The 122,949-nt window shown below is 39.1% G+C and overlaps 3 protein-coding genes and 1 long non-coding RNA gene across 8 annotated transcripts; 2 read left to right on the top strand and 2 right to left on the bottom strand.

Moving 5' to 3' along the window:
* The first annotated feature begins 13,160 nt into the window (after window positions 1-13,160).
* Window positions 13,161-57,631, top strand: MOV10 (Mov10 RNA helicase). The gene is made up of 22 exons (XM_026712919.2): window positions 13,161-13,393; window positions 18,922-19,018; window positions 20,206-20,336; window positions 28,065-28,291; window positions 29,787-30,027; window positions 31,661-31,795; window positions 34,048-34,210; window positions 35,758-35,912; window positions 37,392-37,568; window positions 39,364-39,511; window positions 39,748-39,909; window positions 40,113-40,216; window positions 47,050-47,147; window positions 48,370-48,489; window positions 49,893-49,995; window positions 51,015-51,132; window positions 51,227-51,418; window positions 52,047-52,112; window positions 52,997-53,122; window positions 54,978-55,066; window positions 56,016-56,131; window positions 57,096-57,631. The coding sequence occupies exons 1-22, from the start codon at window positions 13,212-13,214 to the stop codon at window positions 57,158-57,160; spliced, it is 3,015 nt and encodes a 1,004-aa protein (XP_026568704.2). The 5' UTR covers window positions 13,161-13,211; the 3' UTR covers window positions 57,161-57,631.
* Window positions 57,632-59,604: 1,973 nt separating this feature from the next.
* RHOC (ras homolog family member C) lies at window positions 59,605-79,037 on the bottom strand. Of its 4 annotated transcripts, none has more exons than XM_026712920.2 (5): window positions 78,883-79,037; window positions 65,819-65,976; window positions 64,425-64,545; window positions 62,678-62,808; window positions 59,605-60,391 (listed from the first exon to the last, which is right to left on the bottom strand). In XM_026712920.2, exons 2-5 carry the CDS (start codon window positions 65,972-65,974, stop codon window positions 60,218-60,220), a joined length of 582 nt encoding a protein of 193 aa, XP_026568705.1. In that variant the 5' UTR covers window positions 65,975-65,976; window positions 78,883-79,037; the 3' UTR covers window positions 59,605-60,217. The 4 variants fall into 4 exon arrangements, with proteins under 4 accessions (XP_026568705.1, XP_026568706.1, XP_087785448.1 ...); XM_026712921.2 differs by having other exon boundaries at window positions 78,878-79,020; XM_087929322.1 differs by lacking the exon at window positions 78,883-79,037 and adding an exon at window positions 66,447-66,645.
* On the top strand, window positions 78,474-100,325 carry LOC148126080 (uncharacterized). Its single transcript, XR_015742788.1, has 5 exons — window positions 78,474-78,653; window positions 80,055-80,100; window positions 87,548-87,651; window positions 97,730-97,798; window positions 100,188-100,325. It is a non-coding gene; the product is annotated as an uncharacterized LOC148126080 (long non-coding RNA).
* PPM1J (protein phosphatase, Mg2+/Mn2+ dependent 1J) lies at window positions 81,643-105,832 on the bottom strand. 2 transcript variants are annotated; one of them, XR_015742787.1, is made up of 11 exons: window positions 104,952-105,832; window positions 99,708-99,831; window positions 98,550-98,870; window positions 96,703-96,815; window positions 93,607-93,691; window positions 89,734-89,852; window positions 88,846-88,909; window positions 87,786-87,893; window positions 85,061-85,212; window positions 82,961-83,676; window positions 81,643-82,354 (listed from the first exon to the last, which is right to left on the bottom strand). XR_015742787.1 is itself a non-coding variant. In XM_026713037.2 (10 exons), exons 1-10 carry the CDS (start codon window positions 105,296-105,298, stop codon window positions 83,529-83,531), a joined length of 1,581 nt encoding a protein of 526 aa, XP_026568822.1. In that variant the 5' UTR covers window positions 105,299-105,832; the 3' UTR covers window positions 81,643-83,528. The 2 variants fall into 2 exon arrangements, 1 of the variants encoding a protein (XP_026568822.1); XM_026713037.2 differs by having other exon boundaries at window positions 81,643-83,676.
* Between the last annotated feature and the right edge of the window lie 17,117 nt (window positions 105,833-122,949).

The raw sequence follows: 122,949 nt of genomic DNA, 5'->3' as shown, positions 1-122,949 counted from the left end.
CAAGCCTGACTGTATTTTCCTTTCTTTCCCTCTCATACCCCAGGATAGATTTTTAATTCTTCAATTAAAACTGGCTCAATTGATTTTGAATCACTATTGGCAAAGCTTCTAGTCCCAATATTGCTGAGGGTGAAGATAGATAATCACATTATCCTCCATGATGTTCTGAAAGAAATAAATCACCTCAGTGTACATGTGATTCAAGAAGATCCCACAGGATGTATTAGGCATATACTCAGTGCTCAAAAAATGCATGAAATGGCATGCTATCTGATCATCAGGTACGCAGATTTCAGGTAGAATCTCTGAGTACTATCATATTCTAGGATAAAATTACCTGACCCATTCAGGCTTACAGATATACCTACCTATTCCAATTTAGCCATCCCATTGAAAGTTACTAAGTTTCAAGTAATAGGGTGCTGTCTACTCCTGGTAGCAGATAGGAGGCATGGATATTCCGTACCAAATGTAGGCTTTGAGGCTGGGGGCTTAATCAAAAAAAGCAGACCCTTCACCAATTCCTAGCCTCAAGTACCATGGCAATTATGGACAAGAGGTTTGATTTTTCTGCCAAAGTCAAAGGACTACCCTCACCAATCTCCAGGCTGATAAGTTGCTACTGTCCCTTCCAATGTACCTCTTTCCCTTTAAAGCCTAAAAGTGTAATGATCCCAGGGATCCTAGAGAAAATTCAGGTAAACCTGAAAGATGCCGTTGTTATCACCTCAATAGGTATAGTCTTCCTATGATTATGTCTAAAGAAGCTAATGAGGCCTCTTAAGTTTGTGAAAAGACTATCTCTTTTCCAAGCTTATTTTATTAGCTAAAAGAACACTGTGTCTATCTACAAATTCAGGGTGATAGCAGACAGCTGCATTTTGTCATAAAAGCATTGGATATTCTGAGAAAATGTTTTGAACGCTGTTCCAAAAGTTCAAGGATAAAGCACATACAAAATAACTTGCATGATTGGCTACAAATTTGCAGAAGGCAATCTCTCTCTTATCTACCAACTATTTATTTTGCTTCCAGAATGCACAATAAAACTGAATGACTCAGGACGAGAAGGATGGCGGTGAAGGTTTTGCCATCTAAACTATGCCTTAAGAAGTCAAATTCTTACCAATGTAGCTTTTGAAGAAATTTCTGCAAATATATCAAAATCACACTATATGTTGTACTATTTACAGTGTTAATTATATACAATATGACACACAATTGCATCTCAAAGAAGTGGAAGAGGAAAATACTTTTTCTTTTTTGTCCCTTTTTTGTCTTTATTTTGTTTACAGTATCAGGTAGTTGAATTAACATAATTCCATTATATCTAAAAACAGAAATATAAAACTGTACAAAAAAAAACCATGTTAATAAAAAGTCAGGTACTATAATTCAACATGCTGTAAGGGATACATCCGATTATAGTCTATTGTTCTTAAGGTAAATCATAAAATCCTACCAAGTTTGGTAAAATTGTGGTTCCTGCTTCTGAAATCTCATTACTTTAAATTTATCAGAAATGCTTTTCTAACGTGGCAATTGAAGAGGCAAAAATCCACAACTAAGTTTTTATATTATATAAAGTGTTCCGGTGTTTCACAATTATTGTTTTGGCTATTATAATTAAATAGACAATCAATTGTTTAATATACACGCACACACAAACACACACAAACCAATTTGTCTCCTACGTGAAATTATCAAGATCAGCACCCCAAGTTTCCTTTAATCCATATGGTAAATTTCCTATTTCTAATTGCAGTAATAACTTGTACATTTTTAAAATTGTTTGGTTTTCCTAAATAATGGAGTATTACATTCTCAAAATTGATGTAAGGCTGTATTGCTGAGGGTCTAATATTTCTATTGTCCAAAAGAGATTTAAATTGGTACCAAAAAAGCCATGGTAGTTTGTCACCTATTTGTTGATCTTATCTTTATTGAGAGGTCCACCATTGCTATAAAAGCCTTTTAGACTATAAAGATTATATTCTCCCATATGTTTCATTTTAGCCAAACCATAATAATTATTCTGATCAAAATATGTTATCAAACAGCTAAAGGGAAATGTCCCTTATCAAAACTGAGTATCCATTTTTTTAAAATAAAGTTTTATTGAGTTTTAACAAAACAAATAAAACATCTTATTTGAGTACAGCATGGTTCCAGGTTATCACATTTCCATACAGACACAATTTCATATGCATATTCATCTTATGTATTCAACTTCATATTTTATTAATCTTTTTCCAACTTCTCACGATTTCTTCCTTTACTTCTCTTAATTTTCTTTTATAGTTATCTCATTTTCTTCTTATTCAATTGTATTTCTTTTATCTAAATTTCTATATCTTTTTATTCATTGTACTTATACTTTCATCTGTCTTGTTTACAATTTCATATGAAATTCCAACATTCTTAAGAAGCAAAATTCCCCCTATGATTGCCAATCTAAGCGCAACAACTTTAAATCTTATTGTTATTATCGTATGAAATCTCATTAAACATTGAATTTGTGCATTCTAAAATTATAACATTCAAATTTCTAATATCTATTTTGTATCATGTAGATCTCATCATTCAGACTCTGTTTGGTACTTCCCCTTGAAAATGTAAAAAGAAAAATTCTGAAAACATAGCAAAAACTATATCTCTCTTTCTATATATGTTGTGACTCAGAGGTTTGAACCTGCTCTGGCAGAAGACATAGGCTCGAGTGATGAGGAAGATCTGGCATTAAAGTTTGAGCCTGCCTTGTTGAGTGCCTGCTTTTTCCTCTTCAGCTGCTTTGCGTGGCACAGCTGAGTGCCACTTGTCAGCTGGAGAAGGTGAATTCCTACCGGAGTTGGTAATTTGTAAGTAGTGCGCATGCATGTGCAGCAAACCAGTTGTTATACCGGTAGGATCCCACCCGTTTCTATAGTATTCTATTGCTAACCAACCAGAGTCAGTTGGAATAAGGCTATGCCTGGGTTAAAACAAACAAATAGTGTGCCCTCTTTGTTCAAAAAAATGTTAATCAGTAATCACCTTTTTGTTGTGGTGTGCTGAAAGCACATGCGTGCCGGCACCCACAATGCAATGAGCCCCGCATACACCCCTGGGGTCATGTGCCCACACAAATGGCTCTGCATGCCACCTGTGGCACGCCTGCCATAGGTTCACCATCACAGTGCTAGAATATGAGGCATTCCATAGGAAAGGTGCAGAATTACCATCTAATACTTGATTTAAACCTGACTGTACCATAAAGAAGAAATCCGCAATGTCATGAATGATCTAGAATTTATGATCAGTCAGTTCTCATTAGAAGAGGATTCTAGCACAATGGTTTTAAGTATTTCCTGCCAAGAATATTGTGGTTTTCTTTTCTAAATGCTTGCATCACAATGGAGATTGGGAAAAAGAGAGCAAACATGCGTTTCTTTCTTTAAAAAGTTTTAAAGCAGAAAGCAGCAGAAAAGGAAATAGAAAACCTGGGGTTGTTTTTCAAAACATATAGAGATTTCATACAAGACTTTGAAAGTGAAATGGTCAGAGAAAAAAACCTATGAAATACTGAGAACTGAGTATCAATTTAGATTATTTAATGTAACTGGTGCATTCACATCTCAGTTGATTTCCAATTTTAAAGAAAGTAGTATTGGAGAAAAATGCACCCTTGATACATTATGTAAGACAAAAATTCTCATGTATGTATTCACATATGGTCTTATATAGAGAACGCAACACAGCAAGTCAGAGAGATATGGCAGATTAATTTGGATTGTAGCAATGAACACGGTTGGATTTGAGTCTAAATCTGAGCTTATCTATTGCTATTAAAACACTGCATGAGTTTTTTTATGTGTTTCTAATAAAATCCTTCACCTTTCTCATTTATCACTTTCACAATTTTTTTTATCAACTGTATTATGAGGTGAAGTAGAGATAAAAATATCTTTGTCAAGTCAACAAATGGTTCATTTGTGCAGCATAGCCAACAGGTACTTAACAGCGTACATTGCTGTTGTGTAACAAGATAGCCTTGAGGCTTAACACTGATGAAAAGACACCAGTCCAGTGGCTCATGCTCACAAGCCAAAGTTGTGAATAAACCATCAATGTCAGCCGAGAAAACAAGCTGTCAATCTATGCAAAGAAACTGGTTAAATCATCTTGGCTTTGAAAGACAGAAATGTTCATACATCATGACAGAAAACACCATCCTTCTTTTGATTTTGATTTTGATAAACCTAGTCCCTGACCAGATCATTTAATTCTGACTGTGTCATGAGATAAGGCTTACCAGAGATACATAGTTCAAAATCCAGATCATTGTCACTGTCCATGTCTGGCTGGCATATTGCAGCATATTCGTCTGTTTTATCTAAGTCCATTTCTCTCGTAGTTTTGGTACTAGCAGATTGTCATCATGTGGCATCACTGATCTCATGGCTGAAGAGAGATTGGGTATTTAATTGATTTCTTATTTTTAGAAGAGAAACCAGCAATATTAGTCACATGATGTGATCATTCTGTTCTTGCTATATCATTGAGACAGAAAATGGTATTGATTTTTGAGTTCATCTGAGCCAAGGTCCAAGGCCAGTAGCACATCTTGCACTACAAATGTGTGAAGCCCAGGCCTTCTCTTCATCATCAATCTTACAATTAAACTACAGTTTGTACACGTTCTTAACTGTGCAGTGTCTTTGAGGCTTAAGTGTGTACTCACCACAAATGTAGCAGAATGTTTCAAGGTTGTTCCAACCTTGGCAACACATTTCTGCTATCATCAAAGGTCCAACAGCAAGTCTATTGGGTTGCTTGTCATATAAAATACATGTATGGACAATTCTATGCCTTAGAGCAATAGCATCAAAATACTTGGAAACTGATATCAGTGAAATCAGTAGCATTTGTGCATGCAAACTGCTTTTACAGCCATTCTAGGTACTATTCATCCAAGCTTGGATTCCCAAGCTATCAATTCCACAAACATTATGCAATATGCCCCGAGTGTATACCTGGACATGCATGAGCTACACAAAGCAAGCAAAAATTAGTAAACTTAACACACACACACACACACACACACACACACACACACACACACATGGAGTAACAGCAAAAACAGGAGATTTCTATAAAACAGTAGGCGATGGGTTAAATTACAAGTTATTTTTGTGATCAACAGTCAAATATCTAAGATACACCCCCAAAGAGTTCAGGAAGCAAAATATTTGTTGTCTTGTCTTCTAGGATTGTATCTATGAGATTGTGTATCTCAGAGACAGTAGGTTCATAACCTGAGAAACCTGAGGACCAAAAAGGAGCTGTAGTCTAGTAGAGCTTTGCCTGTCTGCTGCTGATATCTTTCTCTCCTTCAGTACTTAATAGAATACTCCAATACTTAAAACTATTTTGGTATTCCTATCCTATTAAGAGGCAATGAAAACTGATGCGTTGCTGGTCCCACTGCAGGGATGAGGAGTCAGCTGGTAGCCCACGCCCGGACCGACTGCCCGGACGGGCTTCTCTCGCAGAGGCAATGAAGACAAGGACACAAAGGCATGTTCTTGGGAGAGGAAGCCCAGAGCAAACTTTGCCCCTCTCTTTTATTGTGCAAGTTTAGGGTGGGGTTTAGGGTGTATGAGGAAACATTCCTTTTGGGTACATTTGACCATATAAGGCTATGTATTTGCATATTTGACCATATAAGGAAACTGACCATATAAGGCATACTGACCATATAAGGTAATACCTATGTTGACCAATCATAGCTTTACACATGTTGTTGGTTGTTTTGTTACCTGCCTCACTATGTTGACCAATCATAGCTTTACACGTGTTACCTGGCAGGTATGGTATCATTGGATCATTGGGTGATATCGCAACATCTCCCCTGTTTTTATTTTGTTTTTAGGGCTATTTACTCACTATCCTCACTGTTATGTCCAGTCTAGGTCCTCCGACTCATCCTGTCATAGGTTCATGAGAATTCGTGGTTCCCCTTTGGCAGCATCTTTGGTGAACTCGTTATCAGAGTCATCGGAATCTGAGGAGAATTGCAAGAGGGCCTTTTTCTCTATTAGCGCATTAATTTGTTTTTGTTTTGAGTATAAATCCGAATCAATTTGGCCAAATTTTCTTTTAAGGATTTCTAAGAATTTACCTATCACACATGGTCCAATGGTACATGCCAACAGGAGAAGAATAAGTGGACCAGCTATAGCAGATAACAATGTTGTTAACCATGGGGAAAGGTTAAATAGTCCTTGATACCAAGTATGTTGTGAAGCTCGTTCCCTTTCTCTTTCTTTTAATCTGGTGTCTAGTTCTTTCATGGAATCTAGGACAACTCCTGAGCTATCAGAACACTCTTCTTTAAGAGCAACACATAGTCCCCCTTGTTTCAAAAACAAGAGGTCTAGGCCTCTGCGGTTTTGTAAGACCACCTCAGATAAAGAGGTAAGAGAAGTTTGCAAGGCAAGAATGGATTTTTCGACCCTTCTAAGATCTTCATCTATGGTGGCACTTAACTGGCGAAGATGCTGATCAGAAGTAACAAGGCCAGCTATACCTGTGGCCGTCCCAGAAGCCCCCAATCCCAGCAGTACAGTTAGCATCAAAGCAGTTACTACTTCTCTTTTTGCCCTAAGGTTATATTGTCTAGGTTCTAGTAAAGAAACAAAATCTTCTGAGTTATATACATCAATTTTGGGAAACAATTGTACCTGAATACAAAATGATTTTTTTGTCAATAATACATAATCATTTCAGCAAAGTCAAAATGTAATTTGGGGAAATAGGAAGAAATCATGGTGTAATTAGTTGTGGAGCTGAGTATTTGTCCATAAGCGTCCTTGATTGTCCCATGTGATGTTGTGTGGTTTGTGGGCGTTAAGGCTGGTGGATGTCCCATCAGTCCAGCGAAACGAACAGCCAAGCAGGAAGAAGAGGAGTGCTGTCATCTTTTTCGGATGATGGCTTCGCTGGTTGTGGGCGGTGATATGGGCGGACACACCTTGCAGGAACCCAAAGAGTTCTGTCAGGAAGCTGGACTGCTGCGTAGCCTCGACCCCAGGTGATCAATTCAGCAGGTCCTTTCCACGCAGGATCAGGTAACTGTCTATGATAGACAAGTGGTCTCGAAGTGGGAACAGGTGGTTTAGTAAAGTGTCGAGATGCAGCAGACAGGGGAGGGGTGCCAGTGAGATTGAGGAAGCTAAGCGTATACAGACAAACATTTAACACATTTTGTAATACTGGGAGGCTAGGGGGGCCCTTAAGGCCATTTGACCCCATGTATCGTGTGCAATGCCAATTTTAAGGTTTGATGAGCCCTTTCAACAATAGCTTGCCCCTGGCTATTGTAGGCAATCCCAAACTTGTGGATAATGGACCAGTGATAGCAGAACTCAGAGAATTGAGAGCTGATATAGGCTGGTGCATTATCTGTTTTTAGATTTTTTGGCAGTCCCAGTACTACGAAGGTCCGAATACAATGATTGATAACGTGCTTTGACGTTTCTCCCCTTTGAGGGGTGACCATGATGAACCCTGAATAGGTGTCAATAGACACGTGAAGGTATTTCCAAGGGGCAAAAGGTGAGAATTGAGTGACATCCATTTGCCATGTCTCACAAGCCTCTATGCCCCTGGGATTAATCCCTTGAGGAAGCATTTTTGCTTGCAAACTGCAGAGAAATGCCAAATTGTTTAACCAGAGCCTTTTTGTTTTGATGAAAATAACTATGACTTTCCCCTGCTAATAGAGGGGAAGGTTGAGGCATCTTAATTGTTTTAGAGCCATCAGTGAAAACTGTGATGGCTAGGAGTGTGAGGGAGGTGAAGCCATTCGATGATGCACAGCTTCTTTGTTTTGGGGGCTGTTTGGAAGAAAATAGCTGTGAGGAGAGCTGGTGTGGGCAAGATAGCCAAAGATAGCAGACAGTTAGGGATGATGCGATCAAGCCCTTGAGGGCATGGAATAGAGGGGAAAGGGTTGCAATAACAAGAGTGGCTACTGTAGTGTTAGCAGGAAATGAGAAAGGTCTATCACCTACTGCTGTAAGAGAGAGGCAATTAAGAGTGGATGAGTCATAAAGAAAGGGGGCAGCGACCACCCCTTCCATGATCAAAGAGGAGTTTGGGATGATAGAAGTTGAAAGCAGAACAGGAAAAGCTGTTTGTGTGGAGCGGGCGGCAAGTTGGGAAGATGTTAAAAGCAGAGATTGAGGAGCAGGATTTGCATTTCCACCACTTGCCGGGGCTTGGAGGACCTTAGGAAAACAAGAGAGGTCCTCTGGATCTATTTTTCCTTGAATCAAGGCTTCCTGAAAGGTATTACGAAGCAAGGGGGGAGGGGTATTAGAGGGGAAGGAGTCAGGTTTTGTAAGGGAAGATTTTGAGGCTGAAAGGCTGTAGGGAGGGGGAGGGGGGGAAGAGGGGGGAGAGGAATGCGAGGAATGTAAGGCTTTTGTTGAAGGGGAGGAGGGAGGGGGGGGCGTTTGGAGACAAAGAGTAGATGGGTGGACTTTCTGCTGGAAGAGGAGAGGGGGGATTAAGGGGAGAGGAATGAGAGGAATGTAAGGTTTTTGTTGAAGGGGAGGAGGGAGGGGGGAGCGGGGGGGTGTTTGAAGACAAAGAGGAGATGGGTGAAGTTTCTGCTGGAAGAGGAGGTGGGGGATTAGACAAAGAAGCTGCTGAAAGAGCAGGGGGGGGATTAGGCAAAGAAGCTGCCGAAAGAGCAGGGGGGGGATTAGGCAAAGAAGCTGCCGAAAGAGCAGGGGGGGGATTAGGCAAAGGAGAAGGAGGGAGGGAATCTTGTTGATTCGAAGTTGAATCAGAAGAAGGATAAAAAATATCAATCGCAGCCATGAGCGCTCTCCAGGTACAGAGAATATGTGGCGCTGCCCGAGGAGGTTGATGGATCCATTTCCCAATTTTCTCCCATGTGGAGCGTTTAAGAGTGCCATCCTCGGGGTAAGCTGGGCAATGTTTTTGAAGATAGAGGAGGAAAGATATTATAGCTTTCCTTGAAAGAGGAAAGACTGTCATGCCATTAGTTCTTTGCAGAGCATTGGCCTTCCTGACTAAAAAATGAAGTTCATCCACATGCTTGGACAGAACTTTGGAAAGTGGGGAGCCCATACTTACGAATGCGCTTTACCGTTGCCCGGTGGCGTAGTACAGGAGTCAGGGCGACGCCTCCCTAGAAAAGGAGCACGTTGTGAAGGGGACGTGAAAGCGATCACGTCGGGGTCACCAGTTGATGCGTTGCTGGTCCCACTGCAGGGATGAGGAGTCAGCTGGTAGCCCACGCCCGGACCGACTGCCCGGACGGGCTTCTCTCGCAGAGGCAATGAAGACAAGGACACAAAGGCATGTTCTTGGGAGAGGAAGCCCAGAGCAAACTTTGCCCCTCTCTTTTATTGTGCAAGTTTAGGGTGGGGTTTAGGGTGTATGAGGAAACATTCCTTTTGGGTACATTTGACCATATAAGGCTATGTATTTGCATATTTGACCATATAAGGAAACTGACCATATAAGGCATACTGACCATATAAGGTAATACCTATGTTGACCAATCATAGCTTTACACATGTTGTTGGTTGTTTTGTTACCTGCCTCACTATGTTGACCAATCATAGCTTTACACGTGTTACCTGGCAGGTATGGTATCATTGGATCATTGGGTGATATCGCAACAGAAAACCAAACTACTTGGCCTGTATTATAATTAGCTAGATCCCTGCTAACAACAAAAGTGTAAAAGTTTGCTTGAAATCAGTTTATCTCCTTACAAGTTACATCCAAAGTTAATTATTTGTGGATACAAACTCTTATGTAAGAAGGAATAGATATTAATATTATGGATTTTTAATAATGACAAGGGAGCTACCTAGGCATTAGCAGAAATATTGCCTGAAAACTGTTAAATTAAAAATGCAAAGACTGAACACTCTGATTAATTTATTGTGGACATAGAAAGATGCAACACAAGACTGATCTCACTTTAAAACAGAATGTTGTGGTTTAGTAGCAAAAGTAAATGCTGTAGTTAATCATATCAGTTTTATGGAATGCCTGGTTCACAATGGAAGGACATTTGGTTGCAGAGAAGTGCTGATAAGCACTTTGTGTATATTTGTTTGAGAGTCCTTGGCACTCTCTGAGGTTGGTTGTTTTCTTGCAGATGTTTCATTATCCAAACCATATAACTCAAATTATACCTAAACTTTCATTATGCAAATTATATAACAAAATATACATAAGACAGCTGCTAGTTCAGGACATGAAAGCAAAATCATCTTAATCAAAGGAAGGATATGCACAAGTAGCTAAACAAGTATAAAGGTTCAATTTAGGAATCAAAATTAGAAAGGCATTATATAGGACCATTTTTAAATCCTTTTAAAAAGTTATTTTGTTGTAGCAGCCTATCATATGGAAATGATTTATGAAATGTTGCAAGAAAGTACCCATCTGGGTGTAGCCATTAGAAAAGGGTATAAAAGATAGAGCTCGAATCAGCTCAGGGCCATTGGCCTATAGCTGTCCATGCTGGACCTGCTATGTCATTGGGCCTCATTACAATGGGTGATTAATGTAAGTAATGTTGTGATACTACGATGGCTGTCCATGTTCCAAATTGCTCATGTAATAAACCTCTGAAACTTAAACTAAGAAATATTGTTTGTGTTGCTTTCTTTTGTCTCTCATTGGGATTTTTCCACAACACCATTTTTAATCTGCAAAGTGCATTTTGTGCAATAGATCAATATTGTTGGAAAAAATGTCCATCTCAGTTCAGTTCCAAGCGGGGAGAAAGACATTGGAAATATCTTTGGAAAGACAGTTTAATTGTGGAAAGGACCATATGGTTTGAGGTCCTGGGCAATTGAGCACATGGCAGAGGGAGGGAGGGAGGGAGGCAGAGAGAGACAGAGAGATACCCTCTCTTGAACTTTGAACTTGCTTCCTGTTCCTGTGGCACAAATGTATCCTATTGTTTGTCAGACTCCCAAGAAGCAGGGGTCTTAGCTAACTTTGTAGGCTGTCTGCATCCCAGGCTGGATTGACTCTTGCTGAGTGATTATGTAATGAAGAGGGTTGTGTTCTGAAAGGGTGTTGGGGAATTCTCATTATGTTTTAATGGCTTTGTCTTGGTTTCGATCTTGAGAGAGGGCTAATCTTATCACCCTAGAGCCTTTTGTTTTGTAGCTAGGATGACCCAGTCTTTCTGGGGCTATTAACAAAGGTGGGGGCTGCTTTCCAAAAGCATGTTTCTCCTTTTCTCATCCCGGGAGAGATAATATCCTACCTTTTTAATATTTCCTGAAATATCTCCAGTCATATAGACTGGGTGAAACCAGGCTCAATAGCAGTAATTGTGAGAGGGATCTTGGAGTCTTAGTGGACAACCAGCTAAATATGAGCCAGCAGTATGCAGCAGCAGTCAAAAAAGCTAATGCAATCCTAAATTGCATTAACAGAGGGATACAATCAAGATCAAGTGAGGTACTAATACCACTCTATAAAGCCTTAGGCTACAGCTACACTATAAAAAAAGATGTTGAGACTAAAAGTACAGAGAAGAGCAACCAGGATGATTAGGGGACTGGAGATTAAAACATATGAAGAAAAGTTACAGGAACTGGCATGGCTAGTCTAGTGAAGAGAAGGACCAGGGGAGACATGATAGCAGTGATCCAATATTTGAGGGGCTGCCACAGAGAAGAAGGAGTGAAGCTATTTTCTAAAGCACCCGAAAGCCAGACAAAGAATAATGGATGGAAACTGAACAATGAGAGATTTAACTGGAAATAAGGAGAAACTTTCTGACAGTGAGAACAATCAACCAATGAAACAGCTTGCCCTTGGAAGTTGTGGTGAAGCAGCGTGAGAAAATACCAAAAGGTATTAATACTATTAGCAGAAGTTATTTGACTTATATGTTGCAAGCTTTAGAAAATACAGGGACTTGCTGAATGTAACATGTAACCTGACCTATGGATGTAAGGTGACCTATGTACTAGATATTTTCTGTAATGTATTGCAAGAGGTGGCCTACCCGAAGTAACAGATGGTGTAAGATAATACCATATATGGAAAATGTAGCAAGAGAGCCATATGAAAACTTCTCCTTTTCTGTCATGGTATATCCAGATAACAGTAATACCCTAAGCAAGTCCAGGGTTATAAGCTGAATAAAAGTCACACCTCGTGAGTAACCTGGGGTTCAGAATTTGACATGTTAATGCTCTGAACCTTTGTGCAAATAAACCTGTTTCTCCAACCCTTCGTGGTCTTGTGTCCTGAACTGGTGACTAAGATTGCTGCAACAGTGGGAGCATCATCACTTGAGACTTTCAAGAAGAGATTGGACTCCCATCTTTCAGAAATGGTGTAGGGTCTCCTGCTTGGGCAGGGGGTTGGACTAGATGACCTACAAGGTCTCTTCCGACTCTGATTATCTGTTTAATCTGTTTAAATTTCATTCTTCTGGGAGAGGGGTGGATGCTAACTTTCTACGCTATATATTGTAATGATGCGTATTGGGCTTATAGATTGGTAAGTAATGCAATAAAGACCAGTTTCTCCTGATCGGAGATGCAGTAAATCTAGTCCCACCTTAGCTGTGAAAGCCAGGCCAGTCAGTATCAGCCCCACTCGCCTTACAGGGTGGCTCTTGTGGGGAGAATAGGAGGAAAGTATGTGGGCTACAATTACAAATGCCTTGAGTCATTTGTAAAAATAAGGGTGGGATACAAATTAATGAAATAATTCGATGCCTCTAAGGCATAAATTCCTAATTCACTCCTCGATGTAATAAAAAGATCATAAAAACGATTGACCCAGGTTTCTATGTGACTAACGAAATAATTCTAGAAGCGTCTGTGATAATGATGAGACTTCATTTTATGTGTGACCTTTATAACTTTTCGTATTTACGGAAAAGCACCTCATTTTCGGAAACTTCAAACGAGCAGGAAAATAGATGATAAAATGTCCTTTCTTAGCTTTCGTATCTTGTTTCCTGGGGCAACGGAGCGGAGCTCCTGAGAAAACGCTCGGATTGGCAGAGGGACCGGTGCGGTTTCAGTTTCGTTTCTCCCTCTTTCAAGTTTTAGCTTACAAGAGGAGGAGCTCAGGATCGGCACTTGGGTACTTCCCCAGGCGAAGAGGAAGCGGTGCCAAAATTGCAGGCGCAGCTGCTTATGAGTGAGCCGAGGGAAAGCGAAGCAGCTCCCGCGAAACGGATCACCATGCCCAAATTTACCCTTAGGCAAATGAGGGAGATCGGAGAGCAGTTTTTACAGTTCCTGCAGGATTCTGGCAACCAGGCACTGAACAGCAAGATTGCCTTGAAGGCTCTGTACAATCAGGAGTTCCGAAATCGGTAGGTGATGAAACGCTTGCAAAACGGGTCTGCAGAGCCCTGTTGACGTGGCCACGAGCTTTTTCGTGGGAGCGGGTCCCGTTTTCCTCACTTAAACGGTATTCTCCTTAACAGTAAAACCTCAACAGCTCCAAGGCATGAACTTCGCGGGGTGCCGGCGCCCTTTAATTCCGGCGCTGCATCAGGTGGGCTGTGGGCGCCGTCTCGAAATGAGGCGGAAGACTTCGATTGCTGTAGACGGGGAACTCACAGCTTTCCATTCAATATGAAATGCTAAAACATTTTTGGTAGGCAGGAAACCTTGAACCAAGTGACGAAGATTTCGGGAGGAAAGAATACGGAAGGAGAGTTAAAGAAAGCCTTGGCTTTGCAGAAGTTCTGAATGACATTAATTCAGACTTTGCGAAGCCTAACTCTGGTTTAAAATGAATAAACTGGATTTCGAAATGGTTTCCATTGGAACTAGTCATTGGATAAGCCACTTTGGGTAGTCTTGGCTAGTATATCTCTCCTTCGGTATGCCTTAGGCTTACAGCCATTTTGTCTGCCTTTTTAGTTTCTTTTTAAACAATCCAAGGCCAAGCAGCCTCATTTACCCTTCCGTTAAAGTAGATGGGTTTGATGTTACAAAAAGACAAGTAAAGGATTCTATGCACAATAGATTATTAAATTTGGACAATTCACCTAGATAGAACTTATTCCCAAAGAATTAGACCTGGTTTGAGATGTATCTTTTTTGGTTCTGTATGTTCTACCATTGAGTTGAGACCATTTGCCTGTTTCCATCTTTGTAACATTTTTGTGAATAAACCACATGTAATTTTCATCTCTTAAGTAACTTATGAGCAGGCTCTGTGGAGGCCTTGGTGCTCTTTCAACTTATTTATTTGATGGGGGCTCTAATTAAAAGGCTGGTTTCAATCTTATTTATTTTCCCATTTCAATTGTAAGGAAAGAAATCATGTACTTTCATCAAACTAGTTCAAAGATGTCCCTCCACAAAGAGCAAAGCAGAGTAAAAACAATGGCAATTGAACAATCTTGATTTGTAAAATTAGTTGACATGACAAACTGCAAAAAGTTTTCAAGAGCAATTATTTTAACACCCTTGAAAAAGCTTTCCCTGCTGTTCTGGAAGGTAGGGATTTTTTTTTGAGAACCAGTAACAGGAAGAGATTCTGCTACTTATACTGCTGCTCTCAGGCCAGTCCCCAACTCTCAGCTTATCTCAACTGCATAACTTGGATTTCTGCCTGGCTTTGTCACTTGCTATGCATTTCCCCCCAAAGTTTTCAGTATTGGTATAGAGGTAAAAATCTTTCAGCAAGATTTCTTAACCCAGACTGGCCTCAAATGTTCCTGAATTATACTGTTACAGCATTCAGATTTAAGCCTTAAAGACTTTTTAAAAAGAACAAGATAAAAAACAAGATTCCTAGAATGTCAGAAGTCTCACTATCACATCCAACTTTCCTTGAGGGTTACAAGGTCTGAAATCCTGGTGATCTGATTGGTTGGCCAGTTTGGGGAAGCTAGCTGAGGTCTTTGTTTGTATAAGTGGGTGAGTTACATTGTTAGGCAAAATGAGTCTTTGAAGAGGATAGCAGAGAAGATTAAAGAAGTTAAAGGTTGAAGTCATCAGTTGATGAAGCATTGAGAATTGGGATTTTTTTAGGTTGCAATTTCCTTGTTTTGTCCACTTGTGATTGATGAGGCTTCTGTTCTTTGGTTCAGGTAAGTTTGTCTGGGACATAGAGGGAAGTATAATTTGGGTCTGAAGGAATTAAGCAAAGATTTTAAACAGGGTTTGATCCTAGTCACACCCAAACAAATGGGAAAGAGAATAGGAGGGTTGTTTTATGTATTCCACTAATGAAGTAGGAACCTGTTTGCTGTAGTACCCTGAATGAAAAGTACTGATCAGAAATCAGAAGACTGTAAGTTATAGGCTTCCTGTAGGCTGCTTGTGATTGCATTGCTAAGGTAAACTCCCCCATTTGGTGGTATGCCTTTAATGTTTTGTATCTTGGTCAGTCCTTCAGTTTCTCAATAACAAACTATTTCCAAAAATCTCACCAGAAAAAGCTACTGGTTCTAGTCCAAGCAGTCACAAGTCAAGACTCACTGAAGGCGTGTGCCCCCAGGCACAGAGACATATGTCCCAAATCTTCCCCAAGATTTACATTTGTTAACTTTTTTCTTGATAATTTTCACCTAAATGGTCTCGGCCCTAGGTTGTCAAAAGATTTTTCATCGTTATTTGGACTTGGACGAGATTTTTTCCAGCTATGCAACACATGCACTCTCATCTACTATTGAACAAAATGGATAGTGTATCAAGTTCCTTAACTGCAGACCATAATCAAGGAAGCAAGATTCATATGCCCTTTCATTAATGACATTTAAAGTCAGGAATTAGTAGTCAGCATTCAAAATCTTAAAAATTGATATTGGAATACACTCCTCTAGTCCTCTATAGCTGAATTTATTAACAAGGTATTCTTGAAGCTTTTAACTTTCTTTTCTCCATGTTGTATGATGGGCTAAGAATCTGTTTCTTTGATAGGCCAGTAAGGAAGTCTCTAATTTCCTGTTTTTTTCATGTCTAGCAATAGATATTCTTAACCACAGAACAATCTCTGACACCCTAAAACAATAGTTCAATCAGTTTCTCTTAAATTAATTTACAGCCACTAACAAATGTTTACAGGTGTGGAAAGGGAACTTCACAAGGACAGTGGTGCCACTCAAGCAGGAAAAGCCCAAAGGGAACATCAGGCCAGCCATAAAACAAACTTGCATAGGAAAAGGAATCAAAGAAAAGGTGTTAAAGAAGCCTTTTAGACAAAAGCCCAAATAATTAAGAAAACTAGAGAAATAAGAAAAGAAAACCCTTACAAACACGAGACATGCCAAATCAGCAAAACAAACAGACAAAAGACACAAAAACATATATAGATTATAAAGGAGACAGACAGGAGATTGCCACAAAACAAATATAAGAAACTATTGTAAAGCTAAAAGAGATTAGAACGAAACTGATAATACAATCAATCTACCCCACAAAGTTTTCCTTCTGCACCCCGCGGAGTTTATCCTCTGGCAGAAAGACAAACCCTGACAGGATTTGAAACATTAAGTACAAATACAAGCACTCACACACAAAAGGAGAAAAAGGGTATAAAAATCAAGCGACTTACCATACGAAGCCCAGGAACGCAGCCTCCTCGCTATCTCTTGCCTTCCTGAAAAATAAAAAAGATCCAGCTTTCAAGCAGTTGTCCATATCCTTGTGCCGGAGCTCTCCCAACGGGAAAATTGAATCCTCGGAAGAGAGGCATTTTGGCAGCCTTTCAACACAGGGTTCATTAATAGTAACATGGCTATTTTTAAAAAATAAAGATTTTAAAATATTAAACATTTTGTTACAAACAGGCTTGATTATTATGAACACAACTTTACAAACAGAAGTCAGTAAATAGAAACATTGAAATAATGGAACAAATACAGTACAGCCAATTAGTCATTTGCAGTATAAAATCCACTGCAGGAGAATAGAAAGTGAAACATATGTACATAAGAAATTTGTGCACTTCTAAGATTGGAAAGATCCTGAAGTGGGGAGAGTATCAGTTCAAGTATTTTTGGATACTATGGAAGTTTGACGTTTATGTGGCAAATGAGATTTTAATGGGATATGTAATTTTTTTATAATAGGTCAAGTAAAATGTTGAAACAGAAATTTAAACTACAGTTAAATCTGAGATACAGCAAAAGGAAACTCGAATTGTAAAGCTATTACTTTGGGTTTTGTAATTTAGTAATCCAGGTTTCTGTCTCATGTTAAATGCATCTATAAAAATCATACCTGGGTGGTTGTTTTATTTAAAAAAAAATAAGATGGGAGATTCTTATTGGAAACACATTTGAAAGAAGGCTAGCATTTTTCTTCCTGTTAAGAAAAAGTGCTTGCCCTTCCTCAGTTCTGTAAAGACAGGAAACAGCTTTTTATTTGTGCCATGGCAGTAATGGTTTGAAACTTAATTTTGCAAAATCCTGAGATTTCCAAGAATAATAACAAAACCCCTGAAAAAGGGAGCTAGAAATTCAAGATAACTGATCTGCTCAAAAACACTCTTTTCTCTCCCCCCTCTCTCTTCCCCCCTCTCTCTGTGTATGTGTATATGTCTGTGTGCTTGTGCAGGTATACACACTCCTTTGAAATATTTATCACAGCAATATATTCTTGTTATTACTAACTCACTTCAAACCTTGGCCATCTGTTCCTAAACTGCTACCCTCTGAACCTTGGATTTTATCACACAGACAATGTCAGATTACAATATGTCTGTGAAATAGGCCTCACAATTAAATAGAAAATATTTGTTGGTAGAATTCAACCACAAGCATTCTGGTTGAATTTACATAATTTCTCTATTACAGTATTGCTATACAGTATATCAAACAATATCAAGGTTGGCAAAGTCTCCTTGGCTACATCCCTCTAAAAGACTACCATTGAATTGTGATGTTAAATATAGTATAACATTAATAGCATTCATTCATTCATTCATTCATTCATTCATTCATTTATTTATTAATTAAAATTCTATGCTATCCATTTTTTGTACTAGGTGACTCAGTGTTACTTAAATTATATTTAAGAGTTTTTCTGTTTCCATTTACTTTTAAATTTGTCTTTCAAAATTTTGAATTTACAAAAAATCAGGGAAAGCCTTGTATCCATGTTGCATCCATCCAAAGCAATGTTAATCAAACAATATTCTTCATATTGTTTCTTCATATTGTTTCTACATATTCTTTATGTAAATCAGGATTAACATTTTGTATCAATTAGTACTTGCTATGTCACATAATATATTTAATAGTTCAAGTAACTGGCAGATTTACGTATAATTAATCCATGCAATAAATCAGTAGATTTGTTATGAGTCTAAACTTCACTTATGTATGAAGTGCATGTATATCTTCTTTAAATGTGTTTGTATGTTGCCAAGGAAATACATAAGCACATGCATAAGATATACATGATACATTTGAATAGACTTATGTTGAGTTTTAACTTACTTCTTCCCATGTGGTGCTGTTCCTGCAATTCTAAATGACAGTAATTTTAGCTTTCGGGATCCACTGCATCTTTGAGCCTCTTAAATTTATTTTATTCATAAGCAGTGTGCTAGCTCTGGAGGAAATACAGCTTTATATTATTTTATATTCTACTCTATATCTCTCATTTATTGTTCTGATGTTTTCTGTAATTGGTATATATTTGGCAAGAGCAAACAAATAGAATTGCCTGTTTGTTTGGTTATATTTCTATTCTGTATCTTAAGAGTCGTGGACTGTTAAGAAATGATTTCTGATCTTCCTCTCCACATTAAAGGAGATTGAGGAGTACACAGAGCACCACAAGTGTGAAAACAGATTTTTTAATTGTCTGTGTGTGTGTGTGTAATCAATATATATGTTTAGTAGTTGAATAAAAGTTATATTCTATTGTCTGACAGAGATAATATAAAAAGACCCAACTTCTCCAATGTGCTGTATGCGCTGGCGATATCAAACCGTGCTTTAATCTATGGGGATCATGTGCGTTTTTTTCAGGTAAGAAGGTGCACTTGATCGTCTACTTCATTCTTTGATAGTTGATGTTGAACAATTGGGCTTAATGGGTCCTGATGGATTCCAAGGCATTAAAATAAGGCTCTCTAGATGTAAGGTCAACATGGAAAGAAACAAAACTGGCTTATTGATTTGTAGTCTTTTTGTGACTTATTTATACCCGTGACTAATACAAATTTTAACTGGTTATTATAGGTAGTACTCAAGTCTCAAAGTTACAACCACGCTTTCAGCAATTGTTCAAACTTGCAACAGCACTGAATGAGGGCGACTTATGACTATCCTTGTAATTCTTGCTGTTATATCACCCCCATGGTTACATGATTGAGTTCCAGGTGCCCAGCTCAAGATTACAATAACACAGGGAGCTATGGTCATGTGATCACAATTTCCGGCATTCCCTAATAGCTTCCCAAACACAAAGTCATTGGAGAAGCTGTCAGGAAATCAGAAATCACAGTCACTTGCACTCCTTACCTACCAATGGCAATCATAACTATTGTCACTAACCAACACATTCATGTGATAGCGTATTTTATGACCACATCACTTATAGTCTTACAATTCCAATCCCAAATGTCATCATAATTTGAGGAATACCTTCATCTAAGTACTACTGAAATGGAATTCTGAGGTGTCAAAAAAGTGCTTAGGATAAGGGGATAAGATTCACATGGTGGGGTTTATCTTGGACAAAATAGAAAGAAAGAATAACATAGGACTTTACAGTTTCATGGCATAGAGCAGGGGTCTTCAAACTTGACAGTTTTAAGACTTGTGGACTTCAACTCCCAGAATTCCTTCTCCAGTCATTGTTAGCACAGGAATTCTAGGAGTTGAAGTCCACAAGTCTTAAACTTGCCAAGCTTGAAGATCCTTGGCATAGAGTCTGAACCAGCCGTGTTTCCTCAGTTTTTGAATTGATTTATTTGTTTTTAAACAAGAGAGCATAGTAAAACTTTTAAAATTCTTGTCTAATTTAGAATCATATTTTACCAAAAATATTTCCAGGTGGTGAAATTAACTTTGAATTTGACCAGTATTAATTGTTTCAGAATAAATGGAGAATAAAAATAAAGGTGAACTGCTTTCTGTAATAAATTTTTCCAATACTTTACAATTTGTTGGAAGCCTTTTTTTTACGGTATTTCTTTTTTGCTTTTCTATAGGGGAAGAAGAAACTAAAACTTATTGATCAATATTGGAAACCAAAAGATGATACCGGAACTGAAGACCATTCTACCCCAGATGAAAAAATATTCAATAATCCACTCCCCCCTGGAGCACGGGTTAAGCGCAGGTATGTAATGCAAAGTTGGATGGTGTAATTGTATGGGAGCAAAGCTTAAGGGGACTTAATTTTTCATGTATTCTCTAGGTCCCATGTTGTAAATGAAAAGTTTGAGCCTTGGCATTATTTTAAAAAATTGTGAATTCTAAACTTCATTTAAGAAAAAAAAAAGTTCCAACTCTTGTAAATGCAAGGAAAAAAATCCTCTAGTAAGCCAAGTAAATAGCATAATTTGATTTTGTCCGGATTTTTCTCTTCATTTTTAAAGGCCAAGATGCTAAATCCATCCTAAATCTTGCTGCTCATTAAATGTCCAGACTAGTTTTTTGAGCCTCACTGCACCTCTGCTTTGGAAGGAACATTCATGTATCTTCCATATATTTTAAAAACCTCTATTTTTAATTGGAGGATTGATCATCATGATCTTTGTATATTACATGCATGGATTTTGCATCTTTGCGGAATCTTTCTTGGAATCTATACCAGATAAGATATTTATGGAAATCCACCCCATCTTCATATAATCATAGGTAGGTCTCCCTTTTTTTTCTAATTTGTTTCTGAAAATCACAACATCATGATAATAAATTCACTCAATTTTGTCTAAAAGAATGATGGAAATTGTTCACAATGAGCCATCAACTATCCTGGTCCACCCCATCTTATACTACTAGATGTTTTGTAGGGGAAATGTAGTTTTATACAGAAAAAAAGATAGAGTCTGTTTTGTGTGGACACTATGAAAGTATGAAAGTAAGCATTCTTTGTTGATTTTTCTTTTTAAAAATTTTTTAAATTAATTTTCAATAAACAAACATACACAAACAAAATACAAAAACATAAAAACATAAAACTTCTTTTTGGAAAGCGGCTTAGTCCCGGGTTACATCTTTTTGTACAGACATAAATCAAATTCATGCTCACTTTATATACCATTTCATATCTTATTTACCATTCTACATTTTCTATATAGCTTCTCCCCTCTTTTCACTCTCTTAATTCTATTTTATTTATTTCATCTCAATTTAAATCATTATGCTTGTATCTTTTGTCTGTTCTATTTGAATTATCTATTATCTTTTCTCATTAACACAAAGTTTCTCCTGTAATCACTAATTGAAGTATGACGCCTTTATATCTTTCCCCTAAATTTAACACTTAAAATAATATATAATTTTCATTCTGATTCTCCTTAGTACATTCTAAAGCTACATACTATATTTTAAGATAGGAAGATAATAAGTTTATAATGTAATTAGAACAATAATCCATAGCAAATTAAACTCTATCATTGAATCTTAAGCATTTTACACATTCCTTTTAATATTTTATCCCATTTTATAATCATATAATGTTCCAGTTTTCTAACATTATTTCAAATACAAATACAACAATACAGTCTTATGTACTTTTGCAGAATCTCTTTTTTAATTATATTTTTACCCATTGTCTCTGAATAAATCCTGTTTCTTTACATCTTGTTTCAAACCTTTGTAACTTCTCTTCCCTTTTTTCCTTCCTTTCTTCTCCAATCTAGCCTTTTTACCCCCTTGTCTCTTGATCTCCACCCTCTTAATCTCCACCCTCTTCTATATTCCTCTTTTCTGTTGTTTTCTGACATTGTATCGATTTTTCACCTTATTTTTCCCTTTTTTGGTTGTTTTTTTAAGTCTTAAATTCTCCATTCTCTTTCCTCTCTTTCCCTTTTCTTCCCAAGCTAGAGTTGCTTGTTCATTAAAGATGGCTGCTTCTTCTTCTCCTTCTCCTCCTTCTCCTCCTTCTTCTCCTCCTCCTCCTCCTCCTCCTCCTCCTCCTCCTCATCATCATCATCATCATCATCATCATCCCGATCTTCCTGTAGTTTCGGATAGGTAAAAATCACCATTTCTAAGAAATGAAAAACAGATCCAGAAGAGCCTTTCCATTCTTGTTCCTCTTCTTTTAGCTTTTTAAATTCCATTTTCAGTTCATCAACAAGTAATGCCATTGTAAAAAAATTCTTTTTAAACAACCCAAATGTTTTTAGTCTTTCAAATAATAATTTCCCAAGGTTCCAAAGTCACCAAGCAATCCAAATACACACAATCTGTTTCGTTTAACACTTTCTTTTTATACTTTCTCTTCCTGGGGTTACAGTTCAGTTGCAAAGTTCCAAAATATATCTTTTAGAAGTCTTGTTACAATTTAACTCTAGTCTTATAAATTCCAAGCAGCCTCCTCCAGCAAAATCTTAATGTTAATTCTTTTCCTCTCCCTTCCCACTTATAGCAAAAAAAGTTTTTTTTCCAATGTTCAGAAATCTTTAATGTCCCCTTGGCTTTAATTTTCAAAATTAATTACCTGCTGATGCCAAAGCGGGTTTTTCCAATTTCCGTCCGCTATCACCGTAAGGAAGGAGAGTGAGAAAAAACAAACTTTCCCTTTTAACTTTCATCCGCCACTTTTTCCAATCTTCTTTGGGAATGATGTATCTTTAATGAAGTTTAAAATCCAGGGTATTTAAATGTTACTTATTATCCCAGTTAGCCGAAAACTTTCACTTCTCAAGCTTCCTCCTGCACATTCTTATTCCGGATGAAAGCTTCTTTGTGGCGGACATAGCTGACCGCCGCTCCACCGCTTTCGGAAAAGGGAGTTAAGCCAGCTGAGGAGGGGGGTTGTGATTCCCCCGGACCCCTGCTGGATCTCCCCTGTCTTCAGTTACCTCTACAGGGTAACTATTAGCCCCCATATCCAGCTGGATCGGGGGCACTCCAGCGGTGAGCGCAGCAGAAACCACGCACGATTGCGGGTTCCTGCCGCCGCCGAAGCCTTGCAAACTGGAAGTCTCTTTGTTGATTTTTCTGTCACAGAGAAAGTCTTTTTGGTTTGTGTTCAGTTTGATTTGTCCTGATATATATATGTGCTTCTGCTGATATCCCTTTTCTTTATTGCCTTAAGCCCATTTATGGATTAAAAAAAAAGTAAAGGTATCTGTTGAGGTATTCCCCATTAGGGGAAACATGGTGAGAGTGATGTTGAATAACACACGACCAGCATACAGATACACTGAACAGTAAAATGTAGGTTTTACTTCCAGTAAACGGGTCAGTGAAGTCCAACAAACAGTCCAAATCATATACGGTTAAAGCAGTAAGTATCAGTCCAGGGATAATCCAAAAACAAAGTCAAGTATCATAAACAGAGTTCGGTAAATGGAGTTTGCTAACAGTTGCAAGACTCAGAAAATTCAAATAGAATGATGATTTATGGCAAAAACAGGAAATACAAGGAGAAAGAAACCAGGTTTCTGCCTCCATCTTATGGCCGTTGGAGGAACCTCAGCCAATCACAATTACAGCATCTCTTAAAGATACAGTATTAAATGACTATTGCCAACCCAACTGTTAAGTGACTATTATTCCTAACAGTGTCCCTATTATTTGGCTAGTTATTGCCGATTATAGGAAGTGATGCTCATCTCCATTTCAAGGTCATTGAGTCAGTGCTATCTGAAGCCATTTCTGCAGTCATGTGGCCAGCATCACCTCATGGAACGTTACCTTTCCACTGAAGTGCTGTCTATTCATCTATTTGCATTTGCATGCTTTCAAACTGCTGGTTGGCAAGAGTGGGGTGAGGACAAGCGCTCACCCTGTCTTCAACCTGAGCCCAGTATCTTAACCGCTCCTCATATATACATAAAGAGATTGAGTTAGTTCTATGACAGAGAAGAAAACAACAATATCAACCGACCAGGCAATAGATCAAGCAGTATTGCCAATAAATGGTATAGGAAGTTTCTCAGCTATGTCCAGTAAACCACACTGGATGATTTTAAGAAGTCCCCCATTGCTGCAGAGATTTGTATCATAACTACGAACCTGTTGGACACCCTTGATTGCAATGTACATTTTGCTGGGACTGTGAGCCTACCATGACAGTTCAGGAAAAGATGTGTCTTCCTGAAGGAGCTTGACAAGTGTTGGAAACATGCTTCTGTTTCTTTCAAGGCATCTTTTCTATTTTCAAACAGCTGCACATCTCAATTACCTACATAGGGCACTATATGTTCAAATTTAGGAAATTCTAGATAGCCAAATAGTTTTACTGTACATATTTTGCAATCCAAATGTTTGGAATAACAGTTGTACATAAATTTAATTGCATGCAAAAATGTATATCTATTTCAATTGTATATATCAACGAATTCTTAAGTGAACAGAAACTATTTTGGAAATTGTTCCCTTACAAATTAATTGAAACATACAATTTGAGCAGAGGTACCTAAACCTTTACAAAATAATGTCTTATGTCAGTTTTTGAATCTTTTTCCTCTAGTAACAACTTTACTACTGTACAGTTTGCCCATTGTTATATTTAGTTTCCTTTCAATACCTTTTGAATTTCTAGCAATGAATGATTTACACATTTTGTTCTTCAGAAGTGGCATTCTTTGTGTCAATAACATCAGCCAGGAGAATAAGCAAGTCAAACTGCTGCCACTACCACTTCCTTCCTTGTCCTTCCTGAAGATTATTCTGTGACGTATTTTCTTAGTAGAGTGATTCCATGTGAATCAATCCATTATGTAAACTACCTTTTAAACATTGTTATCCTTTTCATTCAAATTGATCTACATATATTTGATGGACTTTGGCTCTGGAGGTCTACATTGACTATAAAAATTATTCTATTTTATTATGTTTGCTGGTCTCAGCCAAAGGGTTTGGTAACTTGATAATAATACCATCTAGCACAATTAGCTTGTACTGTAAGATTCCCTTGGGTATTCCGTAAGAACAATTTCAACATCTACAGCATCATGAAGATGTGATGCTGCTTCTATACCATACAAAGCAGCTTTTTGGTCTAGTCTTTAGATACTCGTTAAGCATTATTACATAATTATTCAAGAAAAATTATTCAAGATGTCTCTTTTGGTGGATTGGTATTGTCTTCTATGCTCGATTGACAACATGCATGCCCACATCTTATTGGTAAGCTGTTTTGTCTCCCATATATATGAGATTTGTTATATATGGAAACCATGTTGCAAATGAGTTGATTATAAATAGTTGAAGTCATCTGTGAAATCACACAATCTATCCACCTCCCCCGCATAGCTTATATAGATGAATCATTTTATTAGAGGATCTCTTTAAATTTTGTTAAAGGAGGAGTCATGCCTCTGGATATTACACAGTATACTTCCTGCACCACTTATCTTATAATATAGTAGATACTACTGAAGACTTCTTTTGAAAAACAAAAGCAAACTCATATGTGAATACTGGTGGCCATTTAAAAAATCATAACTACAAGTGAGTAGCATAATTCACCTCACTGAATCTCATCTCCACTTTGTAGATTACAAAGTGCAGCCATGAGAATGGTATAAGATCAAAATAACAGATTTGGGAAGGCTTGTGAATTGTTCGTATTAAGAGCTGTGATAAGGCTTACTGGCTTTTTTCTCCCCTGCCCCTTAAAGTCTACATGAAAAAGCTCTTTTTATCTTTTTGGCAAAAAATATTCTAATCCCAGCCTCTATGCCGACCTTCCCTGTCACAATGCCCTCCAAATTTATTGGTATCCCTTGCCAGCTAGACTGTGGAAAAAAGATTTGCAAAATATTGGAAGCATCAAGTTGGAAAAGATTTAGTCTTTCATTGACTTGGACAACTGTGTTTTGTGGATTGATGAACCTTTTTTGTTTAATTCAAACAAAGTTTGCTTGCATTACTAGAGAGAATCACTAATATTTGTAATTCAACACACCTGAAAAAGCACATCCATTAACCCAACCTTCTGACATCATATATTCATTCAAATGTAATTTATTCAAAAAAGGGTAGAATGCTAAAAGGATAGGGTACATAATACTTTATTTCAGATTTGAAATTCACCATTTATAGATATTTCAGCCTGAGTATATGTTATCTATTAACTTTTATCTAGTTTTGATAAGACTCTTAAGTAGCTTTGCTCTTGTTAGATAGAGAACCAGAGTTGGCTTGGCACAAACAAAGATTTTTAGATAGATTCTTTTGTTGAAATGACAAAATAAGAGATGGCAGCAAGCCTCCAGACTCATGAAGTCCTTTTAAAATCATAATGAAAACTTCAAGCTTGTAACTGAGATGCGTCTTGCCACAGGATGTGTGAACAAGTATTTTTCTAACTTGTTTCCTTATCTATTATGAGCTGTGTTTCCTGCTTATGTAACCAAGTGAAACTAAGAAACTTACTGCTTGAATATGCATTTGGGGTTCTTCCATCCTCACAGGAGGACCCACTTTTATCCAGAGCTGAATAAACAAGCCCTTTTTCTTTTTCTAAGTCACATGTTTATATGTTGTCTTAAATTATAGCTTTCCCCATCTCCTTTTTTAATAGAATAGGATAGAATTATTTATTGGTTAAGTGTGATTGGCCATACAAGGAATTTGTCTTTGGTGCATATGCTCTCAGTGTACATAAAAAGAGAAAAAAAACATTAATCAAGAATCATAAGATATAACACTAAGTGAGTTGTATCAGTTACTAATAAGCAATCAAATCATGCTACGAAACAAAACAATATAAATCGTAAAGATACAAGCAACATGATTATTATAGTCATAAGTGGGAGCAGATAGATAATAGGAAGGATGAGAAGAAGAATAGTAATACAGTTTTAGTAAGTAGTTTGATCATGTTGTGGGAATTAGTTGTTTAGCAGAGTGATGGCATTTGGAAAAAAAACTGTCCTTGTGTCTAATTGTTCTGGTGTGCAGTGCCTATAGCATCATTTTAAGGGAAGCAGTTGAAACAATTTATGTCAAGGATGTGAGGAGTCTTTAGATATTTTCACAGCCCTTTTTTGACTCATGCAGTATCCTCAATGAAAGGCAGGTTAGTAGCAATTGTCCTCATGCAGGTCCTCAATGGAAGGCAGGTTAGTAGCAATTGTTTTTTTTCTGCAGTTCTAATTATCCATTGAAATCTGTGTCTATCTTGTTTAGTTGCAGAGCCAAACCAGACAGTTACAGAGGTGCAGATAACAGACTCAATAATTCCTCTGTAGAACTGAATCAGCAGCTCCTTGGGCAGTTTGAGCTTTCTGAGTTGGCCCAGAAAGAACATTCTTTGTTGTGCTTTTTTATGAGGTTTTTGATGTTAGATATCCATTTTAAGTCTTGAGATATGATAGAACCTAGAAACTTGAAAGTCTGTACTGTTGATACTGTATTGTCTAGTATTGTTAGAGGTGGTAGTATAGGAGGGTTTCTCCTAAAATCTACCACCATTTTTATGGCTTTGAGGGTGTATAGTTCAAGATTGTTGCTATTGCACTACAAGGCTAGTTGTTCCACCTCCAGTCTGTATGCAGATTCGTCGTCTCGAATGAGACCAATCACTGTTGTATCATCTGCAAGCTTCAGGACTTTAACAATTTGTTAAATAACAATTTATTAAATAAGAATTTTGTTATATATCAATTTTCAATTTGTTATATAACAGCTCCTATCATCTTGCCAATACCATGTCACCTTGAAGATGATGACAGTTAGGTTTTTACTTTAAAAAAAAAATTCTGAAATTTATTTTTCTTAATATTTCTCTTTTCTGTTCTATAGTTGCTATTTTAGTATTATTCATATCTTCTGATAATGTAAAAAAAAAAATACTATGGAGCAATTAAAGAGAATCCTGAATGTGTGCATGTGGTATTAGAAATTGTGGAAGTCTGATTCCTCAGTTTCTTTATTCCAGATCAATGTTTGTGTCCAATAAGAACGGCGTGAAAATTATTTCGGAGCATGATAAGCCAAATGGTAAAATTCGATTCAACATTTCTCCAGAGCAGTGTGTGACTATTAAAATTGAGGTGAAGAACAGTGGAACAAATGAAATTATGCTGGAAAATTACAGACTGATAAAACGTTGTGAATTCACTTTTGTAGTTTCTGAACAAACTTCACCTGTGAAACTACCACCAGGTAATATATGTATACATTTGTTGAAACATTGCTAGATCCCTTAAAAGAGTTGGTGGGGTCACATATTGTAAAATAATTGCAGAACAATTAAGCACTGCAAAAAAACTTTCCAGAAGAAAGTTCAATAATGGTAATCTAAATTGTTTCTAAGTATTGGCTATAGACCAGGAATGTCAAACTCAAGGCCAGGGGGCTGGATCCGGCCCAGGGGAGGTGCTTAGATCTGGCCCACGAAGCTGCCCTGGAAAAGGCGAAGGATCACCTGCAGTGCCTCTGCCATGAAAACAAAGTTTGTGAGGGCCGCCTGCAACTCTCCTGAACTCCATCTCACTGGCAGAGGGTTGCAGAAAGCCTTTGCAGCTGAAAGCGGAGCCTGTTTTCGCTGGCAGAGAGTTGCAGAAGGCCATCACAGCCAAAAATGGAGCTTGGGAGCCTGTTTTCCTTGGCAGAGTGCTTGGGCTACCACAGGTGCCTCTGACACAAGTGACGTTGAGCTGGCCATGTCCACCCTGGCCATGCCCTCCCATCCCTCCCGAGGTCAAACACAAGCCTGATGCGACCCTCAATGAAATTGAATTTGACACCCCTGCTATAGACAGTATGTAATCGTGGAATCATTTTCTCTAACCAACTTGCATACACTTGAAGCTGTGGGTCACTTTCAACAATATATCAGATTTGGGGAGAATTGATTAAAAAGGAAATTATACAAAAATGCTTGATCCTTCTGGAAAGAAATGCTCTTTTACCTGAATGGAGAATAGTAAATAAATTCTCATATCTTAGCTTAATCTGAACCACACTACCCAGCAATGTGTCTATGATTGTGTATGACACTTGCATTAACTGTTCTATAATTCATGAATCATCAGAAAGAAATCCATGAGGACTAGAGGACTAATGTAGAAGTTCTTGTAAGAAATTGTGAGACTGTTCATTTCTTGTCTGCGCAATTACTACAGTAGCCAGGAGTATCTGTGACTATTAATTGTGTCAATAAGCATCAGTCAAAACTCCACGAGGTATATCTTTTGAAAGTAATGGGAGACGGAATTAGATACCTGCTAATATCTGTGCAGCATAACTGAATAATGTCATTATGGACTTCTAAATAACAGAATATGAGCTTTTATCAAGGTTTCTACAGGTCAAGGTACATAAGAATTAAGCACTTATTTTCCAATTTATTAGGTTTTTGAAGTAAAGTTGGAAACTGGGATGTGTTTAATTTCTTATTTGCCCCAAAACCAAAAGCTTTTTTATTCTGGGATATAATGTAAGTATGGAAAGATACAGTACTAGAGAGAAGCATATTTATCTTTAAACTAGTTAACTAGATAAATATAAAAGGACTTGTTGCAAACTTTAGAGAATATGATTGTATATTCTGGAAATTCCATATTCTTAATTTCAAATCAAGTGTTAGAAAATTAATGCAGAAGAGAGCCTTCTTCCTTGTTGTTTTGTAAATGTAAAAAGGTTTCCTTGTCTTTAGGGTCAGTTCATGAAATCCCAATCACATGTGGGGTACAGGACTATGGCTTCTTCAATGTTACCATGCAGTTCAATTTCACCAGTGAACAGACTGGGAAATTCCACATCGGACGTTTTGTGCAGGCTGTTGCCAATACCGAGTTAGCACAACAACTTTGTCCATCAGAACCTTATCAGCCTTATCAAGCCAAACTGCACAAACCACAGTTCAGATCTATAGAAGATGGCTTTCCACCAAACAAGTACGTGAGGATTCTCTGCTAATTTTCTCCCTTTACTCTTCCTCTGTTTTTTTTTTTTTTTTGGACATATTGTCTCTGTATCATATTTTTCCTCCAACTCCTTTTTTCTGAATTCTGTCCTTTTCCTTTTCCCCCCTATTGTCATATAGCTATATTTTGCTCGTCTAATTTGCAATCCTTTATTTTGAGATGTTCTTTCCTTTTTTCCTGTGTGTTATTTTCAATTGATGCAGTTGGCTACGTGAACTAGCAATAGCACTTAGACTCATATACTGACTCATAGTGCTTTACAGCTCTCTCTGAGCAGTTTACAGTGTCAACATATTGCCACCAAAAATCTGGGTCCTTATTTTACTGACCTCAGAAGAATATAATGCTGACTCAGCATGAGCCGCTTCAAGATTGAACTCCTGGCAGTAGGCAGTTAACCTACAATAGCAATGGCACTTAGACTTATATACCACTTTAGAGTGCTTTACAGCACTCTCTAAGTGGCTTACAGAGTTAGCATATTGCCCCCAACAATTTGAGTCCTCATTTACCCATCTTGGAAGGATGGAAGGCTGAATTGACCTTGAGCCTGGTGAGGATTGATTTGCCAAACTGCAGGCAGCTGGCTGCAGCAGAAATAGCCTGCAGTACAAAACTGCATCTATCCACTGCGCCACCACAGCTTCATACCAAGACTAGCCATACCATTTTAGTTTTCTACATCATTTAGCACTTTATAGGTGTTAAAACTTTGAGAAAAAGACTGGGCCCCAAAGACCCCTCATAAAGACTGGAGCTAGATGGGATGCAGCCAAAATTATTAATTACTGTTTGTTATATTTATAGAACCTTGAGAGTTTTAATCTTTTTCATTTTCATTCTCCGAAGCCTTACTTGAAATTGTTATTGATATTCCAGCTTTACAGGAACTGGCTAAGGATAGCTAATGTGTACCAACATAAGTGCAGGAAAATGTTCTGCAATATATGAAAAAATACCAAATGATTGTGTTGATTGTTTTTTTAGTCCTATCTTGCAGCCAGGATTAATTGCATGCAATGTGAATGATTTAATTATACTAATTTATATAGTTAATCCAAATTATATAAATTAAAATAACAAGGTTACAATTATAATAATTTCTTTACACTTAGAGAAACCAAACTTTCCCCATATTTGTATTATGGTAATTCTTATATGTAAATCATTTTATGTGCAAATTAATATTAGCTATTGATGAAACTAATATCTGAAGTGGTGATTTGACTATTTTTCACATTTTCCTTCTAATGGTATATTCTGGTGTTGTGGGTTGGTCTTTATTGATTTTTTAGGTAAGGATGAACAATGTTTGAAGAGGAAACCATTTTTAACTTTTAATTTTTTTATCTCCAGTGCCCAGAGACATGGGAGAATGGCAAACATCAGGGAGGGCCCAAAGATTTTCCCCCCCATTTGGGGGAGGTGGTTTAAAGATGGAAAAAGGATAAAATATCTGTGTGTTTTTTCATATTTTGTCATCAAAATTTAGTGACCCAGTTTAGGACATGGTGTAAAAATTGAAATGTCAAGCCTGAATTGTTTTCCTTGTTATGAACATCTCTGATTAACATGTAACTTTGTGCTTATCTTGTGTTTTCAGCACTTCGTTCATAGACTTGGAGCAGAAACCTTTAGATCAGTACAAATACCCAAGCAATCTGAAGGATTTGATTGTATGCTTGAATGAAGGTAATACTCATAATGATGGCACCAGCGACAAGATTGCCCATCTACAGTAAGTTTCTACTAAGCAAGAAATTGTCATTCTCTTCACTTTCCACTCATTTCTTTGTCGTAAGAAAGAGATATACCCATCATGTTAATACAGCACATTGATGCAATGATTAAAGTATGTAATTTCAACTAGCAAATCCTAGACAAAAACCTTGCTTGACCATGAACTCATGGTGAGTTTAGCCCAGTTGCTATTGTTCTGACCTTGTTTTCACAGGATTGTTCATGTTTTGATAATATAAGGGGGAATGTTTACATTTGTTGACTTGAGCTCCCAGATGAAATATGGGGTATAGAAACATAAAAAAGAAGTATTTGTGTCTCCCTGATCAATGACTCCCAAGATTCATTGTGATATATTATTCTCTCCCCAACCCCTGCCTATTTTAGCTACAGATAATAGGATTTGTAAGTAAAGACTATAGTGTCAGAATTGATGTGTAACTTCATAAATATTTGTTCTTAAATATCATTTTTTCTTACATTTCCTGGTTTAGATCAGCCTAGGGATAGCTAACAGGGCATGTGAGTAACAATGTGGCATGATCATGAAATGAAAAAAGAATTAAGAGAAAAATCTCCATAGACATTTAAAAGGAAAAAGTTATAGCTAGGCTTGAATATTGGATGAAACAGATTTACCAGAGAGAAACTTAAATTCCTGCTTCTCGTGATAAAAAAAAGAAGAATGGGAGTAGTCTGGCTTTATAATAGTAAGTGAGAAAAGGAATATGGATACTGTAGTATTTCACAAGTTAAATGTAGCCCGCCAGTGTGATGTAGCTGATAAAAAGGTAAATGCCGGAGATTCTCAAACAGAGACTGGATAATTACCAAGCTTGAAATGCTTAGCTGAAAGCAGGGGTTTGGACTATATGACCTCCGAAGTGCTTCCAGCTCTTATGGAAATGAAAAAGTTAGCATGCTGCAAATCAAGATATTTTTAGAAAGTAAAAAGGAGATGGGCTGCAAATGATGCTGTGCTTGGCAACGGGTCCTTCAGTTTTAAAAAAATGAGAGATGAGAGGGGGAAGGTAGAGTGGGGAGGAACAAACAGATCCATTCACCTTTGGGTACATTAAATAAAGCAGCTATTTTGTGGATGCAGATGCCTTCCTTCTTTTCATGGGACACAATAAAAATACAGCAACATGTAAAATTTTTGAAACAAATCAAACAACTTCATCACCATTTCTAATTTCATTGGAAGTATTATAAATTCACAATGCTCCTGTTTTAAACTCTGTTTCATATTCAAAGCCCTTCCAGTAAGGTCAGAACAGCGGCTGCTCTGAATTCAGATTGGGTTCATGGTTCAATCTCAGAATGTTTTGCAGAGTTTGAACAGCCATGTGGTGAAGTGCCTATAGCTTGCTTTGAAATTCCAAATGTGGGCCAAGAATATTGCTTATCCAAAAACAAACAAACAAACCAAAACCCTATATATTTGTATCCTGCCTTGTAAAAACAAGTTTTTTTACAAACAAGTTTTTACAATGGATATTCATCACCTCATTTTGATTTTATTGTTGTTAATATTTGTATACTCCTCTGGGTGTTTAGATATTTCAGATGTTGAGATGTTTATCAGGATCAACATTGTTCAACAAGAGACTTTAAAGAACTTAAAAACTAGTAGCTGAGCAGCCTCAGAGGTAGTTGTGTATGTTCAGACTTCTTCCTCTTTGACTGGAAGTCATTTTACTATCTCTTGGAATACCAAGAAGCTGTTGGATAGCATAGGTCCACTTTTTGTTACTTCCCAGTTTGTGTCATCTTTTATTCTTTTTCATTTGTACTGTTTTATTGTTTTTTAATGTTTTACTTGCCAACCACCCAGAAACATTGGGAGTCACGTGATGCACAAATTTAATAAATAAATATAAAACAAGATAATATGCTCTTCCTCGGCCCATATTAACAATCACATTAAGCTGGGAAAGCTACCAACTCTTTTTAAACAGCAGCATTGGTTTGTCTTGGCCTAGTAGCAGATTTGTACCTTTCTTGAAATATTAGGAAGTTCAGATGACTCTCTGTCTGCATGGAAAGGAAGAATACATGTGCAGAAAGGAGCAAGCAATGTAACCAGGATCATCTGAATAAAGTAGGGGATATTTTAAAGCAGGAATATGTTGTAGTGTTGTCTCTCCCTCCCTACCAAACTCTCCCATCTCTGATGGAAAGAAAGGTGATTTCTGTTTGGGTGGGCAGATTAAATTTGATAGAATACTACCATATACTTCCAAACAGGAGCAGTCTGGAAGCCCCCTTGCAATTTGGCAATTATTCTGAGAAATTTTGTCTGCTTCTTCACTTGGAAGAGATCCAAATGGAGGTGGACATCCATCGATATGATATGCAGAATGTTAGTATGTTTACAGACAAATACAATAAGAAACTCCTTGTTCTGAAGGTGAGTGACTTATAATCTAGAGCCTGAAAGAAATCCTTATTCTGTGAATGTAATAGTTAGAGCATAGATGCTAAATCTCAGCCGTTTTCCTGTCATTCTTAGTTGCTCCTGATTTGAAATAAGATACCATATGATAGGAATGGGAGAATGGCGCAGGGGTAATGGATTATATTTATAAAACCATGGGTCAGTTTAAGAAAGAAGAAGAAGAAAATAGGAACATTAAAAACAATAAAAAATAGGAAAAAATACAGGATCAATCTCCCACAAAATAAAAAATCAAAGTTGCTTGTTTGGAATAGCCTCTCACAATTACTATTCCAGAGGTTAATTTCCATGAAATAGAACTGCATATAAAATATATGAAAGTTTATTTAATTAAACAAAATGGGGGTAATGTCTCCTAAATATGTGCTTATATTCTCATTCTCCCTCCCCCCCACCTCCCTCGCCTGCACAAATACTTGTGCATACATTTCCTACTTATTTGTATGTATACTGAATCTTGGCAGAATAACATGTCCACCATCCACTTTGCCTCCTCCACATGCCACCGCTAGCACTTTTCCAACAATTTAGATTCACCTTTTCATCTCCATAAAGTCCTATACATACAACTTAAAAGCATTTGATATGAATAAAAATATTCTTCAATTGTAACTCAGAAGCAAACTTCTTGGAAATGTTGAGCTCTAGAGTGATCAAGGTCAAAAGCAAAGGACCTGAGAGCAAATTGCTCTATTACAATAACAGTGCATCCATTCATCAGTTTTTTACTCTAAAAAACCAATGAAGCTCCATTACACCATAAGGGCAAAAGAAATTTAAGCCTAGGGCTTGAGTCTTAAGAGTTGTTGTTTTTCGTTCAATAGTAGTTTTTCTTCAGTATTTAGGGCTTTTTTAAAGTATGTGTGCTTATAGTATCTTACTCAAGCTAGATCTTTTAAATTGGCTACAAGCATTATGAGTGAATTAGTCTGGATGAAGCATGACCGTTGGATACTTAATTGTACAGATAGATTTAGCTGTACAATTGTACATGTAACTAATGCCATTGTAGCAAGTTAGATTGTACATACAGTATAATTTGTACTCACCAGCTGTTGAAAATTAAATTTAGGTCATGTAGATGAGAATAAGGAGAAAGGAAAGGTAAAATAGATGCTGAAAGAGAAAGAGAGGGAAGAGAATGTTGAAACTAGGAGAAAAAAAATGATAGCAAAAAAGTAAAAAAAATAGTCAATAAAGAGAAATACTAGCCATATTTAAACTGTCCCTCTTAATATGTTATAACTTCCAAATTCAAAATTGCACATGAATTGTAATGAAAGAGGTTAGGAAGATTCCCTGCCCTAGCCCACCCAAATGCCACAATTGCACATCTGCCATGCAAATAGCAAATACTATATGATTTAAATTCATTTCCTCCAGCAGAAACAATTGACTGTGTGTAACAAGATATTCAATTCGCTATTCCAGAGGTTTGTTACTCAGGGCATGAGAATTAAAAAGTTTGTGCTTTAGATTGGTCTGATTCTTTATTTCAGGCGCCTGGTGTTGCAGAGAACCGGCCTTCCGTGTTGAAAGGTGACCATCTGTTTGTGATCCCTGCTGAAGGGCAACCAAAATACAATGTTCCCTTCTATAAAGGTTATGTTCATGCTGTGGAGTTGGATCAAGTCAAGCTGGGATTTTCTGAAAAGTGAGTACCACGTCAGCTTCAGCCTACGGTTAGATTTTTTTTTTTAAAATGAGAACAAGATTGAGATAATTGGCTCCTAATCCAGCATGGATAGTTATGTAAGGCTTTCATTTTAACTGGGAAGGGTAGGAATAGTATTTAATAGTGTTGGGAAAAACCTGATTATGTGCATAGTTGCACTTAATAACAGTTGATCAGACAGCACATCACAAAATGTCTCATTTTAGAATTCAGAGGTTTATTAGAATTTAGAGCATAATAAACATAAAGCACTTACATTACTCACATTACAATGAGGGTCAATCAGACAAGCAATCAAACGGGATGGCTTAAGATTGTTCGAACACCTCCCATTCTTTACTCTTCTTTTATATACCTTAAGTCCACCAAGACATGACTTTCAGGATTCTGCCACCTTGCCATAGCAACAGGGCAGTTATTCATTACTTCATTCTACATGTCACAATATAACTATATTTATATATGTGACCAATATAACTTCCTTGTATCCCAAGATCTTAGCCTAGCACATCTTGCCAGCTAAGCAGCTGTCCTGCTTGCAGAGGACATTTGGAACATACATAGCACAATTTCCACATAATCAAGGGCACAAGTTCATCACACAGGCACCACTGACTTTTCTAAGTTAATCAGTGTTGTTCTGTGTGCTGGGTTTGAAACTCGCCAATACCTTCACAAATACAGCCATTCCTTGATTCTAATATATGGTGCAATATGTTAAAGCAGGTTTTAATATTCCTTAAGTATTGCAGATGATTTCATATTAATGCTGGACCTAACCCAGGTTTCCTGGGATACTTTAGGGCTCAGGAAATTGGATCAGGGTATAGCATCACCACATAAAGGTGTGGCCCCATTTTTCAAGCACCCCACAATATGTGTAATTTAATGAGAGTATGATTTTAAATTATGCATATTAAATTAAAAATATTCAGAAATTGACAATGTTAGATTATGGGGATCTTCATTGCTTTAAATTTAATGCCTGCTGTACAATTTAGTTACTCAACAATTTAATATTATTGATAATCAAGCATATGGGAAAGTATTCTCTGTGTTGAAACTCGAATTTCAGAATTCCCACCAGAATTCTTTCTGATAGCAAACTGGGGAAAGGCTTTCACAAGAGATCACCAAATCTTGTCTACAGAACGTATGTGTGGAATAGAGAGCTCATCAGTTTGAGAAGTGCAGCTGTGAAGCAAATTACCTTAAGTCAATATTATTTTGAAAGATGAGCGAGGTTAAGGAAAAACGAAAAGTGTGGTGATGTAGAAGAAAATCATGAGGCTCCAGATCTGGGAAAGGTAGTCATGAAGTTGAAATAAGCAGGCCAGGGGGGAAAAAACCAACAAGTTGGGAGTCGAAGTGATGGTGCAGATTGAGTGTTGCATGTTTAGCTTTAGGCTAGCAATGCCATGTTTTTCAATCATCCATCAGCTCCTTTTCTTTTCTTAGATTACTAAATAAATTTGTCAATAACATGAAGTTTGATGTGGAATTTACTTTCAATCGCCTGCCCTTACGTCTGCAGCATCGGGCTGTTATTCTTGCCCAGAAGAGTCAACTCTCTCATTTGCTCTTCCCATGCTTCTCTTACAAGAAATCCCTCCTGTCTCCTAATCAGGAACTCTGGTGAGTTAGGGACAAGAAAGGAAGGAGCGAATGCCAATAGGCAAGGGGAACATGATAACACTACTGAATGAACTGGTCAAATAGTCCAGCTTTCTATTACCACAATGATTTGCCAATTTTCTGTGGCAAGCTCAAAAAAAGCTTTCACTTATGTTCTATAGCAGATGGTTCACCAATTACAAATAGTTGTCACCCCGCTGATCATCTCTTTGATAGCCTTGTGAAATTCCTTTTAGAAAATTGTGGTACATCATGAAACTTATAGAATCAATGTTTTTAGCTGAATAATATAACAAGCAGAAATATTTACTTTTATCCATTCTAAATATCAGCTTCATTGGATAACTCTGGATTCTATTATTTTGAATGAGGAAGAATTTGTTTTTCCTACATTACTCATAATTTTATGAGCTTATATATTTCTCTTCCCTCCTGGCTCCAGTAACTTCTGTCTTTTTCCAATCACAGCAATTTTAGGGAAATTTATTCACCTTAGCAAAGCCAAGCCAAGGGATAGATGTCTTTTTCTGTTCCATAACATTTTTTGAAGTGTGGTTACTGGACTGCTACATTGTACATGGCGTTTCAGTGGAGATTACTTCATAAATTTCTGCAAATGCATTGTGATGTTGGTTGTCCTCTATTTCTTGTCCATGCGGAATCTACCTTTTACAAAGTAGTCATATATTGGTCGGTATTTTCCATGCCTTTACAACTTAAGATGCTCTTAGGTTACTTAAGATACAACCGTAGATACCCTTAGGTTCTAGTTCAGATTCTATTGGCTTTAATATAAAAGCAGGGTTTTTTGCCCCATTGTGCACCATTGGAAAGATATTTATGACAGATACTCTGTCATAATTGTAAAAAATAGATACTGACTTGCAATATAATGCGGATAGCACTTACTTAACAGCCTTTTATTCAACAGCTGTTACAACAGCACTGAATGAATGGCACATATGCTTGTTCCTTGAAGCTATGATTGTTGCAGTGTCCCCGTGGCTATGTGATAAAAATTCAGGCGTTTGGCAGCCAGCCTTGCAGGAGACGTTAAATTACTCCGCCCCCTCCCATTTTTGCCATTTGGGCTGTGTTGCACTCCACCATCCCTGCTGCATCCATCTGACCTTCGCCAACTTCCACCATCTGCTGATAAGGCATAGGCAGCCCAGCTTCAGCCCTTCATTTAGTAACTGCCTCATGAGGCCTTCCCCCTAAATTCACACTTTATCTTCTCAAAATTGCATAAGGGCCTTCTGAAGCCTCACAAAAAGGTTGAGTATGGCCTCACGATGAAAGCCTTGGGTAGCCAGAAGGGTCAGACTGGGCTCAAGCCTTGTCAGCAGTGGGAGGAGGAGGATAGCAAGCAAGTGGGGGTGGTAGAGCTCAAGACAGTTTGTTCACACTTCTCCCCTGACAGCAGCCATTTCTGGCTTGGCTGGCTAAGATTGCACAGCAGCAGCCATTTACCTGCTGGCCAACCTGCCTCTTTGCAAGGTGCTGGGCCTGATAACTTGCTGCTGGCTTTCCCAATGATTTTGCTTGTTCGAAGCTGGGAGGAAATTTTGAGGAGGTCCTTGTGAAATGACCCCTGATTTTCACTTAACCACAGCTGTGAATCAGCAATGCAAATCACACGACATTGCACTTTGCAATCTCATTGCTTAGTGATGGAAATTGCATCCCAATTACCATAGTTTACCTACCTGTAAATAAGGTTAATCAGATGTTGTTTGCTCTTCGGCCTGTGCTTTGTTACATTTTCTTTCTTTTCTCTGCCTGTACCCTCCAGCCTATATAATCCTAATCTGAACAACAATGCGGAGCAGAAGGAAGCTGTCCGTCAAGTGGTGGCAGGGACCTCCAGACCAGCCCCATATCTTATATTTGGGCCTCCCGGTACTGGCAAGACGGTCACTATGGTGGAGGCCATTAAGCAGGTGAATACACTTTTGTCATAGATCTAATTATAATGGAAGTGTGAAATGTACTGGGAGGAGCCAAGAAATCTTGCTTACAACCTTGATGAATATGTTCCTAAACCAAGAATCTTGTGGAGACCCAGTTTTATTTTGCACCATCCTTAAGTAGCTTCCTGCAAGGCTTGAAGTATAAATAAAAAGTATTCTTTTTTTTTTCAATTAAAAACCTCTATTTGTGCTTTCGTTCTTCTCAGGTTCTACGATGCATTGAGGGTGCCCATGTGCTTGCTTGTGCTCCTTCCAACAGTGCTTCAGACCTGCTCTGCCAACACCTCATGAAACATGTCAATCCTAGGAACATCTACAGGATGAATGCTAGCAATAGGGGTTACCATACAATCCCCGAGGATATCAAAGTATATTCTAGTTTTCTATCTCCAAACTAGGCATTCTGTTCTGAATGAGATTCTCCAGGCTAACAGCTGGTAGCGTTCTCATATGTCTACCATGTAAAATTGCAAAATTTAAAAAGAATAGATTTCCATTATTTATTTTTTAATTAATTTATTCATTTGTTTATTTATTCATTAAATTGTTTAATGCCTGCTTTTGTTTCTAGCCTGTGTGTAACTGGGATGAGGCACAGAGTTGCCATGTATTTCCAAGAAAGGAAAAACTGCAAAGCTACAAGGTTATTATCACTACACTGGTGACAGCAGGAAGGTAGGCCATATGTGGGAAAAAGATTATGAAATTTATTATGGAGCGGCATAGTGATCTGGAATAAGTTAGTCATTTATAAAAAAATAAAATTTGAAATTTTACTCTGTATCATTAGAAAATGAAATTTATTTATTTTCAAAAAAATCATTCATTTTCAGGAGGTGAAAACTATAATTAGCTAAGAAGGGAGAAAATTAACGTTTTGTAGCCACCTGTTCTCAGGCCATATTTTTAAAGAAGTGATCCACTGATCTCTGAAATAAACACAAGAATTAAAGTGATTAGCATATTGTACAGATCCCATCACCTCCCAACAATATACTAGGAATTTTAATTCATCAACTCTGGAGAAAGACTGTTTTTAAGGCACTATTTCATATAGTTGAAAATATCTGCTGAAATACCAAACATTTTCTTGGTTGCCATGTGACAGGTAACAGATCCAAAGACAAAACATTCAAGAGTATTTTGTTAGTATCCCCAATTCCAGGAAAGGGCATGAACAGAGGTAATGGATCTATTCTTGGTTTGCTTACTGGAATGTTAGGCAAAAAGTAAAACATTAGCTATTCTAATATCAATAATAAGTTTCAAGGGTATGACAGGCTGAAAATCAAAATTTTTGCTTAACTGTACTACAAGAGGTTAAGATCTTGCGTAGTAATGGTTAAGATGCTAAACTCATCCTAAATAGACACAAATTCAAATTTATTCACATCAGGAATTTCACTAAAAGTCACTTTGAATCCTATCATGATCTCTGTTAAGTTCGGATAATGAGAGGCTGAACCAGGGCATGGGTGCAACAATACTTTATTAGAATAATAAAGGACTGAACGTGCTTGCCAAGCCTGGAACTGGCTCGCAGCGATCAGCGACTGGTTGGACCCCGCAGCCTGCTTTTATAGCTGGCTGCTGGGGAGAACCAGCCAATGAGAGAGGGCAACCGCCCCCGCAGCGCGAACGGACCTGGGTGGGAACCTCTTTAAGCTCCAGGGACATAACACCCCTTCCCCCCAGATGCGAACACGCGTAGTCTTTAAGGTACGCGGGAGGCTTATGCTGGCGCCCAGAACGGCGCAACTCTGGGGAGTTGTCTGGTAGTTCAGAGTCTGCAAAGGAAGGTCGGACCGGAGGGGTGTCACGAACGCGTTCCTCGGTCAGTGTCGGTTCGGGACTCGTAGGGCTGGTCACTGGGGATGTGCTTCCGTTGACTGGTTCGGACTGGTCAGCCGTCTGGTGGTCACGGTTCGTGTTCAGGCTCCCCGGCTCGGCTGCAGGCGTAAACTGGTCACCGGAATTGGTGCTGATGAGGGGTTGCTGCTGTAGCCTCGCACCGGTCTGCAACCATGAGTCACTGCTAACATGAGTGCCTTGGCGCTTCCGCAGCTGATCCAGGTGCCTTCTCCAGATTCGGCCATCCTCCAGTCTGACTCGATACGACCTGGGTCCGGTGATGGCCACGATCTCGCCCGGGATCCACAGAGGGTCTCCAGCGAAGTTCCTCGCGAACACGGTTTCCTGTAAGACAAAATGCCTAACCCCCGATGTGGAAGCGAGGGGAGAGTCAGGGCAGTAATGTGGGTGAAGCCTGTCCAATACAGTCCGCAGGCGTCTACCCATCAGGAGTTCAGCCGGGGACTTATTAGTGACTGTGCACGGGGTTGAGTGCTGGCTCAGCAAGAAACGGGAGAGTCTGTGGTGCCAGTCTTCCTTGCTGAACCTAGCTAGAGCTTCTTTAGTGGTCCTAATGGCTCTTTCTGCCAATCCGTTACTGGCAGGATGAAAGGGAGCCGTGAAGATGTGGCGGATGCCCAGATTGGCAGCGAAGCGACTGAACTCGGCCGATGCGAACTGGGGGCCATTGTCGGAAACAATTGAGTCTGGTAGCCCGTGCGTTACGAACAGGCGAGTTAATACCTTGGTAACCGCTTGCGTGGTGGTTGTGGATAGTTGTGCTACGTCAATCCATTTAGAGTAAGAGTCCACGACCACCAGGAACATTTTGCCATGCATCGGGCCCGCTAGGTCGATGTGAATCCTGGACCAAGGTGCGCTGGCGCTTTCCCACTTAGTGGGGGTGGTAATTGGAGGGGATGGATGGGATTCCTGGCAGGGATGGCAGGAGCTTACCCATCTGATGATGTCATCGTCGAGGCCAGGCCACCATACGTAGCTGCGTGCTAATGCCTTCATCCTGACGATGCCAGGGTGGCCCTCATGCAACGCCTCCAAAACTTGGGTACGCAGTGAGGTCGGGATGACCACTCGTGTGCCCCACAGCAAACAGCCCTGCAAACTGGATAACTCCTGTAGGCGGGTCTTAAAAGGCGTGAATTTGGTTTCAACATCACTGCCCGGCCACCCCCTCCTCACCCAGTCCAGTACCTGGGCGATCGTTTTGTCTGCCTTGGATTTGGCGGCAATGTCAAGGGCAGTGATGGGGAGGTCCAGTTGGGTGACCTCAAAGATAGCATGGACCGGGCAGGATCCTCAGCTGGAGCAGGCAGGGGCAGCGGCTGAGGCGTCTGCGTGGGACAATGTTTTACCTGGACAGTGTATGAGTCTATACAGAGTATGCCGTTAGGAAAAGAGTCCACCTCGTCATTCTAGGAGACAGGACTTGAGGGGTCTGTTTGTCACCTGCTAGTAGACCCAGGAGAGGCTTATGATCTGTGACCAGCTCGAAAAAGTGGCCAAAAAGAAATTCATGAAATTTCTTCACTGCTGCGACAGCTGCTAAAGCTTCCTTATCGATTTGGCTATAATTGCGCTCTGTTGCAGAGAGCGTCCTGGAAAAAAAGCGATGGGAGCCATTGGGGAGCCTGTGGCTTAACACTGCCCCAATTCCAAAAGGGGATGCGTCCGCTGCTAGCACTAATGGAAGGTTGGGGTCAAACTGAATAAGGACCGCCTCCGACGTGAGTAGTGATTTGACTGCGCGAAAAGCGGAGTCTTCCTTGTGTCCCCAATGCCAAGACGATTTTTTATCCAAAAGTCTGTGCAGGGGTTCCGCCACAGATGCTTTATGGGGCAGGAAAGACGTGTAAAAATTCAATAGCCCCAAGAAGGCCTGCAGTTCCGCTTTGGAGGTTGGAGTGGGTGCCTCATGGATTGCCTTAACCTTGGACTCCAGGGGGTGAATGCCTGAGGCGTCAATTTTATAACCCAGAAAGTCCACCTGTCTAGTGGCAATGGCACATTTTTCTTTTTTTAATTTGAGGCCATGCTGTCTGAACCTCTCTAACACTGCTTGAACTCTCTGGAAGAGTTGGGGTCTGTCCCTGGCCGAGACTAAGATGTCGTCGAAGTAGGGTACTACACCAGGGAGGCCCTGCAAAATCCGCTCCATGAGGATTGAAAAATGCCTGGGACAACACTTAAGCCAAATTGGAGACGCTTGCACCGGAAAGCACCCCTGTGGGTGACAATGGTCTGGAGTTCCGCTGTTTGGTTGTCAACAGGGAACTGTTGATACGCTTGAGACATGTCCAATTTGGCAAAAATGCTGCCAGGTTCAAAAGTGTGTAATAAATGCTGAATGACGGGCACTGGGTAAGTGCTAACTTGTAAAAACTTATTAATTGTGGTTTTGTAGTCCGAGCAAATTCTCAGGCTACTGTCTTTTTTGAGGGGTGTGACAATGGGCGTCTCCCATTTGGCGAAATCTGTTGGCTCAATGACCCCTTGTTTTAATAATTTATCCAGTTCCGCATCTAATTTAGGCCGAATAGCGAATGGGACTCTACGAGGTTTTAGCCTGATTGGGACTGCTTGGGGGTCGACTGAGAATGAGATAGGGGTACCGTTATAACACCCCAGTTCATTGCTGAATACGTCTGAGTAGTCAGCGAATAAGGAGTCAGTGTCAGAGGTTGAGACAGCATGGACTCCTGTTAACCCTAGGCCGAGATGGGGGAACCAATCAAGCCCCAAGAGTGTGGGGAGGTTGCCGTTAACTACCACTAGAGGTAGGTGGCCTTTGAAAGTTTTAAAATTGACAAGAAACTTGCCTCTGCCGATTACAGGAATGTCCTTCCCCTGGTAGTCCTTCAGGCTAAACTGGCACTTCTGGAGCCGGTTTCTGGATAGACTGGGCTGTAGTCTCTTGAGGGTGCTCCAAGAGATAATTGAGAGCGCTGACCCCGTGTCAACCTCCATGCGACAAGGTTTACCTTCTAACAAAACGGAGAGAGAGATTTTACTAATGGCATGGCAAGCGTGCTTAGCATGGTGGCGAGTGACAGTTCAATACTTGCCTTTGGGGTCCAGAATGTGAAAAGGAAGGGTGCCTTTGTGCCGAGTTGTGAGCGGCTTGACAGACTCTAGCGATGTGCCCCTTTTTGTGGCAAATGTTGCAGGTGGCTCCCTTGAGTTTGCAGGTGGCCCTCAGGTGAGATCCACCACAGGATAGGCACAGGGTGATGTGCTTGGGTGAACTGATGCTTTCTTGCTTGGCTCCTACCTGCGGGTGTCTGGCGTGGGCGAGGTGGTGGATGTCGGCCGCATCGCTGGGGTCCTCTTCGATGACCACCTCTTCAGAGTGGACTGAAACTGCAATTTGCTTGGAAGCAGGACCTTGGATTTCGGTAGCTTAGTGTGCTGCCAGCTCCGCTGTCAGGGCTTCCTCGACGGCTTGCGCGAGGTTGAGGTCCTTCCTAGCGAGTAGGCGCCTTTGGAGGTGAAGATCCTTGACTCCGCAGACTAGCTGATCGAGGAGCATGTCATCCAGGTAGGTCCCAAACCCACAATGGAGTGCTGCAGTCCTGAGGACAGCCATGTACTGGTTAATGGTCTCTTTGTCTGATTGCTTCCTCATTCGGAAGGTGAACCACCTGGCAATCTGTGAGGGTCTAGGAGAATAGTGGTTAGTAAGGATTTCTAACAGTTCTGTCCAGGGAACGTTTTTTAACTCACGTGGAGCCACGAGTGCTGTGGCAGTATCAAAGACGATGGCTCCACAGTAGATCAGGAAATATGATTTTTTCCGGTGCTCCCCTGCATCAGCCAGCCCTATGGCGTCGATGTAGTGGTTAAAACGATTCTTGTATGACTCCCACTTCTCCTCATCCGGCTTGAACGATGGGAAAGCTGGGTTGGAGTTCATGATGAGAATCTCGTTGGATAATCTGTTGAGAAAATCTCTCTGGGGCAGCAGCAGGAAGGTTTTTTTTGTGCCTATGGCAGGCAAGTGACTTCAGCTCTGGGGAGGTTTTCACAACTCTCTCCCTCTCTCTGGATTCACACGAGGTTAGGCTGCAACGGCCGTTGGCAGCGTTTTGAAATTCGCGCCTGCGTGGGCGTCAGTGACTTTGAAATACAGCACCGCGCTGTACTCTTGGGCGGAAATTCAAATGACAGCCGTTTGAATTTCGCGCCTAAAGAAACGAGCGGCTGCGGCTCGCAGTGCTTCACTTTCCCTGTAGCTGGCTAACTAGCGGCTACAGACGCTTCTCACTCTCGCTGTTTGCTGACCGCTCTCTCTGGCTGCAGATCAGCGTTCGCTGTCGTTGCCTGCTGATCGTTCTCTCTGGCTGTGGATCAGCGGCTAGTGATTCAGCGGTTGCATTTTGCCTCTGGTAGCCATCCCACCCTCGTCGCCAGTGTTAAGTTCGGATAATGAGAGGCTGAACCAGGGCATGGGTGCAACAATACTTTATTAGAATAATAAAGGACTGAACGTGCTTGCCAAACCTGGAACTGGCTCGCAGCGATCAGCGACTGGTTGGACCCCGCAGCCTGCTTTTATAGCTGGCTTCTGGGGAGAACCAGCCAATGAGAGAGGGCAACCGCCCCTGCAGCGCGAACGGACCTGGGTGGGAACCTCTTTAAGCTCCAGGGACATAACAATCTCTTAGCTTGAATAATGTTTCTCAACTTCAACTACTTGAAGCTGTATAGATTTCAATTCCCAGAATTCCCCAGTCAGCATGCTGACCAGGGAGTTTTGGGAGTTGAAGTTCATACATCTTAAAAATTGCTGGGTTTGAGAAACACAGCTCTAAAGGGTTCTTTTTTGTGGAGAAAAGTACTTGAGGAGTATTGCAACCAAGAAAATCTCACAAACTCCTGGGAGAGATGCAGTATATAAATTTAACCAAATAAGTAATATTAGACTACCCTTCCTCAGTGTGATTGCTGCAAGAGGAACAAGGATCACAGTTCTACGAATTCTTGCCCACACGAGAGGTGGGAAAGAAATGAATATTTCCTCAAAGTCTCTTGGTAAAGGATGCCAAAATTAGTTTAAAGGATAAATAAGGAGTTTTAAAGGTTTTATTTTCCTGCAGAGAGTTTTCACATGATTTAGGGGAAAAGGTCATTTTCACACAAGAGAGGACCTAGGGCAGTGTTGGCAAACCTTTTTGACACCAAGTGCCGACACAAAAACATGTACCCGCACCCACGGAAGTGCCAAAAACCAGAAAAGCAGCTCCCCGGCGTGCATGTGCATGCCAGGAAGCTGAGTTTCTGGTTTCCAGTGCGCACGTGCCACCTGATCTGGTTTCTGGCATACATGCATGCACGAAGACCAGCTGGCCGGAGCACATATGCGTGCTGGAAACCAGAAGTTCAGCTTCTCAGCACGCTCATATGCACAGCCACCTGGTCTTCCTGTTTCCAGCGCCCCTCCACGCTCAAAGACCAGAGACACACCAGAACCTGAAGAGCAATGGGTGACAGCTGGTGTTCCCGGAGAGGTAGCTCTGCGTGCCACTTTAGGTATGCGTACCATAGGTTCACCACCATGGACCTAAGGTAATAGTGCTTTTCCTGGAAAGCTGAATATTTCTGCATGTGTTCAAAGATTTTTGTATATCTCTTTTAATTAGATTGGCTTCAGCTGATTTCCCTCAAGGACATTTTTCTCATGTCTTTATTGATGAGAGTGGCCATGCTGTGGAACCAGAGAGCCTGATTGCCATTTCAGGTGAGGAATAACTTTTCTGTAGCTTTTGATCCCTTTCTCTTCTACACAAGACGAGCATGTTCATTTTCAGTAGGACCGAATGGAAATGATATATCATCTACCAGGTGATGAGAATATTGTCATATATCTTCGCTCTGGTTCTTGTCAACTAACTTGCACTTCCCCAGTCTGGCATTTGCCAGAAGTGTTGGTAGTTGTGGTTCCAGAATTTCTAGTAATCTATGTTTTGGAGAGACGGAGTCCCTGGGGAAGGTTGAGGAAGTCCATTTCTAGATATTTGAATGTTCTGCTGTTGAAGATACAGAATGTTTTGAATGGCAGTTTGTGTTTATAATAAAGCCTTCCAGCAGCATTTAGCACATTGCGTTAGCTTCTTACCAACAACTAACAAACTAGCAGTTGTGGAGCTGATCAGTTCTAGGTTTTAATACTTATTAGTTGTGATGTGGAAATAGGAATAATCTTTGCCTATTGTTAAACAACTCACAAAGGGAAACTTTGTGAAATGGGCCGCTAGGACAGGCCTTTCCCAATTGTGCTGACAGAGGAGGACTGTAATAGATCCCATCAGTCAAAGAACTCCATTGGCGGGATCTAAGAAAAGAACCTTCTCTGCTGTAGTGCCGTCCCCTTGGAACATTCTAGCCCCTGGAGTAAGGCCTACCCCCACCCCCCTGTCCTTCTGTAAGAGCCTGAAGATCTGGCTCTATCAATTGGCTTGGAGACTCAATAGGAGAGTATCACAGTGGAGGTAGCTATTAGACTAATAACAGGTCCCACTCTCTCCGTTTATGCATCCTATTCCAGCTCAGTCCATTTTTTAATTCATATTGTTGTATGTTTATAGTTTCTTTGTTTTCCTATTGTTATATTTACATTATAATTTTGCATTCTACCATTGTAAGCTGCCTAGAGTAGCCCCACAACAAGATGGGCAGCAAAAATTTTTTTTAAAAAAACCTAAGAGTTCTTACTGTAGATATTTCTGTTGTATGTTGAAAGGCTATTTGTTTGCTTAGTGTTTTTTATTTCCTCTTTTTAGCTTTTTATAAGTGCTAATATTTAGTACTTGTTTTCTCATTTTTAATGTTGCTTTATCTTATTCCATGTGCATGTTTTAATATGAATGGTTTTTATATTTTAAGTAAGCAACCTAGCAAACTTTGGGGGGGAAAGGAGAAGAAATGCTAACAAAGCAAATAGATTTCCATCTCTCTTTCAGGTATTCTTGACATGATGGACCCAAAGACAAATGTCAATGGAGGTCAGCTGGTTTTGGCAGGAGATCCCAAGCAACTAGGACCAATTTTGAGATCTCCTCTGGCAGTTCAACATGGCTTGGGCAAGTCATATTTTAATGTAACAATTTATATGATGCAAAATAGCTATTTAACGGTAAAGAACAAATGTAAAAAAATGTAAAGCCATTGAACTCTCACATTACCATTGAATAACCATAGTGCTAGTGATGTCTGTTTCAAAAATAGCTCTGAGGGAACTCTATTTCCACTTCTTGTGCCATATCCATCATTGGACGTTGGCGATCATGTTGGCAATCCTATTTTTATCAACAGCTACATGAAAAAGTGTTGCTGAGTTTTGTCCAAACCAGTCCCTTAGATTTTGAAGCCATGATGTTCTTCTTCTGCCTGGATCTTGTTTGCCTTCAACCTTTCCCTGGAAGATTAAGTTGAAGTATGCTGTATTTTTCTAGGTGTCGCATCACATGTCCAAAATATTCTAACTTTTGCTTTTTTATGGTTTTGATGATTTCCTTTGGTTTTCCCAGGCAGTTTATCATCTCATTTATGATTTTGTCAACCCAGCTTATATGTAATGGGGAACTCTACTGTCTTCCATGAATCCCATTTCAGTTTGTCTTTAGACTTAATTAATGATGTCTCTGAAGTGGTTGTTTCATTGCAAAGGATACGAGCAGTGGTAAAGTCTTCTTAAGAAATTCTACCTATGTGGTTTAAGATTGTTTCAAATTAAGAAAGTTCTCCACTCCTCTACTCGTAGCAGAATACCTTATACCACCAGACTTGAAATTTTAGACCTAGACAACTTAGAACTATGCCGCCTTCGATCCGATCTAAGTATAGTACATAAAATTATCTACTGCAATATCCTACCTGTCAATGAATACTTCAGCTTCAACCACAACAATACAAGAGCACACAATAGATACAAACTCAAGGTTAACCGCACCAAACTTGATTGCAGGAAATACGACTTCAGCAACAGAGTGGTCAATGTCTGGAATACTCTATCTGACTCTGTGGTTTCTTCCCCAACCCCAAAAACTTTAACCTTAGACTGTCTACTATTGACCTCACCCCAGGGAAGAGGTCTATAGGGAGCGTGCATAAGTGCACCAAGGTGCCTACTGTTCCTGTCCTATTGTTTCTTTTTTTATTCGTATCCATTTCATGTATTCATAACCATGTTTATACTTATACCTGTTATCTAATACTTGCTTGACAAATAACTCAATAACTAACTAAATAAAAATATCCACAAAATGCTCCAGGAATGTATGTTATATGTTAGTTACCTTGGCTGAAATTTTAGGAGTATTCTATATTGATTAGAGAGATAGTCATCTTGTTGTTTCTAGAAGTAATTAGCCCATAGGATTTTCCCCTAGACTGGATTGTTTTACTGCTCTAAGAAAGGGAAGTTGTGTAGAGGGACAAACTGTCCTAATTTTTCAATGCTTATGAGACATTTTTGCTTTTGTAGGACTTTCTTTGCTGGAAAGGCTGATGTGCTTCAACCCATTATACCAAAAGACAAATGAAAAATACAACCCACAATTTGTCACTATGCTTCTGCGTAATTACAGGTACATTCCATGCTCTAATTTCCTGTCAAAATCAAAAGTAGGTTTTTGCCATAAATTCCTCCATGACATTGGCTGAATGAGTGGGATTTCTACTTTGGAAATTTCTCCAGTGACAGTTTTCAATAATAATTTGCACCCTATGGTCTGAGAGTTGTAATATCGGATGATTGTTAAATAATTGGTTGTAAATCAAGGGCTACCTGTAATAATATAAGTGCCTAGGTGAACAATATCATGTAGCTTTTATAAAATTCTCTGTTCACCCTAAATCACAGAACTTCATTTACCCTGCATGCCTAACTTAGTTACTGAATTACCTGGATTCAGTTCGCATACTACTGTGATATCAAATCACAAATTAACTAGACTGAGTTCAGCTATAAAAAGGTAAGTAAGATCAGCATGTTATGAAAATGGAACAGGTACGACTTCAATTGATTTATTTATGTATGTTGTCTAAAATCTCAGCTAGGCAGACGTATAAGTGCCTTGGAAAGAGTGCAGCTTTTTAGAACATAATTGCAGAACATTTCTGAGATTATTTCCTGACAGAACAGTGAACCAGTAGAACAACTTGCCTCCAGAAGTTGTAAATGGTCCAACACTGGAAGTTTTAAAGAAGAGATTGGATAACCACCTGTCTGAAATGGTGTAGGCTTTTCTGCCTAAGCAGGGAGTTGAACTAGAAGACCTCCAAGGTCTCTTCCAATTCCGTTATTCTATTTATAATACATATGGAAAGGCACTGTGCATTCCATGTACAAAGTTCTATCCTGTTCTTTGCTCATTCTTCTCCATAGATATGCTTATGAAGAAAGGGCTTGCTTTTCCAGTTTTGTAGATGGGGGTTATCTCTGATAGACTTGACCATGCGGTCTAGAGAGCCTGGAGTAGCACAAAAGCAGGCAACCCAGGCCTTCAGGTTCTAATCTCTGGCAGGAGATAAAGAAAACATCATCCTCTCTCTTGTAAGTTGTTCAAGTTTGCTTAGATGCTAAAACTTCAGCCTTCAATTCCAGGTCTCATGAAGACATCCTCAGATTCTCCAATGAAAAATTTTATGATGGAAAGCTCCTGGAATGTGGTGATCACCTAATTATTCATTCCTACTGCTACTGGAATGAACTGCCCAAGGCGGTGAGGAGCTTTATACATTGAGCAGGATCACATTTGCATAATCACATACATGTATTGTGAAATACTTAAGGTTATTTTTTCCCCTTTCTTGCAGAAATTTCCTATCATCTTCCATGGGGTCTGTGGGGAAGACCAGCAGGAAGGGAGGAGCCCTTCATTTTTTAATACTGCTGAGATTAGTGTGTTGATGGATTATCTCAAGAAACTACTTCTAGAAAATCAGGGCAAAAAAGGAATCAAAACTCTTCCCAAAGAGATTGGGGTCATCTCCCCATACAGAAAACAGGTGGGACCTTCCTCAGCTGACTAAACTAGACTCTCTTCTTTCAGGAATGGTAAACCCATGGTTTCTTCACGTGGTCAAAATATCCTTTGTCTGATGTAACCAGAAGTTTCCTCAATGGCTTCCATGCCTGTAATTTTCAGGAGGATGTAATCTGTAACATAGATGAGCCAGAATTTACAGCCATGACATCAAAAATGCATCAGACGTTATTCCAGACATGGGATTTGTTTTGACAATTTGCAAATATCCTACATTATGCCTCATGTTCTCCATATGTGTGCTTTGAATAGCATTATAGTGCCATATGCATCCAATATTTTTATACTTTTGATATTAAAACGCACTATAGTTTTAAATATTTCAGCATTGCTGGAAAAATGCTTAGATGTTTATGGACTTGGAAGTAAGATAATTGTTTTATACTTCCTTTGTTCCCAGCATATACTGTAACACTGAAAAAGAAAGCACAGACATGTATGTACTTAAGATAAAGGAAAAAAGGCAAGTGTTTCACACCTGCAATTGGCATTGAATAAATAAAGAATCAGCATTACAAAGATTTTATCTCCACCGAGGACCAATAATTGAACTAAGGACTAATGATACACTAATTTCTCTTTCTGCTTAGGTAGAGAAGATAAGACAGGCCATAAATATGAAATTAAAGGACCTGATGAATATCAACGAACTAAAGGTAAGATCTGGACCAAGAGAGCCTTGATTATGTACTGTTATGTCCTACATTGGTATGACCAGGTAGGACCTAATATACTGCAATAACCATGCATGCATAGCATCAGTTGGATTTTTCTATTTTTTTAAAAAAAAATCCTTCAGTTATTAAGATCCAACAATCATATCAGCCTTTACTGTAAATTTAAGATACATACTCATGTTAAACATTCAGAAACCAGGATGAACACACATGAACAATGAAAATACAGTGGAACTTTGGGAAAGGTGGATTTATTGTAACAATGTACTATAAAAGGTTCTTCACATCTTCCCTGTCTGCACCTCCTCGAGGGTAGTCCTCACTTAACTGTGGTAATTGGGTCTGGGAATTCAGTCATTAAGTGACGCTGTTCTTTACCCTGAAGCTATGTGACTGTGCTAACTTAACAATGGCAGTTGCGGCAATCCCAGTTGCTGCCATTAAGCAAATCCCACATGGTTACAGCATCCCATTGTCCGGTGATTGCTATTTGCAATCTCTTGCCAGTTTCTAGATGACCTTGCTTGTTGGAAGTTAGCAGTGAAGATCCCGAATGGTGATCATCTAATTGCAGGATGCTGTAACATCCTAATTGCAAGCTAGTTGCCATGTGCCCCAATCGTGATCATGTGACTGCAAGTTGGGATGCCATGATGGCTAGAATGTCTAGAACCCATTGTAAGTCCAGCTCATTCAGTGCCATTGAGTGAGATGTTATTTAACAAAGGCTACTTATGTGCTTCACAGTTTGGGAAACCCAGTTGTAATGAAAGGAAAAAGCGCCCCACTAAGCCCATCTATCACTCTGGAGTTCCATAACTCCTGCATCCTAGCTAGAATTCTTTTATGTTTCTGCACCTCAGGTGGGCTCTGTGGAAGAATTCCAGGGTCAGGAGCGTCGCGTGGTGCTCATTTCAACAGTACGCAGTAGCAGCAATTACTTCGGAATGGATGAAGAGTTCAACCTTGGTTTCCTCAATAATCCCAAGGTATCACATTGATCTCTCACATGCTATATAATCTTTAGCACACCCGGGACTGATTGGCCTTTTTATGGGACCAGAACAGTCCAGAAATATATCCTCCCAAGTGGCTTTTCCTTTTGAGGGGCCATTAGAGAAACTATAACAAAATGTAATTTATTTTGTGTTTTTGTACATGCCCAGATTTGTCTAGTAAATTTATTGTTTATAACTTAATGTGTGATTCAAGCCATTTCTGATTATTTAAGAAACCTTGGATAAATAAACCATGGGTTAGTATATACTTTCACGTATCCCCATATCATATTTCTATAGCTCCAGTTTGTCCTAGAAATATAGGAAGAATTTCAGGAAAGGATTATTAACATCATCTACTCTCTTCTGATGCTTCAAAACCAGTGATATAAGACTGCTAAGACTACTATAAATCTAATAGCTCTTTTAGAGCAGGACCGTGTGTGCTTTACACAGGAATTTCATCAGTTGACATTTTTACAACTTTCTTTAAACACCTTTATGGTATGAGCAAAGTATGATTTATCAAAGCATTTTAGAACAAAAGCTAATATAACCTGAAGCTCTGCAAAGTAGGAGTTTCTTAGCTCTTCTGTTACCACCAGGTGGTGATCCTTAGTTAAGTTCTAGACTGTTTTTTATTCTCTGTCTGGATCCATAGCAACCATATGGATAAGTTCCTGCCATTTTCTTAGCAACTGTTTTAGAAGTACAGATAGACCTCAAATTATAAACATAACTGGGACCAGAATCATTGCTAATTGAGTGAAGGAGTCATTAAGTGAGATATCACTTGACTGCTTCACTCAACCATAATTTTGACTCTCCCAGTTATCATTAAGGGGCAAGGGTGGCCTTGGGTGTCCCAGCACAAGCTGTAGGGCCCACTTGTGCATAGAAACATGCCATGGTCTGGAAGGCCTTGGCTGCTACAGGGCCTACTGACATGTAGGTTCCTGCTGTAACTTTGGATGCTATGGCCTGCTCCCTATCACAAGCTTGGGAGAACGTGGTTGATTAGAGTTCACCAGTGTGTGGAAACCTGCTGCAGACAGAGAGATCCAGGCCTTCCCCACACCTCACCACACCTGGGATGCCTTGACTGGTCACCAGGCCCAGCAGTGCGTGTAAATTGTTTCACTTGCACCTTTGTGTTTTTCTGCAGCTACTAACAGGCACCCTTCCTACAGATGATGCCTTGCACCACTCTACAAGTGGGCACCATTGTCATGATCATTAAGGCTTTCCTCCCCCAAATTATGCATGCTGAATGATATAAATGGCCCTTGCTTGCAGAATGGCATGAGATGGCCTCTGTAGGAAAAACATATCTCACATTGGCTAGGTGTGCTGGTCAGCAGCTGCGGGAAAATACAAAATGCAGCAATTTATGCTCAGCTCTGTAACGGGCCAAGACATTCCAGGCATGGTGACTAGGTCATAAGTCCCTTTGTTCAGCATTACTGTAACTTCACTATTTGGCCGCTGAAAAGTTGTTAAACTGGCGTAAAGTCACCCTGTTTGTGCCAAAAGTGGGACTAAAACCCCGTTTCCTCCATTCTTAGTTCAGCTTCTTAACTAAGGAAAACCAAACATCACCAATTTGGGAATGAAACCCCTGTTGTAGTAGTTTTGTATTAGATAAAGGCTATTTCTTAGAATATCCAGAAGATTCAGTTAGGAGATGTAGGAGTGGAAATTAAGGAAACTTTTTATCATCTTTAAGTGACAATTATGAAATCTGTATCTCAATACTTGAACGTTTTATAGTATGTGGAATTCTTTACCAGTGATCTAAGATGCTAACTTTTTCTCTTTTTGTATCACTACTCCTTTTCATGTTCAGCGCCTGAATGTGTCCCTTACAAGAGCTAAGGCGCTCTTGATCATTATAGGCAACCCAACTACACTAAGCAAGGATCCATATTGGAATGAGTAAGTGTTGACCTCCTTATTCCTCATGTCTTTGCCCAGCTAGTAATTTTTTTTTTCCTCCTGCAGTGAATCAGAGGCGCAACTGAATAAGCAGTGCTAGAGATTCTTTTGAGATTTTCAGGTAAAGAATTGCTAAGTTACAGTGCCTGGTGCTACATGAAAAGAAGGAATCAATATTTCATCTAGATTCTATACTTCTATGACATGGAAGTGCTACATACCCCAGTATTATCTATTCCTACAGTCTTCAGCTTGAGAAGTCTCATAAAACCTGTATTGAAAGGTTTATTTGCCATCTGGAATCTCATATAGTTGATCCATGACTGCCTCAGTGACCCTGCCACTTCTGTAAGTCTGTAGAGATTCTCAGTCATCTAGGTCATGATTGTCCCAAAGGTGTTTTTTTCAGGAGGCAACTGGACTTTGTTTTCTTTTCGCTTCTCATCCAAGAAGCTTCTTCAGCTCTGACAGAATAGCCGTGAATGGAAGGATTTATATTCCTTGGAGACAGCTCGTCATTTGCATTCTTTTAGAATGTTGTTGAAGCACTTGGAGGTTTACCTGTGTCCTCAGAGTCACCTGAGTAGTGCTCCTGGTTCCTGTAGTCTGCAATTTTTTCTCCCTCTGGAAATTCATTCCTACTCCCACATTGTTGAAAGGGTGTTCATTACAAACTGTGTAGCTAAAAGTCTGTAGAGATTCTCAGTCATCCAAATCATGGTTGTCCCAAAGGTGCCCCTTTAAGAGGTAAATGAACTTTCCTGTTTTTAGAGATTCTTCAAAGAAAAAATAGGAAAGTCCAGTTGCCTCCTGAGGGGGCACCTTTGGGACTGTCACTTCTGTAAGTAGTTCTCAAAAGTGTGAGTTGTTTAAGTCCAAATGTATCCTGTTTTCCCATTCCAAATTCTGATCTGCCTTAATTGGATTAATACTTCAACTATGTCCACAGGTTTCTTAAATACTGCAAACGCAACCAAGCTTGGAAGGGATATAAACACAGTGAAGTAGAGGATGAGTTGCCAATAGCAGCGCTGTCTGCTCTCAACATAAATGATCAGCCAGCAGGTAAGGAAAGGACTGCAGTGTTGAAAGCAACCTTTAATTGTTAGTCATCCTTTGGATGTTTGGAAGAGAGCCAATTTAACTTGTTCATTTTCAGATTGGTGGACTTGGGGGAAGAGAAGGGAGAGTCAGCCCTCAAATTAAGGAAAAATGGGGCTAAGTTGAACAACCTTAAGTTGAAGGAAGCCAAAAGCAAGAAGTAGGAAATATTCTGCCCATGAAATAAGCATTTAACAGTACTCTTAAATGCAAGTCAAATTGCAATAATATTAGGTCACGAGTCAATGTTGTAATTTTTACTCAGTTGCTACTCAGTTGTACAATAATTATAACCAACTCCCTTTGTCCTGTATGCATGAAGCATGAATTTTTGCAGTATTAATCTCAGGAAGAATGAACTCTGGAGACATCCTATCAACTTTTTGGCTTGCAAAATGGGAGGGTGTGGACCAATTAGAGATTAGAGTTGGCAATTGTGCCCATACTGTGTGGTGTGGGGGAGGGAATATTTTTGTTAGCCCTCTGCTTGGAAGCCACAGCATTGGCCAAATGATGATTTTTCAACTTCCGTATTGGCTGGTGATAGTATTGATGGCTCATAGGCTGGCGTGATTTGATTAGATTTTACTGGTTCTCAGAATCCCGTGATCAGCAGCTAGGAAGAGGAAGCTCTTGTGAATTGCCTCAAGTGTTTAAAGGGGATGGGAAATTGGAATGTCATTGTTTAAGGGATGATGTTGTTCTTTTATAAGCATTACATAGACTGACAACTGATATCCAGCCAAAATCCAACTTGCTTGCAGTCTTTAACCTTTCTACACTGAAACTTTATGCATCTTGGAGAACAAGAGTTAAGTGTACCCCTTTAAATGTTCAGAAAGGCTGCTTGGTCAGTGCAAGGATAGCAAATAGATTTCCTTCTCCTTTCTATCCGCCTACCTGCTTCACCTAATTATCTTATCTACAGATAACGGCTTACAAGATAGTTATATCCAGCAGCAAGTGGAGCCACAGTGGAGATATGAACATTGAAACTAGTGCTGTGTCTTAAGCACAATCCTGGTGAATGCTGCCTTCTTGATCCTTTCGGCAAGATTGACAGAGAAGACAAGTAGCCAAATTTTATTTGATCTTCATACCTTCTATTTCTCAGGAGTAAATATCAGGGTTCTCAAAATTCTCTGCTTAAAAAAAAAAAAATTAATGAGATACAAGTTCATGTGTGGTTACCAATAGCGACTGAATTATGTATTCTTTCATGAGTGGCTACACATTTGTTATGCTGAGAACAAGTGCATATGAGCACATGTTGGGTAGGTCTGAGGAATTAAATTACAGGAATGGTAATTGAAATATTTTTGATATTTCAAAGAGATTATGAGTAGAGATTATGAAGAATTTTGGGGAGAGGGAAACTTATCAAAACTTGTTAGTCTCAAGACTTAGATTTTATGTAACCAGTTTTTGTACTAAATTTATTAAAATATATAAGATTTAATTATATGCACCATGATTCTGTATTAGTTATAAAATTCTCTTGTTTCATCCTTTCCCCTTTTCGGGATGGGGGGTTATCAAGGACCAGGGTTTTTAAAAAATCATTTTCTACCTATATCCTGTTGCGATATTGTACTGAAGGCAAAGCACAAGCCAGTGTCCCTCAGACAAAAATGCAAGAGAACACTAATCAGAATAGAGGCTAATTTCTCCCAGGCATGCATATGAAGATTTTGGCAGCCCCTTGCCTTTCAAGGTTACGGAGGGAGACTGACAAATACATTGGCTTCTAGTCCAGCTTCATATGTTGCAGAATTCCACAAATCTTCCTTCTGTTATTTGTGAAAACATAAAGCTGTGAAAATCCATACAAGCACCAAATTACAGAATTAGTATAAAAAGCAACATAGAATTAAGTCATATAAACTGTTGGCCCTATACCCAAATGAACACAAAAAAGAATTTGGGAAGTTTTTAAGACGTTATCTTAAAGCAGGGGGTCTTCAAACTTGGCATCTTGAAGACTTGTGGACTTTAACTCCCAGAATTCCCTAGCCAGCATCATACATAGCATGACAGATGCTCAGCTTTTCTGAGGACTCAGCCTGAATCAGTCAGAACCACAGTATGGAGGAAGGACTTATTTTTCTCCCTTATTATCAAAGTGCTGAAATTGAGTTTTTATCTACTTCTGGTTAGCCAAGTTGAATATAAAAGATTAAAAAAACTATAACAGATTAAATGACAGGGGAGGCAAAGTTGCCCATTTTCTGTTTCCTCCCCCTGCCTGGCATTACACAGGTGTGTTGAATTTAGATTAACCACCACCACCCCCATGTGGTTTTGGATGGGATAATCTTTCTGACCTCTTAGATATTGATGGAATTTAGTTTTCATTTGAAATATGCCTTGACTTCTGACTCAATTTCTTTCATTCTTGTGTTATTCAGTGCTGGGACCTTTTCAGCCTTGGGAATAGCACTAGGTAGAGAATTATTTAAGCAGAAGACTTGCTTTAATTCAGAAGCACATATTTTTTACCCCTAGATTAGCCAATAGAAAAGAGCTAATCGTCTGCAGTTATATTGTCTCAAAGGAACAAGAATATCCTTTATCACATTAAGTCACTTGTTATTCCTGTATGTTTAAAAAGTGGTCCTGTGCATTATATTGCTGGTGATGGTTATTCAGTAGGTCCTCCGAGATCTGCATGATTAGGGAGCAGCTGGCACCATGCACCAACCATAGCAAGTGTTTGGCTGTTTGCCATCCTATGACGTAAACAGAAGAAGAAGAATGCTGGTGTTTTACGCTGTTCCTGGTGCAGCTGTGCTTACAGAGATATCATAATATATCCACTACTTAGACAGATGCTGTGGTGCTTAAGATACAACAGTTCCTAAAAAAAAATATTATCTTTTTGACCCACCAATCTGTTGCTATAGCCATTGGCTGATCAGATGCATTTCATTCTCATGGAATTTCTGAGGTTTTGGAGTTATTATTAAAATTGACATTAAAATTGACATGAAATATGAATACTCCAACTTCATTTTCCTCATTTCAGTTTGGAAAAAAAATCTACACTCATATGTCCAGAAAGCTCCAGATGGAATGTCTCTTCCATCCTTAAACTTTATACTTAATGTTTCATTCCATTCAGGCTTACTTTCAATTACATATTTCTTTTGTTTTGTGATATTAAAAAATCCCCCCTCCCCCAAGCCATTAAAAAATGCCCATTTACCTAATCTTATTGAAAAATACAGTTCAGATGATCACCAGATAAAACACAATCTAGTCCCTTCAGTGCATTTCATGAAAGTCAAAGCACATTATTCAAAGTTTATTCCTCTCGGTATTTAGAGCGACAATGGCCTTTCCTTTCAACACTTGCTATTCTGTAATAGATGGGAAAGCCAACTGTGCCCAACCTTAATCTAGCTGGCAGGACTTCAAGAACAAAGAAAAAAGGCAAATCATATAAAATCAATTTAATAAGGAACTGAGACTATAGTATTGCCAAAACACAATTCTGTATTCCTCAGACAGAAGTGCAATAGAGAACACCAATCACAACAGAGGCTGATTCCTCCCAGACATTCATAGCCCCTTGCCTTTCAGATCATGGAGGGAGACTGGCAAATACATTAGCTTGTAGTCCAGCTTCATATGTTGCAGAATTCCAAAAATCTACCTTCTGTTATTTGTGAAAACATAAAAGCTGTGAAAATCCATACAAAGCACCAAATTATAGAATTAGTATAAAAGAGCAAGAAGTATAGAATTAAGTCATATAAACTGTTAGCCCTATACCCAAATTGTTACAAACCGGATTCAAGTGATTTATTTTGACTTTTCAAACATACAAAATTATGGTATAGACATGCTGCCCAAAAAAATGACCTACGGTCCACTGCTGTGTAGTATCCTGGAGTACCTTTTATGTGCAAAAGATTGGAGGCCGAAGTCAGCCAACTATCATATTAAATTTGTACTCTTCCATCTATTGAGATGCCATGCTTGCTTCCATGCAATCCGTGGAACAGGTGCATGCTTCAAACAGCACAGTCACAACTTTTGCCAACACTCTTACAAGAGCAGGCAACCTCTGCGCCTTTTGTTCTTCCTGACTTGCAGGGCAGCCCGGGTGGCCATTTCAAACACTTCCCGCACTCCATCCTTTGTCTTGGCGGAGCATTCAAGGTAGCCAAAAGCATTGATTCTGTTTGCCATGTCTCTGCCATCTTCCGGCTTCACAGGCTCCTTCATAAAAATGATGACAAGCAAAAGAGTTTGATTATTATTTAGCACTGCCTGATATAACAATAGAAAAATCCAAGGTAATCCCAGCACTTACTTCCTGTTAATCGTTTGTTTTTCTTTTCCTCAGACAGTCAGAAAGCATTTATGATGACCACAGCAAGTTCTCAAAAACTTTTGGCAAAGTATAATTTCAATTTAACTATGACTGCCCATATTGCTTTTATAAAAATAAATGCAAGGAAACAACTGAACAGCAGCAGAAGTAAAAACGGATCCATCAATCACAATTAACATAGCCAATGTATAGATAGGTTCAGCAGCCCCACTTTCTGGCCCCGAGACCCAGTGACCAGAACCAAGCTTTTAAGTCATTACAAAGGCCAACAGAGTTAAAGCCAATAGGATGCTGTTCTAATAGGTGAGCACAATACTGAAAAAGGTCCCTTCCTGAACTGTGCCAGGTGTCCCTCCTTTGTAGCTGCAACCTGAAGCATACACATTACATAACTTAATAATTTATATTTTCAGACTATCATTGTGCACTTTGCTGGTATGACAGAAGAAGTATAAACTCAAGACAGCCCTGAGACTCTGCTGATTTTTTAAAAAACAGGCATAGAGCTGTTTGGGATTGAGGCCATTATTCTGACAAAGGCCCAATATGTAACATTGATGTGTAGGAAACCATGGCATAAATCCTTAGTGCAGCACTAAATTGGGTTCTTATCTGCTGCACACTATTGGGATGAAGGGAACAGTCATCAAATAAAAAAGTACACTTGACATTAATGTCTTTGTGACACTGTGGGTAGGATTTTGGCATATATAGAAGACAAATTTCCTTTGAATCCCATTCTAAAGGCATTGTTGAAAAAAATAACCAGATAATCATGAGCCAAGTCCAAACCCTCTTGGAAATACAAGCTGAGTTAATAGCATGTTTTGCACCCAGAGTAGCACAGGAATTTTAGTTGCCAGGGCTTCCAGAATAATTTCCTATCCATGCTAGCTGGAAAAAAACAATGCTAGACTTGAAAAAAGGTAAAGGGACTGTTGGAAAAGCCTGTGGATTTATTAATGTGTACCCTATTTTTTTCATGCTAATTGGATTGTCATGATGTTCAAAAACAACCAGTTAAAGCAAACTATAACATGTAATTCAGAGACATACAAATATTGGTAACAAAAATACATATTTCTTAATTTTATTTTCAAGCTCTTTTTTTAAGATTCAGCTTTTTGCTTAAGTGTCCTGAGAAAGCAAACCAGAACTAAATTAAAAACTTCACTGGGGTGGTTAAAGAGGAGCATCAATTTGTACTCAAATTTCACTTTTCAAAGGAAGATCAACTGTTTAGAATTGGAAATGCAAAATCAACAGCTTCTTTAATCAGCCATAATTCCAAATGAGGGTGGAATACTAATTAGGTCAAACTACAAACAGTAAATCTTCATGAAAGATTTACATCTTAGAATTTTCCACAGGATATGGAAGGGAATGAAGGAATCTAGTTCTACAAGAATGGACAATGAAAAAATACATTTACAAAGGCTATGTGAAAGGTAGAAAACATCTGGAAAATCCAGGGCATGTTTAAATTTAATCGAGTTTCTTCAAGCATTATTGTTTACAGGTAATTCAGAATAGAAATAACTAAACAGATGTACTATTTCTCAAAAGTAAATGTGGTCACTTCTATAGGTTGTTAAGTCCCAGAATTCAGTGAGAAAGATGGGAGGAAATGAATATTGATTGTACCTTAATTTTTTGATATTTTAAGATTATGTTGAATTTCGTATATTGACAGCTTCCTATTCAAAGAGAGTCAAGAAACACAAAGGTGTTTAGCTTTAAGTCAGAAATTTATTTGAAGGTCCTTATTTCCTCAGAACGTGACCTTATACATAAATTCGAAGGGACATTGAGAAAGTTGCTATTAAAAAAGAACACAAGAACTCTTGCATGACTTCAAGTTTAGAAGGAAAATTTAAGAGCAGAGGCAAAAGGCCAGCCTGGCTGTTTATCTTAACCAAAGAGAGATAGCTGGAAACTGCTTCAAGTTGATTATTTGCAAAAATAACCAACCAATACTTGTACAAACACAATTACTCTTAAATGTAAAGATCCCAAGTGATAATGACTGTTTTTTCCCTTAGAATTAGAAGGCACTGAAAGCTTCAATAAATACATGAACAAGACAATTAAACCACAGTTGCACAGTATTTTATCTTCAAGAATAGGAGAATTGCATTCAAAAAAGCAAACAAGTGTGGATGGATCCATACCTGTTTCATCTTTGCCAACTCTCTGCGTGTGTGTTCATCATTACGCAAGTCCTTCTTGTTTCCTACAAGGATGATAGGCACATTTGGGCAAAAATGTTTCACTTCAGGTGTCCATTTTTCTGGTATGTTCTCTGGAAGAAGCAAAGATATGAGAGAACCCACTCAGTGAGCAAACCCCCAGCAGAACAAATACATAAGTGTAATCCCCACATCAATATAAAGGAAAAGATCCATTTCAGTGAGAGTGAATACAATGAGAGTCTTATTTCAGAATCTTGGACAGTAAACAAGTGTCAGTCTGCTTCGTCCACCTGACCCCACTACAGATGTAAGGGAACTTTGTATTCTTTAGACCACTAAAAGACAAGGGAAGAAGTGACTGAGGAGTGTGTTGGAAGTTCCCCATCTAAACCGCAGAACCACAGTCAGAAATATCCCGCAGACATGTAGCATAGAGCTGCAGAAAGACCTAGTGTCACAAACGCTTTCTGTGCAGAAAAAAGTACATATTCCTTCATCATTGAATTTTCCCTTTCTGCAATACTGCCAACATTAATTTATCCTCATCTTTCTCCTGAAGGCAACTGTTGAGTCCTTTCTGTCCTTATATACTGAAAAACTATTAATGGTGTCACAGTGCAAATATATTCAAGGAACTATCCAAACTGGCTAATCTTGAATGGAGGAAGCTATTCATTCTCCGTCCAGCAAAACAGATTAGATCCTTAAAGATTCCTTTGTCTAGTACAGACTTTGAGGAGACATCCTGAACCTTTGCCAGAGTGCATTCTCTTAAGCAGCATCCAGGTATGTAGGCTATTACAGCAATCAAAAAATTTGTCCCTAATATTCAGCTTTTTGTCATGTTAAGGTACTATTGTGACCAAAAGACTGAAAAACAATTACAGTTAAAATTTTGTTGGTAATCTCTGTGATAACCAATATTATAAAAGTAACCAAATAAGGCTGAGAAAAATCTGAACTTTCTTCTACAGTTGATGTATTTTTTTTCTAAAGTAATGAACTCATTCACCTGAAAAAGCAGGCCTATTCTACAAGCAGCAACCAGTAATGGGAAATGAATAGATGGATCACATGACTGACTTATGTGCCAACAAGTTGTCTTGAAGTCCTCCCTTAGTGGCCGCATAGATCTCCATGAAGATCTGTCTAACCTGGTCTCTCTGAATGTGCTCATTGACATTAAATCTCAGTTTATCCACCTTGCTGGCTGCTCATCATTTTTCTTTCCGCCTTTCCTAGTATTAGAACTTTTTCCAGGTTTTTGCATAATGTGTCTGAAATAGGATAATTTGAGCCTGGTCATTTGCAAAACTCTGTGTTGATATGTTCAGTGATCCATTTGTCCATGTATTGGTTGTCCAGTGTTAACCAACCTGGACATTTGAAAAGCATTATCACTCTAGTAAGAATAGAGCAGAAAAGAACAGAATAGAAACTGGAAGGGACCTTGGTGGTTATCTAGTCTACCTCCCTACTCAAGGAGGAGAACTTTATACTATTTCAGATAATGTTGTTGACTGTGACACTCTAATACAATATTGTTGACTATGACAATAAGGCTGTCCAGCAGAGAATTGCTTGTCTCCTGCTTTATTGACCAAAGCAGCAGCTTCAGATGGCATGATAACTACTTCAGATAGAATGAGAGCTTCTAGCAATACATGGGAAGACACACAGCATGGTGACCATTCCTATAATTTGAACTGTTATTTTATAGCCTTACCTAAACTATCTGGACTGTCAATGGAGAAGCACATGAGGATAACATCTGTATCAGGATAAGAGAGAGGCCGCAGCCTGTCATAATCCTCTTGCCCAGCTGTATCCCAGAGGGCCAGCTCCACCTATAAATGAAAAAAAAAAAAACCAACCCAGTCCCTTAATCAACATACAGTAATTGTGACTGTGGTTAAATACATATACTGAAAGGAGAAAAATCCAACTGTTTTGCTTTCCTCATTTATATTTGGCTCCTTGGCAATTTTAAGCAGCCTGGCAAAATATCTACCAGTATTAAGCAATTAAATATATTAAACCCTGTACTAAGGCCATTATGCAGAACCGCTTTTCTTCATAATTCTTAAGGGCATTCAACACCAAGTTCATAAACACCATCAAAATTAAATACAACATCATCTCTTCAGGTCAGTCAATGGAATGTTAAAAGAAGCACCAGAAGAGTTTTATTGACATTTCCACTTTTCAGAAATTCAAAATTTTTATACTAATTTAATGAGCAGGCAAATATGATATGAAATCATCTGACATATAGCAACTGGACTCATAACCAAACCAGAAGTACGGGACAGCTATGTATATTTTAAATATTTGTATATTTTTCTATAATGTAAGGATGCAGAGGGTTGACTCTTCACATAAAAGGGGAGTTTTGCATAGAGATGGAAGATCAGACTCCTCCTAATTTACTTCTTTGAACTCTAGTCCTTAAAACAAATACGTGTTCATCAAATTGGCCTTCATCAGCTGGTGAATTATGGAACTAGGCAAACATTGCTCAAAACTACTCAGCAAAATAAACATGGCATAAGAGGATATATCAGGCAAATGTACAGTTATCTGTTTAATTATATTTCAAATGAATCTGGAATGTATTTTATCTTTTAATCAAATTTATATACAACTCTCATTATCTAAAAGACACTGAACAGTTTACAATTAGGTTAGTATTTATTTATTTTTTCTGAAAGTCTTTGTTGGTTTCAGAGGTTGGTGGTAAAGGATCTTGGGGCACATATGGAAATAGAGAAAAGATAGTAGTATTTACGATGCTAAAAATCTCATAGACATAAAGGTCATAAAGAAGTTGATCGATATCTAACTAGAGAGAAGGAATGTAGGCTTCTTTGATGCAGAATTATCATTTCAGCATATTTATTGGGTAGGAGTTATGCATGTAATTTAATCATTTAATCTACAAATATAAAGTCCTGATTATTGGTGGTTGACCAACCAGATACTGACATTTCTAATGGGACTCAGTATCAGTATACTAATGGATGCACAAAAAAACTCTCTGACAATATTAACTAGTGACATCCAGAGAGGAAAGCAAACATCCCTTAGAAGCTGTTTCTATTATTAAAGAAGACGAGTTACCTGTTTCCCATCTACTTCAATATCAGCAATATAGTTTTCAAAGACTGTTGGTACATAGACTTCTGGGAACTGGTCCTTGCTAAAAACAATCAATAGACATGTCTTCCCACAAGCACCATCTCCCACAATTACCAGCTTCTTCCTGATGGCTGCCATGGCTGTAGAGAAAAAGAAAGCTAGGTCTGGGGTTTAGTTCATTAGGCTATTGAAACATTACAGCAAGTAAGTGTAATACTACAAAATATTACTCCTCATGTGAACAAAATATATTCTGAACCAGATAGAACAAGCTTGAATCAAAGAAGTATAAATTCTTTATTTGAAATGACTTATGGAGGAAGTACTGTATATAATCAGAAATTGAATATTTAAAATGAAGGAATGGAAGCCATTACTTCTAGTGTTAGGTTTTATATCTATACACTGATTGGAAAATTCAAAATATTACACACACTACCCAGTAATGTACTAAAATAATACAATATTTCCCTGCCAATATATCCTGCTGTGAGAATTTTGGGGCCTTGGTTTATCTCAAAAGAAATTATCAATGTGCTATAGGGTGTGCATGCTGTCCTGAGGGACCCAACATAATTGCAGTTAGGGAATCTGCTAGAAAAATCTCTACCTCTTGCCATATGCTACCATCCGCTTCCTTGGCAGGACAAAAGATTCATCAAAAGTTCAATTCACCCTATTCCATGGTGGTTTCAACTTGATTAAGATGCCACCATCTTGGATAATGAGGGAACCTAAGACAGGTTTTCCCAAAATTGGTGTCATTAAGAATGATGAGAGGTATGCTCAGCTGAAGAGTAACAGCTTGGTAATTCTGAAAATAAAGAGACAGCAATAATAGCAATAGAAGAGAGAGGGAAACAAAAAAGATGTTCACCCACTATTTCATTTCTAACTATTTCAGAAATTCCAAAGTAATATTTCTATTTTTAAAAGACAATATGAAATACAATATGTTAATTTACTATGTGTTACATTCTTCTTGGAATCTATTTAGTTGCAAATATATATTCTTGTAACTATCAGAGATAACTATCAGAATCCTCTGTAAAAAATTAATATTTAGAAACTCAGTTGTATGTCTCGGTGATGAAAATTTGGCTTCTTGCTTATTTTCCTTCTCATGAACAACTTGAAGAACATAACTGTGCTCCATTTTGAAATAGATGTTATGAATCAGCTACAAAACCACAGAAGCATTACAACATCCAAGCTTTACACTAATTTCACTCCAGCAGAGTTTATTTTAGAAACTATGAAATGAGCCTAGAACATAGAGATGCAACAGAAGCAAAACAATCATGAATAAGCATTTGTACTTGAGAAAAAAAATCCAGAAAAATGAAAACTGTAGTATAATCTTTTAGGGACTTCACTCTAAAGTTTAAACCATTATTTTTCTCTATTCCACGTGCCAGGAGACATATTTTTCTGCAGAATAAAAATTTAAGTCAGCCCTTTAACCTACTTAAAAGGTTTTATTTTAGACTTAAGGTAAAATAACTTCCTATACTAAAACAAACCATTCCCATCCCCATGTTCTATTGCTGCTGTGCAAATCAGTGATCCAAAAAGAATTATGGTTCTTGTGACGCAGCGGCAGCAGCACGGGCCACTTGCAAGACATATTTTTTTAAAACCATTTTCCAAGAGCCACAATGGGAATAGACATAAGAGTGTCACCTAGTGAGCTCCTTAAATAGTCCATTAAATAGTCCATCTGCTCCCCTGCACAAAATGTAGGCTGGATATTTTAGTTCTGCCCACTCCAGGAACCACATTTGGCCTGTGGATGATCTACCCCTCCTTAGATGCAACTAACCCTTCTGGTACATTGTGATCTTTGGGTAGATATTTAAAAAAAAGAATACGGTGTGGGTGCCTGCATACTCAGAAGTTCAGCAATTTTTTAAAAAGAAGATTCCTATATATTTTTTTCAATAGGGCAGAAATCAAAGAACATATAACAATAAAGATTGCTGGGGTGAAGTGGCTAACTTGCTGGATTAGGAGCAGAAGGATCCAGATTATAGATCCAGTTATAAATTTTGGTTGGGCATGAAAACCAGCTGGATGTCCTTGGACCAGTCATTCCCTCTCAATTCTAGTCTGGGAAGTTGGAAAACATCTATTCACCAGACTGCACTGGATTAACCTGATAGATTATGGTCCATACTCTTCAATGAAGAAGTTTCATCCCCATTCAATTGATTTGGGCTAATAATATTAGTCACCTTTACTAAAACTTTACATGATTTCATTTGACTGTGATTTTCTATCACTTATTATATGAAGGCTATGATCACAAAAGACCTAAAGATGCAAACTCATGGCCTGTGGGTTGGATGCGTCACATGCTGCCCCCGCCCGGTTTAGCGAAGGGGAAAAAAAGTCCAAATAGTTTACGTGACTCCATGACTTTGACACCCCTGAGATAGCTCGACTGAAAGCAGAATGGCTTGTTAGAAGAATTAATCTCACCCTAGTCTTTAGAATGTTTTGGATACTCTTAAGCTTTATAACATAGCATCCTCTCCAGATTTCTATGTTGTTTCCTTGTCAACCCTTTCAAGACAAGTAAATGCCTTTTTTCTTAAATCTTAAGCGCAATGTATTGGTCTCACAATTCTTACTTTCTCTTTGCAATTCCCACACCAATAAATTAATAAATTAGTGTTGAATAATCCAGTGAAAATTGTGATGTCAAAAGATACCCAGAACTCTGGAGAAGTGGTTCCCTATGTAGGGATAGAGAAAAGAAATATGGCATAAGTTGACAGAAATCAGCTGTCCCAATTTCTGAAGATGTATGGTGGTAAGGTACTAGCAACAGGGAATTATAGCAGGGAGAATGCTAAGCCACATAAATCTAATCATGCATGAAAACATGAACAAGAGCCAGACAGACCCTGGCACATGCCAAATCCACATGCAGGATGGGGGAGGAGGCAGCCTTTCCCTTGGTAGCTGAGCAATTTATTCTTTGCATATGAATTCACCCACTGCTGGTGTGGCCTGGTTCTGAATGAGCCATGGCCAGGGGTTGTGGATGCGGACCCCTGCTGTAAAGCAATATGGAGTGGTGTCTAACTGCTATTGCTATACTATTATCTTATAAACTCTATAGCACTTGCTTGGAAAACATGAATAGAGGAGCTTGAAGAGGAGCTTGGTGTTCTGCCAAGCTTTTCTTCAGTATCTGACTGGCTGCTGTGAAAAAAAGACTGTGAAGAGATAGCCTTGGGGATAATTTAGCAAGGTCTTCTGTTTCAACATACTGTATATTGCACCTATTTGTGGTTTGCTCCATCTTGTAACTGAACATCCATTATTAATAATCCAAACAGCCCTGTATCTGGAAATAACACCAATTAACAGCACATCTTCAGCTTCCCTAGTTTCATGTATAGAGTGAATTTTATTCACTCTAAAAATCCATCTTTTTTAAACAATTTATATATTTTCACATTGCATATATAAGTGCTTAGTGAATAGCATATTTTCTGGATCAATTTATTTATATACTGTACAATAATACTTTTCCCACTCCTAATTTCTACCTTTACTGTCCAAAAATCCATCTTTTAAGGGCCATTGGATACCTATCCTTCAACAGTTGATCTCTAGGTAGATAAAAGTAAGGCTACTATATCAAGGCCACAATCATCCAAATGACTCTTAGATGACATCAAAGAGATGTTTTAAAATCTCTAATTTTTGCTGCTATCTAATAATTTATTTTTGCAGCCCAGGTATGGTAGACTTAATTAAAGCAATCAGTTCCCCTTAAGTGAACCCCAAAAGTATTAAGCTGAATCATATCCAGTAAATCATCAACTTACAGCCATTTGTTTAACAACTGTTCGAAGTTACGATGTTTCATAGTAAATGAGATTATGTCTCACTATTGACCTCACCACAATGATGAATTTTCCAGTTGCTATTGTAGTCATAAATAGAGGACCACCTTTACTACTGAAATTAGACCTAGAAACAATTGTCATAAACTGGGATATTCCAAATTATGCAAATGTGCTAATTTATATCTTGCTCTCAAGGAATCAACTAATCTCCCTCCTAGAAGGGAATAGTTTTACAATCAGCTGTGTTTAGAACATTTGAGGAGATAATTTTAAAAAGACTTATTTTTAAAAAGAAATACTTGCAGCATTATAAATACATTAGCTGCTGTGCAAAAATAGCTTTTTATCAATTTTCTTTTTGCTGTCTTCACAACTTCATTCAACATTAGAGGTTTTAAGAAAATTTTACCCATATATCTCAATATCATCAGAAACATGCTTTTGCTACAGTTATGCAGAACAGCCTTTAACTTTCTGTGTCTATCAATTTATAGCTAGGCTTTGCATGTATGATATGAGAATTATGAAAAACTACCTTGAAAAAAGTTACTCATGGTGCATATCTATATAGTAATACTGGTAATCATGTCCATTCAAACACATTATTAAGGTAGGTGACAAGTACATACAGGACCATTTTCAAAGCCTACTTAAGCTATTGCCACCAGCCTACGTCATGTAATCTCATGATTTAATTGCAACACCAGGTTGAACTTTGAAACTGTTAAACAGAAGAGAGAACTACTCCCAATGGCTGGATTCCAAAAAAGCAAAATATATCTGTACTGAGAAGCCACCAGTTCTTAGAGACAATGCCAACGGGGCTTCAGATAGATCAGGCCAGCTGCCCTGTCTGCAGGGGTGGGATTCTACCAGTTCGTACCTATTTGCTAGAACTGGTTGTTAACATTTTAAGCAGTTCGGAGAACTGGTTGTTAGAAGAAATTACTGGCCTAGTCCTGTAAGGAAGGCAGGAAGAAAACATTCTGGTGTTGCTTACAGAAATTGCCTCTCCGTTAACCCTTATTACATTCTTGGCAGGACTAGACTTCCTGTCTCTGGAACATCTCTGGAGTTTATTTTCCCCTCCTTTGCTGGTACTTTGCTTGTGTGGAGTGACCATTCAAAGTTACAATGGCACTGAAAAAAGTTACTTATGACCATTTTTCAGGCTTACAACTGTTGCAGCATCCCCACAGTCATGAGAGGCCAGGAGAGGATATGCATGCCTCGATGTGAATGCCCAGCCAATAACATGACCACCAAGCCATGTCCACCAACTAAGCCATGCCCATAGAACCAGTTGTTAAAAAAATTGAATCCCACCCCTGCCTGTCTGGCTTAGCCATGCTGGCTAGACTAATTAGGAATGAAATTGATCATATTTTAAGGACTCTGGGCTAGGAAGCCCTGCCTTTATGACATAATTCAGTTCACAGTTAACATCTGAAGTTCTGCCCACAGTTTTATTAAAGGAAGCTCCATCTGTTTTAATCTGGTATAAAATAGTGATTTCAGATTTTTGTTTCCCTACCATTCTGAACTGCAAATAGATTTGTGTCATGACGTGGTATTTGGAAACTGTTGCTAAGCTATTTATTCTTTAAAGAATATCCTCACATTATTTTTCTTTCTTAAACATGCATTTATTGACTTAGGAGTAATGCTGTAGTACTGGATAGATAAGATCACTTTAAGAAAAGAATGAAGCTGGTATTTTATGAATGCAAATCCGAAGCTAATTTGACCTTCCAAAGTAAGCTTGAAAATCAAGATGGAAGAAAAAAAGGGTTGTGGGTTGAATGCAAATTTACGTAAACTCCCCAATTATTTGACTGTCAAGGCACATCAACTGACTTATGTAGTTCAGATATTTAGTCTTCTCTGTGCTCAACCCACCTACCTACCTACTTACCTCTATCTATCTATCTATCTATCTATCTATCTATCTATCTATCTATCTATCTATCTATCATCCATCCACCCACCCACCCAACCTAAGTGAGCAGTTTATAAATAATATACCAATATATTTTCTATTTTCCAGTAGAACAGTTTTATTCAATTATGTTTGTATCACTGATCCATTAAAAGTGATGTGGGCAAGGGGAGAGGTGGTTTAATTTTTATCTAGCTACTTCCCAGACTTAAATTATGCACATACATTTTTTCTCCTCCTATATTATGTCTTTTCTTTCTTCTCTACAGCTAACAATGTCTTTGGAGGAGAAGATTTAAGGAGATAAATGATGGCTAATTCTACCAATAGTAGATCAAATCAAATCAAATAAATAAATAAATAAAATAATAAATAGTATCTCCTTCTTAGCCAATGAAAAGTATTTGAAGAGGGTGGGTTGTAAGTCTTCACATCATGATTACTTGAGCCTTTAATCTAGCAGGATTTTTGGGGAAGTGTTTGTTAGGCATAGAGATTTATCTATTAAGTGGTAAACATTGTTGTAATAAAAGAAAAAAAATGATCTTTCTGCCTCCCATAAGTAGTAATCTGTCATGTGTTTAGAAATTTTCCAATAAGCCACCATATCTGAGATCTGGCAAGAATCACATTATTTACATATTTACCTTGCCTAACTTATACCACACAGAAAGGAGTAAAAAAGATTTTATAAATTTGATAAATAAATCTGGAAATGGAAAATAACCTTATAGACTGGGCTCACTCAGAACACATCCAAGTCAGTAGTTCTCTGCTATTCAGATCTTAATGTTTTGAGCTTTGTAGGCAGAGATTCAGAGGTTAAAATCTCCTTCTTCACCTAGAGATATTTTGCAAGACTTTTCTTGTTTTCATCTTTAGTATCTTTGTAGGTTTAATTGTAATATTCCTTCTTCTAGCATTCTTTGTTAAATTCCAAAATACATGCACCCCAGTACTGCAAGCCCAGGAATGACCAACATTTCTACCTAAAATCTTGTGAAGCTACTGCCTTAAAGTATGAAAGATAATTGCCAGAATGATATAGATAGTCCTTGACTTACAACCACAATTGAGCCTAAAATTTCTGTTGCTAAGTAAGACATTTGTTAAGTGAGTTTTGCCCCATTTTAGGACCTTTCTTGCTACAGTTGTTAAGTGAATCACTGCAGGTGTTAAGTTAGTAACACGATTGTTAGGTGAATCTGGTTTTCTCATTCACTTTGCTTGTCAGATGGTCGCAAAAAGATGATCACATGACCCCAGGATACCACAACTGTCATAAATATGAGTCACTTGCCAATTGTATGAATTTTGATCACGTGACATTTAAGAAAGAAGAAGAGAAAAATCACAAATAGGATTATGCATAAAACATCTTTTCAAGATAAAAGGACATTTTTGAAGCAGCACCCAGATCCAGAAATGGAGACATGGCTGCTCAGAGACTGAAATTAAAGAAGATGATAACATGTAAGATATCTTTGCAGATCAAAACCCAGAGAAAACTATCTCAAAAAGCCTCTTTTTTTTCTTTTTTAGATTCAGTAAATAGATGGTGGAGTCGAACCCAATCCCGTAATATAGTACAGTGTTTCTCAACCTTGGCTGCATGAAAATGTGTGGATTTCAAGTCCTAGAATTTCCTATACAGCTTTACTGATTGAGGAATTCTAGGAGTTGAAGTCCACACATTTTTAAGTGGCCAAAATTGAGAAATACTGATTCCTATCACACAGAATCAAAGCAAAATTCTGTAGGACCAAATTTCTTAAAAAAAAAAAAAATCACAAAAACATACTTTCTGTTTCCCGTGAGATTTGTACTAATCTCTACCATTAACAAATCTGCTAAAATGTTGTATGAAAGTTCCTGTATTAAAGTGAAAGGATTTTTAAAAATTAATTCTGGTATAATAGCAATAAAATCTTTAATGACTACACATTTGACAATTCATATAAAAGTGACCAAAAGGAAAATGAAAGGGAGGCTTACTATAACTCTCTGCTTAAGTCTTATTTCCTTCTGATTTAGGTTGAATCATTCAACTTGGGCAATCTTTTGTATAGTCTGGAATAGTTCTGCCATTTTGCAATTAACTTTACTTGTTTTGTTGCTTACTTTGCCAAAATCACAACATTACCTGGATCAGATGTCAGTAGAGATCAATACAAATGTAACTAGAATCAGAAGCTTCAAGCAAAGATGTTATTAGTGCAGGGATTTTCAATTTTTTTTCAGTCTGCAGAACATGTTCATTTAAAAACAAAAATACTAGAAATCCAGAGGAGAAAAACCGTGTCAAATCACAGAAGAATAGATATTAAACTTGGGTGCATCAAAAATAATCTGGGGTTAACTAGGACATGCCTCTTATATTTTTAATCACATTCCATGTTGCCATTCAGTTGAGCATTCAAGATAGTTAATAAATTTAAATACAAAATACAAAATCTGCAGCCTGCCCTTTGGACACGTGGGAGGTATCATTACCCTCCTCGAAACTGGCTTGTGATAATGGGTGTTGATGAGAACTCAAAGTTGATCTGGTCCCATCAGATTAAAAATGTGTCATTCAATACCAATATTTGACTTGAGGTCTGGGTTAGGATCAGGGGTTGCTGTCTTACAGCATCATGTCATCCCAAATCCTCCAAAGAAGCCTGTTTAGACTTTGCCTCTTGAGAAAAGAGAACACACTTCCAGTTCATTTTATACCTATTTGGCTCTGCTGGTGATTTTTTTTTTTTTTACTATGTTGACTTCTCAGCCCTGAACAAGACAGAGTCCCCTGCCTCTTTAAGTACTGCAGCTGGTTCTTCTGCAAATAGTGTCTTTTTTGCAAGCAGAAAACAACTGGCATCTACTCACCTCATCTACATGCCTAGGTAAAGTTGCTGTGCCTCCTCAAAAATATTGTTGTGTCTGAAATTTTTTCAGTTTGTTTGGAGGACAGGGCTCAAATTGAATAAGACAGGAATAACTCTACCACCCTAGAAATGCTATAGGATTTACTGCATCACACAGGCTTCAACTAACTGTAAAGGAAAATAATATACCCAAGTGCACTTTGTAAACACTAGCATTCTTCAGCATGCAACTGGGAGAAGACCAATCATGACGGGTAAATACACAAGAAGCAGTAGCAGACCGAAATTCGAACCCATAACAATAACAGTTTCATAGCTACTGTGACAGATCAAAGTAGTCATGAAACATTGCACCTATCCAAGCAGAAGATTGAGATAAGCATCAAAATTGGCCAAGGCAGCCATGCCAGATTATAAAGAACAAGAAACAATGTAAAGGCAAAACGATGAGGATACAACTTAAGATGCCTCCTGAATTTTCCTGTACTGGTCAAGCCAGCCTGCTACCTTTAAAAGAAGCAAGGGATATTTGGCTCTTGCAAATGGAAAAGGGTGACAGGATCCTGCTTTCTCTGTGTTTGCCTCATTGTACTGACCAGAATGGCAGGCTGTTAAATGTCATAAGAAAACAAAGAACAACTCTGTGAGATGACTTAAACTAAACATCTCTTTTAGATGTTTAGCTTTCAGAACTAAGTGAATAACAGCCAAGTCATAAAAATGTTGGCATATGAGCTTTTTTCTCCACAGATTTATACTCTCATTCAGTGTATTTCAACCTTAGCAAGTTTAAGATATGTGGATTGCTGTCTGGGGAATTGTGGGAATTGAAGTCCACATATTTACAGTTGCTAAGGTTGAGACATACTGTTGGATCATTTTCTTTTTCAGGGATAATATTTCTTTCAGCAAAACAATATATATGTTACAAATTGCTTTCACATAAGCAGATCTTAATGTCAGAACTGCAGTTTTGCAATGGTTTCAGTTTTGAAGAAATCTTTGAATAGAACACTAAATTTTGTCAAAGTATTTTAATGTCAATGAAATCTGAGTTGTTAAGCCAACACAGACTGTGATTATACAGTTGTTACCAGTGGTAAGCACATTTTGTTGAACCAATTAGAAGAAAGATTAGGAAAGAATACTCTGTAAGGTGAAACAAAAATAGTGATTTTGGAGGACATTTCAGTTTTAAGGATATTGTTAAAACCCATAAACTTAAAATAACAAATGATTGAAGCTTCAAAAAAATTATGATCACGACAAAAAAGCACTTTATAGTTTTGTCCTAAAGATGCTTTTTAGGAAGCAACTGGACTTTGTTTTTTTCTTTTGAAGACATTTCGCTGACAGGATAGTGGGGAATGGGGAATCCTGTCAGAGCTGAAGAAGTTTCTTGGATGAGAAGCAAACTGTCTTCAAAAGAAAAAACAAGAAAGTCCAGTTGCCTCCTGAAAAAGCACCTTTGGGGCAACCATGATCTGGATGACTGAGAATCTCTACAGACACTTGTTGTTTCTAACCATATTTGATTCCATTCAAAAAGATATATAAATATCAAATTAATATATATACTTAAGCCCTAGAAGTGATTTGGACTAGTTATGAGTCCTGGTGGTGCAATGGTTAGAAGGCAGTATTGCAGGCAAACTCTGACCACAGCCTGGAGTTTGATCCTGACAGGGCCCAAGGCTGACTCCTGCTTTCTATCCTTCTGAGGTTGATAAAATGAGAACCCAGATTTTGAGGGGCAATATGAAAATAATGCTTAGTCATTGTAAGCCAGCCAGAGCATTGTCAAGTGCGATGGCATGTGTTATATATCTCTAAATGCTACTGCTATTGCTAATAGATTGTTTAAAAAACCAAGACAAACATTGAAGCTTCTCCCCCTAACAGGCACATTTTACCTACAGTTAAAATGCCATTCTTAAACTATTGAAATATTTGTCACTGTCTCATGTGGAACTCTTTGATTGTACTAAAATTAAAGAGGAAAACATGGAAACTTCAAATATCATGGGTCTATTAAAAGCAGGATAAAAGTTTAATAGAAAATACTCTTCCACCAACAGCCTAATTAATAGCATGTCTTTTTTTAAAAAAAAACCTTTACCCTACTAAGGCTGCCTTTTTTATCTATTAATCAATAGATGCTGAAGTTCCCAATAGAAACAAAACATCTGCCAGTCCCAAATATCTTAGTGAACCAATATAAGATAGCGAATGCTTTAAAAAAAAAAAAGCTTGATCACAATTTAGGGGGCCTGACCTGCAACTGAAAAGACTTGGCAGCTCGATTTCAGGCCCAGAAAGAAAGAGAAAATGTAGTCATGGTTTTGGAATGCTTCTTTATTCCTAAGTGATTAGCACAGCTTCCTCCTCCTCACCCCCACTCCTCCCCAGGATTGCCACTAGATGAAAGTGAGCTAAACAAGCACAAACAATATTTTTACAAAAATGTCTCAGGAAGTCACTATCCTTGGCACATGGCAAGACAGATTTTCAAGAATCCCGTTTCAAGGAAAACAAGGAATATCTGGAAACAGTAACTATCCTGCCACATGAAGTACTTCTGTCAAGAGATCCACATTTTTCTTACTCCAAGGCAGCATATTTTTGCAAAACCTCGCCAAAGATTGATCACATCCCCATTCTTGTCCAAAGCAGGAGAAACCAGAGATTAAAAGATGAAAAGAACAATTTCAACATTAGAAGTAGATATAAACTAAAGTCCTCTCTGAACATTTCCCACTCAGTTTGAGTTTACAAAGGAGGAGTTTCCTATTCTTACCTACTCATATGGAACAAAAAAACATGGCTAGGCTTTCAAATCTTCATGGGCAGAAGAGGATGTCCATTGCACAGAGTCCTCAGTGAGCAGAGGCCAATCAGGTGCAGCTACCATGCATATCCCTTTCTGCTTCCTCAGAAGTAGACCCTACCTTTATCTGAATTGTTGAAATGGAGGATTGTCTTAAAATATATTGGTTGTTCAATCACTAAGTTGTGTTCAACTCTTCATGATCCCATGGACCATAGCCTGCCAGCCCCACTCCACGCCGTCCTCCACTATCTCCCAGAGCTTGTTCAAACTCATGCACAGTGTCACTGACACTATGTCAATGACAACCATCTCTGACAACCTCTTCTCCTTCTGCCTTCCATCTTTCCAACATCTTCCTAATGAGTCCTCTCTTCTCATTTGGTAACCAAAATATTTGTACTTCATCCTTGGAATATAACTGAAAGCCAATATATATGATTTTAAAAAGAGCTAGGCTTCAGCTGACTACAAGGTACTACCATAATTAGAGACAAAGAAGGAAATGCCTTCAAGCATGTTACTCACGGATACCTGTATCTCCTGCCTCTTTGGATAGGAATGGCTTTTCAGAGGTCAAGGAGAGACTTTTTTCAGCAAAGCCTGAGGTACAAGACCAAGCAGTAGTTTGTTCTAAAATAAGCTGCACATATGTCCTAAGCCATGATATACAAACAATGGCAAGATTATATAACATATTCACCCAAAACCAAGTAAGGACAGAGAGAAAATGGGCAATTGGCCCAAGGTCACACAGCTGGTTTCATGTCAAAGGTGGGATTAGGATTCCAGTGCCTTAACCACTACTCCAAACTGTACTTGTTACCCACCCAGAAAAATCACAACTGCTTTTATTGCTCATGCCACCTCTTTATCCTGGACCAGAGAACTAACAAACGGCTCCCAACATTAAAGCTCTATACTGTACACAATTTTCTTTTACAACCTCCAATCTCACCTGGCGCTTACACCCAAGAGCTATGCATTAACCTGAAACAACCAGACATTAAGAAATCCCAGTTCTGTACATTGTTGCAAAACAAGAAACGGCGTTTGTGCTCTATGCTCTTTGCCCAGTTACCACACAGTTAAATACTCGGTAGGGTGCGGCATCACTTTAAACGCAGTCCATCCTTAGTCACCCGGGCGGGCCGCCGGCGGGGGTCTCTCTCTGCCAGGTCTTTAAAGCAGCACTCTCTTCGATCTCCTCGCCTGGGCGTGAACGCAGCCCAGCAAAAGCTAACGTAACAGTGGTTCGATTCCACGCGAATTTCGGCAAGTTTCGCTTCAATCCAGAGCAACTACATAAGAGGAGTTTGTAAGTCATCGGGGGCGGGGCGGGGGGGGCTTCCACGTTTCTCAGGACAGTCGCGACGGCCCTGCCCAATCTCTCGCGTGCGCCCAGGCAATCCTCGGCGCAACGCCACCCCCCTCCTCCTTGTCGTCCGTCTCCTTCCTAGCCAACAAGCCAAGTTACTCGAGGGGCTCTCCAGCCCTAGCCGCATCTACCGGGGGCTACACTTTCCCAGGGCGGGCGCCTACCTCACCACAAAGTCTGGTTCCGGCAGTCCCGGATCCCTCGCCTCGTCGGTTCGGGGAAGAGCAGCTCAAAGGTGGACAGGCTTCCTGGGATTGTCAGAGCCGCTCCGGCCGCCTCTTGCCCCGCCTGAAAGGAGGAGCTAGGCTCGGGTCAGGCTCGGGGGCGTGGGACCTGTTGCCGGACTCGGCTTGTGTCGTGCTTCTCCAAGGCAGCGACGTATCCCAGACGGGGAACTCCTTAGGCTGAGCTTAGGCGGAGTGGCGTTTCCAGGCACCTCTGAGTAATACCCGCACCGCGACAAAAGTCTCCTGGGGGGCTTTCTCTCTTCAGTAGTTACTTCCAACTTGGTCTCACAGGCCAGGGGTCCCCAAACTTGGCAACTTTTAAGACTTGTGGACTTCAAGTTTGGAGACCTCTGTCATAGGCACTTCCTTGGTGGACAGGAGGGAGTTGCCGTGGTTACTCAGGAAGTTTATTGGAGACAAAAGCGACCCTTATGTTTAGGTGTTTTTAATCTATCTATACAGGTAGTCCTCGACTTACAACCACAATGGAGCCCCAAATTACTGTTAAGTGAGACATTTGTTTAATGAGTTTTGCCCCATTTTACAATCTTTCTTCTCTCAGTTGTTAAGTGAATCACTGCAGTTGGTAAGTTAGTAACCTGGTTGTGAAGGGAATCTGGCTTTCCCATTGACTGTCAGAAGGTTGCAAAAGAGGATCACATGACCTCAGGGTACAGCAAGGGTCATTAATGTGAACCAGTTGCCAAGCAACTGAATTTTGATCACATGATCATCTGGATGCTGTGAAGGTCATAACTGAAAAATGGTCATAAGTGACTTTTCTTAGCGCCGTTGTAACTTTGGTCACTAAATGAAGTGTTTAAGTCAAGGACTGCTTGTATGCCACTAACATGCTGATTCCTGTAGTCTTTAACTCTGAAATGGTACAATACAGGGCAAAACACCTTGAACAAATTGCCTCAAATGGGCTAACTTAAGATAATGGGTCCAAAATCCAGGAGCCTTGATTTCCATGCCACTGAAATTTGGCAAATTTTGTAAAACATTTTATGACATAAATATTAAAGCAGTTTATGACATAAAATGAAGTGTCATGAAGCTTTTCTGTGGTGATGTTTGACTGCTATACAGTTCAACTTGGGCTGTTTTCCAGGCAGCTACCTCTCTGAAGACATCACAACTCTTCCAATGAAAGGCAGGTAAGAAGCTCTGTCACTACTGAAGGCATTGAGGAATCTTCTGAAACAATCACCCAGTGAACACAGGTGGTCTGGTAATAAGCTCTGCTCGACAAAGCTTTAATCTATTAACCACATTTTCTGGATTTGTATTACACACTGAACCACTAATTTTATTAATATAATACAACAGGCAAAAAGTAGCTAGCCAGTTTGTGATTCATCACATTGTTTTCACTTTTCTTCCTTATCAATTTCTCCTGTACAGAAAAAATACAGTACTCCTAATTTACACATGCCAGAAGAATGTTATGCAGCAACTAAAAAGGAGTTTTAGAGTGATCCCTAGCTCTGAAGAGGGAGTAGCAGAATTTCATATAAACTGGAGAACTTTTTCACCAAGGCTGAAATGTGAGAGAATTCACAGAATTAATCTTGGGAAGCCAGTACAGGCCAATAGCAATGCAACCAAGTAACACTGCTGCCCTCTATTGGCCATTTCCAATTCCCAGAGTGTTTTTCCCCCCAGCTATGAATGTCAAAGATTGCTCTTGTGAACTAAGAGTATTCAACTTTTTAATGAAATTTCTAGATAAGAAATTGAATAAAGAAATTCAGTAAAAGCAGAGGAGGTGGTATAAACGTTTAAGATAGTGAACAAGAATTTTTTAATAATCTTCATATTTAATAATTAACTGCTAATAGGCTAATAAGATTAAGGTATTTTACATATTCATACAATTGGGATTCACTGAAGTTATGACTCACTTTAAAAGCACATAGTGAAAAGAGACACTTTTCAGGCAACTCACAACAAACCCATGATTGTTCATTCAAGGACCAGTGACCCAACTCTCATTGTATTTGTTCAGTGCAGTCTCGTAAACATTGTTTTTTTTTAAATCAGGTTTTCACTTAACTTTTATTTTCATTGTAAAGTGGTCCCTACAGTATTCCCAATTCTGTCCTAGCCATAACATAACTAGGGTTTTTTTTTTAATGTGACATACAAACTATCAAGTGTTCGAAAGAATAGTCAGGGAGGCTTAGCTTGTTGAGGAAGCGGGCTAAAACTTTTGAAGGTATATTCACCCAGTGTAATTCGAAAGCCACACTGAACTAAAAACTAAAATCACATTTTATCTAGCATGTGGTATGAACATGGTTCATCTGGTTAGTTTATGATCCAGACTGCTATGATAAGATCACAGATTGGGTACAGATTAATGACAAATTACCAGGTTATGTGAATCTGAGCCCAAGTGCCAAATCTGAACTGGAATTTAACTTTTTATTCACTTGCATGTGATAAAAGCTTCCCTTGCATTTGCTTGAATGCACGTAAATCCACCCTTGCAATAGACTCAGTACTCTGGGGATACAGCCAGCAAGCATAGCTTTGACTTCCCAGAGTGTGAATTCTGACATTGGACTTAGAATTAACACTTGAAGTCTACTATCAGTGTGGGTACATTTGGATGTAGCCTTCACTATGCCACAACTATGACTCAAAGTATTTAAGAGGAATCTAGATGCTCTAATCTTCTGATTATATCCCTGTGCTTCCCAAGAGGTGCACTCTCTTTATTTCATCTTTCACAAGCGACATGATTCACATCAATCACCATAAAGTCATAGCAGGTCAAAAGAAAAAGAGAAATCAATACTGAAGTGCTTTTGATTATTTCTTAATCTTATTTCTTAAGATTATTTCTTAGTTTTTACTTTATGCCAATGAATACCCACAGCCTTTCAGTCTTTCAATCTGTCATCAGAAATTAAAACTTCACATTGTTAACAAATAAATCAAAGCTTTCGTGCTCAGTCTTTACAGGGGAAATGTCAATGTTTACATAGAAGATCCAAATAATTCAGTGGATCTTATTCCCTAGCAAAAATGGAAAAAATATGGTCCAAATGAAATATTTTAAAACACAGACTATAAATAAGAGTGGAAATATTTACTTTAATGCCTAATAACTTATTTTTAAAAATAAATAAGATAAAGGATAAGGAAAGGAGAGGGAAGGAAAGAAAAAAAAACACTCATTTCTGGATAGGTAGCCATGTTGTTGTTATTATTTTTGCAGTAAATGGAAAATTGAGTTTTCTAAAGGTGCACAAGTTTGTCATTGCATATACCTTTCATGAATTAGAGGTGATCCATCAAAGTTTTTAATAAATATGATAAGTCTTCAGTCCTCCCTTTGTTGTGTCTTATCACTCAATTCCTTACAATTGTATTGTAAACTGCAGATTGTGAGTTGCTAGGTCCCTTTAAATGAAATAGTTACCAAGTTATAAAGTGTAGCTACCATTGCCAGACAGTTTTAAATCAGTACATAATATGTTTTATTCATTAAGCCAAGAACTCGGGGCTCTGGGCTATAGAGGTAGATCTTTCATGCAGAAATTTTTGACTCTTTCATAAAAGAGCACAGGTGACTAGAAATAAAATCTCTTCTACAACGTTAACTTCTCTAGATGCGCTTAGATACATATTTGCAATCCCCTATCCTGCAGAAGATTTCTCTATATTGTTATTTAAGGCTCAGTTGTTGACTTAGATCACCATATGTTCCACCACTTTGTGGAGAAAGCAATACAAGATAAGATTTTCTTCACAATATTTTCTATGATAGAAATCAGTTGTACCCATCCACTGCCATTCAGAGGAGGGACTCCTATAAAATTAGCAAATTTTGTTAAACGATGTACAGTATTAAACATGATACAGAAAAATCCCCGCAAAATAAGTGATACTTTTAAAATGAGTGCTTATTTAGCATTCAGCCTGAAATTCAACGTTCAGAGGGAAAAACTGCATATCCTGCCTAGGAGAAATCCAAGAAATAACTAACAACCAGTCAACAACACTTACTTGACATTATTTTTTAACAATTCACATATGATTAATTGCCAAGTAAGATAGCATTTTCTAGACACAGTGGCCATTGGCACAGTTGCCATTGTGAATCAGAATGAGGTGGTCCTTGGCATCTTGAGCTGTCCCTTTATAATCATGGGGGAAACAAAAAGGAAAAATATTTACAAATGATTCAGTACTGTAACGGATCAAGGATAACTCCAGGACTAACAATCAGTATGAAGAGCATTTCCATGCTGGTGGAAACCACAGTCAGTTTTCTTTCCCTGGCACCACACCCCAGACTCCACACAGCCCTGAGAATTAAGGATTTCCACAGCACGTCAAGACCTTATGGAAGTAATTCCTGAAAGGCTTTGATTTCGGCTATGGGTCATGGCTCTCACTTGCTTGAAAAAGTTGAGAACTGGATGGAAACTGCGGTCTTTATGATTGGGTTTTCTAATCCACTTCTGAAGACTTGAGGAACAAAATATTTCAACAGCAAGGGAATCTACAATCTTCAGTTAAGTTACATTTTGTATAGTTTTGAATCAAGAACTCTATCCTGGAGGCTCAAGGTTCAGGAATAGTTTCCTGGACCACCTAGAGGGATAACAAAAACAGAGATATCATCTCCAGAGCCTAGTTTGTCATTGGCCAGCCTCCAACCACGGTCCTTCAGAACTCCTCTGGATCTCATTACCAATTCCTGGGCTGCCATGGTATATCTGGAAGAAAATAAATCCTGTAATTACTATTCACATGAAAACGGCAAGAAATCTAACATGATATATTATTATGAAGTTAATATTCATAGGTGCATTGTAATCACCACATCATTTTAATTGCTAGATTGTGAAGGAGGGGGAGAGAATGACTTAAAGTTATCCTCTTGCAATTTTAATATATGTTGGTGGTAGATTCAACCAGAAAAGCTGTTAGAAAATACAGAAATAGTCAGATACACTACAGTAAAATGGATTGAACTATTTGTCCTTCATTCAGGGACATCCGAGTCCAAATCTCTATAATATCATGAAACAAGATACTTCATTCATTTCAGCGAATGACATGGCAAGGTGACAATAGAAGGAACCTTATGTATAGCATAGGTTGGCAAAAATGTGAGCTATTAAAAGCAACCAGTGAATTACATATGTACTTTTACAGAAAGAATTAAAGACTTCTAAGCAAATAAATAATTAAAAAATAAAGGTTTCCATTCCATATTTGAAAAAGCCTGTTTATATATGAAAAGTTGGAAAGAAACTTCTAGATGGAAAAGTTGCCATCATGAGTAGAAGACTAGGAGAAAAATCTGCCTATTTTTCATCTAAAAAATGCGTTTCCAAAAAGGTACAATTATATCCACGAGATCCTAAGCATCTGACTAACCTTGAAAATAGAACTGAGTAGAATTTTGACTGCAAGAAATCCTCAACTTATGAATGTAATTAAGCCTGGAATTACAGTCATAAGTCATTGTGGACATTAAGCTGGTTGACACATGACTGACCCAAGTTTACACTTTTTGTGGCAGTTTTAAGTGAATGATATGGTTGTTAAGTGAATGCATTTTATCTAATGCTATTTTTAAACCGAAATTGGAAGTAAATACTAGAAACCATTAAAAATATTGAAAATTGTGGTCATGTGACCATGGATGATGGAAATGAATGTAAAGGTGAGCCAGTTGCCAAACACCCAAAATACAGTCACGTTACTGTTGTGTGTGTGTATGTATGTATGTGCGTGTATATACATGTGTGGCCACTATAACTTCAAAATCAGGTTGTAAGTAGCTTTTGTGGGGTCCATCATAACTTCAAACTGTTGCTAAGTGACTGATCATAAGTAAAGACTGCTTATATTAAGGGAAAATTTCTCCCCTGTTGAATGTTGCAGACTTCAGAAGCCCTCTCTCCCTCCCAGTTTTCAGTCAGTGTTCTACTTACATACAAAATGTAATTTTGTCCAAGTTTCATAAGCTTAATTGAACACGGTCTCGACATGAGACTGGGACTGACAGTAAGTGTTTCAGAAAGGACTGTTCTACCCAATAAATAGTGTCATCCCCAACACTTGAAAGTAAGAACGTTCAGCTCTACTTACCTGCAAGGATCATTGGGTTCATAGCCCATCAATACATCAGTGACCGCAGTGGCCACTTCTTGATCACTAGTGACATCCCAGAGGCCATCAGTGCCCAGCACTAGCACATCATCAGGGCAGTGCTCATACTGTGTGAGATCATAAATGTGCACCTGCGGATAAACACAAAGATACAATTTTGTTGCTAGGAATTTGCATTGCAAAAAAAAAAAAAAGAGAGATACCTAAGAGATCACTCTCATTATGAACCTGCCAATCAAAAATGGTAGGAATTCCCAGAGGTTTGAACTTGCCAAAAGCATAAATGGGAAGAAAGCACTTGAAAATTTGGAGAAAATGAAACAAATTTGCCCAGCCTTATTGGCTGATTAATAAAAAAGGGAAAAAAGACATTTTAAGTATATCTTTGTTTGAAGATTCTTAATGGAATATTGATTCCCCTATGCATACTGCATAAAATGTATTTACAGTGGTACCCCAATACTCCTTGTTAATAGATTCCAGGAGGTGCAATAAGCACCAAAAATGATGACAAATTTTTCCATAAGGAATAGTGTAAATACATTTAATGTGTTCCCAAACCAAAGACAATGTGCACTTTTAAGGCAATATGTAAAAACAAAGGGTTGTATACAGAGGTTGGCTGCTGGGGGTTCGCAGGGATTTGGGACAGCTAGCCAGGATTCTGTGCAGTTCGGAGAACCCCCAAATCCCACTCCTGGCTGGCCCCACCTACCCTGCCCCACCCTTCCCAGGAGTACCCATGCGGCCTGTTTTAGATGCAGGTAACTTAAGGGCATGTGCAGAGGCTCAGGGAGGGCAAAAACTGGGTCTCCCGAAAGTTCAGGAAGGCCGGAAATGGGCCTATTTCCGGCTTCCAGAGAATCTCTGGAGCCCAGGGAGGCCATTTTCTCCCTCCTGAAGGCTTGAGGAAAGCTTCCAGAGCCTGAGAAGGGTAAAAATGCCTCACCCCTCCATGGTGCAGGAGGCCGACTAGACCATGCCCACCATGGCCACACCCACCCAGCAACTGGGCAGAGAACCCTTTGCTAAAAATTTTGAAGCCCACCCCTGGTTGTATATTACTTTACATGAGAAATAAATCTAAAAATTAATAAATACAGATTAAATAAAATAAAAAAAATCACTTTATTTGTACTGATGAGAAGAACAGTTCAAAAATATACAAAGTGACCACAGAAGCTAAGATAAGACCAAAAGGGGATATGCTCTGGGGAAGAGGTACCACATAACTAATGCATGACCCTTTGTTTCGGAAAGGGGAGTGAATCATGAGGCATCTGACACCAACATGTCTAGCTTGTATGTTGAGTACCAAACAAAGAAGACAAAATTTTCTCATTTAATGCATTGAATACCAAATTCAATGAGTTTCCAAGCAGCTGAGTACCAAGGTATAACTGTGTTTATTTTCAACATTTCTATACTGCTTCCCATTAAAAGAAATCCTGAAGTAATTAACAATTAAGTGATATACTTTGTAACAGAAAGAAAACACAAATATTACAATATACTCTCCTTAAAACAAATAAAGCTAAAGCTTATCTTTAAGGTTGGAGGGGCAACCTTTTTAGGTCTGTCTGTCAAACCAGGGGTCTACATGTCATGGTATCACCAGACTTGGTGGCAACCAAAGTTTTCAGACAGATTATCTATTTATGAAGCATTTAAATTTCTTCCACAATTAAGGCTTTAATTTTTTTTGTCCCTGCGTATTTGAGAAGTCTGGGGGCTGAAATATGCAAATGTGGAAGGTGATATTTGTGTGGAGTTGCATTAGTTAAGTTCTATCATTTTCAAATCATGCCCACCTCCAATTACACACACACACACACACACACAGACACACAGACACACAAGCACATAGGTATAAATACATACAAGCAACAGGTTTCTTTTTGACTTACAACCACAATTGAGCCCAAAATTTCATTTGCTAAGCAAAACACTTTTGCTCCATTTCACAATCTTTATTGCCACAGTTGTTAAGTGAATAATAGCTGTTAAGTGTCAGGATTCCAACAGTTACTCCAATTAAATCATGAGCCTCGAGCCACACTCCCAAAACTAAAGAGGATTTATTTGAAGTTATCATTCTATGTTCAGCACTAACCTGGACGTAGCCAACTCTTGAGATATGTAATTTACTGTCACCCATGAACCTGCTTCCCCCCCTACTCCTCTGGGTGTATCATCCAATGAAAAACGTCCATAGCCAAGAGTCATCAATCATGCTCTCCAATTAGATTTTTGCGGGGCAGAAGCTTCAGTCATCTAATCAGTGTTTGAAGAAAATATGAATGGAATGTACCTTTGATTTCACTCTGCTGTCTGCTCTTTGAAACTCCCCCCCCTCTTTCTGTTGTCAACTATAAAACGTGTATACAAAATGTTTTATGAGTTGACATTAAGTTAGTAACATGGTTGTTAACTGAATCTGGTTTCCCCATTGATTTGCCTTATCAGAAGATCGTAAAAGGTGACCACATGACCTCAGGAACACTGCACCTGTCATGAGTTGCCAAGCATCTGAACATTGAACATGTGACTGTGAGGATCCTACAATGGTTGTAAGTCTGAAAAATTATCACAAGTCCTTTTTATCATTGTCATTGTAACTTCAATCAGTCACTAAATGAATAGGTGCAAATTGAGGACTACCAGTATATCTCAAGGATCAGATCATTAGTTTTGTTGTGCTCACCTCTGGAGTGCAAGATAAGAAAGGTTTAATGTGGATGTTGGAGTTGCAAACTTTGAGATCGTGGTCTCCTAAGCCTCGAGTTACCCCAATAGTTGCCATCATTCGAGCCTAATTAGAAAAACAAGTAGCCGGTAAACATTTGATGCAATACGAAGACATTTATTCAATTCTACATTGTTAGAAACAAGATTTGTCAGTGCAAAACATTGGAAGACAAGATATTTTTCACAGAATTAGTAATATTTAAAAGTCTGAAAAGTTGCTCCATCTAAAAAAAATCAAAGCAGAAAAATGCATTAAGAATCACAATAGAAGAAAAAATGTTTTCAAATTGGGTCACCAAATATTTACTTTATTAAAAATGTTTTTCTTAAGCAACTACTTTCAGCTGTATAAAAGTCATTTTGAAAAACAATATTAGAAATGGATATTTAAAGTTTCATATTAACTTCTTAAAGACAAAATTGTATTTGTATTCAAATGTATACTTTCCTTTTATTTTTCTTCTTCATATTTTTATTTTTAAGTTGTTCATTTTCCCTTGTTTTTTTCTTCATAAAATAAAAAAATGCAAACAATCCAAATGCTAAATGCATCTATTCATGTTTCCCCAAAAATAAGACCAGGTATTATATTAATTTTTGCTCCAAATGAGGCATTACGGCTCATTTTCCACTTAGGTCTTATTTTCAGGGAAATATGGTACTAAATGTATCCGTCTGGCTGACAATTTTAACTGGGGCTTTTTGGGGATGGGTTTATATTACGAGCATCCTGAAAAATCATGCTAGCGCTTATTTTCCAGTTGGCTCTTATTTTCGGGGAAATTGGGTATTTGGTATCAAAACATTAAGCACATTTAAAAAAAAGCTGTTGACTCTAAAACTGTAACATAAAACTGGCGCTTATTTAAGTGATAAAGATTTGCATAATCTGGTTCCAATTCTATTATCCCTCAACCAAACCTCCCTCCACCTCATGCTTGTTTAATCCTAAATTGTCTCTATTCACTGGAAACGAATAGCTCCCCCAAAACTCTCACATTGGTTTTAGCTCTTACTTTTTTACCCTCTCCATATACAAGTGGAAACTTCAGGTCATCTTCTTCTATCCTTTTATATGCCCTAGTTTGAAAAGGAAACACGTACAAAATAAGGTCATGCTGAAAAATACCATCGCCTCAGATATGTTAGATTTATAAAACTACCAAGTGCTGAAGGAGAAAATGTCCTGGTGAATCTCTTCTATTCATAGTTAGAAAAAAAGATTGAGGTCAGCAGTATTTCATTTATGTAATTTCCCTAATATGTGCCCATGTAAACACATATAAAGATAGTCCTTGATTAGCAACTGTTCAAAGTTATGATGGACTTCCCCAGACCTTACAAGCTTATTTCAAAGTTCCAGAAATCACATGTAATGCCTCCCCCCATGGTCACATGATTGCATTTTGGGCACATAGAAACCCTTTGCAATGTCCATGGTCACATGACCATGATTTTTGGGTGACTTTTGCTAGTTACTGGCATTTACTTCCAGCAAAAACTGTCCGTTGGGTATTATGGATTTGTTTAATGACGGCAGCACTCAATGAAAATAGCACTGACTTAACAAGCTGCTGTAAAAAAGATTGTAAAATCGGCCATGGTCACATGGTGACCTGCTTAATGACTGCCATGACATTACCATAATTCCAGGCTCAATTATAAATCAAGGACTACTTTTATGCTTCTTTCCTCCTGCGGTTTTCTTAATGAAACATTTAAATCTCTCCCCACCCCCCCAAGTCTTCCTTTGTATCTAACCTTAGTTTCATGACAGAAAGGAAGCAAGGGGGGGAGGGGCGTGGAACATCCGAATGGCTTATGATGATAGAAACAAATTATCTTAATATCATGACTGATATTAAGAATCAGCATGCTTTATTTCAAATAAAAAGAAAAGTTACCAGCCGTTCATATTTTGGTCCCTATATAACATCTTCTTTCCCACTTCCTTCTGTTGGATCCTTCGGGGAAACTCAAAGTAAGTAAACTCATTTCCCAGTAATTCAGGCCTCAAATAACCCTATGAGAGAAAAGAAAAAACTCAAAGTCGAGAAAATCTTTGGATCTTTTCCATCAAAGTAACAGAAACCCAAGCTGGCTCCATATTCCAGAGTCCTCATAAAGGCCGCACTCAATAATAGAATCCCAGAAAGGAACAATATAGTAATATAGTAAAGGCCGGGACAATCCAACTCTCTTAATACTGAGATGTTAAAATTTACTTAATGTCCCAATCTTTTTTCTTTTTGTACTGAACTACTATATATTGTCCATGTCTAGATGAAAATGGAAAATCAAAGCATTCATTCTTCATCTAAATACAAGCTGAAGCATGAGTAGCTGAATCTGTCTCATGCTCAGATGGGTCATCAGACCATTTTCAGACTAAAGTAGAAACAAAAATTGAAACTAATAAGACACATTTTATAGGAAAGAGTGGCTTACACAAATATTTGGCATTGAAGGCAACAAGATTTCAGGTCTGTAATCCAGGTCCCCTTCTCTGCTCAGTCTGCTGTCATTTTACTACAAATTCCAATTATGGGAATATCCCTATCATGTGCATCATCTCTACATGGACATCTATCTACCTACTGGCTACCTATATGAAAGAGATCCCTACAATTCAAAGACAGGTTTGAAGTTGCTCTTGCTCTAGCTATTTCCTAGATTGGTCTAGTCTTCAGAGCTGGTTCCATCCTTTCCTGCCAATATCACCAAAGAGGCAATTAGGCTAGTAATGGAAGGCCCCAAAGAAGTAATTAAATCCAACAGTCAGGTAAGAATAGAGCCCAGAGCCAAAAAAGAGAGAAAGATTAGGAAACATTGGCTCAATCAGATCCTAAACACACAACTTTTAAGGAGGCAAATTTTACCCCACCTCTCCTGATGAGTCTGACCAAAAAAAAAAAAAAAATGCAAAGGGAGAACTAGGCCACATTAAAAAAATTCCCTTATACACTTAAGAAGAGTAGCAGTTGAGGAGTGTGGCATTGGGAAAAGAAATGCAGGGCAGTGTGGTTTTGGTTTTCTGCTACAAAAAACACTGCTGCTGAAAATTACAACAGGCTTTGCTTTTTCAAGAACCTGGATCACATTCATAAGGCAATACAGACTATCAGCCTGGCACAACAAATGATTTAAGCCATAAAGGATTTTGGCAGAAAGTGAACTGCTTTAGCCTAGGGCAAAAATGCAAGATGGGCTCCCTGCTGCTCAGTATCTTTACCCAGCCAGCTGAAGAGGATCCCTTATTCAAAACTTTTTTCTCTTTTCCAAGGCTCTTGGAAGCCATTTGAACAGAACAGCAGATAAGATTCAGTCTGGTGTTTTGCCAAAGAGATAAGAGTTGAAGGCTCAAAATATGGGCCAACAACACCTTAAGGCTGTTCACGCTTCATAGATTTTTGCTTGACTGTAAATTATCTTTCATCCCGGGAAGTACATGTATAATGTTGTGCATGAATGAATCCATCTCACTGAACTACAAGGCAATAACTGTTATATGCAGACAGGCTTTTAAAAAAAAACTAAAAACTCTCCTTAGAGAGAAAAGGAAATGTGTGTGTATGACTAGGCTGCTTTTCTTACAATTAGTACCTCTGCCCTCTATCACTTCTCACTTTCAGATTCGCTCCAAGATGTTTTTCTCTTGAAAATATAGTCACAAGGTTTTAAAATGCCATGCATCAACATTCCATTTCACTACTATGAAAAGTGAGAACGGGTAGTAGTTTGCAGTAGACAAGCTAGAGGAACCCTAGATAGTTCTTGAATCTTCCTCTGGGGCCTACCCTTTCCTTTTCTACATTGTTAAATGTATTTATGAATTATATGTAGGCAGGCAAAGCATGCCATTATTTTTACTGAACAGAGTTTAAAGCAATTTGGAGATCACTATTCTGACAAAGGCAAGAACTCACTCCACTGGGCACTTTGGCCAAACGAGAAATTTGGAATAAATATGAATTCCAAATTTAAGTCAGTGTTGACCCCTTTATTGCCTGGACAAGTCAGGCAACATTTTGAAAGTGGTTTGCAACTGCCTCCTTCCCAGGGCTGAGAGAGTAGCTCAAGGTCATACAGCTGGCTTTGTGACTCAGGTGGGATTAGAACTCAGAGCTTCCCCATTTTTCCCCTTGACCATTAACATCAAACCAGCTACCTTTGTGAGTGCCATCGAAATGTAAAAATTGGGAGGGAGAATTTAACCTTTTTCCCTGTGTGATGTCAGAAATGGAATTTCCTGATGTTATAGGTAAATAGGATTTCCTCCAGGGCAATATGTATATATTTGCAGGGGAAATGTCCATCACACTATTCTGTATAAGAGATGCTGCTTAGACTTCTCCTAATTGCATTTTTTTAAAAAATGTATTATTTCAAAAACACTGTTTTTAGTTCATCTCTGTCTGTCATACCCTCATTAAGAGAGTTAGAAATATGGAAATAAGGTAGATAATAGTATATGAATATATTACACGTATATTAACTGTAGTAGCAAGACAAGTAGTACAATCTTCAGTTTACTGTAAAATCTTCAAAATTGCTCAGATTGTCCTGGTGTGTCACTATTTAGTAGAGATGGTATTATATGTTTTAAGTGTTATTTTTCATATATTTATTTGTTCTCTTAAGTGCTAGGGTTCAACTGAATCTTCAACATAGGAGAAAAAAGACTGATTAATGTTCCCTTTTTAATTAATTAATTTTTTTAAACAATTGTAATACAATTAATCAGTGTTTTAGAAAAAGTGTTTTTTCAGTATTGGCAAATGTAAGAGGCATGGATGTCAGTCAACTCCCAGAATTCTCAGCTGACTGAGGAATTCTGGGAATTGAAGTCCATACATCTTAAAGTTGCCAGTGCTGAGACACACCACTTTATAACAATTACAATTCAGCTTCCATATCTCAACTATTTCTTCAGAGTATTCTGAGATCAGCAGAATCATGAGTTTCTAGAATTCTATTTCAAAACTTAGCTTTTTTTTTGCAATCAAATGTCACACAACAATATCTTATTATGGGCATCCATGGGGAAGCAAGGAGGAGCAAAAGTAATAAATACACACATAACTTTATCCCACAAACTTATGCACTTGGGTCATAACTTATGCATAAGACTCAGGTACCTAATTGCAGCTTTTACATGATGATATCATTGAGTATATGTCATTATTTTGAATTCACTGAAGTTTGCTGTGGTTGCTGCTAATTCTTATACATCAGGGGGGTCAAACCCGATTGCATCGTAGGCTCTATCATGTATCAGGATTGTTTTTGCCCTTGTGGGACCAGGGTGGCCATGGCCTGCATGGGCCATATCTGGCCCACGGGCTGTGTGTTTGACACCCGTTATACATTATACATTACAACCCTTATATGATATAAGGTTGTAACAACATAGCTCTGGTCTTAAACATCTGCTCATTAAGGAAAATAAATACCAGATGCAAATTGATAGTAATTGAGAGTATTTTTTTTACTATTTACAATAAATCCAGCCACATCATATTCCAGATGGAAACTGAAAATTCCCTAAGCTTCAAAGATGCTAGATAATGTTGCATAAAGCATAGATGTATTAACCATGAGCAAAAGAAAAAAGTTTTGAATTTATTGCCCTGCAAACCTTATTTCAGTTAACCACTATAAACTCTGATGATCCTGTTTGTACAGAATTAGTTTCTCAAGGATATACCTGGCAAGGTTGTTCTTGTTGGTGGTGATATAGTAAATATATATCAGATAGAAAGAAAGTTCTTCCTTACTAAAAACTGTAGCCTTTGCCTCTCTGTCTCTGGAGTAAACTCCCGGGACATTGGAATGATTTCCCCATTACGGATGACAATGGCCCTGCAATGAAACATGCAATGATGACATTAGAGAGAAAGAGAGAGAAAGAGATGGCAGAGGAAGTGCAAGCAGCAGATACACAAGAGGGTAAAGAAAGGCAGCATTAGGTAAGCACCATCATTACCACATGGAGAGAACCTCTGGGAAGGACATGGAATCTGGGAAAGTAACGGCCAGGGATCTACATTTCCAGATGCTCTAAGGTTTCCTTGTCTGTTTCTTGTTGATGGAAAAGGATAATGTTGTTACACCTGAAAGCCCAGAAATCTATTGATGAAAGTTTCCTTCTTTTTCCTGAAGAAATCGTTTGCTAGGGCTTCGCTCTATTTTATTTCGAGATTTTAAAAGTTTCCCTGCCATATCCTAAAGACCCAAAATAGATTAAAATATTTTATTGTATGCCTCAAATCACTCTACTGTATAAGCAAGTTGAATGATTTGCTGAAGTCCTTTCAATGAGGTTCATGAATAAGTGGAGATATAAACATGTCATTCTAGTAGTCACATGCTTGTGCAGGAAAAAGGGGAAATGGGTGGATTGGACCTTCAGACATAGTTATTAAAGATTACTCTCCCCACATAGCATGAAGATAAATCTCATAGCATAGGCTCTGGCTCATATTGGTATAATATGCTAGTTTAGAAACTAAAAATGTCAAGGAAATGCTAGATAGCCTTTTTCTTTAACATTCCATAACAATTGGGTGAATGCCAATTCCTAAGTGTGACTCAAGAACATTCAGAGAAAGAACACTGACATAGCATAATGAAAAGGAGCAGCCATAAAGACATATTTAGATGTCCTTATATTCCACAGTAACAATTAAGCCAAATTACTAAGCAATGTTAGTTACCTGCTCTGAGAGGAAAGGTGTTCCTTGTTCAGACAGATAAGGAAACAAAGGAGAAAAATCAGTCTAAGAAACTAGGGTTCAGAAATGGTGCTGAAAGGATGTAGGGGATCATGAGAAGAAAAGTACGGCCAGAATAATGGGTCACATCATCCAAACCCAAGTGCTTGGATATTCTGATCAAAATATAACGTAAAATATGGATTATCCATACACACACACAAACACGGGTTTTATTTTCATCTTTTGGCAATATTACGTAATGAATCTGACACTAAAATGATCGCTAAGCCCTGTGCTCATCTATAAACCATTCTTTACAAACTGCAATTATCTCTCAAGACATAATGACTAAGCAAAAACAAGTAAAAACACAATTATGGCTTCACATGATTCCTGTTACAGAATTTTACAGTGCTTGGGTTATTCAAACATTAAAACAAATTCTAATTGATTATTCTGACTTGATAAAAAAGTTAATCTCACTGAAATCTTGAAAAAATAACTTGTCAAAAGTATATGTACTGCTTCCTATTAGTAGAAGCTCTCCCCATTTCAACTACCACAATGAGAAATAATACCAGTGTATTTTTCTCTATCTTGTTATCCACATTTGTAGCCTTTACCAAATGATCCTTTACTTGTAACCCCCACCATCCCCAGATAGAAATGTATACAATACACCTGGGGGTTATCATCTTGGCACACAGAAGAAGATATGAATTTGGGTGCAAAATAGGAGACTCAATGAGGAAACTGAGCATCTATTAATTAATTCCAAAAGTATTCCAGAATCCTTAATCCTTAGCATCAATGCTTCGTTTTGATTAATAATCCAGTAAAATTTATTTTACTGACAAATTCTAAATGTTTTAAATCAGTAAAAGTTATTTAACAAGCACTTAAATTATTATTTGATGAGAACCTAAATATGGTGATACCCTACATTTAGGACTGAATCACTAAAAGCAATTAAAACAATAGGCACTGAATCAAGGCAGAAACTACAATAAAGACTAAAATAATGATTACTCTTTAATCATCAATACTTTTAAAGGGGTCCCAACAATAGAAAGGGAAATAGAATGACTCCCCTATCTCAGGGGAGAACTAAGCATACAAATTTTAATATAATTTGTAACTCCAAATGAATAATCACAATTCAAAATTGAATTTCCCTCTTGCAACGTTTACAATCTACCTCAAGATATGTTGCAAGAGCATATTTATATTTATCAATATTTAATTTTTCCACCTTAATATTCAGATCACAAAATATAAATTAAAATTCATTGCTGTCTAATTTGCTTGGGATCCACAACTGTGTCATACCCAGATCTTAAGCGAGCTCCATCACTGATACCACCACATTATCTTTTGAACATCAGTCAGTTGACTCTTTGGTTGATAAGAGGTACAGTCCTTGATTCTGAGTTTTGTCCAACTTTTCTTACTATTGACAGTGATGGCCTCTATTCAGCACAAGTTTTATTAATTTATTATATCCATAGCTCACTTTTTAAATATAATATTCAAGGCAGCTATTAGATTCCTAATGGTTTCTTATCCACATATTGATCAGACTTAGTTCCGTTTAGCTTTATAGCATTATAGCAACATCACAGTGTCAGACCATTTCCTGAAAGCAAAATTTGAACTTCTGATCCTGGACAGCATTACTAACAACACAGCATCATACATCTGTCTATATCTTCTTGGATTAATCCCTTGACAAATATTTTGGAAGTTAGTTACCACTGCCTCCTTTCTAAGGCTGAGAGGAAATGACTGGCCCAAAGTTACCCAGCTGGCTTCATGTCTAAGGCAAATTGAGAACTTAGTCTCTCAGTTTCTAGCCTGATGCCTTAACTACTACACCAAACCAGCTCTCATTAGTTATATACCTGTCACTAATATACACTCTCTTAAGGACTGGTGTGGTGGTATTTATGGTGAATGAACAGAAGAAAGACAAATATTTTAACTGTTGTTAAAATTATGTGCAAATTACAGGTAAAACCTTAAAAATAATTGACTTTAAGCAGAAGGACTCTGACTAAATGCTACCTGGCAGTTAAAAATGTCTTTTTTTTTCAACAGATACATGTTTTGGACAGTTCTAATTTGGCAGGGAGCCAAAACATTCTCCAGCCCACTTACCTACTATCACCAGCATTGGCCACATAAAACTTCCCCAGAAGATAAACCACAGTCAGTGCACAGCAGCCTCCTGTTGCCTGTCTAGTTACCCGTTCTTGCTCAATTTGATAGTCCTGAAAAGACAGAAAAACAAAAGCAGTTGCAGAAACAAGATAGTCATTTAGGCATTACCTTCAAATTGTACAATTACAACTTTATGCATTGATAAATTCTTGCTTCGTACATCAAAAGTTGATCTTAAATGGACAAATGATATTGAAACAAAGGCTGTGTTTTCATTATGCTATAACAGGATTTGATTTATCTTGAATCATTTACCCCAAATAAGGTCATTCTTTGTTAGAGCAGAGGCCCTTAATCACACTCAGTAGCCCTGTTTTGTGCTTATTAAACAGTTTCAATTATGGCTTTGTATTATTTCCAAAATTGGGCAAATGGTTAATATAGTGGGCAATTAAGCAGCCATTAATCCTCCAGGAAAATAAAATGATATGCAAAACAGTTAAAAATAGGAACTGTTCCTGCAGCAACATTTCCAACATTCCTTTTTTTCCTTCCATACAGATGTACAATGACTTAAAATAAAGAGGACACCCCATATTATGGGTGGCTATGTTTTGCCATCATTTGTAATGTATTTTTCAGGTTCATGCCTTTAGAGTAGTGGTTAATCTGTGACTATCCCTGTCTGTTTGCCAAAGGTCTAAATTAATTGCTAACTTAATCTTTTGTCTATTAAGACTTACCTGGTCTGAAATATGTGAAAGAAGGGAGAAAATGCTAATCAAAAGAAAGGTAATTAGCAAGCACAGTTCAAATATCTGAGGAAACAAACAAAAACCCTACCCTAGTAAATCTCGCTATATAATTTTATGACAAGATGGGGAATCACCAATAACACTTTCAGTACTTGTACTAAATTACAGTTTGCACAATTCTTCGGGCAAGCCATAACAACTAAACTGGTACAGTATTAATGCTATATGTTGACAATGTGCCTTTATCTGTGTTTTATTCCCCTGAGCAGCCTCAAAGACAAGATCTCAAGCTGAGCTACAGAAAAACAGAACAGGCTCTACTCAGGAACTATAACTAGGTAAGCAAATACCTAGTCAGCCAAAAATAATCATATGTCACCATGTCAGCATCTTAACTGCAAAAGGAAGTGAATGCATAGTCTGGGTGGAAGACAGCCAGGCGGGATTGGAACACATCCCTGATCTCCAATTTATATGCCATGCCAGTGACTATGGGGGCTGTGTATGTTAATATAAAACTGTTACTAGTTTAACTGAGTTTATTTGATTCTGAGGATTAGATCTAGCATATCCTTCACCAGTTTAAATCTATGAGATAGTCAACATCATAAATAACATACACAAGGTCCTTTGCCTGCTTGCAAGGTCAAGCAGATTTTGTTTGTTTGTTTACCCTGGCTCTCCTATCTCTGAATGCAACATATCCATTTCACTCCACTTCTGATATAGAATCAGGCATCAATTACAAGGAAGTGCTTCCTCAAACTAAGATAATCACATGCATAGTAACAGCTTACATACATTCTAAAGTCTGTGCCAAGCCAGGAAATTGATTGTAATTGGTAGCCTGCCCAGGATCCAATCTGGGCAGGCTACCATGACCAGAGTTTTAGTCTTCCAAGCTTTTGGACTCATGCTGGAGCCCATGGTAATTCTGTACTGTTGTACTAGAAATAGTGTAAGGTCTCCTGCTTGGGTGGGGGGTTGGACTAACTGACCTGCAAGGACCCTTCCAATTATGTTATTCTGTTCTATTGGAACAGAAAAGCAATCTGCTTTCTCCAACCTATTTTTGTTCTGTTTACTTACCATCTGCTTGAATGCATTTTCAATGGCTCCCACTACTAAACTTTCACGGGAAACCACCTTTTCCATATGGAAGCGTGGCAAGGCATTGTTTGGGGCCTCTGCATCTTCTGCCAGAGAAGTTTTGCTTGATTCTGTGAGAACTGTGCTGGGTCCCTTTTGCAGGCAAATTGGAGGAGCAGAGGAATCTTGTAAGATATCCACCAAATCTTGGAGTTGGTCACGAATATGAAAATGAAGCAGTTTGGATGCCATAATTGCAGCTCCACTTCCCGCATGTCCGTCAAACAAACCCCAGTAGTAAAAGAACAGACCTTTGCTGCCCTGCAGAGAGATTGAGAAGAATTATCCTGAAGTAATGCCAAAAGAAAGGAAACTCAAATTTTAAAAAAGTAAAACTGATGAAACTGCACAATGGTGAAATTCTGCAAGCTTTGCAGTTTGAAGCAACATTCAGCACCTTCTCAGCCAAGCGATCAATTTAACCAAACTGCCATCAGTTCAAGGATGTCCTAATTCCTGGACTTTATTTTACTGCAAAGAGAGAGGAAAGGGCAGAAAAGATGATGAAGTAGCAAGGTGATGAATTTTTTGCCCCTGAGCAATGCAGTAGGTATCTTATTTACCCAATGCCTACAGAGACCACGGGCATTATTATGCCTGCTTTAAAGGCCTTTTAAAAAGCTGATCTTTTAAAGTCCAGCTGCAATAATTCCTGTGACTATGGTGAATGAGAAAGTTTATGGAACACACTGCTTCACAATTCCCCTTTATCAAGTAAGCAATGGTTGCCAATTCAGGTGAGATCTGTGAAGCAACAACTATTTTGTATGACCATTGCTATTAATTTGGGAATCAAACTTCCACTCTCAAGCCAGAATAAGTTCACATAATGTGGTAGACTATGATTTAACTATGGTTGAAACTATTAGCTGAGTAAAATCATTATGAAGCCATACCCTGATTTATTTATAAACTGCGTTCTGCAGGATCCAATCTGGGTCAGTCAATTACATTCTAACTGCAAAGCCAAAAACTATCAGTTGTCAGTTGCAAAAATTGGGTTCATTCAACACAGTAAACCAAAATCAAACAAACTCCATTACGGATTGAAACCCAGCAGTGGAAGAAGCTCTGGTCAACCAGTTGCTCACCACTCACTTCTGACTCTCCAGAGATTCCCTTGTGGCCTGGGTTATTTCTCAGGGTGTCTCTTTTTTCCACAAAGACGGCTTCACAACAGGCTTGATCCTCATTATGCTGACTCTTACCAGCATTTATCACCCTGTTCAGGAAAGAAAGAAACAGACCATCATAGTGTGAATTTAAGGATAGGGGTTTGATTTGATTGGCCAGATCTATCTCAGATTCATCTTGCACAAAGAAGGACCATAAATGGGGACAAATGATTCAATTGCTGCTGTTTTTAGCAAACAGAAGCAATTTGAGGAAGGACCTGGCATAGGGGTTTTTTTTTAACCTAAAAACCAGCCCTGTTGAGCTAGGTGGGTTCATTTTACCTTCAGTCAATGAATGGTTTCTGGTACCTGATTGACCAGCATAGGACCATGAGAAGTGATGCTCTAAAGCTATTTCATCAAGCTTATTAACCTCACACTGCCTTCTTTGTTATCCAAACAGAACTCCTGGTTTTAAGAGTTGTTCAAGCCCTTGGAGGCAACCATTTATTTCTGATGAAAGAACTTGATAAAGGACCTCAAAGCCAGCAAATCCCCAAGCACAAAAATGCCAGACAAAATGAATTGAAACTTTCTGCCCATATAAGTTTCTTTTATCTTTGTTTTTCTTCAGCTTTGCAACTTCACATCATTGCAAAACACAGCTTGGCAGCAGGAAGTTGTAGAAACATAAAACAGGAAACATTGTCCGGGTAGGAATTTGTAACACTACAGTTTGCAAGGCACAAATAGTATATGGTATTATGGACGCAATTGGTATAGAACTCAGGAGAATTTCCAAACAGACACTTCCTCACCTCTCCCCACCCCCACAGGATGATAGGAAAACTTTCAATATGCTTCCAAAGATTTTTTAAAAAGGATTAAGAAACTAAGAAGGTAAAATGTAACTATTACAAGTTACAGTCAATTGCAGGGGGCATCAAGTAAAAAGAAGATCCCTCAACAATCTACCATACAAGCAAAACAACTTGAGAGGGCGAGATATTATAAATACCTTGGATGTATTCTGAGTGACAGATGGGATCATAGTATGGAAATAAAGAGCAAGGCTGAACAGGTGAGAGTAGCTTGTTGAAAAATAAGTAACTAGCTTGCTGTCAGGATTTAAGATTGGAACTTTGTTGGCAGACTGTATGCTGTTATGTCTTGCCAGTTCTTTTGTAGGTGCTGAATCACAAACAGGATAAGAGAAGCCTTTGGAATGTGGATTTATAGATTATAGAATTAGTGTGCAACCAAATGAAGCAGGCAATCCTCCAAAACATAGGCAAAGATAGGAAAAGTGTGAATACCAACATGAAAACAAACTAAGATCAGATGATACATAACGGGAAATATCAGCTCAATGAATTCTGCAAGGAAAGCTGCGAAGGAAATGTAGCACTGCATGATGACCCATATCCTGGTGGAAATATCTCTGCATGTGAGTTGGCCAAGTAAATATATTCTTCTTTCAGGTGGTAAAACTGAAGCTACAAATAGCATTGATAGTTTCCAGTAGAGGTGGCACTAAAGCAGAGATCTCCAAACTTGGCAACTTTAAGACTTGTGGACTTCAACTTCCAGAAGTTGAAGTCCACAACTCTTAAAATTGCCAAGTTTGGGGACCACTGCACTAAAGGAAGAACTAGAGGTTCTTTTTAACTCAGTGACTGGATTGGGAATCAAAGACTTACAGAGTTGAAAGTAACCATTTAGGTCAGGGGTGTCAAACGTGCAGACTGTGGTCCGGATGTGTCACCCACTGGCCCTGTTTTAGTGAATGGGGGAAAAGTTGTGATACATCACGTGACAATGTGTTGTTGTGATTTTGACACCCCTGATTTAGGTCAATCTCAACAACCTTAACATATAGGGACTTCAACTCCCAGAATTCCCAAGTCTTCAAGTTGCTAAAATTGAGAAATACTGATTTAGGTCATCTACCCCAACTGCCTGCTCACTACAGGAATCCAGACATATCCAAGGAGAGACCATCATCTCTCTAGGCCAGGGGTCTGCAACCTGTGGCTCTAGAGCCACATGCGACTCTTTTGGCCCTCTGCTGCAGCTCCCTGTTGGCTGATCCCACCACTGGGTGGCCCCTCCCCTCTCCGTCACTCCTCGCCAGGCCTGAGAAGGTAAGGGTGATGGCAGGGATGGAGATTCGCTCCATATTCCAGAGAGGTAACTGGGTGGGAGTGAGTGATGTCGAGTCGGTCATGCCCACCCAGTCACACCAATTGTTAAATTATTGGCTCCCGGTGTTTTCTTTTCTGTGGGAAACAGGTCCAAATGGCTCTTTGAGTGTTTAAGGTTGCAGACCCCTGCTCTATGCACGCGTTTTCACCGTCCAATCATTCTTACAGATAGAAAGCTTTTTCTAAGATTCAATCAGAATCTGCCTTTGTACTTTAAACCCATGATAGTATTCCACATTCTGGGAACAGGTCCTGAACATCTTCTATGCAGCATTCTTTGCCAAAATTCAAACAAAGCATACTATGCCTTGTTGCATCAATCTGGCCAATGGCACAGGATTTTTTCCTGTATAAATTATTGCATTAAACTGGGTAAAAAAAAATCTACAATTTTAGCAATAATAACCTCAGTTTATGTTAATAAATTCTTCAAGAGGAAAGAGACTTCAGTTTATTGTTATTCATTAGTCTGTTAAAAACAAGAAATGAGAAAACCTGCTAACATACAAACAAAAAAACTTGCAGGAGTAGCAGGAAAACAGATAAGTGGATATTCTCCTAGGTCAAGGAAATTATATTTAGAACTGATATTATTATCTCAGGGTTGAGTTTTACTGGTAGTAACCTTCTTAAAACTAAGACAGCCAATCCTATTAAACAAAGGCAAGCTGAAGTCAGGACACACACACAGCATGAAGTTGTAAGAAAAATGAGATATTAAATAAACTGCAAGTAAAATGCCAATTACCATTTGCAAGTAAAATGAATGGAGAAACAGACAAAAAGTAAAAATCTGTTTATGGTCACCTCAATATTTCTAACAGTACACAATATGAATTCAGCAGCCTTGATTAAAGTACACATGTTCACCATTTTCCTGGCAAGACTTTTGTGTCTTTACCAGCCAGATAACAGTTTCTCAAATTTCCCTGCCAAGAAAAGAAGCATTTGCTCACAAATTAGCTGATAAAAAATAGGACTCTTTCTCACAATAAAACATTAAATTTTCAGACACCCACACAAGGCACGCAATTGCCTTGAATGTCTATTTTTTAAAAAGTAACTTGCTATTTTTGGATCCTCTGCGTGTTTGTAGCTTAGCTCCCAACTGCCAGGCCCAGGAACCACCAGAACAGACAGAAGGCCACATTGAAGGTTAGGTGTGTCCAGAGGGCATGGGCAAAAGTTTAGATGGTGGCAGCAACTGGACGATGGAAACTCCACCATTTCTGTGTGTCATGACTGCCAATGTGCCTTTTTTTTAAACCATATCCTGCAGACATCTGTGATGGAGGTGACAATGAAGAAAAATGCCTTCTCTGTTTATTTTTTAAAAAAATTCAACAATAATACCCCAGGGGATGCTTAAATTTTGTTCACATACATTGATCTAAGGAGGACAGAAATAGGGAAGTATTGCAAGAAAATATTTTTTTCTCTTAACATATTCCACGAGAATTTTGAAATAAGAATACAGTGTAGAAGAAAACCTTAGCTACGTACAGTATACATAACACACTAAACCACTGTTTGCATAATTATGCAACTAAACCCAATTAACCAGGTTTATTTATTTATTGCATTATATCTCACTAGAATCCAGTTGAGTTTTGGTGGGTTCAAAGAACATAACAACCCATTAACAAAAAACTATGGCCTAGTATGTTGTGTAAACCTAGTCACTCTCAGAAAACTCAGCTGTGTTGGTCTCACCCATTTTTTACTCAAGCAATCTACGTTTACATTTTGGCTGTCTCACTGCTTTATAAAAAGTTGGGCTATTGGTAAACTATAAAGTCTAAGAGTCTTTTTTAAAGAAAAACACCCAATTGCTGAAGCTCTCTGGGTAGTTTACAATATTAATTTTTCACCCAAGATAACTCTTTAAAACAGCAAGAATATCCTAAGGGTGTAACACTGTAAGTGTCATTACCAGATAAATAGCAGACTGTTAGCATTTTCTGTATCTAATGTATCTGTCTGGATTTTTTGGAGCCTACATCTGACCGCACCAGCATTCTTCCTAGCAAATGTGGATCGTCTCAGTGGCTATGTTTGGAATACTTTCAAGCACAACTACATTTTCTTCAATGTAGTGTACAATCCTCCCTTTATGGTTATGCATATATGTATTGCCAACGATCCTGAAAATTGGACAAAACACGGCTAACTTAACTGCATATATTATGCAATAGAGACAGCACGTAGATGTAGTAATCGCCGCTTCTTCTTTAACGAGCAGTAGAAAGAAACCAACGATTTGGATTCTCCATATTATTTTCCCAAATAAATTCCCTTGCATCATCTTCAGCTGCGTAAGGTGAGAAAAGGGCACGAGGAGATCCGATTGGCTGGCTACCCTTAGGAGCTCATCCACCTAACGGCGCGGTTTAACACTCGGCCCTTGCCCTCGGAGACCAACGATTTACTAGCTTGCTTAAAAGATAAATCTTGTAGCAGCTCCGGAGCGGTCCGCATGAATGAATCGTGACCCAACGGGCCCGAAGCAGTGGCTGGAAAACGAACGTCACCCACACAGTTACTTTGCTCTTTCTAGCCCTATTTAAAGAGGGAAGCGAAATCTTCCCTCTTTAAAGCATAGGTTAAAGTTACAGGCTCTCTCTCGATGTCGGGCATAAAATTAAAACCTCCTCCGAATCCCCTATACTAGGCTTCGGCCATTCACGCGGGGCAAACAAATTGTCTTGGGATCCGCCGCACAGAAACGGGCAAACCGGAGCAGGTCATGACTTAAATCGCTCGCTTATTTTCCCCCGTCCCCACCCCATCTTTCCTTAACTCTCATTCGAAAAACACTAAGAACAGGCTCGCTGCTAAGACTGTTAAGTGCACTCTGTGCATGCTCTGAGGCACCGTTTTGTCACCTGCTTTCCTTGCACGGGGCCTAAGCCCTCCACCCCTGCGCCTCCACTCTGGGAAGGCAGGGTCTCCCCCCCCCTCCGCCCGCCAAAGGCGCTTGAGGGGCTCCCTCCCTCCGCCGCCGCCCGCTCTTTGTCGCCTACTCGGCGTAGCCGGTGCTCCAGGGCAGGCGACGGCGACTCTCGCGGGGGCTCTGGACGGTTCTGCCAGTGTGGTCGTCGGCCAGCAGAAGCTCCTCTGGCGTGAGCTGCAGAAAAGACGGCCTCGAGAAGCTGCCGCGGGGCCCCTCGCGATAGGAGCTGCTCGTGGTGGTAGCGGAGGTGGTGGTGGCGGCGTTAACACTGGGCCCGGCAGCCTCGGACAGAATAGGCGGGGACGACGCGGTTGAGGCGCTGGCAGCGGGCGAGGCGTGTTGCGGACTGCGGGGGCTTCCTCCGCCTCCCAGACCCCCGACTAGTTGCGCCACCGCTGAGCGAACTCTGCCCAACATGCTGCCGCTCTTGCTGCTGCTGCTGCTGCTGCTGCAGCCGCCGCCGGGCGCCGCGGGCTCGGGGCGGCCAGAGAAGGAGACGCGCTGGCGGGCTCTGCTCCCGCCTCCTCCTCCTCCTCCTGGGCTCGGGCTGAACTCAGGCGCGTCAGGGAATCTCCGAGAGCCTCCTCCCAACCGCGTCCTCTTCGACGCACCGCGAGCCTCAGGCGCCTTCGGAACCTCCTCCCCAGCTCCCCGGAGGTTTCTCTTCCCACTGAAGCGCTTTAGGGACCGCGGAGGCGCTCCTTTCCGTGGGGAGTCGTTGTGTTATGCCTGGGGGAGGGGGGCTCGCCTCCCGTTGCTGAGGAGTGTCTTGAAAGCTTCCTGTAGGCCTAGTGGTCAGGTTCAGATGTGGGATTCAGCAGGTTCCGAGCAGTTCTGGAGAACCGGTAGCAGAAATTTTGCGTAGTTCGGAGAACTGGCAAATACCACCTCTGACTGGGCCCCGCCTCCATCTATTCTCTGCCTCCCGAGTCCCAGCTGATTGGCTGGGCCTTCTTTTGTTGCCCTGCACAGGAGAAAGGAGCTGGAAAGCAGGTTAGTGGGGTGGGAAGGGTCTAGGATTTTGCAATATCCTTCCCCTGCCATGCCCACCAAGCCACATCCTTCCCACCAAGCAACGTTCACAGAACCTGTAGTAAAAAAAATTGAATCCCACCACTGGTCAGGTTGTCTTCTAATCTTTCCCGCATCTTACAATTGTTCTTGACAACCACAGCAATGATTTACTTGTTTTACTTCCCAGTGACAACTCTGATTTCTTGGTGGTCTCCCATCCTAGTAGCAGCCAGTCTGATCTTGCTTAATTATTTGATGCCAGTCAAATCCAGCTACACATTGGATGGCTTTGTGATCCTCCCTCCACATTAAATATACTGGGGCTTAAGATACTTAGGGCTCTAAGCCAGTTGTTCTCAACCTCGGCCACTTTAAGCAGGCTGGGGATTTCTGAGAGTTAAAGTCCAGACAGCTTAAAATGTCTGAGGATGAGAAACACTGCTCTTCAGGAGCACCCGCACTTTAGGATTTTCACCATATTGTTCCTACAGCTCTGGCTGCGTAACACACCTTGTTCGCTTTAGGAAGGTATGCAGCTTTAGAAATAGGCTGTCATTCCTAATATCCCATTGTTTTCTAAATACGTTCTTGTTATTTTAAATGATTTTACTGTTCCAGGGGGAAAAAAAACATCTTCGGTAAAAAAAAAAAAGCTAAAAAGCTTAAAGGGCTGGTGGAGTGAGCTAAATTAAGGGCTTGGAGCTATTCCCCACCACTACCTACTTCCATCACCTGACTTCAGGCTTTTACTTTTTAAATCAGGTCTTCATATACAAATCTTAAGTCACCAAGCAATATTCAATTAAGAGCAATATTCAGTCAAGGCTTATTGGTATGTTCAACCCCCAAACAGGTGACATTCTGGATTTCAGAAAATTGGGGCGTGCCCCAGTTTTATTTTGTGCTCTTTTCAGAGACCTATTTTATCACGTGGTGAAAGAAAGTGTAGGTAGACCGTTTGCTTAAAGAACTACATGATCCTGGGAAGATGCAGGTCATGTGGACCCAGCTTTTTAGCTTAGCATGTTCTACGGACGTTGTCATGTGTGTTTAGATCTCAAGCCAGATCCTCAAACAAATGCCCCATTTCCTCAAATGTTTCCATTCAGTATTTCATAGCCAGAATTTCCTGTACCTCTCAACTTCTCTGATACAGACCTTCAATTCATAGGCACTCTTGCCAATAAAAACAATGCTTGATGCTAGCATTTATTTCTCAGCCTGCCATATCAATGATTTTTTTATATTCAAACAAAATTGATGTGGACAGGAAGCTTGGCAGCCAACCAAGTGCTCTTAACAACCATATGGCCTGCTCCAGGCCTAAATACATCACTCCACTATAACCTTATGTTTGGTTTCTACAGGTAGTTCTTGTCTTACAACACAGTTGACCCCAAAATTTCTGTTGCTAAGCAAGGCAGTGGTTAAGTGAGTTTGGCCCCATTTTATAACCTTTCTTGCCATAGTTGTTAAGTTAGTAATATAGTTGTAAAGTGAGTCTGGCTTTCTCATTGACTTTGCTTGTAGGAAGGTCACAAAAGGTGATCACATGAGCCCAGGACATGCAATTGTCATAAATATGGGCCAGTGTGCTGACCCAAGGTGGGATACAAAACAAACACAGTCACAGAAAACAGGTGGAGCCCCTTTTATTCCTTCAGTTTGCTTCCAAGCTCCGAATATCTTTGATGGAAGACAAAAAAAACTCCCATACAAACAGTTACACAAAGAAGGAAAACAACAACACAAACCAGGCAAGCTAAGGGCCGGAGGATGTCCATAGATAACACACACTGGGAAGGACCCCAAACTCAAGAGAGGAACTATAAACTAGAAATATTTACACGCTTTATTTCCAGTGTTCACCAGTATGCAGGTCCAAATTCTTATTCAGTTGCCACAGCTGTAGACCATGAAGAGGATCAAGGCCCTCTCCTCCCACGTAGACCACGTGCCCTAGGATGGATAGGGGATGGGCCTGGGTCCTCCTCTGACTGCTCAGCCGGCCTCTGCCCTTCCCCAGCCTCCGAAGCCACACTTTCACTCCTTGTCAGCTGTTCCTCCTCTCCCTCAGAGTCAGTCTCCATCAGGGGCATGACAGTTGTCAAGATCTGAATTTTAATCATGTGACAATGCTGCAAAGATTATAACTCTGAAAAACAGATATAAGTCACTTTTTTCAGTGCCATTGTGACTTTGGTCAGAGTGGTGCAGTGGAGCTCTCGCCTCACAATCAGGAGGCTGTGAGTTCAATCCTAAGTAGAGGCAGATATTTCTCTCTCTGGGCACAATGACACTATATCTGCTGAACAAAACTCTGCATTGGCAATAGGAAGAGCATCTGGCCAGTAAACACTCTGCTAGCTCCATTCACTTGTCCAGATTCCATCCTGCAAGGGATTATGGGGTTGTTAAAAGAAGACAAGTGTGACTTTGGATACTAAATGAATGGTTGTAGGTCTAAGACTACCTGTACTGGGGATTCATGTATGAGGGTTCTGAATTTTGGCTTTTATGTGACTGGTCCTTTGCTGGGATTTTTCTTTGTTAGCTTGGTTGTGTCTCTGAGACCAAGGATAATCATGTTTCTTGCATGAATCAGGAAGGAGTCCTTGGGGAACTTAAGGATTAGGCTTAGAAGTATATTTGATTGATCTCAACCATTTTTTGTATAGAGGCTGCTTCAACAGGAAGTAATGGATCTTGTTCAACGCTATTTACCCAAACAAGTGCTCAACAGCCCAAAGTGGCAATGGAGCCTGCCTGATAGCTTGTAACCTTAACAGAACCATTCCTAAAAGTATCACTTTCTCTTTTGGCCCTACAACATTTCCCACATATTATCCCCAAGAGTGAAAGATCTTTAAACTTCTGTACTGATAATTATGCATAAATTCTGCATTATGTCTCCTTATCCCAATATGACCCAACAGTAACTTCACAGTATGTATAATCTGCTGTGTTTTGCCACCTTTATGTAACAGACAAAGTCAGAGGACAAGTACTTTGTGTAATCCAAGGTGTGTAATGGGGGTGCTGGGAGGTGTAGGTTTTTTCCTTATTCTCTGGTCACAAGCCAGGCTTAATTGCAGCCTTGTTTCTGCCAGCATTTGTCCACTTAATAAGCAATTCGTTTCCAAGTGTCTTCGTGCCTATTACCTCTCTTTTTCAATCTCCGCTTCTCTAGCCTTCCAGCCTAATAGAAAAAAATAGACCTCCCCTATTTCACCTGTGGAAACAGTAGGGATGCATTTGGGTTAATCTACTTTATCTGAAGTGTCTCTCTATCTTGAGGTGCAGAAACCGTACTTTTCCTTCTTGTTATTGTCTGGGAAACAGCGAGGGCTTAGTTTCTATTTCTTAGTTCCAATCATTTCCTTTCTCTTCCAGGTCAAGTATCTATTCAGTTTCACTTCAGGGCCCAGCTAATTGCACAATCATAGCAGCATCTGCCTCTTCTCCCTCGGGGACCATTTGCTGTCTTAGTGTCTTTCCATATGCTTCTTTATTTCAAATGGCAGGAAAAAAAAACCTTGATTCAAATGTTGAATTGTCAAATTTAAATGTTGGTTAAATTTAAAAGTATGTAATTTCCATATTTTATATAATTTGTGCAGTGACACAATTGAAGTTTTTACTTCATCAGTTTGCATCATTTGCATAATGTAAATTGCTGTTTATATCAACTGTACTTACTGCATTATGGAAAGGTGACGAATTCAAACATCAGTTATCCAGGCAGACTTTGAAACAATGGACTTGTTATTTTGCAGATGGGGAGTGAGTATAGAGTTGTTCCATTGCCTTGAAATCTATTAAATGTTGACATCTGCTATGTCAACATAACAAGCAATCATTAAGTGGATGCCTGCTAAATTAAGATTTTTCTGTTTTTAAATTTTGATGATGGATGGATGAGAAGGGAAGGAAGCCACTTAGGGAAATCTAGTGAAATCCTGAAGTCCCCCCAACCCACACACACATTTTACCATGAATGTTTTCCCTGCTGGCTGGTGTCATGCTGAAAGAAGATGCAGCAAAGACAGCGCAGAAGGCCCATCATCTTGCACATAATTACTTGCATAGCCACAAATTAAGAGGACTAAGTTCACAACAGAATCAGAAATTGAAAGAGAAAATATTAATGGTGAGAAGAATTATGCTGGTCTGATTTTGTGCTAACTCAAGGATGGCTGAATAATATTTTATCTTAACAGTGGAAAAGACCGGAGGCTGGATAATCAGCAGTCAGAAACGCTTGAGTGGATCCTGCACTACGCAGAAGATTGGACTAGATGATCTCTAAGGTATATTCGATTGACTCATTGACACAGGTATAACTCATTGACACAGAACACACAACTGAGTAAAGAAAAGAGTCCAAGCTGCTACAATTAGTTGCTGTGGTTTTTTTTTAAAAAAAAGAACAGAAGAGGTATCAAGAAGATAATTAGAGGAGAAAGAATTAAGAATAACATGCATAGAAAGGACCTGAAATACTGACGGTCAAGATTCCAGCTATTTCATTTTGTTGCTGCCTCTTCTATGCGTTGAAGAAGTCAAAGAAGGTTTTTGGTGCCAAGGTTTTTGGTGCCCTTTTTTCTCCCTCATAGTTTTGCAACCATGAACTTCTCCCAGCTCTGCTGACATCTTTCTATCTTCTCTCTGTGTGGCACATTTTAGCTGGAGTAAGCAAGAGTAGTACTTAGAGCTTGAACATCAAATGAAGGGAATGATTCAGAGTCACAGAGATGGGATCTGAAAGAGTAAGGCCACAAGGGTTTCACACATGAAGGCAACTGGGCTTGAGAAACAAGCCAAACGAGTTTTTGTTCAGGGGCACTAAGAGGTTCCCAGTTGCAGAAGGAGCACTGATGCCAAGCAAAGGCCACTGCTTGCCTGGGGGACGCCCCATGCAATGGGAACTTTTTGCTGCATGATAGAGCAAAGAAGCCTAAGAAGGGGGTAGAAATGAAGCAGTATGCAAATACCCGAACAAAGCTGAATGCCATACATATGTATATATGTATATATGTATGTATGTATGTATGTATATGTATGGTATTCAGCTTTGTTCGGGTATTTTCCCACGTCATTATAATTGTGTTTTTAAAGCTGTAGCAACGTTTCGGCAGCTTTGTTTGGGTATTTTCTCACGTCATTGTAGTTGTGCTTTTAAAGTTGTAGCAATGTTTCGGCAGAATCTCATCTGCCATCATCAGGCTTCTGTATTGTGTTCGTCTGTTCACAGACAAACACAATACAGAAGCCTGATGATGGCAGATGAGATTCTGCCAAAACGTTGCTACAACTTTAAAAGCACAACTACAATGATGTGGGAAAATACCCAAACAAAGTTGAATGCCATAAAGGTTGAGGGGGGGGGAACGGTTTTATTCATATAAATAATTCCATGTCAAGGGCAACTGCAGGGTGTGGTTAAAATAGTTGAAGTGCTGGTCACAATAGTGCAAAGGTTTAATTGCATCATTATAGCAACCTTCTTTGACTTCTTCAACCATGTCCTGCAGATGCCCCTTCTCCATGAAAACAGGAGGAAGATGTGTTTATAAAGGAGACTATTAACTTGATGGCCAATAAATAACCTCAATCCTCTTGGAATTGACTTACCTTCTTGTGGCTTCCTGAATCTTCCTCCACTGCAACTCACAGAATTGATAATTAGCAGACTAATAGGCTTACTGCTGGAAAATTATGGAAATTGTGGTTGTTCACATTTGGAATGCACCACATTAAAAGAGGCAATTGTAATTTTTTTGTTAAATTTGTTTTGCTTATTTTTTTTTCATTATCAACACCCACAGACATTTTATGTCTTTATAATAACTTTATATAATTGAAATCCACAAGTCTTAAAGTTGCCAAGGTTGGAGACCCCTGTCCTAGGGGAGGGAACCTAAAAACTTGTTTTTCAAAAAAACCTTACACAATTATTTACTTTGTGCCTAAGCCACTTGGGAAGGACATTTATTCTGAAAGTCCATTCAAAAATATCAACATAAATAAATAAGGTCAGTTCAAAATTATTGTAATGAATAAAAGTACACTTATTTATTTATAATGAAATCCTCATTTTGATCATAAAACAATATTTACCACAATAAGGAATGGAAAGAAACTACAATAGCAAGAATGTCATTTTCTTTCTCAAGATTGCCAACCAATTTGAGTTATTGCCCTTTAGTCACGCTGGCAATGTATTGTTCAATCAATTGAGAATACGAAGGTTGTATACAGATCATAATAGACACTTCATTGGCAGTGCAGACCAGGAAGATGATATATATTTTGTTTCTCAGGAAGCTATGAGCCTTCAGCATTTTGTACTGCTCATGTCCTTGCTGTACTTTCCCAGAACAGAATGAGCTGAACTGACACCTTTCTTGGCTTGAAAATCTGCAAAATGTCTAAAGGAAGATGGCTACTCAGGGTAATAGGAGAAGACTGGTGGTATGTTTTCCAGCCAGATGAATTCCATGCTAGGAATCTTTAGGCAAGGTACTAAAAATCGTCTATATAGCAATACCATCATGAGAGTATACTTGAAAAGTTTTGTACACCTGAGGTCAAAAAGAAGCAGAAAAGGTAGCCAAATTATTATGAGGCTGTAGAATTTGGGGTTTTCTCTCTTAAAAAGAAGACAGAAAGGCCAGAAATACTGCAAATTTAATATGCAAAGAGGATTTGATCTGCCATTCAGCAATACTGTAACTAACTGCTGGAACTTCCTTTTTTGTTTTTCTTTCACTGCTGAGGTTTCCCATTAAAGGTTCAGCTTTCTCATAGCAAGTTCTTTAAATACCATTGATATTATTGCCATTTAGTGTAATATTTTTAAGGTCAGCAGAAACCCTTAGAAGAACACTTGGATACCACCAAAGATTGGGGATAATATGCAATTCTGCAATGCAAGCAACTCTGCATAGAAATAATGATATAGAAAATCAAGCTACTAGATTTAGACTGCAAAAATCAAGAAAACTACTAGATAGCACCCAAGACACACAGAAATCAACTAGTTTTCAAACTTCAGGGTTCTAGGTATGACTGAAAAAAAATGGGTGGATGTTATTGTTACAGTTTTTCATCCATTATCTCTTTCAAATAAATGTTTCATTGCAACACCAAATACATGCTTGATATACACTTTACAGATCCAAAATATCTTCATGCTCAATATGTGCATTCCATGATATACTTTCTAATGGGAAAAATCACCTTTTCAATACTGCCAAAAGGAGTAATAATTCTATAGCAATTATTTCAACAAGTTGTCCAGATATTTGCAGGCCAGATCTGGTAGCCCTGATAGAAAAATTGTGCACTAATTGTTTTCATCCAATGTAAACCAACACATAGTTAAGTTTGGATTTTCAATTAAACTCACGTTGTCCACATTTTATAAGGGCAGAATAACTCTTATGTCAAGAATTGTACCTTTGATTCATACCCAAAGCGAGTCTTTTGTAACATCTAATGGATTATCTCACTGTATCTTTTTAAATACAAGATTCACAAAGAAATCTGAGTTAATCTTCAAGGAAATGCAAGATGAATTCATAGAAAGTTAAACTTATAATGTATTATTAGTTGATGTGTTGATGTGGTGTGTTGTATGAACCAAACTAAGAGTAATTTATCTATTGCATCATGGATAAGCAAATCACAGCTTAATATATAGAAAAGGCTCTGTTTGGGTAAAATTTGTTTTCCCCCCATCAAGAGTTGATTTGTGTCTACATGCTTAGCAAAGTAGAATTCCTAGTGATCAACACTCTCTTCTAGTCATTTGTCAAAACATTATTTTTTAAAACAACTTTGTATCTGAGACTTGTGGGAAGCTTTAGGTTTCCATGACAATGCTGAGCGCAGCAGAGATAACTGCTGCATTAGCATATTTAAAGGTATGGTTTGTGGTGAAGAGTCAAGGCTGAATTTTATTGGTACAGTTTTTCATTTTATAGCTCTTTCAAATAAATGTTTTATTGCAGTACCAAAATGTACACTTGGTATATATTTAGAGGCCCGGAATATCTTCATACACTCTCTGATCTGCTTCTTGATGGGAAAAATAACTTTTTCACTACTGCCAAAGGGCTAATAATTCCACAGCAATTATTTCTAAGTACTGATGGCACTATTTTTCTTCAGTGCTGTTCACTGCTACAGCTGCTTTAGGGAGTCAAACCATTAAAGTTAGTGTGATTCTTAAAAAAGCTGCATCTTTTTTCCGGCTTAGGTGGAAGCTTGGAAAAGAGACTGCTGTGATGAATAACAGTGTGGTGCCGTGCTTGCAGAAGGTCAGAAACATTTCTTCTTCATTTTCAAAGGATGAAATAATTCTGAATCATTTTCAAATAAAGTGGGACAGCTGCATAATGCTTGTTCGATGAGGATAGACCTGCCCATCAACAGCCCCGCATATATTTCCCTCTTGCCGGAATATCTCTGAAAGGCAGGAAGGTGGTGGGGATGTGGAATCAGGTTTTTAAGAAATAGCACAGAAACTGGTTTGGGGAGACTTTGCTGCACATTATTGCTGTTTTGCTATTGGTATTGTGTTAGGGTTGAATATGTATTGAGCACGTAACTTCTGTGGCTGAGTGGGAGTTATATAAGATGACATGATGGGTCAAGATTTGAATGTGGCATTTACTCTTTGACAGGTAACTCTGCTCTTTTCCATACTACTGAGTTAAAGTGCCATCCACTTTGAGTTGACTGGAAATTCATGCCAACATAAAATAAATTCTCCCCATTGCAGATCCTTGTGCTACCTCCATTGCCTCTGATGGGACTTGCAATTGATTGATGGTGTCCTGATTATACATATACTGAGCATATTCAACAAGACGTTTCCTGAAACCTCTTGGCTTTGTTGCCTTCTTACTATCTGAATATCACCAGCTGGCAAGAAATTATCTACCAGTCAGGAGACAGATATGTTAATAGGATTGGGAAGGTGTTCTGATAGGTGGTCAACCCCCCCCCCTCTTCTTTTACTGTACATTTTAAGGCAGGAAATGGTACAAGTAAACCTCCAATTCCATGTAGAAAACTGGCATGGCCCCCTCCAATCCCACAAGCAGTCGTTTAGTGGGTGGATAATAAATTCCTGTACAAGGTAGCCATCAGCACATCTGCCCAGCAAAAATGGTGGCATAAGAGAGTGCATGAGAGCTAAAGAAGAGGGGTGCACATCAGTCTGAAATGGCTAATGCACACCGCCCTCTATAGATAACCTGACTATGCCACAGACAGAATACTTAGTCAAGGGTGTCACATTTTATATTTTTTATTTATTTTTTAATCTTGCCTTTTTAATTTTTATAAATCACTCAGGTAATTTTTATAAATCACTTCAAACTTCAAGGAGAAAAGACAACTTTGACATCTCAACTAGGGACAACTTAACAGCTGAGACACTCTTGGGATGGGGTTGAGGACATGGTGGAGACAACGTCATGGAGACGGTGGAAAATACAGATTACTAGGGGTGGTGTTTCAATAGTCAGATGCAAACCAGGGATACAATCACTCTGTTAATTAGATTTTTTTACATAATTTGAAGCATTAAAGCATTAAAGTGCCCTGGCGTGAAGTTTCTTCAACCACTTAAAATACACTGCTCAAAAAAATAAAGGGAACACAAAAATAAGACATCCTAGATCTGAATGAATGAAATATTCTTATTAAATACTTTGTTCATGACATAGTTGAATGTGCTGACAACAAAATCACACAAAAATTATCAATGGAAATCAAACTTAGCAACCCATGGAGGTCTGGATTTGGAGTTACACTCAAAATTAAAGTGGAAAAAAACACTACAGGCTGATCCAACTTTGATGTAATGTCCTTAAAACAAGTCAAAATGAGGCTCAGTACTGTGTGTGGCCTCCACATGTCTGTATGACTTCCCTACAATGCCTGGGCATTCTCCTGATGAGGTGGCGGATGGTCTCCTGAGGGATCTCCTCCCACATCTGGACTAAAGCATCCCCCAACTCCTGGACAGTCTGTGGTGCAATGTGGCATTGGTGGATGGAGCAAGACATGATGTCCCAGATGTGCTCAATTGGATTCTGGTCTGGAGAATGGGTGGGCCAGTCCATAGCATCAATGCCTTCGTCTTGCAGGAACTGCTGACACACTCCAGCCACATGAGGTCTAGCATTGTCTTGCATTAGGAAGAACCCAGGGCCAACTGCACCAGCATATGGTCTCACAAGGGGTCTGAGGATCTCATCTCGGTACCTAATGGCAGTCAGGCAACCTCTGGCGAGCACATGGAGGGCTGTGAGCCCCCCTAAAGAAATGCCATCCCACACTATTACTGACCCACTGCCAAACCGGTCATGTTGGAGGATGTTGCAGGCAGTAGAACATTCTTCACGGCATCTCCAGACCCTGTCATGTCTGTCACATGTACTCAGTGTGAACCTGCTTTCATCTGTGAAGAGCACAGGGCGCCAGTTGTGAATTTGCCAATCTTGGTGTTCTCTGGCAAATGCCAAATGTCCTGCACGGTGTTGGGCTGTAAGCACAACCCCCACCTGTAGATGTCGGGCCCTCATAACACCCTCATGGAATCTGTTTCTGACCGTTCGAGCAGCCACATGCACATTTGTGGCCTGCTGGAGGTCATTTTGCAGGGCTCTGGCAGTGCTCCTCTTGTCCCTCCTTGCACAAAGGCGGAGGTAGCAGTCCTGATGCTGGGCTGTTGCCCTCCTACAGCCTCCTCCACGTCTCCTGATGTACTGGCCTTTCTCCTGGTATTGCCTCCATGCTCTGGACACTACGCTGACAGACACAGCAAACCTTCTTGCCACAGCTCACATTGATGTGCCATCCTGGATGAGCTGCACTACCTGAGCCACTTGTGTGGGTTGTAGACTCCGTCTCATGCTACCACTAGAGTGAAAGCACCGCCAGCATTCAAAAGTGACCAAACCATCAGCCAGAAAGCATAGGAACTGAGAAGTGGTCTGTGGTCACCACCTGCAGAACCACTCCTTTACTGCGGATGTCTTGCTAACTGCCTATGCTTTCCACCTGTTGTCTATTCCATTTGCACAACAGCATGTGAAATTGATTGTCAATCAGTGTTGGTACCTAAGTGGACAGTTTGATTTCACAGAAGTGTGATTGACTTGGAGTTACATTATGTTGTTTAAGTGTTCCCTTTATTTTTTTGAGCAGTGTAGTTTCCTCATATACTTAAAATCCCCTTGCTAAAAGTCTCTGTGCATGCTTCTTTTGTTACTAATTCAACTGAGCATAGAAAGGATGGGGAGAGAGAGAAGGATGTACGAATGACTGTTCATGTTTGATGTGGCCGAGACTGCTTTTTCTTTAGGCACTAAAAGAGTTAAATCTGTGGTAGTCCAAATAGTTCTTTCTCTATTCTCCAAGTGAATGGTATAATGCGCATATCTCCTGGTTCTTGGAAGAACTAGTAGAGTCAAAATGAAAGCTATGCTATTTCCTTGCACTTAAACTGCTGAGGTAAAAGTTCAAAAGTTAGCAATCTTGTTGCTGACATTTTACCAATTTCCTTTAAAACAGAGGGTGCTTCCCCGTGAAAACTCCCATTATTACCACAGGTAGCCATTCCACCCTTAATATATATTTCTCCTGGAAAGAAAAATGGAACAAATCACAGGTAATTTACAAGTGGAAGATGATGATATCTGACCATCTTGTAAAATTATCAGAAAAAAACCCAGCAACTTCAAAACAAATGCCTCATCTGGAAAGACCTAGTAGCTGAATGCACACAGTGCAATAAGCTTTATATTCAAATAAATGCAATATAATTTCTGTATTCATAACATGCTATATCCAAACCAATCAAGCACATTAGGGCTTAATATGATAGCCTGACTCACATAATCTAAGAAATGGTTGGGTTCCAGTGACACACTGTGTAAGAAATTACCCAATTGCTTTTAGCCTAGACTAGCATATTGTGCAAAATACAGCCAGTACAAGAGATGCTACAATTAACATTTTTCTGTAAAGGAAGACTTTTACTTCCAGTCTTGCTATATGCCACCACCTAGTGGCCAGAAGTGTGCTTTTCTGTTACCTGATTTTCCCCCCTTGCTTAAATCCAGATTATGGAGGAGAGAATCTAATCTAAGGTAATTTCATACATAAAGAAGACTTAGCTGCTTTCTTTTAAAATTATTGCCTCCATCTACATGTTACTTTTTAAAAACCATTTAAGAGGATCTGTGATAATCCAAACACAGTTCCCCCCATATTATGTCCACTTTCTAGTTAAGACCTAATAAATTGTGTGTTTGATTTTTACATTAAAGGCAAGCTGTTACAAATTTTATCATGGAAATAAGCAGATTTTCAGCAATGTTCTAATCAAGAACTAACATGGTGGGATTATTACTATCCTTATTTTAAGCAAACAAAATCGTGCCATTATAAAGCTTAGGGTGCAAATAGAACCAATTATTGGCTAAAAATGTTTGAAGTGCTTGACAGGGGCATTAACGGGGTGTGCATTAAAAAAACTCAATGATAAAGCTGCCTTGAAATGCTGTTTTCAGAAACATTGTAGGGAGGGATGTCATAATAGCCAAAATTAGGAGCCGCCTTAGTGCCTTTTCAAACATAACCTGTTTTATTAAAAGGCATGCCTTTTATCAAACTTTATCAGCATGTAAGCCTTTTAACAATGTGTATTAGACTGAAAAATATGCCAAAAGACTCCATATTTTCTCTGAAGAATGTATGGATACTACCAAAATTGGCTGTGCTGTCCCAGCCAGTCTATGGGAATTGGATAGTTACTTAGGAATTATGAGCTGTCCCCTTAAGGGAATGCATCATGGTAAATGTAGTTAAAAGATATTCTGGGAAATGTAGTTCGTGTCATGTGGCCACATCTGTAATCCCGATTGGTCACTGTTTTGACCCTCGATGGGTTGGAAGAGTTTTCCTCACTTTTGCCTGAACTCTCTAACTCATGACAGCTGCTTTCTATCGCTACCGAGATGGGTTAGGAGATAACCATCTTTTACTACAAGGCAGATATGCAAAGGATTGGTCATTAAAGAACTTTGTCACAAATGTGAGTTATGAGGATACCTGATGAACCAATAAATGTACTTTGTTATGGACGTCTTGTTGAGTTATCTATCTGCATCTACACAGCTTAAAAACCCACTACTGTGCAGAAGACAGAAAAGTAAAAGATGGTTTTTGTATTCCTGAAGCCCAAGAAAAATAAAGGGATTGCTTAATTTGAATTCCTGATGCCAAAGGAGGATTAAAAAGTAAAAAGATGATTTAAAATTTGAAGTCCTGAAGCCCATCAGTATAAAGACTGTTAATTTGGATTTGTGATAAAGCAAAGTAATGTTGAAGCCAGGAATGAATGTAGAATGCTAAGCTCTGTGCCTCAGTTTGAATTGCAGGGAGGGGCAAGAATCCCCCCATCCCCTTTTATGCAAGAGACTTTCCAAATATTCTATGTTCTGGATTTCAAAGGCTATCAAATTTGCCAGGGTTCCTTTGTCTTCGTATCAAGCCAGGAAGGGGCAATTTCCCCCTCCTTTTCAGTGAAAGAAGTGCTGTGTCTCAAATTACAACTCCTAACTGGGAAGAGTCAATTTGTAAAACAAAGGGAGAAGCCAGGTTTTACCCATCTGCCCTACTTCTCCCCAGTTACTACCTGCAAACTTTTTTTCAAACACAGATGAAGCTACAATTCTCAACAGTTGGAGAGGGTTGCCTTTTTTATTCTATCTCTTTCTGTTCCTATGTTCAGCAGGAAGTGACCAATAAAGATACCTTGCATTCCTTGTCACCATAGAAACGGCCTGTCATGAGGCAGACCCCTTTGTTTCAAAACTCTATACAAATGCTGAAAGTGTTCCTTCACTTGAAAAAACCTACAGTGACTTCCTTTTTCCTCCCAAGCAAAGGAATTTGATCTTCTTTTTATCTGTGCAACATATATATATATAAAAAGCCCGCTTGGCTGCTGGGAGTAATTTCCCCCCCTCTTTCTCTATCCAACCAGAGAGGCTCAGGAAGTCTTGCTATCTCTGCTGACTTATTAATGCTTACTTTCCAGAAAGGGGATTTCCTGAATCTTAAAGCAGCCCACAGCAACTTCTGGGGCTCAAAGAAAAATCTCTGAGTTTTCCAATACGTGTTTGCACTGATAATCCCTTTTTTGAAACTATTGTGGACAATTTAATCAATTTAATTCAAATGTTCCAAGATTAACTGCAACCGAACAGACCTAAGCAAAGCAGCCCATAGCTACATCTGGGGCTCAAGGAGAAATTTCCCAGATTTTGATTTTTTTAAAAACAGTTTCTCAAATTTGACCAGAGTGTTTATCCAATGACAATCCCCTTTTGCAACTATTGTGGACAATTTAATCAATTTAATTCAAAGGTCCCAAGAGTAACTGCAACCTAACATGGGCATAGCAACAGCGTCTGCCAGACCCTCTAGTGCCCTCTTGTGTAGCAAGCAATGCTGACAGGCGAATTTCTGCATTCAGCCCTCAAGTCTCTAGACTTTGTAACACAACCTCTAGTGCCTCCTTGTGGAGCAAGCCACACTAGCAGGCATATTTCTGCATTCAGCCCTCAAGTCTTCAGACTTCGCAACACAACCTCTAGTGCCCCCTTATGTTGCAAGCTCACAATGCATCCTAAAAAACAGCCATACTGTGTGCTGTACAAGCATCACCCAGACTCTGCAGCACCACCTACGTGCTCAAGTACTAAATTCAGCAGAAATCCTACCTTCTTCTACCTGCGCATAGCGCCCCTAGTACAAAAAAAGGAATTACACAGAAAACCACTAAAGTTTCTAAAATTCTCCCTTTGCCAATTTAAAGCATGGCAACTTCCTCAGCCATGACAGATGTCTCTGATGTACCAGAAGACCCGAATCCTCCACCCACCCTTGTCATAAACATGGAACCTGGTTCCCAACAACCACCTTTAGATGTCCCTCTGGAGAAGCTGCAGTACCTCAAAAGACCTACAACCTCAGACAGCATAGGAAGCTTACCTCATCCATGGTGACACGCTTCAGAGAGGATTGGGAAAGGCAGTTTCTCCATCATGCAAATGCATGGATGGAGCTGGTCAAGATCTGTGACACCCCCAAAACCAAGTTGCCCCTCAAGAGCCTCTTCCTAATTCAGAAGGAGTTAGAGGAGCATTGCGCACAGTGGAGAGACTGTGAAAGTAAGCTCAAGTACATACAGATGAACCTGGAAGACCCAGAGCTCCAAGAACACATTCAATGATTCGAGGAGGCGAACAAAGAACATGAAGACTGCATCTGGAAAGAGAAAAATTCTCTCCAGGCCGCACTCCTCGATGCACTACAAGAGGAGCAAATACCGAGGAAGAAGACCATATCCGACAGAGGCCTTCAATCACAAGCAGTTTCTTCCGACCACTCAAAGAAACCCTCCTCCCTCCATCCCAAATCAGCTAGATTGCAGGCAGGTTCTAGTGTCCTGCACCAATTCTCTGCTGCCGGCTCTCACCATCCTTCCAGAGCATCCTCCCATCATAGCGGTGCATCTAAGGCTTACAAAGCATCAAGTTACATCGAATGGGCTGCAGAAGCTGAAGTAGAAGCAGTAGTAGATGCAGAGCTACGCACCACAGAGGAGGTAGCATGGCAGAAGGTGGCAGTAGCAGCTCAAAAGGCAGAAGTGGCCAAAGCCCAGGCCAACCAACAGGCAGAAATGGGCAGAGTTCAGGCCCAATTGGAGTTGGCCAAATGGCAAAGAGACGCTGCAATAAAGATGGCATGGGCCGCAGCATTGCGGAAGATGGCCGACAACACCTCCGTCCAATTCAACCTTGAAGAGTTGGGAGAAGAGAGCCCAGATACACGGGTCAAAGCCTACATGAATGAGCACTCGCTTCAAAATGAGCAGGTGCAACTGCCTCAATTGCCTAGCAGTCTCCCTCAACTAGGGAAGCACAGGGATGAATCTCAACCACAGACTCTACAGTCAGTTACGCTACTGACGTACGACCTAAAATACGAGATTCACTTCCCACCACCAACAAACCTTCCCCAACTGATGTTGTACGTACTAAGGTCCGAAATTCTCTTCCCAGCACCGGTAATCCTACCGCAACGTCTCACTCCCTGCTGGCTGAGCAACGTAGCCCACAAGTGCTTACAACGACTTCTCAACATGAGAAGTCATGAGTCGACATGCCATTAATGACAACTGCCACAGTCAATCCACAGGCAGCAGCATTCCTGCCACAACCTCAATATCAATCCAGCTCCCAGGTACCACAAGGTAACCGTGCCGAGCCTACACAGCAGCGTGACGCTTGACCATCATCCCCAGTATGGGAGAATGACATCCTCTGTAAGTACTGGGAGGAGACTACAACCCGTTGTTGACTTACAACCCGAACCCACCCTATGAGAATCCAGAGGAAGAACCCTCTATGTCAATACCTCTCCCCAACTGAGCAAATGCTGAAGATTACTGGAGAAACTTGGCTGTACAGAGTGGAAAGCTAAATTTGCATGCCAATGGAGTTTGCAAATTCTCTGACAAGCCAGGTGGCGAGTATCTAGTATGGAAGAAACTTTTCCTGCACCGCATTCAGGAGGAACATCTGAACCCTGATGAAATAATCGGACACTTGATAGCATGGCTAGGGCCACAGTCTGCCGACATACCAAGGGCATTTTATGCATCCCACTTAGATGACCCAGCCACTGCCCTATGGTTATCATGGAAAAGGCTTGATGAACTGTACGGTGCTTCCAAGGACGTAGAAGCAATACTCTTGGATAGCCTCAACAGATTTCCTAAAATTCCTATCGACAAGCCTCGCTGGATCATAGACCTCGCTAACATACTTGTCCAGCTGAGAATGGCACAATGGGATCCCAACATACCGGGACTCACCTGTCTCAATCACATCGACATGCAGAACAAAATTGTTCGAAAACTTCTTCAGGTGCTACTTGAAAAGTGGCTCCAGTTGTCTGAC

This window comes from Pseudonaja textilis, chromosome 3, assembly GCF_049901715.1.
Source record: "Pseudonaja textilis isolate UNSWEBS1 chromosome 3, rPseTex1.2, whole genome shotgun sequence".
Classification (NCBI taxonomy): Eukaryota; Metazoa; Chordata; class Lepidosauria; order Squamata; family Elapidae; genus Pseudonaja; species Pseudonaja textilis.
The sequence above is the reverse complement of the archived record's forward strand: the minus strand, read 5'-3'. Positions and strand labels throughout refer to the sequence as shown.

Excerpts from the sequence above, each read along its gene's own strand:
- RHOC (XM_087929322.1), bottom strand. Across the intron at positions 62,809-64,424 it reads TGACAGTCCAGATAGTTTAG|AGAACATACCAGAAAAATGG; the intron begins GTAAGGCTATAA and ends TGCTTCTTCCAG. Across the intron at positions 60,392-62,677 it reads AGTTGGCAAAGATGAAACAG|GAGCCTGTGAAGCCGGAAGA; the intron begins GTATGGATCCAT and ends ATTTTTATGAAG.
- PPM1J (XM_026713037.2), bottom strand. The coding sequence starts at position 105,298 with ATGTTGGGCAGAGTTCGCTCAGCGGTGGCGCAACTAGTCGGGGGTCTG. Across the intron at positions 99,832-104,951 it reads TGGAGCACCGGCTACGCCGA|GGTGATAAATGCTGGTAAGA; the intron begins GTAGGCGACAAA and ends TTTCCTGAACAG. Across the intron at positions 85,213-87,785 it reads TCTTATCTTGCACTCCAGAG|GTGCACATTTATGATCTCAC; the intron begins GTGAGCACAACA and ends GTTTATCCGCAG.
- MOV10 (XM_026712919.2), top strand. The coding sequence starts at position 13,212 with ATGAGTGAGCCGAGGGAAAGCGAAGCAGCTCCCGCGAAACGGATCACC. Across the intron at positions 47,148-48,369 it reads GAGCCTGATTGCCATTTCAG|GTATTCTTGACATGATGGAC; the intron begins GTGAGGAATAAC and ends TCTCTCTTTCAG. Across the intron at positions 48,490-49,892 it reads GGCAGTTCAACATGGCTTGG|GACTTTCTTTGCTGGAAAGG; the intron begins GCAAGTCATATT and ends TTGCTTTTGTAG.